Source organism: Stegostoma tigrinum, chromosome 27 (assembly GCF_030684315.1).
Source record: "Stegostoma tigrinum isolate sSteTig4 chromosome 27, sSteTig4.hap1, whole genome shotgun sequence".
Classification (NCBI taxonomy): Eukaryota; Metazoa; Chordata; class Chondrichthyes; order Orectolobiformes; family Stegostomatidae; genus Stegostoma; species Stegostoma tigrinum.
The window spans coordinates 21,646,510-21,790,688 of NC_081380.1; the positions used below are offsets into that span (position 1 = coordinate 21,646,510).

Here is a 144,179-nt window from a genome sequence, read left to right on the forward strand (position 1 = left end):
CAGTTGCATAAAAATTCACTGCTGCTGTAACCTTGACAGCTACAAGAATATAGTGTACACTTATTCTTTCAGGTCACAGATTCCTTGGTATAGTTCTGAGACAGAGTCCTGGGACATCCCAGTCTGGGCTGACATGGCATGTTACTCAAATTGAAGGAATAGCATTGAGAACAATAAACTCCGGTCCTCCTGTGCATCCTGTGAGGACTCCAGCTGCGACCTCTTCATTTGGAAGCTATTGGACAGTCATTGAAGTTTTCTGCCGGCTGTGGGACTTGTCAGTGCATCCATTCCTCTTCCATTTCTCTGCACATTCAGTGAATTGCAGTGGGACATGGAACACGCTGAGAAGGGGTGATCATAGAATGCCTCTGTATGTTACTTTGACATGGCACTTTTTCCTGAAGAAAGCAGCTCCCATCATGCCACAAAAAGACAGTAGGAGATTATAAATCAGAGATAATGGGGACTGCAGATGCTGGAGAATCCAAGATAACAAAGTGTGAAGCTGGACGAACACAGCAGGCCAAGCAGCATCTCAGGAGCACAAAAGCTTTGGGCCTAGACCCTTCATCAGAGCTCTGATGAAGAGTCTAGGCCCGAAACGTCAGCTTTTGTGCTCCTGAGATGCTGCTTGGCCTGCTGTGTTCATCCAGCTTCACACTTTGTTATCTTAGTAGGAGATTATAAATGCTGCTTGAGTACTGAACCTTCTCCTCCCTGCCCACACCACCCATGCAAGGCATCACTGCACAGAAAAGAGTCTTGCATTATGCTGACAGTTCAGGCTGAGAAGGTAGTAGCCTATGAGGTCTTCATTAACTTTGCTGTTTGTGGCTCAAACGTGCCATTTTTAATATCATCTCTCATTACTTCTACTTCAGGGAGATATCTGTCTTCAATCTGCAATGACCAATGACATGGTGAAGATTGTTTGTGACTAGCATTTACACCCTATACAGTGAGGTGCTGCATGCTTCTCAAATGCACAATGCTATAACGACAGATAGTTTTAACCCATACTCTGCAAACGCACGAGTGATGCAATTAGCCTTTGAAGAGCCAGTCAATCACACGTTGGGGATTACAACTACAACTCTCGCCCCTATCCACCATAGCCTGGTGCAGCAATTTAGTTCCATCCATCAATGTAAGGCATACTGTTCTCCCGAACCCTACCCCATCAAGGGCATGTTGGTGTTGACTATCAATAAACCACACTCTCACAGCATCCCATGTCCTCCCTTTCATTACCATCGTAGCTGCCTCCTCTTCTATTTGTTGAATTGACCTCCTATACCATCTTTGCCCGCTCCACTTCCCAGATTGCTGGCCCCAATCCCCAATGTTGAGTCCCCTCACTTGCTCGCCATAGCAGTGTCTCTGATGATTCCTTTAACTTCCGTTCCACTGAGCCCTAGAGCTGACCATGGTTCTCCCCCTGACTGACTTGGATGGACAGCCCTGACTGATGACCGGCCAGACCCCTGACCATTGACAGGTATCCATGCAGCTCCCCAGCTGACAACCCCTGACTCTCCTGACTGTTTGTACTGGACCTGCAGAACTGGCCTTGTCCCATTGTGTGAACTGTACCAAGAGAGATCCCTGACCCAGACCATCCCAAGAAACCTGCCCAAGGCTCTGGACTAACTTTAGACACTGCCCTTGGCAGACTGTACTGAGACCCCTTGACTGATAGCAGCCACCTTTGACTTTACTGAGGCCTATTCTCCTTCAACTTTGAGACACAGCCAACTGGTTGAAGAACATGCCATGTGTTTGTCGCATTGGCTGTAGGTGTGAGATAGACTAGCACTAGGCTGTACAGCAACATATCCACCCACTTGTGTGATAACTGCCAACAAGCATGACAACATGCCTGGCCTTGTGCCTGCACTAAGCTGCATGGCATATCAGAACTACTGTGAGCTTTTAGGGTTTGGATGAGAGAGCTGACATAACTCCACAGAGGCCGGTAACCCATTACCAAGTTACCCTTTATACTCATATAAAAAGTCCCTGACTATAGAACTGTCTCATGCAGCATCAGGCACCAAAGTGTCAGTACCCCTACACTCAACTTTTAGCCAGGGCTCCTGACTGGACCAGGTTAACTTCCCAATCAGGAAACTCATATTCTTCGGCTGATCTCCTTACAAACATTCCAGGGGCAAAGAGCAAAAACGCAAGACAAGACAGGGATGCTTGAGCATCACATGAGGTGCCGAGTGAGTGTGAGCTAAAGAGAGTGAGCAGCCCTGAGCCGTTGCTCATCCATGAGCTGGGCACTCGATCCTGTTTGCAATGTGTCCTTGCAGCTGCATTCCAGTGGGAGGCGCTGGCATACTCCAAAGTGCAACATTGAAGTGCAGTAGTGTACTGTATGTGGATCGGAGATGTGGCATGATGTTGCCAAAGTTAGTATTAGAAATAGAATTACGTTTATTGTCACATGTTCATGTACTGAGATACAGGAGTGCAGTGAAAAGTATTCAAAGTCACCATTTCCAGCACCATCTTAGGTACAAAGATACCTAGGTAAATAATTTGAGATATAAATTACAAAAATGAAAAAATAAAGTTAAAAGATTCATCCATATAAAGCCAGGGAAAAAGTCACCCACGTACAAAATCTTAAGTATAAATTAGAAAAATAAAGAAATAAAGGTAAAAGTACACCGCTACAGTTTTTCTAAAGCAGGGAGTCCACGATGGGTTTCAACGCGAGGCCAACAGCCTGTGCTGAGTTTTACCTCAAACCTGGGGGTCCATATTGGGTTTCACCTCAAGGTCAGGAGTATGTGTTGGGTTCCATCAAGGCCAAGGTTCTGCGCTGGGCTTCACTGGGGCTAGGAGTCTGCGCTGGGCTGGATTTCAATGTCCATTGATTTTAGGGTGCACGTGGTCACTGCCTGACAAGCGTGGCCTAAAGTATTGGTGCCGGGCATCCAAGATGGCAGACCAGAAGAGCATACAGCAAATTGGAGTTGCCAGATACCCACTCAGACTTCCATGCTGGAAATTCTCAGCATCTAGATTCTATCCACCAGGTGATAGAATTCAAGACTACACCTTAATGAAGTGAAATTAGGTAATACTATGAATGATAATGAGCAACAATCCATGCTAATAGGCTTCAGGCCAGTCACTCTTGATTAATCTGTTTTGTTGTCCAACACTTGGTTGGAAAATGGGACATTTGATCAAGGAAGTTATCACTGAAATCTCACTCAATCTTCCCAAGTTTCTTGCTATACACACATAGTTTAGGGGTGGGGCAGATTCCGCCCATGGTCTTCAAATTGTGGAATCTCATCATGGCCCACATGTATGTTCTCTGTGGCTGTTGATCTGGTCTCTGTGTATTTCTGGGCTAATGATCCTTCTTCGTGGACTGCTATTCTCGAGGTGATTGCTGCTGCCATTGTAATTTCTGCTGCTGATCCTTTTACAGTGTTGGGGAATGGTGACCCTCTGTGCCCAATGCTCATTCTATATTCTATGCTTTTGGAAATATGACATCTCCCTGCAACCCTTCTAGCTGTACATAGATGTCTGTAGTTGCAGCAAAAAAAAATCTGGTCATTCATGTTCACTGAAAACAATGGAGATGGCAGCTGCACAATACAAGTCACAAGTTTTTATATGGGCTGACTTTTGTGTAGAGTGTTGAATATCTGTACTTTAACTGCCTGCTCAGATTTGGCAATGATTTGGCTCTTTTATCAAAGTGAAATTTGGCTGTTACTACACCTTGATATTGTTTCTCATGCTGGTTACTACTTCTTGCTTCAGTATGTTTTTGCTCTTGGGAAAAGTAGTTTGGATATGGCATGAAATTTGTCATTGGACTGGACGATTTTCCATGCCTTCAGTAGGTGTGTCTCACAACTCGAAGAATTTCTTGTACAAGCCTATACTGTATTTGTTCTATTCTTTATGATCCCTTTGGAAAGTTTTGTTGATGCTTCAACCTTTTTGTTTGATTAGGGATAGTGTGAGATAATGTGTGGTGCTGAATTTCCCAAGACTTTACAAAGGAGCTGGATCCTTCAGTCATAAATTAAGGTCCATAGGGACTCATGAAAATGTCTGGAATGTTGTATTAACTGAAGTAAGCTTTCAGAAATTCTATAATCTCACAGGTAGAGATTAACATCAGCTGATCTAACTCCCATCAGTCATTATCAATGGTGATAAAATAATCAGTGAAGAATGAAGAGGTCTACTCAAAGCTTCATCCTTCATCTGTTTATTATGGTCTATACATCATAGAATCCCTACAGTGTGGAAACAGACCCTTTGGTCCAACAAGTCCACACCAAATCCCATAGCATCCCACCCAGTACCATTCTGCATAACCCACCTAATCTACACATTTCTGAACGTTATGGGCAATTTAACATGGCCAATCCACCTAGCCTGCACATCTTTGGACAGTGGAAGAAACTGGAGCACCCAAAGAAAACCTACACAGGCACAGGGAGAATGTGCAAACTCCACACAGACAGTCAAGTGAGGCTGGAATCGAATCTGGGTCCCTGGTGCTGTGAGGCAGCAGTGCTAACCACTGAGACACTGGGCTGACACCCTTTTTTAAAAAATGTTTTGGTCCCTCGAAGCCTTTCATACTTTGTCTATCCCGGTCAAACCTGCAGATGTTGAGATTTCCTACCATTGTCACTTCAATATATTTTACATTTATCTGAGATTTGTCTGTATCATAAAATCAATTGAGATGTCACGGTTCAAAGTTGATAAGGGTGAGCCAGTGGATGTGGTTTACTTGGACTGAAGTGATTGTAACAAGGTCTGCAAGGTGGACCTCATCGAATATGAGGTTGCTGATTGGACTAGATTCATAGCCCAAATCAGGGAGCCCTGGCTGACAGATATAAACAGGAGTGTCAGGGGTTCTGTTCACTCTGAGAGCTGGCTCTGAGGGAACTGAACCATTGTCAAGATTCTCCAGTTATAAACAAAGGTGACACAGTGACAGGATACTGGCCTCTCTTAAGTTATCTCCGGACTCTCAGAAGGCTTTTGACAGTGTCTCACATAAGAGAATAGTATGTTAAATTAAAGTGAATAGGATTGGGATAGTGTACTGGCATTAATAGAGAACTGGCTGGCAATCAAAAAACAAAGGAAACAAACAGGTTATTTTCTGTATGGCAGCCAGTAACTAGTGGGATACCACACGGATGAGTGCTTAGGCCCCAGCTAATCACAATATGTATCTTATTATTTAGATGGCAGAACAAAATGTAGTATTTGCAAGTTTGCAAAGGACACATAGCTGAGTGGGAGAAGTCGTACAGATGGTTCAGTGTGACTTGGCTAAGTTGAGTGAGTGGGCAAATGCATGGCAGATAAAATATTAGGTGGATAAATGTGAGGCCATCCACCTTGATAGCAAAAAAGGAAGGCAGATTATTATCTGAATGATGAAAGATTGTAAAAGAGGAGGTGAAATGAGACCTGGGTGTCTTTGTATACCAGTCACTGAAAGTACACATGCAGGTACAGCAGGCAGGGAAGAAGGCAAATGGTATAAAGGCCTATATAGCAAGGGGATTTGAGAACAGGAGCAGGGATGTCTTGCTGCAATTGTACAGGGCCTTGTCTTTTTGGTTTCCTTATCTGAGGGTGGATATTTTAGCTATGGAGGGAATGTAGCAAATGTTTACCAGACTGATTCCTGGGAAGTCAGGGCTAACATAGAAACAAACAAATTAGAAGCTGGAGTATGCAATATGACCTTTTGAGCCCGCTCTATCACTCAATACGATCATGGCTGATCATCCCACTCACTACTTTGTTCTCACTTTCTAACCCCAGTGAATACAGTCCTATTTTATCTGAGCTGTCTTCATACATCTGTCCTGCCATCCCAGGAATAGGCTGGTAAACCTTTGCTCCATATGCATAATGCATAATGGCAGAGAATGCAAACAATGAGAATAATTCTTACAAAATTCTTATGGGGAGTGACTATGTGGATTGGTTAAGGGGTTTTCTCTGTCAAGTGATGTACCTCAGGAAAAGGGAAAAGTTAGTGTTGGATGAACGCTTGCAGAGTTTCATGAAAGTGAGACGGAGAACCATTCCAGAGTTTAAAATGTAAAATTGAATCCAACATGGCACAAACCTTTCCAATTTTCTAAGCCAACTATCTGATTGTCATCACTAAAACCAACAGGAATCAATTTGACAACCCTGCTCTGAAAGTGATAAAATAATTCCATATATCAATCCGTTGCCTGTAGAGGGAGCAGGTGTGTTAGTAAAAACTTATAGAACATAGAACATAGAACAGTACAGCACAGAACAGGCCCTTCAGCCCACAATGTTGTGCCGACTTGTAAGTAAAGGCCATAGCTCATTAATACGTTCTAGTTTCAAGAGAAAATTGTACCCTCAACTATTTGAGGATTGGACTCAATTACTTAGGAGTTGGCCACTCAGTCCATCAGACCTCTGTGCCATTCAATTAGATTATGGTTGATTACCTACCTCAATGCTACTTTACTTCATAATCCCCTGATGTCACAATTCTCCAGAAATCTATCAATTTCTGTCCTGGACATGCTCAGTGATGAAGTTTCCATAAAACTCTGAGATAGAGAATTCCAAAGATTCACTTAAGAAAAACCTGAAAAGACTGCGGATACCGGAAATCAGAAACAGAAATTGCTGGAAAAGCTCAGCTGATCTGGCAGCACCTGCAGACAGAAATCAGAGTTAATTTTTTGGGTCAAGAGACCCATCCTCAGAACTTTCGCATCCATCCAATAAAATCCAGTCACTCTTTCTCATTACCATCGATTCCACAACTATGGTTGTGTTTTTCAACATCAAGAACAGTGGTAAGCAGGAGCCATTCACTTTGGTTCCAAAGGTGGGAATATAATGCCCCCTCCTTTGGAGAGTTGCTGGCAAGGAGCGTGTGTTTGATCAGGCAGCAGGGTGACAGGTGCCTCCACCTGAATCGACAAGTCCATGGCAAGGCAGCCCGTGGATAGCTAATTCAGGTCCAAATGATAAGCAAATGTAAGAAAAGAATGGCCACCCATGCACAATATTGAAGGTTGTACTTGACTTACTGCATTGGGACATCTTCCCTCCCAATGAAGATCGTATCCCTTGGTTTGACTGAGGAATATTGCCAATTAGTACACATTTCCTGGCTTGGCATCTATGCTGAACAGTAAGATCAGAAATACTGTGATCCTGGTAGATCTGATTTGGGGTACAGTGAATGCAAGGTGCAAAACAGCAAAGTAAGGCACGGATGCTGAGAGCAACCAGCAAGCTTGCAGGTGAGTGATTGTCAACAGTGCTAGTGAACAGCCTGGAGATGAAGGCTGGCCCAGGCCATGAGCTGGGTGCCTTGCCCTGCACAAAGTGCCCTTGCAGCAACCAGCAGTTTTAAAGTGCAGAAGTATCTTGCAAGTGGATTGGGCAGATGCCCTGAGAGGCTGGCAGGTGTCAGATGTCAAGGTTGCTGGGTGGGTTGAGTAGGACAGGTGCCCAACAGCATAACCTGAGATATTTGTGAGTGGTGCCCAGAATGATGGCCCAGAGGAGCAAGCAGCAAGCTGGGGTCCCAGGTATGTGTTCTGACCTTCAAATCGGATTTCTTGGTGTCCAATTTCCTTGCAGCGGGCTGTAGGAGAGGAAGCTGCAAATTAGTGAAGCAAATCTACTGCAAATGTGGCTGTTAACATATGATAATCTCCATTAACAGATATCTCATCATTACCTGAGAACCTTACCTTGATGTCTGAAATTTACTTAGAAAATGCAGCAAGTTGCCCTTGAAAGAAAAAGAAGTCACTGCAAGTCTCACAACATTCTCCCAGATTCCTCATCGTACTCCATATTGCTCAGGGTCCATAAGATACCCCCTATTACTTTTCCACCTAACTATAGCATTAGTGAAACCCTCACTCATGCCATCGGTACCTCGCAGTTTTGGTTTTTCCACTAAATAAGCAAACTACTACCAATACTAGGATTCTGAAATAAAACCCTAACATACTGAAAATTTCTGTCAGCTAACTTCTGTGGAGAAAGACAGTCAACATTTCAGTCAATGACCTTTTATCAGAACTCATGATGACAGTTTCTGGTGAAAGTTCATCAAACCAAAATGTGAATTTATTTCTGATTTTTTTCCTAATGCTCTTTTCTCTGGTTTTCCAAACTCCACTTTGCATGCACAAAATTCAATTTTCCATATTTCCACTTTTTAAACTCTACCTAAAATTTCCATAATCTATTGATCCTACCATTTCTGTCATCTTTTGATTTCTGCTTGCTCACTTCATCATCTCCAAAAGCACCATCTATACACTCCTGCATGGCTTTGTTCTTCTTTCTTTACAAATACTGTTATCTCAGAAAAGCATAAGCCATGATTGTGATTTAAAATTCCTTAAACCTAAGCAGAAAAATTTAGCAGGGCAAGGACAAAGAGTTAGAACAGGCTGGAGAATGACAATGATGGATTACCAGGAGCTCAAGGTAAACCTTGCAGGTCAAACAGAGATGGTTTGCCAAGCAGTCACATAAATGCATTTGGTCTTCCCAGCGAGGGGAACGTGGGTGACGAGTACAGTGTAGGAAACAGAAAGAAATGCAAGGAAATCACTGTTTTGTCTTTCCTTTCATCATTCCTAAGATGTGAGGTCACTGGCAAGGCCTTATTTATCTTGACCTGCACGGCTCGCTTGGCCATTTCAGATGTAAGAGTCAAGCATGTTGTTGTGGCTCTTGAGTCACATGTTGTCCAGACCGAGTAAGGACAGCAGATTTCCGAGGGACTTTAGTGAACCAGAAGATTCTTTATGACAATCAATAAGAGTTTCATGATCACTATTTATTAATTGAATTCAAAGGGTATTTGGGGTTCTGAATGGTGGAAAAGGAAAAGGTAATAGGGGAAGTATTATGAGATCGTAAGAACTGCAGATGCTGGAGTTAGAGATAATATGGTGTGGAGCTGGAGGAACACAATAAGTCAGGCAGTATCAGGGGAGCAGGAAAGATAACATTTTGGGTTGGGACCCTTCTTTAGAAAAAGAAAAGAAGGGCAGGTATTAAACCACCCGTGCTTGACTGGGAAGGTCCCATGGGTTGGGGAGAAGGTACTGGGAGGAAACATGCAGTGATCAAGCTGTCATGGAGAGAGCAGCTCTCCTAGAAAGCTGAAAAGGAAGTTAAAAGAAAGAAAAGTTTGCTGGTGGCATGGAAGGGGTGTGTGCTGGAGGGCATAACTGTTTTATTACTACATGGGCAATGTAGAGTGCCATGGTGAGTGTTTTAACCTTTGATACTTTGATTTAGTCATCGACCAACCAGGCTCCATCCCCTCATCCCACCTCACATTAAACGCAAAAATTGTGTGAACTCGTACGAAGCACTTTTTATTCAGGTAGGTCTGGTGAGTTGGGAAATTTCCCAGCTTGAGTAGCCCAACTCTACGTTAAAATCCAGGGCCCAGACAGAGTTACTGAAAAGAAGAAACAAAGCACCACTTTAAAAAAAAGTCACTCTTTCTTTTCTGAGTTTTATTTTTCCCTATTGATTGCAAGATCTGTAGCCAAAAAGCTGAGTGGAGAACCTGTTCTCAAACTGACTGCATTGTCTTACCAGCCTCCTCCATGTAACACATGACGGTCACCCAAGATGAGTCAGCTCCTGATTTTGCTTTTTCTATCTCTGTGGTAAAATACCTCAACGTGATGTTTCCAGCTGAAAACAATAACAAAAGAAAGCATGAAGCAACAGTAGATCTCAAGCAGAAGAGGAATTAGGGCACAATAACTGTTTCTGACCCTCCATAGCCTAACTCCTGCACATCAGTTTCCTATTATTGTAACTCATTTGGATACATTCCAGAAATATTTGCTATGGTGCAATTATAATCTTTCATAAATAATCATCTATCAGTATGACATTCAGATCTGCCTTGACTGTTTATGTAGGTTATTTCTTTGGGAATGAATCAACAAAGTTTTAATTGTCTTTGCGGAATGTCTCTTGCATATCTATTACTCAATGAAAATAATTCTTTGTCGTCTCAAATAACAAGAGTTGAGATTTGTTAATTTTGTATTGTATCTCCCAATTCTTCTCCCACTGCATAACCTAAATAAGCTGCTGCAGTCGATGTTATTCATTTCTTACAGTGTTTATAACGGCTGTCTCATGACCTGTCTAACAATAGTCTCTTATAAAAATCAGTGAAAGTCCTTGAACTTCACTGTCTAAACCACTACTTTAGCTATTCCTGGCATTCTTCCCTGGACCTTCTCAATGTGAATGTAACTTTTGAACATGAGGAGCCCACATTTATGTACCATACTCCTGTGTCGAGAATTCCCCTATTCCTCCGAGAGTCAAGTAGGAGAAGGCTGACAGCTTGACGGCCATGATTTCATTTGAATGGTACTTACCATAACCAAAAGACTGGTTAAGGCTTGCAATTGCCAGAAAAAGACTGGCAGCAGGAGTTACCCTGCTCATGATTACATTGGGACCAAGAGAATGAGGAATAAGCATAGGATATCTTAGTTACCTCCAAACCCCAAATATTCTCCTTCTCTGGACCTCTGTCTCTTTACATCGTTTTTGTCCTTTTAAAAAGCTCTTAATGTCTGCTCCTATTACCAAGCTTTTGGTCCCCTGCTGGATTTATCTCCTTCTCCGCCTGTTTGCAGGACTTGGAAAGGGAGACAGAGGTTTGGGGGTGGGACAGTGAGTGGTGGAAAGGGAAGAATGATGACAGTGATTGATGTCAGTTCTAATCCAAGGTCATTGACTTGAAGTTGTAACTGTTTCTTCTCCCTCATATCTTCTTTTGCAGCTTGCTGTCAAATTTTCCTTTTCAATCTTTGGTGAAGTGTTTTGGGATGTTGTAATGCTTTAAAAGGAGTTGGCTAGGTACAAGTTGTTGTGGTAAACTGAAAGTTTTTTTTAGTGTCCTTATGAAAGTTGATTACTTATTTGTTTAAACCTTGGCAATATGCTGTACTATGTTTCTTGACAAACCATTGCGACTAAATTACAGCACTAAGTGGCTTATGGGATCTACAATGCTGGTCAATGCCAATGGTTGACTCAATTTTGCTAATCTTCTCAGAAGTTTACATACAACATGGCCTGGATTTTCACAATGTCACAAAAACTCCGGCATCTTCCAAAATGGCAGGTGTGACACAAATCAGGAAGTTCCACCCCTGTTTCCAATAAATCCATGTTTATCCTGGTGGATAATGTGGAACGAGGGCAGGACATGATTCCCACAATGTCACAATCCCAAACTCAGGAAGGCCACATTGAGCTCAAACATGTTGTAGGAAAGATATTAAATTGGAGAGAGCTCAGAAGAGACTTACTATGATGTTTCCAGGAATGGAGGGTTTGAGTTATAAGGAGAGGCTGGAGAGACTGGGACTTTTATCACTGGAGCATAGGAGGTTAAGCGGTTACTCTACAGAGGTTTATAGAATAATGACAAGTACAAATAAGGTAAATGGCAGGTGTCTTTTCCTCAAGATGGGAGATTTCAAGACTAGGGGACATCTTTTTAAGATGCAAGAAGAAAGTTTTAAAAAAGACATGGGGCAAGTTTTTCTTTTGAAACAGCGTGGTTTCTGTGAGAATGAACTTTCAGGCAAAGTGGTGGATGCAGATACAGTTGGAACATTTAAAAGACATTTAGATACGTTCATGAATGAGAAATGTTTGGAGGGTTATGGGCCAAGCACAGACAGGCAGGACTAGTTTAGTTTGGAATGATAGTCGGCATGGACTGATTTGAACAAAGGGTCTGTTGGAGTGCTATATGACACTATGGACTGTTCTCATTTGTGCAAGGGACTTATCCTGCAATGTGGAGATTATAAACCTTTTCAGAGGTTGTAATTACCCTTGAACAGTAATTAAGGGCTAGAGAAGCATTAAGCATTCGAGTTTTTCAAATGGCTAGCCATTTAAAAATTGAAGAAAATAAATGGGTGCACATCACTCAGACTTGTGAAAACTCACCTACTAAGTTTGCAAATGGACAGCGGTTGACATTTTTTTAAGATTGCCTGTCCCTGAACTTCAGAGTTGTAAGAGACGTTTATTCTGGCTGTTCTAATTGGCGTTCATTGACATAACACAAAGTGTTTATAATTATTGTACTACTACTAATGGTTGCTACTAGCTATCATTTTCACACTTGGAGGGTGGAGGAGATTTATCAGTTAACAGTTTAATTAACAGCTTAAAGAGGTTAACAAAGGATTAGCTGCCTTTGATGTGGGGTTATGAATACAAATGTGTGCTTTTATAAGAAATAAGTAATTGAGAGATTTGAATGTACTGAGTGGGTTTTCATGAATAAAAATGTTGTTTTTCAGAAAGCAAAGGGCCCTTAGGAATGAATGGGCATGAATTAGCATCACCTATAACAGGACATTTTCTCTGAATGTGGATATGGGTTGACACACTTTGACATAGATGGCAAATGGTCAGGGGGTGAAGAATTTTGATGGATGATGACTACAAGGCCTAATGTTTAAGAAAAAACTGTGACAAACACTCCACGAATCAAAACAGGCCTTTGAAGGAGTTTGCCTCAGTACTCAGCAGCTTTTGTTGTACACCTTGAATCTACATCCAGGGACAGTGGGCCCGATTTCATTCCACACCCACAACCTGGAACAAGGATCCCATAATTCCCTTCTCCCTCAAGTGTTTGTCAAACTACCTTAAATACAACAATATTATTCACTGCACCCATCCACCATGCTAGCAAGTTCCTTATTCTTACCACTGTTGGAATTAAGATGTTTCGTCTGAATTTCTATTGAATTTCTTGGTTTACATCTCATATCGATGGCCTTCAGCTATATTTTTCTCTCACAGAATATACAGGTTCCCTGCATCCATTCTATCAATACCCATCATAATGTTAAAACCTCTATTAGGTCACTCCTCCAACATTTGTTTTTTGAGAGAAGGGTAATAGGTTCCCAAACATTTCCTGCCAGCCCCAATAATCATAGGTATCTTTTCTCCTGCAAGTTTTCTCCCTCCATTCTTACCTAAACGCACTGACTCCTTTTTAGGTTTCAGTACAATATCTTTCAGCATTCACTTGTGTGCCCATTATTCACAATCAAATGGTACGAGACAATTTGACTCTGGGATAATGGCAGTAGAACCCAATGATGTTGTCACCCAATGTACTTGCAGGTGTATGCGCGCACACACCCACAGACGCTAATGCAGAATCTTCCCCATTTGGAGTTCAGGTTGATATTACGGACTCAGCAAAGACTGGAGCTTGTTGATTCAGATAGTCATGGGGGTCACTGAATATACTCACTGATCCATTGATATTAAGCTAATTCACATAAATGTTTTATTTTAGTGAAATCACATTATGCAGTGAGAAAGCTTCTTCTAATGATGCCAACATAGTGGCACAGATTCAAGATTAAGACATTCTCCAAACTGTATATCCCTTTTCAACTGCCGACTAGAATATTTACATGCTTTCAACAAGGTGAAGAAATATCAGGCTTGGACTGGATGTTTTGTGAGTGTTTTGTAAAAGGCCAAAGGCCAAACAATGAAGGACTTACTCCTGTCTGGGCTGCAATTACACTTTTGAAATCAGTATTATCATTACTCTGCTCCGAAAGAGAAAGCAGACACCCCAGCTAGTTTACAGAAGAGAAGGAAAACATGAAACAGTGCACAAACAATATCCAAAAGGCCAAAAACAACTGGAAGAATAATCCAACGATCTGCAAATGTTCAATTTATAATGAAAAAAGGTCAAAAGGAAAATGGGCATTGACTTCAAACTGAATAACTGAAGGTCAGTGAAGTATTGAAACTTGCTTTCAAGCTTTGGATGAATACATGCAGTTGCTGGGATTTTGTGATACAAATGAAACAATGTAAGTAGCAGTTGAAATTTTTTTTGTGAAATATATCAGCTTTTGTGTTATAACTCATACTTTTTAGGTTTGTTGAGACATTGATTCAGCAAATTGAGCAATTTGATCAGATTTCTCATTTTTCTGTAGATTATGTTCTACCAGTACTGATTCATTCATATTTCCCCAATGAGGCCTTTATGGTGATTTGGCAGAAAAGTGACTATTTGAGTCTTTCATGATTTCTGAGTTTGTGACATTTAAAAGTTTGGGGGAATATTAACCCCATGTATCAGGCAAGAGAGTCTGTGGAAGGTTCAATTGGCAACAGGGTGAAATGAAACACAAACATATAAGGCTATAAGAAATTGGAACAGGAGTAGGCTGATTGGCCCCTCGAGCTTGGTCCACCACTCAAGCTGATCATGGCTGATCCAACATTCCTCAAATCCACTTTTCTGTAACTTCTCTGTAACACTTGATCTCCTTGAGATCAAGAATCTATCTATCTCAACCTTAAATATACACAAGGACTTTACTCCCATAGCTGTCTGTGGCAAGAAGTCCCAAAGACTCTCAACCCTCAGAAGAAATTCCACCTCATCTCAATCTTAGATTAGTGCCTCTTTAATCTGAGGCTATGTCCTCTGGTCCTAGACCCTCCCACAAGGGGCAACATCCTCACAGCATGGATCCTGTAAAGCCTGTTACGAATCCTATATATTTCAATGAGATCACTTCTCAATGTTCCTCGCAGGTCAAATTCTCATTTTCTGCAAACAGTTGTACAAGTTCAAACTTCTCCTTCAATAACCCTTCTCTTGCGATGGTGAATAATCCCAGTCGGTTTTAAACAACTCTCAGATTTTGAGGAGAGGTGTTTCTCTCTGAAATGGAAATTTATCTGTGGCTTTGCTTTGAAAAGTGTTCCTTTTAATATCATGCTGCTCAGAATGTGGTCTTGTCTGCAATGGGGATATGCAACACAGACTGAGTGACTGCTTTATGGAACACCTACATTTTATCCACAAAAATGATCTCCAGTTGTCTGCCATTTCAACATGTCATTGTGTTCCCATGCCAAAATTTCTGCCTCAGCCTGCTCTAGTGCTCCAGTGAGGCACAGTGCCACCTTGAAGAACAGCATCTCATCTTCCACTTAGGGACCTTGCAGCCTTCAGGACTCAATATCAAATTCAATAATTTTAGAACATGAACACTTCCTTGCATGTCTTTTACCCAGCTCCAGATCCCAGGTCCTAGCATGATATGGGATAACAAGGTGTGGAGCTGGAGGAACACAGCAGGCCAGGTAGCATCTGAACAGCAGGAAAGCTGACGTTTCAGCCCTTCAGCCAGGGCTCCCTGGTCCACCTTGCTGACCTCGTTACAATCACTAGAGTCCATGTAAACCAACTCCTCTGCATAGCCCTTATTAACTTGTGCAACGTGGCAATCCAGCTTTGAGTAGACCTCTTCATTCTTCACTGATTATTTTATCACCATTGATAATGACTGATGGGAGTTAGATCAGCTGATGTTAATCTCTACCTGTGAGATTATAGAATTTCTGAAAGCTTACTTCAGTTAATACAACATTCCAGACATTTTCATGAGTCCCTATGGACCTTAATTTATGACTGAAGGATCTAGCTCCTTTGTAAAGACTTGGAAAATTCAGCACCACACATTATCTCACACTATCCCTAGTCAAACAAAAAGGTTGAAGCATCAACAAAGCTTTCCAAAGGGATCATAAAGAATAGAACAAATACAGTACAGGCTTGTACAAGAAATTCTTCGAGTTGTGAGACACACCTACTGAAGGCATGGAAAATCGTCCAGTCCAATGTCAAATTTCATGCCATATCCAAACTACTTTTCCCAAGAGCAAAAACATACTGAAGCAAGAAGTAGTAACCAGCATGAGAAACAATATCAAGGTGTAGTAACAGCCAAATTTCACTTTGATAAAAGAGCCAAATCATTGCCAAATCTGAGCAGGCAGTTAAAGTACAGATATTCAACACTCTACACAAAAGTCAGCCCATATAAAAACTTGTGACTTGTATTGTGCAGCTGCCATCTCCATTGTTTTCAGTGAACATGAATGACTTTTTTTTTGCTGCAACTACAAACGTCTACGTACAAGTAGAACGGCTGCAGGCAACTGATCAGGGAGATGTCATATTTCCAAAAGCATAGAGTACAGAATGAGCATTGGGCACAGAGGGTCACCATTCCCCAACACTGTAATGGCAACAGCACTCGCCATAAGAATTGCAGTCCACGAGGAAGGATCATTGCCCCAGAAATAAGCAGAAGCCTAGTGCAGAATCCCAGCCTCAAAGAAGGCCAGCACAGACTCTCATCCTATCATTAAGAGTTAAATGAAAGTCACATGCCTCTGCCCCCCCATCTTAACCTAGTCAAAAATCATGATACACATTCCCTTGGCTCTCCGTAGCTGAGTAAATATGATAGGGTCTCAGAATTAGAGGAGGCTTGACCTCATAATATTCATTAAATAAATCCATCTATTCTTGCAAGCTTTTAGTATCTCATGCCTCAGGGAAAGTTTGGGTCTGAATATGCAAAGAGCTACAGGTCCACAAGCTGTCAGAATAATTACTCAGTTTTTCATCTGCCCCAATGTCATTTGCCAGGAACAACTAACACATTCTTTTCACAAACTGGGCTCAGTCTTCAACAACAGGATCAAATAAGTCAAGCTTCCCAAACAGCAGCATGATCCCAGAAATGCTTACCACAGTTTAGATAACAAAGTGTAGGGCTGGATGAACACAGCAGGCCAAGTATCATCAAAGGAGCAGGAAGGCTGACGTTTCGGGCCTAGACCTTCTTCAGAAATGGAAAATTTTCCATTTGTGAAGAAGGGTCTAGGCCCGAAACGTCAGCCTTCCTGCTCCTCTGATGTTGCTTGGCCTGCTGTGGTCATCCAGCTCTACACCTTGTTATCTCAGATTCTCCAGCATCTGCAGTTCCTACTGTCTCTACTACAACTCAGAGATGAGTGTGAGCAGATTTCCACAGGAACATGTTTTTCTCTCATTATCACTGAAATAACTCTAGAGTGGCCAGTAACCTGTCATCAAGTCACCCTTTATTTACAAGCAGAGAGTCCTTGACAATGATCCAGCTCCCTCCGAGTAGGCAGAACCTCCAACACTCCTGCTTATATCTGTCAGCCAGGGCTTCCTAATTGGACCAAATTAACAGCCCCAATCAGGGAACACATATTCTGTGAGGGCCACCTGACTGACCTCATTACAATCACTACACAGTTTATTGTTGTAAACACCCAAGGTAGAGATCAGAACATTCAATGTTAATTCCTGCTAATTAAACTCAAATGATGTGAGAACACTAATATACAATTACCCTTATTTACTTTTTCCAAATATTTACATATTTTCAAATAAGAAATTTTACCTTAAAATTACATGCTATGATTTAAAACAAGTTCTTTTAAATTGTACAACTGTAAAAATCTAGGAAACCACTTTGAGTTTTGATAAGCAACTGACAGAACTGTTGTGGCAATGCAAATTTTTCACTGAGCAGTGAATTACATTTAATAATGACCAAAAGAACTACCAATGATGTAAATCAGATGCAAAAATAGAGATTGCTGGAAAAGCTCAGCAGGTCTGGTAGCATCTGTGAAGAGAAATCAGAGTTAACTCTTCCAAATGTAACTGGACTCAAAAAGTTAACCTTTTTTAACATTTAATAATGAATTGTGGTTCAGAATTGCAGTCCCAGGATCAGGCTCATCAGCCACAGAAGGACACACAGATTGCATGACCAGTAACATGGAATTTTCTACGTGGACAATCATAACTGTTGGTGATTGATCACCAACAATGACAATGCGATGAAATTGACAGTCAAAGGGTCATGGACATATTTTAATTCGTACATGTACAGAAACATATGAAACTACATTGGGTTTTGATTAATAACAAAGAGAACTGATGTGACAGTGCAAATTTTTCATTCAGGAGTAAATTACATTTATTAATACTTTGAGATAGGAGATGCAGCTTTAGGATCAGGCTCAGGCAAAAACCCACACAGCCCATGGCCATGACAAGGAATTTCCTAGGTGGACAATCATACTCGTGAGTGATTGCTGACAACAACAATAACATTGTATATCATTGTCAACAGATATAGGAAATTGGAGAAATCCTGCAGTTCCAGCAGTATCTGTGGACAGAAAGCAGAGTTAACATTTTGACCCTAATGGCATGAAATGCTTACATTAACTTATTTTATAACTTATTTCAATATACCTTATTTTGTCGAAAGTCACAGTGTCGTGGACATGTACAACTGCAGAGATATATGATACTACATTGGGGTTTCTACAAACTGGTGAATTGATATGACCGTGAAATATTCTTTCACAGCGAGAAATGAATTACATTTAGTAATAAAACTGACATTGCACCAAAAAGAAAACAAAAACTGGTTGAATGATTGCAATTTTAGAACAAAAGGGCATTACAAGTTGTTAGGCATGTGCCTATCTTAGAGTACTGTGCTGGGCACACTGGTCAATGAATGGGCTGGAAGCCAGAGGTCTGACAGGTCCTTCTAGAGGCCCCGCCCCCATTGTCCCGCCCGGTGACATCACAGAGGGCGGTGCAGTGCGCGGTGACGTCGATAATGTCCCGAGCTGGCCAATCAGAGCGCGCTACGTCTCGGCCTCAGCGGCAGGCAGAGGGGAAGATGTCGGCGCCCATCCTGAAAGTGGCGACCCCGAAATGGGAGAAACTGGCCCGGGGCAGTGTGTGCCTGCTCGGGATGCTGCTGTCCGTCTACGCGTATCATGTAGAGAGTGCCCGGGCCACTCAGCCTGGTTACGTGGCCATGTGCGACCTGAGCGAGCGGATGAGCTGCACCAAGGTGTTCGGCTCGAGGTGAGTTGGCGCTGACTTTGTGGAGGCGATGGTAAAGAGAGGACCGCGGGCGCTGCCCCTGCCGAGGGGACACGGAGGGCCTTTCTCTGTCTGTCTCTTCCTGTAGACTGACAGCCGGCGCTTGTGTCTGTTGTTGAGTCTGTCTGTGAATGTCTCAGCGCCTTCGCTTCCTTCCATTCATCCTCAATTGAATTGTAGGCAGTTTGTCGTAGAGCTTCAGGAAAAGGTTGTTGTCAGCCCCCAAGCCAGAGGTTTGGGACCGCAGTGGGGAGTGGGATTGGGAGTTGGACATTGAAATGGGGAGGAGAGGTGGGGGTAGTGGGCACACAATGTGCTTCTTGCTGGAGAAGATGGTGGAATTAATTGAACAGTTGTCACTGAAATTTCAGGGAAGTATGATAGGCATGTGAGATGTTTGCACTGCACCTGTTTGAGTGGTCACATAATCGCTGTTTCATTCTTTCTAATCTATGGTTGTGGTTGGAATGAACATCTTGAGATTTGTCACACTGGAGTTAAAACATTATGGTCAGTTGTTTGTTACAAGTGGTATAAGCAATTTAAGATATTGTATGAGGGGGATTCAGATTTTTTTTTTCTTGCCTGGTGTTAAAACCTTTAATCGTTTTCATTGTTTTTTGCTATCAGTCTCCAAAAGAGATTCAGTGAGAATACTCTTGGTAGCTGATGTGACAGCCTGATCATCAGAATATTCTAGGTTTTCCTCTCTGCAGCCTTGCTTTATTTGCAACACACTCTCTCTTTGGGCCTGTTGAAATTTTCAGGGCTGCTATTATGTATAATATGCAAGTCACTTAATAGATCCAACTGTGTGTATTTTCATTATTTCAGATATACTTGTGCTTAATTTTACTGAGGATAGTGGTATGAGTCAATTTTGTAATCTGCAAATGTATTCAGAGCTTAGAATGAAAGGTGATCTCCTTGAACCATGAGACACAGTTTGAAAGTAACAGATCTCTCATTTAAGATAGATGAGATTCCTCCTCAATGTCGTTTTGTGTTTAGCATTCCCTTCTCCCCACCTCAGGGGCATTAAATATCTTAGAGGCTGAATTAGTCAGACTTTTGACAAGGGAGCTAAATGTTTTGTGGGCAGAGCAGCCAGAACATGAATTAAAGGATGCAATCAGGTCTTGTTTGGCAGAGCCATTTGATGGATCAAATGGCCACTTGCCCTGTTCCTTTTGCTCTTACGTATGAAATTGCTTTGGAGATGTACAGCAGTGGTGTAGGAAATATTCATCTGAATTGACTGAGACCTTTGGAGCCAGGCATTTTACATGTCACTTCAGCTCTAGCTCACTTGACTTTTGCTGAAAGCCACAGATGAAATTCCAGACAACTAATTTACTAAACTAGCATTTATTGATTATAACTCAAAAGATTGTTTGTCAAGATCCTGTTTGATTAATTCAAGCAGGTAAGAAGTTTGGAGTTTACGGAGTTTAATTTTAAAAATGTATTCTTATAATTTACAGCTAAGAGAAGGCAAGAAATGAAGTCCTGGTTCAAACATTGGCATTACAAAGATTTTCTTGGCTGGATCATATGGCGCACAGTCTACATACTAATGTGACATGGGTAAGATGGCATGGAAGTCGTGAAATTTACAAAAAGGCAAATGTTGCAGTTGCAGCAATGAAGAAGAAAGGAACCTCTGTAATCAGTAATGATCCCATATAATAAAGTACACTGCTTGTTGGGATAGGGAATAAAGACAGACCCTCGGTCTTCATTTGTAGTTTTCTGCCTCGCCCTTAATCTTGAAGCATAATTTGTCCGTACTGGTTTTCTTTTAGGAGAGACTTTCATCATAAAGAACCCAATTTCGAAAAATATGTTGGCTTATGAGATTTCAAACTTACTCCCACCACTCAACGTCACTATTGCTTCCCTCTATGCGGATGCCTCTTCAAACAAATAGTTACAAAGAGGTCTGTTTTTTTTCAATTTCAGTTTTTAAGCTATGAGCTCTGATGTCAGAAAATAAGATGAGACTGGATGGAGGAGTTGGAGTCCTATGGGTAGCAAAGCTTTTAAATAAAAATGGAAATTTAATCAGTCCTTGGGTTAATAATATTAATTGGTGATTCATCACCATCAGTTAAATTATTATTCCCATTCGGCTTCCCCATTGATTAGAATTTGACTATGAAGCATATTTACAAAAATGAGTGTTCAAGATATTGTTAATTCCAATGTATTCTTGAATAAAACTCTAGTTCATTTCTTGCTTCCTCATTGCTACAATTACAAAAATCTCATGACTTTGCCATCTTGTCCATTTTGTCATGTTAAAATGTGTCACAAAACCACACTCCTCCAGTCAGTAGACTGTGGTCACATGATCTTCACTTTGATTTTTTTTTTGCATGTTATTCTGAATCCTGTTAGAAATTCAAAGTTTGTTGCAGTTATCATATTGAAGTCGTGCCACGAATAGCATTGCTGTAACTAGTGCTAATTTCATACCTATGCTATACTGGGAATGTTACTTTGATAGTAGAATTAATAGGTTTTACCACTATCATCATGTCTGTCATCATTCTGTAATTATTTCGTTTGCGTGTAGTGATGCTATCTTAATTTGAGAACTCCACATGAACTTAAATTTTTTTTTATTCAGCCCTTGCCTTTTTCTTTGGAAGGAACATATTGCATGCTTTTAATAAGATGATGATATCATGATCTGAGAGCAAAATACAGGCAAATAGTGCACATCAAAATCTAGTATTTGCCTCATATAACTTTGCTGCACTTGTAAGAGTAATTCAGCTTTTTCAGTGTACATAGACTGTACATGATCTGAAATTAATAATTGCTTTGGATTTGCAAGATTGCTTATGTTACATCTTTAATTTTCCTCCTTGTGCACAATAAGGACTTGGTAAAGTAGGTATAAGAGCCATGGTGATGCAGTTGCAGAAGATAACACAACCTGTAATATATTTTGTTAGATATGGGTGGTAACTTGCATTATTTTGTTCATTGACAAGCTCAGGAACAACGTAGTTAATGTTAGTGCAGTTCAAGATTGCAGTGCAATGTAAGATTTTCTGGCAGTAAGCCGAAAATGTACTTTTTTAAATTTGAGCTTCAGTGCCTCAACTAGGGTGGCAGTTAGAGGGGGAAGGGCCATTACCTCAAACTTGCAATATAAATGTTTATATTATCTTCTGTCTGATGTCCACCCCATATTTTAAAAAAAAAATAATTCTAGTATACACCCCTCCATTCTAGTCATTCACCTGTTAACATAGAGAGTCATTAGTGGGTTGAAAGTGCTTAGTGGCAAAGTGTAAGGACAATAATCTCTCCGCTAGCATCGGCAAAATGAGGGAGCAGGTCGTTGACTTCAGGAAGTGGAGTGGAGGGCACACCCAGTCTGCATCAGTGATGCTGAGATGGAGATAGTTCAGAATGTCAAATTCCTGGGAATGACGATCACCAACAATCTGTCCTGGCCCATCTGCATTGACTGTATGGCTAAGAAAGCACAGCAACGCCTCTACTTCTTCAGGTTAAGGAAATTTGGTATGTCCATAAAGAGATTTGGCAATTTTTTAAAAACTTTTAAAAAATTTTTTTTATTTTTTTTATTTGTTTTATTTTTTAGATGCACCATGGAAAGCATTCTAACTGAATGCATCTCAGCATGGTATGGCAACTATTTTTCCTAAAATCAAAAGAAGTTGCAGCGAGGTGTGAACACCACCCAGTCCATCACACAGAACTTCCTACCATTGACTCCATCTATATTTCCCACTGCATCCAGAAAGCAACCAACATCATCAAAGACCCCTCCCACCCTGGTTGTACTCTCTTCCACAGTCTTCCATCGGGCAGAAGATGATATAAAAGTTTGTATACATGTACAAACATGTTTAACAACAGCTTCTTCCTTGCCGTTGTCAAACTTTTGAATGGACCTCTTTAATGTTAATATTGATCTCTTGCTCTGCACCTTCTCGGCAGCTGTAACTCTGTTCTGTTACCCTGATGGACTTGTAAAGCACTTAAGTGCTTTTCTCTGTACCTTGGTACACGTGACAGTGATACATCAAACTAAATCATTGTGCTGTCTCTCGCTCCAACTCTCACTTTATCACAAATTCCAATGATCTATAGGCTTTGACACAACATTTGGGACCACTTTGTTACTTTATTGCCTTATACCCATTTTTATATCTGAATCTTTCCACTATGTCCTTAACCCTTAGCTTTCATGTTTTGATTTTAGAGATACAATCGTCTCCAAAAGGTAATTTTGTATCTTTGTCTTCATGACCTGCAATTTCAAACTTCATCCATCCGTAACTGTTGTGGAATTGCTTTATTGGTTTTTGTGGAAGCTTGTAATTCAATAAAAATATTCAGGAGAAACCTCTCTGTCCAAAAGTGTTTAGAATTTGGAACTTTGTACCTGATGACATAGCTGCAATGAACAGTTGTTGCTTTCAAGCAAAGCTGGGCCCTTGCATAAGTGAGTAGGGAATAGAAGGCTATGCAGTTAGGTTTAGATGAACGGTGGTGAAAGTAGGATAGTGTGGAGAATAAATACCAGTATGAATGACTTGAGCTGCATGTTGTAAATTCTGTCTTTGGATTAGCCTGAAGCCATTCTGGGAACAGAGGAATTTTTTGGATACACCCATTAAAACCCGTAGAGCTTGTCTGGTGAATACGTAATCTCATTGCTGAGAAGTGACTATGTGATTAAATATTTTCTTTTATTTGTTCAGAGTACCAAGTAGAAAGAATTTAATTTTCTTTTCCCAAAATGGTGAAAAGGATGAGAACACTTGAAAAGAATCATGGCTGTTCCAAATCTGATTTAAAAACAGCAAATAACAACATTCAAAGTGATTGTAATCTTTCTTTAAACTATGGAAGCGCTCTTCTTGTTTCTCCTTCAGTGTTCCAATGCCAGGACCTTTGGAAGGCAATGTATACATATAAACCATATTAGATGTCATTGAATGCCAGAAATGCTCAGCAGGTCTGACAGTATCTGTGTAAAATGAAACAGTGCTCGTCTCAGGTTGGTGGTTGAGCAGGAGTGTTAACCCTTTCTGTACTGTCAGATGTTGATAAATCTAGTATTTTGCTATGATCTGATGGTGCATTTAACCTGAAGGCTACAGACTTTTCTGGATTAACTTGTCTCCAGTGAGTGTAAATTAGGATTGCTACTGTTGGCCATTATAACATGTTTGAGGTGACAATATGACTGTGTTTCAATGGTGTCTTGAAGGTTTACAGCATTGAACTGATCGTTGGCTGGAAATGGGCACATAGGCAACAACACAGTCTGATTAAAGTGAAATACTGCAGATACTGAAAATCTGAAAGAAAAAGAAAAAATGCTGGAGAAATTCAGTAGGCTTGGCAGCATTTGTGGAGAGAGAAACAGAGTTAATGTTTTGTGACTGATATTCTTAGTTGAATTGTGAAGCGATTCAATGTTTTTGAATAAGTCTTGTTATAATCAATTTTTTATGTTTAAGGAAACCTGGTTGATGGATCTTCTTACTCTAATTCTAATATAGAGAAAGCAGTCAATAACTAGATAAGCCTTGGAGTCACTGGATCAGAGAGAGTGTGCTTGTCCCCTCAGTTGTAACAGGGGCCTGTACACCACTCCCAGAAGTCCTTGTCAATGCTTTTGCTACTTCTCATACCTAGTTTTTTTTAAAACGCCCTGTACTCCCTTAGTTACACGACTAGCTAAAACACTCCCACTAGCAGAGCTCAGGTGTGGATATTGCTAATGGTACAGCCCTCAATTTTCCCAGTTCTAGTTTCAAGTGCCCCATGAAGTGGAGCTCACTTCCCCCCCCCCCCCCCCCACTTTTTGAACCATTCACCCCTTTCTCTAATCCTATTTGCTCTAGGCCAATTTACACCTGTTTCAAAAAGCTCTGGGTTATTACTTTCTGAGGTTCTGATAAATTTGTTGTCGAGTGTCTTGTACTGACGATATAGAACATCACTGGATCTTCCCCTTCCCACTGTAAGTTTCTCTCATATCCTGAGCAGATATTCTGAAATCTGGCACCAGGAAGGCAAGACAGTCTCTGGGCTTTGTTAAACCATGTCAGCCCTCCTTGCTGTACCATCCCTGACTGCCACTATGTTGATTTCCACTCAGTTGAATGTCATCTTGTACTCTGGTGCCAGCAGTTTCTTAAAACAAAACCTCGGGCTTGTTCAGTAATTGCAAAGGCTGATGCTTCAGTACTTTTGTCCTTTAGGCCCCCTTACCTGTCTCACCAGAAGCTGCATTCCCCTGTCCTTGACCACTGATCAAATTAGAAAACCCTATCCTGATAGGTGTAACCACCAGTTCTAAAATATTCAGGTAACGTTCTGACTTGCTGATCTGTTACAGTATCTTTAACTTGGCATCAGTTCAGTGACTGAATCAGAGTTCCTTGAAATGTGAACACTTCTGCGGCTGTGTTTGCCCTGGATCTCTGTCTCATTCAGAAGTTTGCATGTGTGCAACTGTGACAAATCACATATATATATAAATCTCCCTTCCTTTATTATTTTAAACTTTAGCAATAGAATAGACCAAAATGACTTAACCAGCTGTTGACTGACTAAGTTAGAAAAAGCAAAGGACCACCTCCTTCCCTAGAAATCAGAAATCTTTCTCCTGAATTACTCACTCAAATCTCAGAACTCTGCTCAAAGTTGCACTCAGTGCTAAGTCGCATTGAGATGCCTTTACTTGTATCCTCTCAGTTTGCTCAGCTCTGGGTAGAGAGAAAAGTTTAAGCTGATTTTCTTAACAGCTGCTGTCAAGTGGAGAGCTTGTCTATTCCTGCTTAAGTCCCTGGATGTGTTTCTAAAGTTTAAACAGTTAAATGAAAAACAAGATTAAGGTTTTTACAGAGATTACGGTTTCCCTTTATTCTCTCAACTCTCGGTACTCCCCTGAAAGTCGCATTCAGTGCTTGTAGTTTATCCAACCTTATTCACTACACTTCATACATTCATGGTAAACACACATTTATCATAGTTCTTCTGTATACCTAGCTAATATGAAAATTCTTCAGTTCTTATATTGTACAACACTCACTTTATGCACTTTTTATTCTTTTCTACTTCTGGGATGGTACCTCTCTTTCAACCAAATTAGTTGAAACCCTTTGTATCCCCACAAATGAGCTTTCCTGTGAGGATGTTGGTGGTAGTTTTGTAGCAGTGTGAACTGTCCCTTTTCTGAAGCACGAGTGTCTTTGAGATCCCATGCGATGCAGTATAGAGAGTAGAAATAACAGCATCAGCTTGACATATGCCACTTATGTAAATATTTTTCTCTTCCAGGGTAGTTATTATTTGTATTTCACTTCTGTTTTGTGAAAAAACAATTCATTTTTTCAACAGCACGTAAGTCGTAGTAAAGCATTTAAAGCATTTTCTGGCACTTTAGAGGAGCATAATCACATGCCATATGGGAAGTTTAGGATAGATGACTGAATGCTTGTTCACATTGTTGCAGTTTGTGTCATAAAGAAAGGGGATATAGAGTTTTCACAGGCTTAAGGAGGGAGCTTAGGATCATGATCACCAAAGGCAGTGCTCCCCAGTGATGGAGCAATTGAAACCCAGGATGCCAAAGATGCCAGAAGTGGAAGAGTGCAGATATTTTGGAAGGTTGAAAATGGGAGGCTGCTGTGAGGCTGTAAGTAACTTGAAAATGAGGACAAGAATTTTAAAGTTGTGGTGTTGCTTAACTAGGAGTCCAAAACCAAGCAGGGTGATGAATGAACAGAACTAAGTGCAGGTTAGGATGCAGGCACTTCTTGAGTTTTGGATGAATTAGTTTACTGACATTCGAATAGGGTATCCAGACATGTTTGGAATAGGACAGACACAGATTAGGGTTTCAATAGCAGATGAGGTAGGGAAGGGCAGAGTTGATCAGTGTTACTTCTGGAATTGATGAAACTAGATTGTATTGGTGATGGTACAGATATGTGGTTGCACTTTGGGGCCAAATGTTATACCAAGATTGCAAACTATTACAGTTGTCTCTCCAGGGAGAGGGAGGGAGTCCATTACTGGAGAATGAAGTTTTTAATGGAATTTGAAGACACTGGCTTTTATTTTTGAGGAAATGACCAAAGTACAGTACTGGATGTTGGACAAAAAAAGACTTTAAACCATGCATACATTGTCATATGTTTCTTCTAATACAATAATCATCATAGTTACACGAGCTGGATTAGATTAAGTTAATGCCATTTCAAGTTTGGATACATTTTAGTTAGTACCCAGTCATTATTACATCATTTCAGAGAGACGTTTTTGTGTGCCTTAGAGCACTTTTTTTGTAAAAATAAAAAGATGGTCTTTGTCTCAGCTTCAGGCAGATTGAAGCTGAAAATGTAGATTTCAAAGCAATTCAATACCATTTAAATAATTGGTACTTAACATAACATCTTGGAAATTAGTGGGTCAATTCTAATTACTGTCTCCTGACAGTCTTAAAATGCAGGCATGTTGGTCCAAATGCAGCTGGATCGTTGTTTGACAAATTTTAACTGTTACTTGAGGAAGACTAGTCCGCAGCTTACATTGATCAATTTTTTTTCTTGCTTTTGTTTGTGATTTATGAGACGACCAACTGGAACTACTGAAAATGCTCTCTTTCTTCCCATCTTGGTTTCGTGTAGTCACTAGTTGAGAGAATGGAAAGGCAGCTTGCTCTTTGGCCTGTCTCAGTATTCTATATGACAGTAAACTGCTGTGTCTCTCTCTGTAGAAGTGTATCTAGCTCCGTTATCACCAAAAATGCAATGACAATTCAACAACTTCTTCAGGGCATTGTATAAAAATTGCAGACTTTGGAAATTTTTAGTTTTGTATTAGACTGAAGGGTCAGTTTCTGTGTCACATAACTTTGACTCTGTCTTTGTTTAAATATGCAAATGTGGATGAAGTTTATGAAACAAACTTTGAACGTTACAAGCTGTAGAAGCAAATGTCTGTGGATTTGCAATGCAGAACTGAGCAATTATTTCAAGCAGGATTGGTATCTTTTACCTATTAGTAAAGCATCGAATCAGGAAGAAATTACTCAGCTCCTTGAACTGTTCCACAAGTCAAATGATCATTGCTGATTTACAGCCTAACTCAATTTTTCTTTGTGCAACTTAACATCCTTGGCTCGCAAATTCTTACTGATTTTGGATTTGAAGTCATTGATTGAGCTTGCACCTACTTTCTGTGAAACAATGTTCTGTGTGTCTTTTTTTATGAAGTGTTTCTTAGTTACACTCCTGAATGGTAAAATACATGGTTGGGGCCCCAAGATGGATTACTGTAGGACATAACTCAGCACTTCACTTCAATTGAAGTGTAGTCACTATCCTTACTGTCTTACTACCTTTTTGATCTTCTAGCCATGTCAGTCATTTACCTCCAGTTTCATTGACTTTTAATTTTAGCAAACAATCCCCTACATAAACCCTTGCCAAATATTCTGAAAAATTCAGATAAAGCAACATTTTTAATTGAGACAAAAAGGTGTAGAGCTGGATGAACACAGCAGGCTGAGCAGGAAAGCTGACGTTTCAAGTCTAGACCCTTCTCAACCTGAAACATCAGCTTTCCAGCTCCTCTGTTGCTTGGCCTGCTGTGTTCAGCCGGCTCTACACCTTTTTTGTCTCAGATTCTCCAGCATCAGCAGTTCTACTATCTCTGCAACACCTTTTTTTAAATTGAACTGTTTTGAAGAAGGGTCACTGGACCCAAAACATTTAACCTGATTCTCTCTCTCCACGGATAACACGATGTAAAGTTGGATGAACACAGCAGGCTGAGCAGGAGAGCTTGATGTTTCGAGTCAGGACCCTTCCCCCTCTTCCTCCCCCCCCCCCCCCCCCCGTAGTTCTTTCGCTTTACTTTGTAAATCTACATTGGTGTCCTCTAATCAGCTCAAATTTCTTAAATGCTCAACCAGGCTATCCTGAATGTACTTCCGATTTTGACTGTCAGGTCTACAAGTTCCTGGGGTTTTTTTCCCTGTCAGCTTTCTTAAGGAGTACACTTGCAATTTACCAGTCTTGAGGGGCGGTTTCCAAATCAGGAAAGTATTAAGAGATTACAATGATAGTTTCAACCCAAATCCAAAGGAAATTGCTATCAGAGCTTGGTGATTTGTCAAGGCTTTGATGTCGTTATTCTCTTCTAGTTGATTTTAATACTGTTTTCTCGCTAAATTTAGTGAATTCTAGTGCATGCTTTGCTGGAATATCAGGTGTGTTATCCTTTCTCTCAATTGCAAAGACTGATGCAATACTTATTTACCGTTAGCAATTTTTTTGAGAGCCCAAGTGACCCATGATTATCCTTTACTTTTGCTAGAATTGACAAACATTTTTATGTTCATTTTATTCAAATTTCTCATGTATTCCTTTTTACAGCTCTTATATGATTTTGTCTGTCATCTTTGCTGTGCATCATTGCTTCCACTCCATTGCATCAACTATTCTAAGCAATTTTGCATGTTCCTTCCTTTTGTGTTACCTCTTTGATTTATGGGTGTTTTTGTTTGGGAAACAGAGCTCCTTGTTTTTATCAAAAATAGTACTTGTGTAGGAATGAGTGAAGTGGCTATATCAATAGTCTAGTAGTCCTGACAGTGTGCCTAATAATCCACTTCAGACGATTCGACAAGTTCTGGGACAAGAGGAGGTGTTCAGTATGAAAGAGCTGCATCTGAACATGACGCAGACTGCTGAATTAATGGCCAAACAATTATGTCGTTATTAGCAAAAGGGGCACTGGTTTAATAGTTGCATGTATTGAAGTGAAGAAGTGTGTGTCAAACTGGAAGAACAGGAAGCAAATATTTTATAGGGAAGCATGATTTCCACTGTGTCTCCTTGGCAAATAAATATCCTTATGTGGAAAGGAGACAGTGGAACTGTAGCAAAAATATTGACAAAGTAGTCAACACACTTGATATCAAAATAACTGGTGTCGCCAAGGAAGGGTTACAATTAGTCAATATATAATTAGCTCAAAGATTAAAGTAGGTTTGTTATATTAGTAAAGATAGATTATAGACTTGCAAATTTTGGAAAGGAAATATTTGAAAATATAAACTCAAAGGAATGAGTAGAAAAGAAGAATTGTTCAAAATTTGGTCACCTACGTAAATGATTTAGACAGAGGCATTACCAGATTTTAAAAAATGGAGTCACTAAAATATGTCCATGACTATTGACTAACAATACTTGAGGAAATTTACTAGGTCAGAAGTCAGATGAACCAGCTTATAGTCCAATAGGTTCATTTAAAATTACAAGCTTTCGAAGCACTGCCCCTTCAGGTGAAGTGAAGAGAGCATAATTGAGCACGAGTTTCAAAAGACACCCGTACACATTTAGTCATCCATTTGCTTCAATATAATTACTCAATCAAAATAAACACCTCCACCCAGTAAATTGACGGTAGTCATGATGTGGAGTTGCCAGTGTTGGACTGGGGTGGGCACGGTCAAAAGTCACATGACACCAAGTTATAGTCCAACAAGCTTATTTGAAATGACACACCTTCAGAGTGCTGGCCCTTCATCAGATGAAGGGAAGAGCGCGCCCAGACACAGACTTTGTAATCATTTATATGAACGTTTGATCTTCCTGATTTATAAATTCTATCTAGTTGCTCTCTTCACTTCATCTGATGAAGGACCAGCACTCTGAAGGTGTGTCATTTCAAGTAAACCTGTTGGACAATAACTTGGTGTCATGTGACTTTTGACCTAGTCCAACACTGGCAACTCCACATCATGACTACAGTCAATTTTCTAGGTGGAGGTGTTTATTTTAATTGAGTAACTATGTTGAGCAAGTGGATGAGTATCTTTTGAAACTCATGTTCAACCACTGCTGAGCTACTCATACTTTTAACTCGACAGATGTCGTTCACCCACTAACACTATTCTGGCTGACCTGTGGTGTCTCGCACTGCCTCAGTTTTAAAATTTTACTTTCTAGCTTTCAACTCCTTCTATGGCCTCATCTTTATCTCTGTATTGATAAGTTTAATTGCTCCAGTATTGGAAGCTGTGAATTTAGCTGCCTAAGCTTTGGACTCCTTTTACTAAAACCCTACTGCCTGTCAATTATTTTCTCCCTTATTTAAGGCATTCCTTAAGAATTACCACTTTAAACAAGCTTTTATTCAACTGCGCTAATATTTTCTTGTATCCAGATTTCTTTTTTAATATTTATAGTGAAGTACCTGGGAATGCTTTACATAAGGCACAGTATAAATGCTGATTGTTCATGGTGGTTGTTGTTATTAGGACTGTTGACCATAAAATCAAGAGATTGCGTGTTTAACTGGAAAGCCAGTACAAAAACTAGACACCAGGTTCGACTGGGGAAGGTTTTAGGAAGATAATTGGCAAGCAGTGAGATGTTTCTAAAATGGGGTTATAAAGATATTGTACAGTGTCTATTCCGGTTTATGAAAGGGAATCTAACTTTCCATTTAGAAGTTGAAAACCATTTGTTACTTATGCTTGAACTATACAATAATTTTAGGTGAATGCCATGTACATAGGGGGAGAAAGGGTCTAAAGTTGCCATCTTAAGTTGTGCCACTCTTGTTAGCATTGCAGAAATGACATTTTGCTTTTTGGTTCACCGTTGAAATCTGAATGGCTCAAAGTTACTGTATTTGTGCAGTAGATCCAGACAAGCCTACACAGCAAGTCTTGTTTTTTCCATTATATGTAATTTTAAATTATGATAATCATCAACCTTCCCTGCAATTTAAAATTTAACAGCAGGCAGTCCTAGGTTTGTGAACTGGTTTTGTTCTTGAGCCCATTCACTAATTGATTTGTACTTAATCAGAACCCAATGCAGGGCAATGTGAATTGACTCTTTGTAAGAACAGTAAATGTATGTCAAAATTATACCCATGCATTGGATCACATTTGCAAGTATGAGACTTACTGCCATAACTTCTAATTATTGGGAGTTTTCAATAATGTAGAACTACTTTTTATCTTTTCTCCCTCTCAATCCAGAAAGTTGGCAGAGATAGACCAATGCATCTCATGTCAGTGGGAGGGAAAATAATGGAGAAAATTCTGAAGAGAATTAATTCAAAATTGGCTTAGAGTCAGGAATAGTGTGTGGTGGTATAAAGCAGTTTGTTTGAATGGAGGCCAGTGTCGAGCCAGTACCACAGGAAACAGTACTGGGTACATTGTTGTTCAAGATCTATATAAATGATTTAGATGAGTCTGGAAGGTATGATAAGTAAGTTTGCATATGACACGAAGTTGCCAGTGAGTAAGAAGGTCAGGTTATAGGAGAATACAAACGTATTAGCCAGCTGGTCAGATCAGTGGCAGATGGAATTTAACCCTGATAAGTGAAAGGTGATGCACTGTGGAAAGAAGTAATAAGACAAGGTAGTACTCTATGAATGGTAGGATAATAGAAGATTCAGAGGAACAGAAGCATCTTGAGATGCTTGTCCACAAATCCCTGAAGGTGGCAAGGCATGTTAATAAAGAGGTTAAGGCATACGGGGCACGTGTCTCTTTTGGTGGAAACATAGGTTATAAGAGCAGGAAGGTCATGTCAGAGCTGTCCAGGACTTTGGGTAGGCCACAGCTGGAGTACTGTATTCAGTTCTGGTCACTACACTGTAGGAAGGATGTGATTGCATTGGAGAGGGTGTAGGGGAGATTCACGAGGATGTTGGCTGGGATGGAGTGAGGCTGGATTGTCTTGGTTTGTTTTCTTTTGGAGCAGAGAAGGTTGAGGGGAGACCTGATTCAGGTGTTATTTTGAAGCTCGAGATTGTCCTCTCTTTGCAGTGCTTCTGAGGTTTGCAGTGTCTGCCAACATAAAATGTTTGCCCTGCACTCCACGATCTAAAACGTTAATATAAATCTGGAAAGGCTAGGGTTCCAAGCCAACCCCTGGGACCTCCACTGAACTATCCTCCAGCCTGAAAAATATCCCATTGATCACTATTGTATTTTCTGTTATTAAGACAGTTTTGTATCCACATTGGCACTGTCTCTTATATTCTGAGCTATAACTTTTCTCCAACTCTGTATATCTAATGCCCTTTGGAAGTCCATGTGCACCACATCGACAGTATTACTCTTAACAACACCCTTTGTAACCTTTTCAAAGAAGACTAGCAAGTTAATTAAACATTTTTTCCCATTGGAAATCCATGCTAAGCCCCTTTAATTCACAATTGTTCATCTGATTATTTCTTGTTTCGAGAAATTTCACCAATACCAAACTTAAAACAAGTAGTGTGTAATTGCAATCCGAGATAATGGGAACTGCAGATGCTGGAGATTCCAAGATAATAAAATGTGAGGCTGGATGAACACAGCAGGCCAAGCAGCATCTCAGCTTTTGTGCTCCTGAGATGCTGCTTGGCCTGCTGTGTTCATCCAGCCTCACATTTTATTATCTAGTGTGTAATTGCAACTTCTTTTTGTGCAAGACTGTGGTGAATGCAGTTTTCCAGTCCTCTGGCACCATCCCTAAGTCCAAGGATGACTGAAAGTTTATGGACTGTGCTTCTGCAATTTCCATTCTCTCTCTCACTCCAACATCCATGAATGTATCCCATTGGTTCCTTGTCAACTCTAAATACCAGTACCATCTCAGCAATTTTTAACCCCACTGAAGATGGAGTTTTCCTCTTCCCCCATGTCTTGAGTAATTGAGCTTGCTTGGCAATGACCAATGCAAAATATTAGTTTTCGACCACAGCCATGCCATCTTCCTCAATGAGAAATAGTAAACCTTTTATTATTCTTACTCAGCTGTGCTCCTCCTTTTACCTTCCCTTTTACTATTTCTGTGCCTGTTGAAGACTTTGGGATTCCCCTTTATTTTAAATATAGTCTGTCTTCATAATCCAGGATTTCAACCAACAGGAAAGGAAGGATGATATAATGCCGAATTACCATGATTTATGACTTGGAATGGGTGTTCTTGTGCATTTGCTGCCCTTCCGTGCAGAGTTCGAGAGTTTGGAATGTGCCATCAAAGGAACCTTGAGTTACCGCAACAAATTCTGTAATGGTGCACATTGCTACCACTTTGCATTGATAAAGGGTGTGACGGGGTGTCAGGCATCTTGCGTTTTTGACACTGAACCTATCCAGACAAGTGGAAGGTATTTTGTCACACTCATGATTTGTACATTGTGGATGGTGAGCATGTACAGGGTAGTCTAGTGGTCAGTTACCTGTCACAGAGTTCTAAGTCTGCAATGTCCTGACCCAACATAAACATTACTAAGGTAGACTGATACATACATGGGTGACCAAGGTTTTGTAATCTGTATCTGCTTAAACTTACATAGTAAATCTGGCTCTACTTTTGTCTGGCATAAATGTAAACAATAGTCCTTCGTGTACTACCTCCCTGAAGCCACATCAGCTGGTTTTTACTAGATATTTCTTTGTTTGAATCTGAGTATAAATTTTCTGCATGTTAAATACTGTTTTGTTAAGAACTTCGCCATTAATTGTTGTCGGCTGATCATGCCACTAGTGAATATAAATTTGTGCAAATTACTTTTACATTCATAAATGCTGATATTCAACTAATATGGGAGGAAGAATTAACGGGTCAGAAATGTATTTTGATTTGTTAGTAATGTTCATGCTGGAGGTGTAACTTTTCCTATTTTTTTTAATAAAAACTCTTAAATTCTGGATGTGAGTTTGCTCGCTGAGCTGGAAGGTTAGTTTTCAGACATTTCGTCACCATTCTAGGTAACATCATCAGTGAGCCTCCAACGAAGCGCTGGTGTTATGTCCCGCTTTCTATTTATCTGGTTAGGTTTCCTTGGGTTGGTGATGTCATTTCCTGTTCTTTTTCTCAGGGGATGGTAGGTTGATTTGGAGCCAATCTACCATCCCCTGAGAAAAAGAACAGGAAATGACATCACCAACCCAAGGAAACCTAACCAGATAAATAGAAAGCGGGACATAACACCAGCGCTTCGCCGGAGGCTCACTGATGATGTTACCTAGAATGGTGACGAAACGTCTGAAAACTAACCTTCCAGCTCAGCGAGCAAACTCACATCCAGAACCTCAACCTGAGCTACAAATCTTCTCAACTCGCTAGCACCCTTAAATTATCAATCTTATTTTACCCTCCATCCAATTTTCCTAAAAGGATGAAAAGTCTTGATAACAGATTATTACAGCACCAATGATTATTGCAATAGCTTTATACTGAGTTAAATTATGTATTTTGCACATGGCAAAGTGCACTCGGTTACCTGTTGGCTTGCCATCCCCTCACCTTTGCTCCCAAAGGCATTGACTGTATTGACCCATACTTACCCTCACTGCTATTGTTACTGCAATCAATACTCTGCCAATGGAGTCCATCAGGCTGCAGCTTCCCTGGAATCAGCACTGTTAAATAAGGAAATCCAAGAGTTGCTGTCTGATTTTCTTTTTCCATTCTTCACAAATTGTTCCACCTCTTGAGTGGAGTCTACAGTAGTAAGACTAAGTAAGGATACCACTGGATACTCAATTAAATATGGCAGGAAAAAGTGGAGGCTGGTGCATTCAAATTTAAACAAATTTTTAAGTGTTAACTTTTATTTCTGCCAAACCACTTCTCTTGTACCAAAAATTTACGTTTAGAATAATGGTATCTGTTTGCAAGTAAATTTATTGTTAGAGACATTTAAAATTAAATTTATGACTAATTTCTCTTACTTTTTTATTCTTTCAATTCCTTCTTTCTTTCTCTGTATAAGATATTGAATGATTAACCTAATTGATACTTCCTGGTTTAAACTCTGCTTATTTCAGTGAGGATTCTGAAAACAAGCAAATGCTAACCTTGACCTCCTTTGCTGCAGGTTTGATGTAATGCTCAATGATCTGTCAAAACTGTAAGTTCCTGTTAAGGGGAGGCAATGGCCTAGTGGTATTATCTCTGGACTGTTAACCCAGATAATGTTTTGGGGACCCAGGTTTGAACCCACCACAGTAGATGGTGAAATTTGAATTCGGTAAATATCTGGAATGAAGTGTCTAATGACAACGACAAATCCAATGTTAACTGGTTCAATGCTATCCTTTTTAGGGAAGGAAACTGCCATCCTTGTGACTCCAGACCAACAGGAATGTGGTTGATTTTTATCTTCCATTTGGACAATTAGAGATGGGTAATGAATGTTGACATAGCCAACGACACCCTCATCCCATGCATGAATAAAGAAAGGAAAAATGCTTACAAACACTGAGAGCAATGGACGTCAGTTCTTGACTACAAAATGCAGGCTTCCATTCATAGTACTCAACCTAATCAAATCTGGATGGTTTATTAGAGTGTAAAATGATCAGGGAAGAATCCTAACTGAAAGCAATTAAACATTGATGTGAGTTACTGAAAGTAAGAGTCTGCATGACAAATGCACAAGGAATTTTTAAAAAAACTTTCTATAACACCTAAAATAAGACTATAATCCCATAAATTTGGTTTTGAAATAATGAAAGATGATGGTGAAAGACAAATCTAGGATTGACAGAAACCTCAAGGTCTGTGTGAACTGAGATTTGATTTCTAGTAATCGGGTGACTAATAATACCATCATGACTTTCATCAGTTAATGTTGATTCTAAAATAACTATTCCCACAGCTCTGTCAATTTAAATCAACATATAAATCAGACAAATAGGTGGGGTCAAACAAGATTAAAGTAGGGATGAAATATGGACTTGGGTAGATTGTTTTACTGTTACTGTCAATACTAATTTGAAGTTGGCATGACTGTGAGTTTATTGTTCTGAATACTCAGTTGTTTTCTTTCTGAAGTCTTAAAATTGAGCATATTTCATCGTGAGATGATGAAAAATATGAAGTGTTTCTGCAGCAGCCTAAATACCTGTAAACTGTTGATAAATTGTTCCATCACTACCTCAAAACATCAAAAGAACGTAATAGGAGCAGGAGTAGGCCATCTGGCCTGTTGAGCCATTCAATAAAATCACAGCTGATTTTTTTTCACCGATTCAGCTCTACTGACCCGCCCACTCACCATAACCCTTAATTCCTTTTACTGTTCAAACAGCTAAATATCTTTACCTTAAAAACATTTCAACAACATACCCTCAACTGCTTCACTGGGCAGGGAATTCCATAGTTTCACAGCCCTTTTTTTTGGTGAAGAAGTTCCTCTTCAACTCGGTCCTAAATCTGCTTCCCCTTTTGAGGCTATGTCCCTTAGTTCTAGTTTCACCAACCAGTGGAAATAACCTGTCTGCTTCTATCTGATCTATTTCTTTCATAATTTTGTTTCTGTAAGATCTACCCCGTCCCTTCTCCATTCTTCTAAATTCCAATGAGTGTTGTCCCAGTCTACTTAATATCTCCTCATAAGCCAACCCCTTCAACTTTAGCATCAACCGTGCGAGCCTCATCTGCACTGCTGCAGTGCCATGTGAATAATCCAGTTCATTACCCTAAAAAACTAAGTCCTGCATTGAGAACTTAGTACATAAAAGATTTTGCTGCATTTGAAGGTGGGTTGTTAGCAATGTTGAACGATGAGACATTTCATTTTAAACAGTTTCCTTTTAAGCTTTCAAAAAGAAAGCCCTGAAGAGGGATGGTGATCATAGTAAACTCTAGAGACAGGCCCATGTGGTCTGAAAAATTTTATTGAAGCTTAAATAACAGATCTACGTATCTTGATACACAAGAAGAACAATTGGCTTTATTGTCAAAAGTAGAGACAATGACTGAAACAGTTGCTTTAGTAAAAAGGTGGGAGAAAAGATTGTTACCTACCAATTGGAGTGCTGTTGAAAACTGATTCATTGTCTGAAGAGACAGGACTTGGGGAGAAAGTGGCCCTCTGCTGCTGTCAGTTGATTTGGGCATACTTGAACTCAATGCAAAAGTGTTCTAAGGACTCCGGAAGACTCGCCCACAAGTGGTGGGCAGAAGAGGACCTGCTGAAAAGCTAGGAAGTCTTTGAAAATTAATCTGGGAATGTGCTGGAAATCAAATCTTTGTCAAATTTTCAGGTGTGTTACTTGGGAAGTATCTTTTGTATTTGATGCATTAGTTGCCTCTGTTGATATTAATTTATTTGCTCCAGCAAAAGACTTGTAATGTGAAATTCTGTCTTGCAGTTCTTCCCCTCAGTTGCAGAGGAAAAAAGTCTTTCTGTTTTTTTAAAAGCTAATGGTCTTTACACTATGTTACAAACCCTATAAAAGAGATTAGGCTAGGATTGGGTATTTCTGTAATTTAGTCTGCTATTACTAACCTGTGACAAATAGGTTTCATCCAAGTCAAGGAAATTGGACTTGCATAGTTTAATGGGCTTCAGTATCTCCTGAGTTGGATACAATAATGTGCACTTGCCAGTCAGGGAAAAAGAATGCAAATATCTCAGTTTTAGGCAAAATGCCCTGAGAATCTGACCTCAAAATAGAATTAGCGTACATACTAAATGCTAGGCAAAGACTTATTCTTGTTCAGGCATGTTAGATTATATAAATAGAACACAAATGTAAGTTGGGATTCAAGATGGCAGGCTAATAGACTCTAGTGACGGGATGTCCTTCCTCATCTGGATTTGTGTCTGATCCCTTAGTACACAGCTGAGAAGCCAGGACCAAGTTTTGAGTAATTCTTGGTTAAATGTATTATCCTAAAGTATTTACTTGAGTTATTGTGACAACCTTTGCAGCAAGAGTTACTTAGTCAATTATTGTTCTTGTTAATATTAAGGTGCTGCTAACTGTGACTGAGATTAATAAACATTTGTCAATTTACAACTTCCTGATTTATTCTTTCATATATGACTTAATACCTCCCTGTTCATTAGGCACTTATACATATCCTGATGGGAGGCTGCTCGTGCAAATGTTAGACTGCTGAATATTCAATGGCCTGGACAGAGTGGATGTTGGGAAGATGCTTCCATTGGTAGGAGAGACTAGGACCTGATGGCACAGCCTTAGAGTAAAAGGAAGACCTTTTTAGAATGGAGAGAGTGGTGAATCTATGGAATTCGCTGCCGCAAAAGGCTGTGGAGGCCAAGTCACTGAATACGTTTAAGACTGAGATAGATAACCCTTGATAATCAAGAACCTACGGGGAGAAAACAGGAGAATGGGGTTGAGGAACTGAACGGCCGTGATTGAATAGCGGAGCAGACTCGATGGGCCAAATGGCCTCATTTCTGCTTCTATGTCTTATGACTAGCATTGAGACAATTTGAATCAGATTTATGCATCATTTCATCATAGCCTTTGTGATTTTTTTTGTATCAATTTGATCTGTGTAGGAGCCAGCAAACCTCTGAATTGTAACATTCTGGGAACAGACAGTTCCAAGAGGCAGTTAGGTTTGACTGCTGAGTTACCAGATTAATTCTTGCGTGAGCAGGAGTGGGGCTGTTGTGAAATTTTCAATTATTCAAAATTTCCAGGCTTACTGCACAGACGATTTGAGAAGTTGGACAAAGACAATCAAGGAGAAAGTTATTACTTTCAAGCTGCTAGTCTGTCAAGTACAGAGAGCATGGTGATGAGACTCTGTTCTGAAAAGATCCTGTTGTAGCTGCTGGAAGAGCTAAAATCTGAGATGTCAAGGAGTATTGGAGTTCTTGTGTTAAGGTTCAAGAAAGGCACTGGAAGCTGTGGGGTTTCAGAATAATCAATAGTTATAGTTTGATGCAGCTGACTGCAAGGGTGAAGGTGAGGGAAGCTGTGAAATTAATGGCATCTATCTTGATTACATTTGCTTTTTAAGGGCGGCACAGTGACTCAGTGGTTAGCACTTTTGCCTTTTCAGCACCCGGGGACCCTGGTTCAATTCCAGCCTGGAGCAACTGTCTCTGTGGAGTTTGCACGTTCTCCCCGTGTCTGCGTGGGTTTCCTCCGGGTACTCCAGTTTCCTCCCACAGTCCAAAGCTGTGCAGGTTTGGTGGATTAGCCGTGGTAAATGAGGGGTTACTGGGATAGTGTGGGGCTCTGGGTTTGGATGGGATAGTGTTCAGCAGGTCAGTGTGGACTAAATGGGTTGAATGGCCTCTTTACGCACTGTGGGGATTCTATGATTATGTGTGCTCTAGGGGGAATTGTATTGATTATTCAAAACTTTAAATTTTGTGGCTTTATTCTCAAGTATCAGACCTTTTAATCTTCTTTTATTAAAAAGTAGACAACTTATCCCTAGCCAAATCGTAACACAAATTTGGTGGTCTGATGCAGGATCATAACATAATTGAGCTGCTGAAACTACATGGCCCCTTTGACAGTTTTGAGGTGGAATTTTGGATTATTCTGGTGTCTGTGACGAATGATTATATAAGGGCATTAATCTTTCTTTTAGCAGAATTTTAAGTTATTTTGTTTATTGACAATGGATTTGTCTGTTAGGAAACTTGACCTTTAGAGAATTTTTATCAATGTCCATTGGCACGTGAACGACCTTGCTTATCCATCCACAGTAGGATGTACGTATTCGAGCCAGTGCAAATGCCAATTGACCAAAAACTGGTTGCAAAAATTTACAATTTTCATCTTGAGAATACATACCATTTGGAGATGTACATAGGAACCAACTATTTCTCCATGTTAAAAACAGCCATATTTGCAGGGTCTGAGGGATGTCAGATGCTTTTAATGGGGAAACTTTAAAAGAAAAGCATTAGATGCTTCCACTCAACTTGAAAAGATGACAACTGAGAGTTAATGTAATGACAAAATTGTTAAAGATAGGCCTGTCTTTTAAAATCCAGAATATTAAATGGCAAAACTTAAGACTCTGGTTCAACTGACTAAAATATTACGACTGTTATTAGCAAATATCTTGTCACCAAGGATGAGCAGCACTTGGAATAACATCTCTTCATAGATTTATACAGCATGGAAGCAGACCCTTCAGTCTCATTTGTTCGCTCTAACAAGCTTCCCATTTAGCCAACATCCCTCTGAAGGCTTCCATTTGATGTACCCATTCCGTTTGCCTTATCGCTCAGGTCCTTTGTTAAATCTTTCCCATGCTCTCTAGCTTTGGGAAAAGACCCACCCTTGAGAAAAGATCTTGACTGTTCACCCTACCCATGCCCCTCTTGAATTTATAAGCCTGTATAATGTCACCCCTCAGCGTCCGATGCTCCAGTCCTGGCAACGTACCTGTAAATCTTTTCTGCACCCTCTCACATTTAACAACATCTTCTCTGTACTAGGCAACCAGAATTGTTTGCAGCATTCCAAAGTGACCTCATCAGTATCCTGTACATCTGCAACAAGATATCCTAACTCTTGTGTTCAGTGTTCAGACCAATGAAGGCAAGTGTGCCAAATGCCACCTTCACCGCCCTGTCTATCTGACACTCCACTTTCAAGGAACTATGCACTGCACCCCTAGGTCTCTATGTTCGGCAGCGCTCCCCAGGGCCGTATCATTAACTGTATAATGCCTGGCCTGGTTTGCCTTCCCAAAATGCAACACCTCAGATTTATCTAAATTAAATTCTGTCTACCCTTTCTCAGCCCATTGGTCCACATGATCAATCTCTCATAGTCTGTGAGAGCCTTCTTCACAGTTCACCTGTTTTTTGTTATCAATTGCTTAATCACTTAATCGCAATTCACTTAAATGGACCGAGCACCAATCCTTGTGGCACACTGCTGGTTACAGGCCTCCAGTCCGAAAAGCAAACCTCTACCACCGCATTCTCTCCCCGACCTTCAAACCAATTTTGTATCCAATTGGCTAGCTCCCCCTGAATCCCATGTGACATGACCTTACTAGCCAGTCTACCGTGCAGAACCTTGTTGGATGCCTTGCTGATGTCCATATAGACAATGCTTACCATTCTGCCTTCTAATCTTCTTTGTTACCTCTTCAAAAAATACTCACTAGAGGTAAAAATCATATAAGAAATAATTGGATGATTCAGTGGGCCGACTGTGTAGATTTTTTTCTTGATAGCTGAGTTTCAGTGAATATACTGGAGGCCAGATAGTCTGTAGCAACATAATTGCCATCTCTAATGTAGCACACGGCAGGGAAGAAAGGTTTAGGCTATTTTTACCTTCACCACCAGCAAGGCTGTCTGAGGGAGAATTACACAAATGTTTGACTTTAAATTAAACACCTAATTCCTTTTTATTAACATTTTCATGTCTCCACCAAGTTGCAGATTTTAAAAAGCTATATTCATAACTCCAGAGTATAAATGCAGATCAGGCTATTATTTTCATTCAGTTTCAGCTCATTTGATGAATTTCCAGGGCTGTAACAATTTGCTGATAAATTATTGCCACCTGCAAAAGTCATGGCGTTTTCAAATTTTTACCAGAGCTCTTGGTTTTTGAACTTGACTGTTGTTGGTGTGTGTGTATGTAAAAGAGACAGAATTTAGTGTAAATGTGCTGGAGTTAGGGTGGAGTAGAATGAGTTGTATGATGTGATTGTGCAGCTAAGGATAAGCTGTTTCAACCTGGTTAGTGCTAAGTTCAAAACTTGGTCTCACTTGCTGCTAAGTGTGATCTACTGATGTCTACTGAATATGTTTGAAAATGCCTGCTTAAACTTAGCTGTGAAAAATGAGTTGCTAAACCTCATTTTACTTTGTTAGCATACAGCATGGCTATCTGTGGTATTAGTGATATTTGTTATCATTGCTCCAAAGTGATTCCAACCTTGGAAAAAAATATTAATTGTTGGATTGTTTCAATATATTCAGATCACTTCAAGGGACTAGATTTGTACTAAAAGGTAACAATGAACATGTGCTTTTGTTGTTATATGTATCTTTCAATTTATGTAAAAAAGCTCAAAAGAAGGCAAGAGTCATTTGAAACAACGTTAGTCACATCCTGAACTTATCCAGTCCACCATTTATAATGAATAAATATGAAAATGTTCGGAATCTAAGTGAAAGTCTAAATTTAGAAAGAAATCAAAATATTCCATGCCATGAAGCCTGCTGAACAAGAGTTTCCACTTGCAGTAACTTAACCAAAACTTTCTTAATTCTTGAGCAATGGCTTGCATTATTTGTTGATTTTGTTTTGCAGAATGACACGAAAACACTACAGTGAGTGACTGACAAACTTGTTTGAAAATTATTTGAACTGTTTTGCAATGATTGTAAAGAGTGTAGGAAAGTCCGTTTTGATCTACCCTCACCTGAGACTCTGATATATGCATTTTCGATAGCATTAGGTACTTATGATATGTTGATATTGAATACTTTTGCAAACAATACTGACATTTAAGAGATTTGGATAAGTATATGAATATGAAAGGTTTGGACACATCTGGGCCAAGCGTAGGCAGATGTTACTACTTAATTATGGGAACATGGTCATCTTGGCCTAATTAGACTGAAGGTCTGATTCCATGTTGTGTGACTTTATGATTTGTCATTTGATGTCAGTTTCTGTAAATTTAAGTTTGTTGCAATTGGTAAAGTTTGGGGAGGAGGCTGAGGCCAAAAAGTGCCCACATCATGTAGGATATGTTTAAAACTAATGATGAATCTGACTAAAAGCAGGATATGGTTTTTAATGTAGGTTAAACAACTAGTAGCAGTAGAGTTAATAGAAATGTCCATGATTATACAAAGCTGGCTGTTATCCAGGCTATTACTGTAAACTCTACTGTTAATGATTATCCAGGTCCTAAAGCAGAAGTTAACACAATATTTTGTAGCATCAAATCACATTCTGGCCCTTGCCTCACAAACAGAGCTGTTACCATCTTGCTTCTCAATTGATTTTCTGCATTATAACTTCTAACTGTGTGGTCAGTTGAAGAGGCCTGAAGATGCAAGAGTTTTCAGAATTGGCAAGATGACGTTGTACTGGGTGTATCAAATTTATATTCTCCCTTTCCGTTATAAACTGAGTCCGAGTGTCATACAGCTCGGAAACAGACCTTTTGGTTCAACCAGTCTATGCCGTACGTAATCCCAAACTAAGTTGGTCCCACCTGCCTGTTCCTGGCCTATATACCTCCAAACCTTTCCTGTTCGTGTATCTATCCAGGTGTCTTTTAAATGTTGTAACTGTATCCGCCACTTCCTCAGGAAGTTCATTCCACATATGAGGCAGCCTCTTTTTTTTTTAAAGCAACTGCTTCTAGTATCTATTTTAATTTCCTGTCCTCTCGCCTTTAAAATATGCCCCCTCGTCTTGAAATCCCTCATTCTAGAGAAAAGGCAACTTATCTCTGTCTATGCCCCTCAATTTATAAATTTCTCTTAAATTGCCTCTCAACCTCCTATGCTCCAGTGAAAGAAGCCTCAGCCTATCCAGCCTTTCTTTATAACTGAAACCTTCCATATCCAGCGACATCCTGGTAAATCTCTTCTGAATCCTCTCCAGCTTGATAATATCCTTCCTATAACAGAGTGACCAGAGCAGAATACAATATTCCAGAAGAGGCCTCACCAATGTCCTACACAACCTCAACATGACTTCCCAACTCCAATGCTCAAAGGACTCTACCATGAAAGCAAGCGTGTCAAATGCCTTTTTAACCACTCTGTCTACATCATCTGGTTCCAGAACTTTCCAACCATTTGGACAAATGGTCACCTCTGCAAGCCAAGGCAGGAAATGTTGTCACTCAGTCTGACTATCTAGGGGGTGGCAGTTACAGCCAAGTTTTATCAGCATACACCCAATGCCTGCAAAATGCTTCCCAGTCGTGATCACTGCTTCGTAATCAGGAACAGAGTGCCTTGCTCTTAACCCCAATTCCCTCCTGGTCGACCATAAAATCCTAGAAATAGACTAATTTGCTGCACCTCAACTTGACAGGGAATCTGTAGAGAATATAGCAGTGTGAAGCAAATACACTGACAGGTGATTTTAATAGTTTTGGGAGAGTGATGGTCCAAGCAATACTAGAAGTGGTACGTGGAGTAGAATGAGTGTAATGAGGTAATGGAGAAGTAATCTGACTGGGATCTTGAAGTCAGTGTGTGCGCACAGGTAACAGAATATTTTAACAGGCAAGGACATTGACTTGGTTTTAGAATGATTGACAGAGGTCAACTGGGAGACCGTTATAATAGATGACTAGCAAGATCTCCAAAACAACATTGATGGCAATGGGCCAGAGGCAAGCAGCAGTGTGAAGACAAGGTGGGTTGTCTTGGTAACTGGGCGTGGTGAAAGAGAAGGTACCTTTTTTAGTTTTGCTGATTGAGTTGGTGAATGTGTACTCTTCCTTAATATATTTGATTCTTACACAATTAAATTTTATATATTTACATAATCTTTGGCCACAAGTATGGAAGCTGATCTCCTGCTTTGGGATGATGGTCATAGGCGTGAGCATCTGGAGGATGGAGAAAACAAAGGATTGAGTACTGCATGCGCCAGCAGTGACTGCATTTGCAAGAGTAGGAAATATTGTGCATAAAGTTGGAAGAAAACAGTCATACAAGTGGACTGTAGAGAATGTTAGAGATGATCAACAGTGCCAAAGGCAGTAAAGAAATCAAGCTGGATAAGGAGGTGGACTATAGCCAAATAGTCAATATTGTTCACTGCATTTAAACCTCCAAAGGGAGAGTAAACTGACCTTTTGAGCTCTTGGACATTGATCAGGTGGGCCAGTGGGTTGAGGAGTGACAGAGTTTGATTTAGATAATTGTGAAGAGTTATGTTTTGGTAAGGGAAACCAAGACAGGATATAGTTAATAGTAGGGCCCTGAGTAGTGATGCTGAACAAAGAGACCTCTGAATGTAGGTGCATAGTTTCTTGAAAGTGAATTTTCAGGTAGACAGGTTGATGAGGAAGACATTTGGCATGCTTGCCGTCATTGGTCAGAACACTGATTATAGCAATTGGGATGTCATGTTATGGTCTCACCTCACTTTCAGTATACTGCGTTCAATTCTGGCCTTCTTTCTGTAGGAAAGATCTTAGACTTGAGAGAACTCAAACGATTCACAGATGTTGCTGCAACTGGATGGTTTGTGTTAAAGGGAGTAGCTGGGGCTTTTTTCCCCTGGAATATTGGAGGTTGAGGTATGATCTTTATAGAGGCTTATAAAATGATGAGGGGTATGGAAAAGGTGAATGGCCAAGGTCTTTTTCCTGGGGTGGGGGAGTCCACCACTAGAAGGCATAAGTCTAAAATGAGAGGGGTAAATTTTGAAAGGGACCTGAGGGGTAGCTTTCATGCAGAGTGTTTATTAAATGAACTGTCAGAAGAAGTGATAGATGAGTACAAGTGCAGCATATAAAAGTCATCTGGATGGGTACATGAAGAGGAAGTGTTGGGAGGGATTTAGGCCAAATGCTGGCAAATGGGACTAGGTCAGATTGGGATGTCTGGTTGGCATGGCAGAGTTGGACTGAAGGGTCTGTTTCTGTGCTGTATGACTCTGACTTGTAGACTTGTCTGAGTTGCATCTGTTTTATTTGTTATAGCATTCGTTTTTTTTCATTATTCTGGTATCTTCACATCATTGATCTGTTTCTTTTTCCCTCTCGAATCTTCCTCAGCATCTTTAACTGTTTTTTATTATACAAGGTACTTTTTTGGGTTTGGTAATCATACTAATCTGTTTCATTGCACTTCAGAAGTATACTGTTTGACTTAATTTTTCAATTACTTTCTTAAATTCCATTACAGTTCAAAAATGTGCTAAGGCCTACCATCCTATTCCACCTGATTTTTTTCTTACCCATGCAAAGTTAATTGGTGTTGCATATCTGACTATTATGGACTGTAAGGTGGCTCTAGGTATAATTTGTGAAAAAATAATACTCTGGGGATAAAATGTCTCAAAATAACAGAATTAGAAAATGTAGTTTAATGTTGAGTGTGAAGCAGGGAGTAAGAATGGAAATTAGTTTAAATAGTACATGGATATTTCTTCTTGATGTTTCAATTCATAAGCCCAGTTTGAAGGGCCTTTCGAGAATATCCCCTTGGAAGAGGTCATATTCTGTTTGATCAGCTGACGGAGAATCCCTGAATGTGCAATAAGTTGGAGAGACTGCACTCTCTCTCTCTTTTTTTGAAACACGAAGGGTAAAGGAGAATGGAACATGGCTGGAGAGCAACTCTGTGCTAGTTAATGAAAATATTAAGTGACCCAGTCATGAGAAACACATTCTTCTTGTTCTGTTTCAAATGAGTGAGATCTGATTTGCAATTTTTTGCTCCGTGCTCTCGCCATTTGCTGTCTGTAAATTAAAACAATTTACAAGCATACAAATATATGCACATAGCTTAACAGTTTGTATTTGGCTTTGTTTATAATTAAATAACTTCTGTCTGGATGTATTGAAGTATATGCATGAAAGACAGTTTAATTCTGAGCTTCAATTGTATCCTTGAGTTATGCTATTGTGTAATTTTTTTTTAAAAAAAAATTCATTCATGGAATGTGTGTCTGTGACTCTGCAAGCATTTATTTCCCATCCCTAGCGGTGCTTGAGAAGCTGGTGGTGGAGAAGCTGTCTTCTTGAACTGTTTTTTAGTTAATTTGGTGTAGGTACACAATACTGTTAGGGAGTGAGTTCCAGGATTTTGATGCTGAAGGAATGTCAATATATTTCTGGATGGTCAGTGACTTGGAGAGGTGCTTACAAGTAATGGTATTTCCTATGATTATAAAGGCTATTCAAATCTATTCTATTCTTCGTAGCTGATGTCTTACCCTTATAAGGAATCTCACTCACTATCTACAAGATGCACTGTAGAAACTATGCTCTTCTGTGACTGGATGTTTGTGGTTGTGGTGCCAGTTGAGCAGAATGCTTTGATCTGGATGGTATCAAGCTTCTTGAATGTTGTTGAGCTGCACTGTCCCAGGCAAGCAGGCAGTGTTGCATCACATTCCTGACTTGTGCGCAGTCGAGGATGTTAGGTTTTGGGGAATCAAGGAGGTAAGTTACTCACTGCAGCATTCGTAGCCTTTGACTTGCTTTTGTAGTTGTAGCATTTATGTGCCTTGTTCACTTTTTCTGGTCAATAGTAATCCTTCAAGATGTTGGTAGTGGGGGATTCAACAGTGATATTGCCATTGATTGTCATGGGATGAAGGTCCGATTCTCTTATTGGAGATGGTCGTTGCCCAACACTAGTGTGGGACAAATATTACTTGTCATTTGCCAGCCTATCTGGGTATTGTCCAGGTCTTTCTATTTTTAGTCATAGACTGCTTCAGTATAGTAGTGAACATTCCCATGGCTGACTTATGACAGACAGAAAGTTCTCGAAGTAAATGAAGATGGTTCGGCTGCTTTATCAATGAGCAATGGATACCAATCTGTAAGATACTCAGCCCAATAAAGCAAATCCGATGCTAGGATCATTTAAATCAGAGCAAGCAAATTTAAATGACGAACAGAAGAATCAGTGGGCAGATGAGAATTATTTTACACAGCAAATTGTCATGCACTGCCTGAATGGGTCCTGGAAACTGAATCAATGTCATAATAACTTTGAAAGGAGAATTTGACATTTACTCAAAAATGAAACATTTGTAAGGTTATGGTGGGGGGGGGGGGAGAAAAACAGTGTGAGATTAAATGGTCAGCTTTTTCAAAGAGCTAGCACAGGTGTGATGGCTTGAATGGCCTCTTTAATGTGTAACCATTGTAAATCAGATTGAACTGCCTATTTACTTTCCATTTTGTCACCATTACAAGTAGATGATCTTCTGCAGAAATTTATGTTCCCATCTGAGGGAGAGACAGTGGAGTGTTCCTTTTAGTAACCTTGCATCAGTGTTTAAGCTCTAAGTAAAAAGAAGTGTTGGCAAACTCAGCAGATCTGACATCTGTGGAGAGAGAGATAGTGTTAATGTTTTAAGTCCAATATGATATCAGAGCTGGAGTTATATCAGACTCTGTTTGTTGTGTTTCACTCTCCAGAGATGCTGCCAGACCTGAGTTTTTCCAACACGTTTTATTTCAGATCTTCAGCATCTACAGTACATTGCTTTTACTTCAGCCTCATCAAGTTAGACCTATAGCACCTTTTATTCTGGCCCACTGAATCATCATATTCTTGTACCGGTGTCATATTTATTTATTTTCTGCTTCCCAGTCCAAGCATTCCTGTTGCTAATATTGATGGAACCAATTTTATTCTTGTCCTTTTAGAACTTTAAACTAACAAAATTCTTCTCGCCGATTCATGACGAGAGCATTTTGTCTGGGCAATAATTGTAATGTGCGTGAATTATATCCTGCACCATTAGGAGCAGATGTTAAATGAACCAATGTTTCCATCTCTAGAAACAAACAGCTGTCTCTGGGGTAGAGACTGCAATAAGCACTTTTAGCAGTTCTACCTGTCTTAGAAGCAGCAGAAATTTCATAACTGCAAAATTGTTTTTGTTCTGTCTTGATCTAAAGCAATATCATTTATAAATTTAATAAGCCTGATCTGCTGTACTTGGGCTAAGTTTAGCTGTTATCTTTTTCCATGTTGTTAGATGTGCAAGCAGATGGTGTTTTGTCTCTGGTTCCTAATTCCACAAACATTGCTGTCATGTCATTTAATTATAATTATCATTTATTGCAGATGGGGACGAGGATTTGGCCTTGTTGGGATCATTTTTGGAAAAGATAGTGCTTTGAATCAACCAAATAGTATATATGGACTTATTTTCTATATACTACAAATGTTGTTGGGTGAGTACCAGTTACATCTGGATTAATATATTTCATACCAGCACTTCTAATTCATAATAATTATACCAACATTCATTCAGAATTGTACTATATTTGCAACAGTAGTAACTTTTCCATATAACTAATTGGCACAGTTCATTCAAACAAAGGATATTCCATGTGCAGAATTTCTGATGGATTCTTAAGGACGCAGAAAGTTGATTTTTATGTTTTGATTAGAAGCATGCAGTGACTGAGGCATAACGGCACCTGATCGTGCAATCACAATAAGAATAAATGTGGTCAAAAGTCATAAGCTAAATTTCTGATTCATTGAATGAAGCAATTAATAAATTGGATTTTATTTTTGTTTTAAAATTTCTGCATTTATCGAAAAGATTTTTGCCAGAACAAGGTTTAATTTTTAAGTGGTCAGAAACTATCACAGGGTTTTTTAAAAAACTGGGATGCAAAAATATAAAGATAACAAAGTGTGAAGCTGGATGAACACAGCAGGCCAAGCAGCATCTCAGGAGCACAAAAGCTGACGTTTCAGGCCTAGACCCTTCATCAGAGAGGCTTTCTGATGAAGGGTCTAGGCCCGAAACGTCAGCTTTTGTGCTCCTGAGATGCTGCTTGGCCTGCTGTGTTCATCCAGCTTCACACTTTGTTATCTTGGATTCTCCAGCATCTGCAGTTCCCATTATCACTGCAAAATTGTAAAGCTGTGTTCTGTGGTATTAAAATATACGTTGCTCTGCATGAAAACGTAACTTGCTGAAGAATAGAGCTCTATAGGATTGATCTATTTCACTCCTTATTTTACCTGGAAATGTTACCATAGTGAATAACTCTTCATCCTTCCCAGTTTTATTAGCTACAGTCTTTCCTGTTGCTATTTTCTGGAGTTAGTGGTCTCTTGTTAATACTCCAAAGCTAGTTGCTTTATCTAAATTAATAAGAAAAGATAAATATTAGAATTATGGTGAAATAAAAACACTTTTCAAGCAAATTAGCTACTTGGCTATCTGACCTATGAATGACAGCATTTACTGATTACAGATCTTGCGACTTGTGTCGCTATTAGATCTGTTAAACAACATCAATAAAACTTAATCTGCCTTGTTGCTGCACCATTCTTCTGAACAATGATAGCATTTTCCACCATGAAGATGGGGCCGGAAACCACTATCTGTACTGTTTATTTCCTTATTTGCTAGTTTAGCTTATCTGAATGTTGAATCTCCAGTCACTATGAAAACATTCAAAGTTCATGCAGCTTGCCTGACCAGTGTCAGGTATACATTCAAGCTTCTTCTATTAGTATCTTGGAGAATCCTAAGTTTAGTGTTTGATTGTGTTTCTGTCGAATGGAATGGTCTCAATGAATTATTTCCTTTCACGGTCTGGTGATCTGGATGTGAATTTTCTTTGGTTCAGGCAGCCTTATTTAATTATAATATTGTTTTACAGTCCAAATTAAATGCTGGCATTGATTCGAACTTGTGTTTTTAAAATACAATAGCTCTAGCCAGAACGTGCAAGTACTTAAACAGGTGTGGGAAATCAACAAAGTCATTCTCTGTTCTAAACTTCTGATCCCATTTGGAAATATTCTATTGTAAGCCTTCAGATCTATTCTCAGCTCTGATCTTCATTGGCTGTGCAAAATGGTTAAATCTTTTTCAGCACCTATCTCTTCACTTGCAAAGGATGTAGTTGTATGCCATGCAGTAATAATGGACTGGTTGGCATATTTACTGAGAAACTTGAAATCCTGGATCAAGTTGTATTGACTTGACAGAACAAAGTTTAATTATCTTAATCAAAATGTGATGCCACAGAAATTAGTGACCCTTGACTGCAACGGTTCTGTTGACCAGCTTTTGTAAAGACTTGTGAATTTTTGTTTGTGTTACCTCCAAATGTGCCAATCCATGTGAGTCCGAGAGTGTACTTAATATCTAACTCACCACTTACTTTGTTCCAGAACAAATCATTTGATTTACAGTGCACATCATTCCTGATTTCAAGAATGCAATGCTTCTCTATAATGAAGGCAAGCTTCAATGTTGAAGTCTAAATATTGTATGTTACCTCCTGCCATATCTGGCATTATATGTAACTTCCAAGTTAGACCGTAAGACACAGCAGAAATTAGGCCATTTAGCCCGTAGAGTTTGCTCTGCCATTCAATCGTGGCTGATAAGTTTCTCAACCTCATTCTCCTGCTTTTTCGCTGTAATCTTTGATCTCCTTGACTATCAAGAACCTAGCTATCTCAGTCTTAAATATACTCAATGACTTGGCCTCCACAGCCTTCCACAGCAATGAATTCCATAGATTCACCGCTCTCTGGCTGAAGTGGTTTCTCCTCCTATCCATTTACTCTAAGACTGTACTCTCGAGTCCTAATCTGTCCTGCTAATGGAACTGTCTTCCTGATGTCCACTCTGTCCGGGCTTCTGTAAATTTCAATTAGATCCCGTCTCATCCTTCTAAACTCCATTGAGTATAGACCTAGAGTTCACAAACGTTCCTCATGTGTTCAGCCTTTTGTTCCTGGGATCATTCTTGTGAGCGTCCTGTGGGCAAACTCCAGGGGCTAGTAAATCCTTCTTGATAGGGCCCAAAATTGCCTTCACTATTCTAAATGTGGTCTGACCAGACCCTTTTAAAGCCTGAAGTACGTCCCTGCTTTTATCTTCTAGTCCCCTTGAAATAAATGCCAACATTGTATTTGCCTTCCTAACTACCAACTCAACCTAACCCAACTCAATCCTGGACATTTGCCTCCCAAGTCCCTTCCACTTCAGATTTCTGAATTTTCTCCCCATTTCGAAAATAGTCAATGCCTCTATTCTTCTTACCAATGTGCATGACCTTACACTTTCCTACATGGTGGTTCCAGCTGCCACTTCTTTGCCTACTCTCCTAACCTGCCTAAATACTTCCGCAGCCACTGCACCACCTCAATAATATCTATCCCTCCACCCCTGTCTGTATCATCTACAAACCTAGCTAGAATGCCCTCAGTTCCTTCATCTAGATCATTAATGTATAAAGTTAAAAAGTTGTGGTCCCAACACTGACCGTTATGGAACACCACTTGCCACTGGCTGCCAGCCTGAGAGAGACCCTTTTAACCCCACTGTTTTCTGCCAGACAGCCAATTTTTTATCCATGCAGCACCTTGCCTCTAACACAATGGGCCCTTGTCAAAGTCCTTCTGGAAGTCCAATTGGATAGCATCCATCTAATCTGTGAAGAATGGTCTAGACCCGAAACGTCAGCTTTCCTGCTCCTCTGATTCATCTTGGCCTGCTGTGTTTATCCAGCCGTACACTTCGTTGTCTCAGATATTCCAGCATCTGCAGTTCCTACTATCTCTGAAACAATATTAGATGTTAATTTTATTGATACAGAAATTACGCTGTATATGTGTGAGGAAATAACTCTTGCAGAACACCAGAAAGTTCAATTTTGTGTATGTTGTCACTAAAATTTCTGATTCTCTGTTCATAACTTCGAGATTTTTGCAAACTGTCTTGGTATAGTCTATTTGTGAAATTGGTTTGTAGGATAGATTAATTGTGTGCAGAATAAAAATATCTGCTTTATTTATTCTCAACTTTCCTTTATTGCTTGGAGAATATGCATTGTAGTGTACTTATGTCATTATTTTACCACAAACTTTTAGAAGACTGCATATCCCAATATAATGTGCTGAATTACTCCCCACTTCACCTGGATGGGTGCAGCTCCAACATCACTGAAGAAACTTGACACCATCCAGCTCGCCTGTTTGGCACTACATCCGCAGCATTCACACTGTCTGCCACCAATTCTTGGTAGCAGTAGTATGCACTGTCTACAAGTTGCATTGCAGAAATTCACCAAAGATCCTCAGACAGTACCTTCCAAACCCATGACCATTTCCATCTAGAAGGTCAAGGCCAGCAGATATACGGGAACACCCCCGTCTTCAAGTTCCCCTCCAAGCCATTCACCATCCTGACTTGGAAATGTATTGCCATTTCTTCACTGTCACTGGGTCAAAATCCCGGAAGTTCCTCCTTTAATTACATTGTGGGTCAACCCACAGCAGGTGTACTATGGTGGTTCAAGAAGGCAGCTTGTCGACACACCTGAAGACCAAATAGGGATAGGCAGTGCTAACCAGCCAGTGACGCCCACAACTATCAAATGACTAAATTCTAAAAAATCACTTCATCTGTTTGTGAACATTTCCTTTAAGTGCACCCAAACTTTGGATGCTGGAGCAAGCATTATTGGAACTCTTGCTCATTCCTCCAGTAGTTCCTCAGACTTTGTCTTTGGCCATCTAGATCAGTTTTGTTAGCTTTCATTCAAGCCTGCTTTGCTTGCATAGTTGTATGTCTGTCACACTAAAAGAAAAACCTAATTTTGGATTGGGGTTATATATCTCTGAATGCAATATTATCCAAGAGCGATTTGGGGGCAAAGTTTGAATCAGTTTTCTTGGTATAAGGATCACACTTAATTTATCAAAACAGATTAATTTTACACTTTGCCAACAATTTCTTGTTGAGCATTTGTAAATTATGTATTGAATTCTTTGAACAATGATAACAAGGCCTTGGTCAAGAGAATGTGTATAGATTGTGGTCATTATCAATGCGTTTGTTACTGTGCATTAACTTTTCAAATTTGTTTACTAATGCAAGCATTCATATGTTGAAGCCTTCTACAGAGAGGCTTTATTTGTTTTCACGAAATAACATTCCTCCCTTTCTTGCAGGTATGACAGTGAGTGCAATGGCTGCTTTAATACTCATGACGACATCCATAGTGTCTGTGGTGGGTGCACTGTATCTAAGTTACATCCTGTACTTTGTACTGAAGGATTTTTGCATAATTTGCATTACTACATATCTCCTGAACGTCACACTTTTCATCATCAACTATAAACGACTGGTTTACTTGAATGAGGCCTGGAAACAGCAACTCCAATCCAAACAGGAATAATCTCAATGATCTGCAAACTTAACACCTGGAGAGCCTGCTTCCATTATGTCTATTTGGCAGTAATTCTTTTTGAGAGAGATGTATATGATAAAAAGAAAATCAAAATCATTGAGAAACTTTTTTAAATTGAATACTTGTTGTGTGGGACCCTGGACTTACTTTGGTTTATCCACCCTCACATGAAGATAAATAGACAAGCCAACTGAAAGCAAGCTTTAACTGTATTACACATTCCTTCGAAGATCTTAATTGAGAAACTCGCATACACTAAGTGATATTTAAGTATCCACCCCATCTCTTCCTCCCCCCCCCCCCCAAAAAAGTAAACTGCGTGTTAAATTGTGAATGAAAGTGCCTTTGTTTGAGGAATTTTTTTTAAAAAATAATCATATACAAGTGTTTTTATATTGCACAGGAAATGGCTAATGGCATCCTTGAGTCTTGGTGGTCTAATTAATGGATCTGAAAAATTTGTCTATCTTGGCTAAATGACCTGCTGTGAATGTTCGATGTCCAAATTCTTCCAATCTAGTTGGAATTTGTCTTGTGATAGATGGTATTGTGGTCCTCTAGGACTAACTTTTTTTGAGTGCATGAATGATTTTAAAAGGCCAGCAACTATGCAGTCACAACATGCCACAAAGATATTTAAACTAGGACATTTTGGAGTGCGAGGAAGTTCTTGTCACAGCTTGCTAGGATTTTAAACGAGCTTCAGTGAATCTAATAGTTCAATACCAAGAGTCTTAACCATTATGGATTTGACTAATATTGAGCCAATATTTCATGTAAAAGGTATATCTCTCAAAAATTGACCCTTTTTAATAAAAGTGCAGTCAATTGGTCAGTGATTTTCAACAAGTTAAAACATGTTCATGTTGCACTTTAGGAGATTTTTTTATTTTGAATTCTAGTTTATGGTTTATTTCAGTACTTTAATACTGCCATTATTAATATAGCGGCATCATCACCAAGACAATATTTATGTGGTCAACCAGGCCTATAACGTTTTTTTTTTAAAACAAATCTTGTTTAGGAGACATCTATTCAATGTGATTGTGTTGCATACAACTTTATTTTTGTCAAAGTAGTATTTTGTTTATATTGAGAAATTAATTAGGTTGAAAATAGTTTTTCTGCAGTGTAACACCATTGTGCCATGTTAATTAATAGTTGATCATTTCTACATTTAAATAGTCTACTAATTAATTGGTTACGTTGGCCACGATGGAAACTTTACTCTGCGTTTTGAGTTCAGTTTCACATGTTCAAACTATTCGTACATATGGCCACTGCTTGAACAAAAAAAAATCCTTTCATTCTATTTAAATGGCTGCTGTTCATAAGTTGGAAAAATACAACTTCACTGAACATTGATTTTAGATATTTGTGAGGGCTTGTTTTATCCCACCACCTCATTTTATTCAGATCGACATTTAAGCAGAATAGGATTTTGCTTGGCTTTGAAATATCCTTGCCAGTGTGGTTCAGTGCCTCCAAGTATTGTTGAAAAGAGTTGTAGTTGTGCATATTCAGTATTCAATGGTATACTGACCACCTATCATGTTTTAATTGAGATCTTTTGTATCCTTACAGAAATTGAGCTCTTGTGTTAGTGCCCCGAAAATAGTTTGGCAGCAAATTTTAAGGTTTTATTTTCAAACTTGATGTAATTATTTACACCAAGAAGCATCCCAAGTCATTGAGCAAGCTGATACCCTAACAGCCTTCTAAATCTCCCAAGTAGCTTATGATTTCATGAGAAGGAGGTTACTTTCATTTTGTAGAACCCAACCTGTTGAACTGTATTGTCCAAATGATTACTAGATTCGTGTAATACTTGGAACTGGTGACAATTGGTTCATGGTAACGGTGTTCAAGTAACAAGTTCTTCTGACTGAAACTTCGAAAAACCTAATGCCTATGAACCAAACAAACATCAATAAAATATATCAATGTTTGTATACCTCAGAGACTGTGTTCATAACACAGGATCCAGCTGATGTGACTGATAAATCTATCATCACCCAGTAGTTAATTATACTTTTCTTTACTCTGCCTATTTGCCAGTGTGGAATTGTGTTTAAAAGATGGGGCAATGTTTTCCATCAGGTATCTACTATTGGTAGAAAATCCAGTTCCGTTGAACTTTATATTTGCAGATGGGCAGTTGTCTAACAAAGTCTTTCTTTTGTTGAACTTAAGTCTTGTTAATGTGTAGAATGCTGTACATGTGAACATAGTAATTGATGCACTCAGTATTTTCTGAACACTAAATTTGCTGTTTTTGTTTTGGTGTATCTTTCCCAAATTGGGTCTTTTTTTAGCCCTTGTGCTGTACATGTTTTGTTGGCAAATTTTAATGCAGTTACTACATTCATCCTATAATGCAAATAATTCAGGATGTTGGGTACAGTTAAAGCTTGTCTCAAGGGATATGATCTTGGACATGAGGGAATTGCATTTCTTGTATCTGTGCTCATTGAAGCTGCTGGTACAGCAAGTTACCTGAAGTCTGTCTCTGAGCTCTAGAAGACCACTGAATGCTATTATACCATTATTGTGACATTCCTGTGACCCAATAAGCTGTAAAAAAAATTCCAAAAGAGTTTACTGATACTGTAGTACCAATACTTTATATCTTGGCTGTGGATGACACCTCTGCTCATCTTTGATCCTGTTTTTGATGTTGAACTATACTAGGTAACTGCAGTTCTACAAATGTTTGATTCGAAACAAGTCTAATATTGACTTTTGGCCAATGTGTTGAGCTTGGCTCAAATGTTTTACTTTGTGCACCTCCTGGTGTAATGCCTTTACTAACAGCAGAGGGATGGACAAATTTAAAACCTTAAGTCCAGTTATATTTAGCTTTTTTCTTTCCCCACCATAATTTGTTTAATTGCACTGTCTAGCGTGAAGCCCATGTTTACTGCTCAAGATGTACTGTAACTATAAATTCATTCCTATTGATACTGGCCTATCAGTACTTATTCCTGGTATTGGCATTAATACAGGCATGAGCAGATCCTTAATTTTGAAGCTGTAAACAAAAACAGTTTCCGTTACAGTAAATCATTGTCTATTCAAAGTGAAAGGGTGACAAATGCTCTTTATTTTTGTAAAACTATTTAGCATGGCAGAAGTAGTATGTTCTTGATCTGTATAATATGTTCCATCAGAATTATTTATTAATGCTGCTTCAAGCTCATGAGCACATGTGTTAAAACTTTTAAGGTGGACTCTGGGCATTGATCCCCTTCACAGCCACAGATGGGAAAGGTTTTATAATAGGTTCAGGAATATGATTTTGCTAAATAGCAAAAATTGTAAATATGTATGAATGTGTATTCATTGCACAGAATTTTTTGGTATGAAATAAATGTAGAATCTACATGAGGTCTTCTGCGATTTGTGTGCTAATTTTGTTTCTAATAATTGCTCCTGCTACAGATGGTCCCAGCTTTGTGAACTTGCAAATGAGGTCCCATATTAATATTGATTTTAAAGATCCAACTTGCAAAACAACTCGTACGTAAAAATGCAATCCGTAACAAGCCCACTTGTAACCTGGGGCTACCTGTTGTCATAAATTATTGAAAGTAAACTTTTAAGTGCTGTTCAAATAGCGTCTAAGAACCAAGGAAACTACCACAGCTGCTTGATAAATCTTACAAGGTAAAGCAAACATTTCTTTCTTGTCCTTATTTGTTTACAGCAACTTTAGCGTGGGTTAACAATATAATAATTAGCTATAAATTGATTTTGCTGAGTACTGTTTATATCATTACATTGGCCATTACAATTGTGTTTAAAGCACTGTTAATTTCTTAATTGCTTATCTGTTACAAAGGGGTTGTCAAGTGAAAGAAATCTCTTATAGTCACTTTGTATTTTATCTAACTTTACCAGTTAAATTAACAGAACTGCTAACAAACCAAACAGTTCCCCTTAAACACTAACTATTCCCATATAAAATAAAATTCTTATAGTATGCTGTTCCAATAAATATGTCTCGCTTATATAAGCCAAAGTAAGTTTTAATTTATTTTTCCTATTAATCTCACAATTACAGCCAAGGTAAGTCTTTTGGGCTTATTCTTTTCCTTTCTGCTGTCCTCCAGTCAGGAACATCTTCCTCCATAGAATTCTTCTTTCAGGAATATTAGTTAAGAGTACCGCTGTACCTTTACTGAAAATGATGGTTTTGTGAGAGCCAGTGACTCATGCTTTATAGCTGACAGCTGTTTGCTTAGCAGGTGACAGTTGACTTTCACACTGATTTTTTTTTTTCAAATGGCCTGTTCTTTTATACCCTCGATGACCTATCAATTTTTTTACAATAGCATTGGTCCTAGGTAGTCAAAGCCATCAGAATTAAATTTAATTCTGGTTTCTAGGGCCTGGTTTAAATTAATTGGCTAAATTCAAAAATCTTTATCTTGGTAAAAATGCTACTTTGCTTGTCATCAATATAGTCTTTTGATATAATGTTTCAATTTCAAGAACTCTGTGCACTGCTGCCGCCTGCAGACCTATTTTGAAAAATCTTTTAAAGGGAACACGCAACTCCTTTCCCAGCCTTGGTTAGATGCACCAAACTGCTGGTGGGAGCGTGAAGGAACAATGAGGTAGTTCCAAATCAAGATGGTGTGAAGGGGTACTTACATGTGGTGATATTCCAGTGCATCTGTCAATATCAGAGGTCACTAGTTTGGAAGGCACTGTTGACGGAGCTTTTGTGAACTGCTGCAAGGTGATGGACATGGTCTCAGTCAGGGAAGATGACTTTGCCTGGATGGTGTTGAGCTTCTTTAATGTTACTGGGGCTGTACCCAGTGAGGCATGCAGGGCATGTTCTGTCCATACTGACCTCCACCTTGCAGTTGGTGGGCAGGCTTTGGAGAGTCAGGAGGGTAAGTTATTTGCTGCTGTAGCTACCATATGCATGGTTAGCTCAATTCAGTTTCTAGTCCATGGGTCACTAATGCCCTTTTGAAGAAAATTGTTGTTCCTCTCTGGTCTGGCCCAAAGTGTGACTCCAGATCCATTGAGATTTCAGATAGCCTCTGTAATTGCATTTCAGGCCATTACAATGTGATAAATCAGACACACGCCACAGCATCAACCTAGGCACTGAAAAGAAAACTCAGTCCTTCTATTTCTACAAAATCCATTTTACTAACAATTATGGAATTGTGCTAATTTGCAAGAGCTATCCTATTTACGAGACAAGCAACAACCTGATGTCGTCATCCTCTTGGAAGGGTAGGGTTTTGTCTGATAGTATGTCCTATTTCACTGTTGGCACAGGGGGTTTACCTGGTGTTCAACATTGTGACTGGAATCTCAGTAGTCTAATGGTGTCAGGAATCCTAATTATCACCCCTAGCAAACAATTTTGAACAAACACTTTGAACAAAAGTGTTTAATGAACGATCCAGATCAGTGCTTTTTTTTTCGGAACACAGCATTCTCCAAGTGAAATTTCTAATGTCCAAACTGGTTTTGGCTATTCCAAAAAAAAATTACGGTGACACAACCACACAATTTCCTAATGCCTTGAAAATGACTTGTTCAAGTTTTTGGATGACTTCAAGGCATTTTAAATCAGAGCAACAGAATATGTGTACTCTGTTCAAGTATCTTTTAATCAACTGAACTTGAAGGATTTTGCCTCAGCTTACCGTAGTTTACTTCAAATACCTTTGAAAAACCCTAAAGCTGCAAGAAAAATTCCAAAACCTTTTAAGTAATTGTTAAAACTGACTAACCTATAATAAAGCATGACTTCTGTTCAGAACTTTTCAAAATCGTCCCATGATCCTCCTGTATCTTGGCCAAAAAATATCTCAACATTCCAATTACTGTTAAGTAAAGGGGAAGACAGACTGCATTTGCTTTTGTCTGGCTGGGGAGGGGGGGGGGGGGGTGAAAAGCAGAATTCATTTGGTATATTTTGCTGTGAATTCTTAGTTTCTTAAAATAGGTAAAATAACAAATGCAGTCACTGGTTTGTAGTTTGCCTTTTATCATAGGACATCATACAATTCCAAGCCCAAAGCACCAGTTTAATATAAAACTGTAACATTTAATAACCATGATACAACTTATCAATTTCAGTTCACCTTGCTTACAGAGGGGCAAAATATGATTACATTTTAAAACATTGGGGCGGCACGGTGGCTCAGTGGTTAGCACTGCAGCCTCACAGCACCATGGACCGGGGTTCGATTCCAGCCTCGGGCAACTGTCTGTGTGGAGTTTGCACGTTCTCCCCGTGTCTGCGTGGGTTTCCTCTCGGTGCTCCCACAGTCCAAAGATGTGCAGGTTAGGTGGATCGGCCATGCTAAATTGCCTGTAGTGTTCAGGGGTGTGTGGGTTACAGGGGGATGGGTCTGGGTGGGATGCTCCAAGGGCGGTGTGGAGTTGTTGGGCTGAAGGGCCTGTTTCCACACTGTAGGTAATCTAATCTAATCTAAACAGTCAAAATTAACTGCAGATAGAACAGCCGATGCTGGCCTCCGAGATAACAGTGTGGAGCTGGACACTAGGGAGCATCAGAGGAACAGGAAAGCTGATGTTTCAGTTCAGGACCCTTCAGAAGTCTTCAGCTAAGACTACTTGCGTTTACGTAGTACTTTCCATCAACACCAAATACCCAAAGTACTTTGCAGCCAGTGAAATATTTTTGAAATGTAGAATCCATGAGCCAATTTGTGCATAGAAAATTCTCAAACAGCAAATGATTATTGCCATATAATAATGCTTGGTGATTTTGACCTGCCTTGATTTATCCGATCATTTAAAAGACCACACTTGAATAGTTCATTTTGTGCTCGGGTTCTGGAGTTGGACTTGAACCTTTATCTCTGCAAAAACAGTGTCACCCTTCAAAGTTTTAATGATCTTAAAGAGGGTGGTTCAGACAACATTGTTAGATTCTTAAGCAGGAAGTTACTTTAGATGCACAATAGTATTGAACATGCCTGTTTGATTAGGAAAGATCCAAACTAATTCAGCTTGAATAAGTGCCGCTTTGTGGCAAAATAGTAGTTTCTGTGACCGTCATAGCGGGTCTGTCAAAGTCCAAGGGGACTACTTACCAGATTAAAAAAATTAGAGTCGTAGGAATAACAATTAGCTTTTGTGAAAGCTCCCAGTAGTGACATCAGACACATTATGCATATAGGATTAGAATTTCAATTTGATATTTGTACATAGTTTAATTTTTTGAAAGCCCACTGAAGTGTACAATGTAATAGTTCTGATGAAGGGTCCCTACCCAAAATGTTGACTTTCCTGTTCCTGATGCTGCCTGACCTGTGTTCCTCCAACTCCAGTATCTGCAGTTCTTGCTATCTCCAATGTGACAGTGTTAAGTCATTATTTTAGCTGATGCAACAGCTATTCTGTCTTTATTTAATTCAGTATCAATAACATAATGTCTAATTTGGAAATGAACATTTCACACCTAAACTTGAATGGACAAACAAACACCAGTACTAAATCTGTCTTTCCCAATTGTGAAATGTATGATGTGAAAGCACCTTGACGAAATTTTTACAATGAAAATACTCAATCACAAAGTTCTGTAAACACAAAATATTCATACACCATATTAGAGCTGAGCCAATACTTTGGGGTAATCTTAAAATATTCAGTCGGGACTTTGTTAGCTGGAACAGCATGACAGACCCGCTATGACAGTCACAGAAACTACTATTTTGCCACAAAGCGGCACTTATTCAAGCTGAATTAGTTTGGATCTTTCCTAATCAAACAGGCATGTTCAATACTATTGTGCATCTAAAGTAACTTCCTGCTTAAGAATCTAACAATGTTGTCTGAACCACCCTCTTTAAGATCATTAAAACTTTGAAGGGTGACACTGTTTTTGCAGAGATAAAGGTTCAAGTCCAACTCCAGAACCCGAGCACAAAATGAACTATTCAAGTGTGGTCTTTTAAATGATCGGATAAATCAAGGCAGGTCAAAATCACCAAGCATTATTATATGGTAATAATCATTTGCTGTTTGAGAATTTTCTATGCACAAATTGGCTCATGGATTCTACGTTTCAAAGCGTTCTCCTACTACTACCACCTATCTAGAAGGACAAGGGAACACCACCTCCACCTGCAGGTTCATCTCAGTCACTTTTTCAAATCTGGCTTGGAAATAATCACCCTTTCATCACTTGCTGGACCAAAAGCCTTGATCTCCCTCGACAACATCCTCCTACACCAAATGGACTATAGCTGTTACAGAGGGAGACTGCAGCTCACCATTCTTCTCAAGGACAATTAAGAATGGATGAGAAATGCTGACCAGCCAGCAAAGCCCATACCCCTAGGGAGGAAAAAATATTTCATTTAAAGCTTCTGCATGCAGTTTCTTCTGTATTCTCTGGCCACCAATGTGATACCATAAAATAATTATTTAGTCCTGTTGGCCAGTTTCCAGTAGCGATCCCGAAGAACAAAAGCTGCTGATTTAGGCTGTCTCTGACGAGTGAAGATCCCCTTTTTGTTCCCAGCTACTCGTTCTGTACCTGCAAGTAAATCAAGGTCTTCATGTAAAGAGTGCATAATTGTAATCTGTCAAAGAAACAAAAAGTGCACTTGTATACCTACTGGTGCTTTTAATCCCAAACCAACATGTATAGTTAAACAACAATAATTCTAAAATCCATTGACTGTTCCGGTCTGGTATCAACCTGGATGGTTTTCTGAAATGAAACAAAGAACCATGGTTGTTTGAGTTCTGAAATAAAAACAAAGTCCTGAAGAAACTCAGCAGGTCTGGTAGCATGTGGGGAGAGAAAATCAGTGATCATTTAGAGTCCAGTGACCCTTCCTCAGAACTGGCAGATGCAGCCAAACCTTCTGATTTTTCCAGCACTTATTGCAATACATTCAATTTTCTAATGTATCAAGCCAATCAAGGGTCACTAAATGTGAAGCATGGTGACTTTATGAACACACGTTAATGATAGGCCTTTCACAATAGTTCTTGCTGCTGCTGTTTTGTCCATTGAGTAGGTCTACATTGTGGCAAGCTGGTGTTCATTTTTTTTTTAAAATGAGTCACTTATTTTTCCTTCCTAGTGGTGCTGTTTTTAAGTGAGCCAAACCTTTTTTAGAACCAAATATAATTCTTTGCCCAGTGCAGTATAGCAAAGCAAAACTCCAAAATAAATACAATGCTAGAGAAATTCAGCAGAATACCAGCATCTGTGGAGAGAGAGCACAGTTAAGGTTGAGTCTGATATGAGTCTTCAGAGCAAGAGTCATACAAGACTCAATGTTGACTTTCTTCTGTGTTTGTTTCGGATTTCCAGCATCTGTAGTATTGTACCTTTGTTGAAATAAAATTCCACACTTATAATTTACCATCTACTGCCTCCAAGGTAAATATTCAACTATGCAAACAATTCACTTCAGAGCCAAGAAAATCTTAACACCTCATTCCAATCAACCTTTGCCCTAAATGTATGAGACTCACAGGGTGAGCTCCAATCATCCCTGCTTTTGTGTGAATTTTCCCAATACTTCACATTTTTAGCTCGTACAAGTAAATCTGACATTTTAAGGCAAACTCCCACAAACAAGCCTGGGGTGAATTAGGCTCCAACACATAAGTATGTGTAACTAGAGTCTAAAGAGTGACTATAGAAGCAGTAAACTGTTTACTTTCCAGATTCTCTGATTCTCCCACCCCCTCCACTTCAAGGTTTAGGTAGTTCTCTTGTGGTTATCTTAATGAGTAAGTCTGATGTGATACCCCAGGCTAATACAGAATGCTATCACTAGATTATTAATCCAGATATACCAGGTAGTGCTCTGGGAGCCTGAGTTTGAATCCAGGGCGGATGGTGGAATTTGAATTCAACTAAAATCTGGAATTAAGAGTTTAATGTTGACCAGGTAACTGTTGATTGACAGAAAAATATCAGGTTCACTTGTACCCTTCAGGGAAGGAAACTGCTGTCCTGCATGTGATCAGAGATAATGGGAACTGCAGATGCTGGAGAATCCAAGCTAACACAGTGTGAAGCACACGAACATTTCCATGTCTGTGTGATTATAAACCCTACAAATCCCCATGGAAAAGCAAAATACTGCAAATAATGGAATTTATTTTTTAAAAAGCTAAGTTCTTTCCCCATAGATGGTTCCTGACCTATTGTCCAGCATTTTGTGTTTAAGTACGTTACTTACTCTGAGCAGTCATGAAGTCTGCAAAATTCCAGATTAGTTCTCCAATCAGATAGTCTTTTCTTCTTTCATCAAATACCACAAAATACTCCTGCATGACAGCCTTTTGGTACTCTTCTGAAAACATTACTGGGGGATCCTTAAAGCACAAATTTATGTAAATCACAATAATATTCAATCTGATCTATAACATGCGTTTCCTGTTAGTTATTTCTATCTCAATAGGCCCTGATGCAATGCTTATTCTCTTGCCTTCTGCCATAATCTGTAAAGACCTGATCTCAACTCCTTTCGAATGCTTCATTGAACCTGCCTGTACCACACACTCGGGCAGTGCATTCCAGGCATTAACTACTCATTGTATCAAAATATTTTTGTTAATTATTCCAAATCTCTGCCTTTTCATTTTTCATCATTTCACGAGTGGGAACATTTGCTCCCTATCCACTCTGTCCAGATGTTTCATGATTTTGAATATGTCTAATCATTATCTTCTCCAAGGAAAACCACGCTGACTTCTCCAATTCACCTTCATAACTGAAGTTCCACCTCCCTGGAACCACTCATATGAATCTTTCCTGCATTTTCTCTAAATGCCATCACATCCTTCCTCACAGTCCTGAATTGCCAACAGCTAGATGTAACACTCCAACTGAGGTCGCACTTTTTTAAAAAAATCTAAATTTAACATAACGTCCTTGCTCTTGAAATCTATGCTGCTGTTCCTGTAGTTCACCACCTGCTCCCATAAGCCTGTCTGCTGGTACTACTGCCCATCCAGTATTGCTTGTAGCCCCTGTAGATTTTAGCCACCCATGGTGCCATGGACTGGATTCACCTGGAGAGAGGCAGATATTATCAGTACTCAGTGGAGGTGAATAGGGGTTGTAGAGTTGGATATATTTGGAGGGCTCCTGCAATACTGTCTGGTGGTCACCCATTTCCTTTTCCCTTATCTGTTTTTAAGAAATGTGATGATCATGTCAAAAAAAGGTGTTTTTCTCAAAGCTCTCAACCTCACAGATGTATTACAGTGAGTTGCAACTGTTCCTCCAACCCCAGACTTTGACCTGCTGCTGTTGATCACATTACCTGCAAATGTGGTTATCCAGGACACAGGAGAAGTCCTAGTGTTCAAGCACAGCACAGAACATGAACACTCGAGACTGGAACAGCCCTGTCATTCCTCTATTGGTTAATTAATAACATTGTTACTGCTAAAACTTTACCAATATTCATAACCTTTACAAATACTTCTTAAGCCTAAGATCATAAGATATAGGAGCAGAATTAAGCTATTCCCTTCATAGCAGATATGTTTCTCAACCACATTCTCCTGCCTTCTTGTAACCTTTGATCCCTATCTATCTCTTCCTTAAATACACTATGATTAGGCCTCCATAGCCCTCTGTGGCAATGAGTTCCATAGATTCCCCACTCTCTGGCTGAAGAAATTTCCCCCCTTCATTTCAGTTCTAAAGGGTCTTTCCTCCACTCTGAGGCTATGCCCTTGGGTGCTTGTCTCTCAGAGTAGTGGAAACATCACTTCACATTCAGTCTATCCAGGCCTCTCAGTATTCTGTAAGTTTTAATTATATTCCCCCCTTATCCTTCTAAATTCCACTGAGTACAAATCTAAAGTCCTCAGCTGCTCCTTATATGACAAAGCCTTCCACCCAGGATCATTCTTGCAAACCACCTCCTGGATACCCTCCAAAGCCTGCACATCCATCCTGAGATAGAGCCCAAAACTGTTCTCAATATTGTAAGCGTTGTCTGATCAGATCCTTAAACAGTATTAGCAGTACATCTCTGCTCTTTTATTTGGGTCCACTCAAAATGAATGCTGACACTGCATTTACCTTCCTACCTGCCAACTGAACCTGCACGTTAACCTTAAGAGAATCTTGAACTAGGACTCCCGAGTCCCTTTATTCTTCAGATTTTCAAAGCTGATAATAAAATAGTTTACATCTCTATTCTTTCTAAAGTACATAACCTCACACTTTCCCATATTGTATTCCGTCTGTCATTTCTTTGCCAACTCTCCTAGATTGTCCTAGTCCTTTTGTAACCTCTCCACTCCCTCAACACTACCTGCCCTACTGTCTGTCTTTGTTTCATCTGCAAATATAGTAAATTACCCTCGGTTCCTTTGTCCAGATCATATTAATGTAAATAGAACACAGACCTCCGTGGAACTCCACAAAATCACCGGCTGCCATCCTGAAAAAGACCCCTTCATCCTCACTCTCTGCCGGTCTACTAATGGCAGTACTTTTCCCCTAACGTCACGGGCTCTTATTTAGCTGTCCACTGTGCTGCACCTTGTCAAAGGTATTCTGGAAATCCAAATAGATCATGTCCACTAGCTCTCCTTTGTCCATCTTTAAAAATGGATGAGATTCACCAGTATATTCCTTGGTTTAGACAAAATAAATACTCACCAGCCAATCAACCTGCTTCTTTACAGTGCTAGAATTCCATTTGATTCCCCTGAAGGTGAGCTCGGATTAGCTCCTGTTAGGAAATTTATTTTACGCTCCCACTTCTGGCTTCTCTCTTTCCCACAGCTCCAATATAACTTTCACTTTCTCCACATCGCTTTCCATTTCCATTGCTCTGACCAAACTCTCTCTCTCCTTGCATTGCTTTACCTCCACTCCTGATATCCAGCTGCTCTGACTGGGGGAATGGGAATGTTTCTATTAAACTAAGTTGGAACTATAGGTGTAAAATTTATATTTATTAAGTTTAAAAATGTGCAGGTGGAGGGCATTATTTGAGGTTACACTTGACTACAAAAGGAAGAGATAATGGACGCTCTTCTGGCACAGTTGTCATGTCCCAACTCTGTCTTTAAGTCTCACCTCAGGAGCTGTTGGCCCCAGGGACATATGAAAAGAGAGAGTTTGGCCAGAGCAATGGGAATGGAAAGCAATGTGGAGAAAGAGAGAGTTCAACTGGAGCTGTGGGAAAGAGAAACCAGGAGTGTGAAGATAAAGTAAATTTTTGGCCATGGATCTGTTATAACACAAGCAACTAGGTTTACATACTCATTAATCTATTAAAACCTTATAAACTGATTAAAGTTTTAACAATACCTTGTTTGTTTAGTACATCCTCAATGATGTGATCCTTTGATCTTTTACTTATAAATTCTAGGCCTGATGCCACCTCTCTCTCTGACACCTGAAGGAGGAGTGAGGCTCCAAAAGCTTGTTTTCAAATCAACCTGTTGGACTATAACCTGGGGTCATGTGATTTCTGGCCTTGTCCACCCCAGTCCAACACAAGCATCTCCACATCAAGACTTTAAAACTGATACAGCAAGCTTTTTACTAACTAGCACCTATGGGGCAAGAGTGTGCCAGTCGATCAATATTCCAGATAATCAACAGGAACACCTAGCTGCAGTACACCCTGATCAAGCGAAGCTTCAAGGCATCAACATCTCTCAAAAGTACCTTTTAAAAACATTAACATACCTCCTAAAATCATATAGTAAGAGAAACTTAATGCAAGAAGTATACACATCACTGTTACATTTACATCACAAAAAGTGGGACACAGCAGTAGATCACTGCCTTTTATATATATATTGCCAGTTAAAACACAGCTTGCTTACTCGCCTACTTTCTGAAACTGTGGTAGTTGAGTTGGGAAGTTTATGCTCTTAATGTTTCACTTCTGTGTGTGAAACCGAGTAAGGATTTGGTCCAGTATTATTCTTTACTAAGGAACTTCCTAGATTAGAATAATAAATCCTGCTTTACCACTAAAGTCCTTTGAGGTGCCATGAAATGGCACATTTGAAATTTCAACAAGATGGAAGCCATCACTGTCCTCTACCTATTTCAGCTACTTTTCTTTTATTAAGAACAGACTTTTAAACACCACAAAACTCTGTTTCCATTATCCTATCCATTCATCCCATCCTTGCTGACCTGCTTTGGCTCCCAAGTCCCCCAGTACTTCAGTTTTAAAATGCTCATCCTGGTGAATAAATGACACACTCAGCCATGTCTTCTACCTTCCTTTTACTATTGATGGATTGTAACAGTTATCTACTGTACACACTCTGAAGTTTCCATATGTCTCTCCATCTTTAAAGCCAAAATTCATCTCTTTGACGAAGCTGCTGGTCAGACTAAATATTCCATCTTTATCTTTTAATGAATTATTGTCAGATTAAACACCTACAAACCACATTAGAATCTACTCTCGAAGAAACAAGGAAAAGCAACTCCAATTGTTTGTTTTGTACCAAACATGCTACCAATCGTATATCTACACCAAGGTGCATTAACAGGATAGGAATTTCTTGTCTGTTCATTTCTATTTTCCTTTTGTTTGACTAGTTAGCCTAGCATTAGGTTTACATACAGTCATGCAATTGGTGATGGTTCCTATACTTACACTATGCAGTCCTGCAATAGTATCTGCTCCGTATTCACTCTGAATAATTGGTTTTTGGTATTTATTATACCAGTTTTCAAACTGATTGTTAAGTTGTAATTGAATGACCTCCAAATGGCCTGCATCATGGTACCACGAAAAATAGCTGTTCACGCAAATAACGTCTGTATATTGCATCTGTGAAAACATAACCAGCCTTTTACTTTTCCAGAAATGTGTCTTTCCAGTAATCAGCTTGAACTCTGAAAAGTTAGTGTAGATTTCAAAAATCAAATTCTTAGCAACGAATTTTCAAGACTTCACTTGATGATTTCTGAAGGAAATAAGAGTTGCAATTCAAACACAGTGCAACCGACAACCACTGCATAACTAATTCTGTGGGGTCAGCAATGAAGTAAATTCAGAAAACAAATACAAAAAGCACTATTAAAACTTTTAGAGGACTTGAAACATGGATAATATTCAGGGTGTCAGATTGAACCTGTTGTCACACAGGTTCCCCCTTTTCTCATGTCAGAAATGTAAATGTTTGCTTCAGAAACATGTTGCTGACACAACCCACGAAGTCACAGTGCTCACAGATCGTATCAGATTTTTAACCTCACAGGAAAGAACAAGCACAAAGATAATCATTTCTCCCTCAAACTGACATTAGCTCAACAACACAATCATTAATCATTTGTTGAGCAAACTTCACTTCCTGTAATTACTTTATACAGTCACTCCCAGCTTCTGATATTCTTGTGGTTAGCACTGCTGCCTCACAGCACCAGGGACCCGGGTTTGATACCACCCTTGAGTGTCTGTGTGGGTTTCTTCCGGGTGCTCTGGTTTCCTCCCACAGGAGGATGTGCAGGCTAGGTTTGTTAGCTGTAGGAAATGCAGGGTTACAGGCAAAGGATAGTATAGGGATGCTCTTTGTAGAGTTACTGTGGTCTCTATGGGCCAAATGGCCCGTTTCCACACTGTTGGGATTCAATGAATATTTGTTAATAAGAAACTCTTTCTGGAAAAAAAGGCACAATCTTAGGTGTATTGTCCGTATTATACATTTTCATTGGATGGTCAATTAATACATGTGATCTCAGAGGAACCTCCCCCCAGTATGGCTGAAGTACAGCAAAAGAATTAGCTAGCCACTTCAAAAGAAGTTATTTTTCATTTTTATCTTGTGCTTCAGATCTTCAGAAACCTAATGTATTGCAAGCAAGTTGAACCGCTTCAAAATTTGAATAGATTTCATTTCATTCTGTAATGACTTTAATTACTCACAGCTTTGTCATTCTCATAGCTGGTATCTGTAACAAAGGTAACAGGCCTGGTTGGATCCATTGCTTTAGTAGAGGATATTAGCGTCCTTTTTTAAATAAAAATTTAAAAAGCATTATAAACAAAAATACATGCCACATGTTTAAGCAATAAATCAATTCCACACTAAACTTTAAAATATACACCCAAAACATTCACAATTTTGAAATTTAAAGCATGAAAATCCTTACAATATACTGATCTTACTTGAAGTAATGATTTGCTTGTGGTAGTCCAGATGCTGGTTCGTTAGCAACAGACCACATCACTACAGATGGCCGGTTTTTATCTCTGTTCACTAGTTCTTCCATTACATTCAAATGATGAGCAAGGGATTTATTTCCAAAGCTCACACTTTTAAAAAAAACATAGATTTGATTAACATTTGTAGATACAGAAGGTAACCTGTGGAAAAGGATAGGTGTTATACTTTGAAACAGTTGTTATTGGGTTACTCATTAATAGTGATTACATTAGTCGAATTGTTCTTTCAACATTTGGGGCATTCAAGATCTAGTTAGACACAAAATCTATGATTTGATGCACATATGCATGAAATGTAGACCTATCATCTTGAGTCAATTCAGAGAAGTTTTACCTCACTAATGCCCAGAATGGGGAGGTTTGTATCACTTAGAGAGGCAGGAGAGGCTTGTATCACTTAGGCTGAGAACAGCAAGAGGTAATTTCATTTGAAGATCCTGATGGACTTGACAGGGTGGATGTAGAAGATTCTGGCAGGAGAACCTTGAACTAGGGGCTCTCAGATGAGCAATCTCTGGTTTTGAAACTAAGACAGGGATGACGAGATTTTTTTCCCCTGAAGCCTGACTGTCTTTGGAACTGTTATCCTCAAAATACAGTGGAGAAAGATTCTTGATAAGCAATGGATGAAAGATATCATGGATAGGCAGTTAGAGTCAGATCAGCTATGGTCAGATTGAATGGCAGGGTAGGCACAAAGCGTCAAGTGGCTGACTCCTGCTCGGGATTAGTGTGTTTTTATGTATAAAGCTTTCAATTTTGTTTCAAACTTTTGTGATAGCTCAGACAGCAGCTGATATTTTGAAGGCCATTCTTGGTACAGCATGTGTTTTTAAGTTCCATCCAAAACATTATCAGTAGACTCAACTGTACTAGTTAGGATTAGGGAGGTACACTAAATAGTCTTTTGTTTGATAGAAATTCCTACCTCCTGATGTACGATGCGGGTGTGGAAAATTCCCACCCTGTCATTTTTCCAGTCCCTTCAGGAAAATCCAAAGTGAAGCATTTACTTAATAGAAATTTGACTTTGTGATGTTCAGGGACATAATTTGTTGGATATGGTATAATGTTCATCTTCTTATACACAGTGCATCGCAAGACTTGGTGTAAACGGCACCAGAGAAGATTCATCATCTAGAATGCAGTTCTTGTCTGTTACACTTGCGACCATCAATTTGAGACACACTTGAATTACTGTAACTTTTATGTAACTTTGTCTATATTTAAAAGATAAAGCCAGAATTTGACCCTGCAATCTGAACAGCAATTACACCATAATCTCTCAGATTTCACTTAACAGCAACTTGACTATTAACCTGAAGTAAGCAGTGGAGTACTATATTTTACAATCACCATTGTCACAGGAGATCATTAGCTCCCTTCTAAATGGTCATCTTTATTCTATAAGATCTGACAATTATATTTTCTGTAAACAAAAAAAAGAGTGACAATTCCCTCAGATTTCCCAATGAAGGTGGGGTTGCAGGAATAAGGAAACGGAAGCAAACTTCAATTTAAACATAACCACATTATTAACCACAAATAAAATTTTTCACCTAATTCAAAAGAAGTTTTTTATGATATTGATAATAAATTGTTTGGTTTCCTTCATGTGAAATAGACCACAGTCCATTAGGGGGAACACTGGCAATAATTATGTGATAATCCACGAAGCCAAACTGATGTAAGCAAATAGTGATTCTCTACTTTTCATGTAATTATTTTATAATCAAGTATTTAGCTTTGGGCCAGGAGACCTGGAATCCAGTGCCATCTACTCCAGAGATTTGTAATTCAATATCCAAACAGGTACATTAAAAATATCTCAATATTTATCACAAACAAGTATGCTGTTTTGGAAACTGTAATGGCCTCACAGGGGATTGGAGCACTGACACTGGTACCAAGATTGGCTCTACAGTAATGAGGGGTATGTCAGGTTCAAAGTAATCAATGGTGACAGGGAACTCTTTTGTCAGGGGCAAAGACAAACGTTTCTGCAGCTGACAGCAGGCCATCAGAATGATGTGTTACCTCTCTGGTGCCAGGGTCAAGGATGTCTCGGAGATGGTACAGAATATTCAAAAATGGGAGAGCAAACAACAGGGGGTCATCGTACACATTGATACCAAAAACATTGGAAGAGAAAGGAATGGAGGTTCTGAAGGGAGAAAATAGGAAATTAGTAAGCAAGTTAAAATGTAGGTCCTTGAGGGTAATAATACCTGGATTAGTCCCTGCATCAAGTTCTAGTGACAGTAGGAATAGGAGGATAGAGGAGATGGTGCAAGGGGAAACATTCACATTTTTGGATCATTGGAATCTCTTCTGGGGTAGAAATGACCTGTATAAGGAGAGACAGGTTTCACCTGAATTACAAGGAGTCAAATATACTGATGGGGAGATTTACTAGTGCTACTCAGGAGACTTTAAACTATTGAGTGGGCGGAGAGGCGGTGGGGTGGTTTTGGTGGAATCCAAAGAAATGCTGAGAAGTCAGTCTGTGGTTGGTACAGTTGATAACAGGATCAAGTATAATAGTCAAGGCAGGCAATAGTAAGGCAGAGAACAAGATAAGACTGATAAATTAAACTATTTATTTCAATGTAAGAGACCTGAAAGGTAAAGCAGATGAACTCCTGGCCTGGTTGAGGACATGGGACTGGACATTACAGCAACTACACAGATGTGACTCAGGGATGGACAGGACTGGCAGCTTCAATGTTGCAGGGAAATAAGAAAGGGCTGATCACCTCATTGGGATTGTACTATACCCTCCCAACAGTCAACAGGAAATTGAGAAACAAATTTGTAGCCAGATCTGCAATATTTATAAGAACAATTGGGTTGTAATGGGAGGAGATTTTAACTTTCCAAACATAGACTGGGACTGCCAAAGTGTTAAGGGCTTGGATGGAGAGTAATTTGTTAAGTCTGTGCAAGAAAATTTTCTGATTCAGTGTTTGGATGTGCCTACTACAGAAGTAGCAAAACATGATCTTCTCTTGGGAAATAAGGCAGGGCAAGTGACTGAGGTATTAGGAGGGGAGCACTTTGGGGCCAGTGATCATAATTGTATTAGTTTTAAAGTGGTTATGGAAAAAGACAGATGATCTAAAAGTTAAAGTTCTAAATTGGAATAGGCTAATTTTGATGGTATTAGGCAAGAACGCTCAAAAATTGATTGGGAGAAGCTATTTGTGGGTAAAGTGAGTAGTTATTACTTCAAAAATGAGTCAAGAGTCCAGAGGCAGTATGTTCCTGTTAATGTGAAGGGCAAGACTGGAAGGTGTAGGGAATTCTGGTTGACTAGAGAAATTGAGACTCTAGTCAAGAGAAAGGAGGCATACAGCAGGTACAGACAGCTAGGATTGAGTGAACCCCTCAAGGAGTGTAAGGGCAGGAGTATACTCATGAAGGAAATCAGGAGGGGAGAATGGAGAGTGATAATGGGAACTGCAGATGCTGGAGAATCCAAGATAACAAAGTGTGAAGCTGGATGAACACAGCAGGCCAAGCAGCATCTCAGGAGCACAAAAGCTGACGTTTCAGGCCTAGACCCTCATCAGAGAGAATGGAGACATGAGATAGCTTTGACAAACAGGATTACGGAGAATCCAAAGAGTTTCTACAAATACATTAAGGGCAAGAGAGTAATTAGGGAGAGAATAGGACCCCTTAAAGATTAACAAGACTATCTACGTGTGTAACCGCAGGAGATGGGGCAGATACTAAATGATTATTTTGCATGAGTGTTTATTATGGACATGGATATGGAAGTTAGAGAATGTGAGGAAATAAATAGTGATATCTTGAAAAGTGTCCATATTATAGAGGAGGTGGTGTTGGATGTCTTCAAACACAAGGGTGAATAAGTTCGCAGGACCTGACCAGGTGTATTCCAGAACACTGTGGGAAGCTACGGAAGTGACTGCCAGGCCCTTTGCTGAGCTATTTGTACCATCAATAGCCACAGATGAGGTGGTTGAAGACTGATGGGTGGCTAATGTGATGCCATTATTTAAGGTGGTGTGGTAAGGAAAAGCCAAGGAACTATAGACCCGTGAGCCTGATATCTGTGGTGGGTAAGTTATTGGAGGGGATTCCGCGGGACGGGATTTGGATATATTTGGAAAGGTAAGGACTGATTAGTGATAGTCCACATGGCTTTGTACATGGGAAATCCTGTCTCATTAACTTGATTGAGGTTTTTTGAAGAAGTGACAGAGAACATTGATGAAGGTAGAGCGGTGAATGTTATCCATATGGACTTCAGAAAGGGTACCACATAGTAGACTGGTTAGCCAGGTTAGATCACATGGAATCCAGTGAGAGCTAGTCATTTGGATACAAAATTGGCTTGAAGGCAGGAAACAAAGCATGCTGGAGGACGGTTGTTTTTTGGACTGGAGGCCTGTGACAGCGGTGCGCTGCAAGGATCCGTGCTAGGTCCACTGCTTTTTGTTGTTTATATAAATGATTGATGATGTGAATATAGGAGGAATGGTTAGTACGTTTGCTGATTACACCAAAATTAGTGTAGTGAACAATGAGGAACATTATTTCAAAATATAACAGGACCTCAATTGGATGGGCCAAGGAGTGGCAGATGGAGTTTAGTTTAAATAAATGGGAAGTATAACATTTTGGTAAGGCAAATCAGGACAGGATTTATACAGTTAATGATAACATTCTGGGGAGTGTTGTGAAACAGCGATCTTGGGGTACATGTTCATAGTTCCTAGAAGGTGGAGTCATAGGTACAATAAAGGCAGGGTAATGAAAGCAGATTTGGAAAACTTGCCTTTATTGGTGGAGTGCATTGAGTATACAAGTTGGGATGTCATGTTGCAGTTGCATTAACATTGGGCAGGTCACTTTTGGAATAGTGCATTCAATTCTGGTCTCCTTGCTATAGCAAAAGAAGCTGTTTGACTTGAAAGGGTTCAAAAAAGATTTACAAGGCTGTTGCCAGGGCTGGAGTGCTTGAGCTATAGGGAAAGGCTGAATCAGCCTTTCCTGTTTTCGCTGGAACAATTTAGGCTGAAGGGTGACCTTATAGAGATTTATAAAATCATGAGGGGAATGGATAAGGTGAATAGCTAAGGTATTTATCACTGAGGGCAGAGGAATTCAAAACAAAAGGGTCTAGGTTTACAGAGTGGATGTTGGGAAGATGTTTCCATTGGTAGGAGAGACTAGGGCCTGAGGGCACGGCCTTAGAGTAAAGAGAAGATCTTTCAGAACACAGACAAGGAGAAACTCTGTGAGTCAGAGAGTGGTGAATGTATGGAATTCACAGCCACAGAAGGCTGCAGAGGCCAAGTCATTGAGTATTTTTAAGACAGAGATAGATCGGTTCTTGATTATCAAGGGTTACAGGGAGATTGCGGGAGAATGGGATTGAGAAACTTACCAGCCATGATTGAATGGCAGAGCAGACTCGATGGGCTGAATGGCCTCACTTCTGCTCCTACGTCTTATGATCCTATAGGTTTAAAGTGAAAGGGAAAGATTTAAAAGGGACCTGATGGGCAACTTTTTCTTGTAGCGGGTGGAGCATGTATGGAACAAGGAATGGTGGGGTCAGGTACAGTTACAACAGTTAAAAGGTATCTAGATGGGTACATAAATAGGAAGAAATTACAGGGATATGGGCCAAGTGCTGGCAAATGGGACTACAGCAGGTTAGGATACCTGGTCAGGGTGGAAGAATTTGACTGCAGGGTCTGTTTCAACGCTGTACAACTCTCTAACTCCATTTAGCTCTGGGTCCTTTTTGGTTAAAATTTAACAGAAATAATAACTGTTTACCATGAAGCAAGAGAAAGATCCAAAAAATGTGGAACAAAATAGAAACATTACATGCAACAATTGTATAAAGCTCTTTTCACATGAACAAAAACTGAGACTGAACCAGTGAGCATCTTGTGTGAATTCTCCCAAGTTGTGAAATTTAAGAAGTATCTCTTACGGATCTTTGATGCCCACGCCTGGGCACTCATCAATGACCACAATCCCATATTTGTCACACAAATCCATAATTTCTTCTGCATATGGATAATGGCTTGTACGGAAAGAATTTGCACCCAGCCATCGAAGAAGGTTAAAGTCCTTGATAATCAACGACCAGTCAAGGCCTTTCCCTCGTATCTGGTGGGTTAGGGGTAGGGGGAATTGATAAATATTTTACATAAAGACACATTTGCAAAACAATAACTTTTATTTGCTCCTCCAAACTCATGGCTAACCAAGAGATTTGGCAGAGGTACACAATTGCACAAATTGAAAAATTCTCCCTTTCAGTCAGCAATGCTACCTTAGCAATTTCTCTATTTTTTAAAAGACATCCTATCGCAACTGAAGCTTAGCAATTAAGATCACAGATCACAGAATGCCTACAGTGTAGAAGCAGGCCCTTCGGCCCAACATCCACACCAACCCTCAGAGCATCCCACCCAGACCCATTCCCCAATAACCCAGCTAATCTACACATCCATAATCACTGTGGGCAATTTAACATGGCCAATCCGCCTAGCTTGCACATCTTCAGACTGTGGGAGGAAACTGGAGCACCTAGAGGAAACCCACACAGACACAGGGAGAATGTGCAAACTCCACACAGACAGTCGCCTAAGGGCAGAATCAAACCAGCTGAAGTGCTAACCACTGAACCAACATGCTGCCTCTGATTGAAGATGACTGAAGAAATCATGAAGCCCAAGGAAGAAGGTGGTCAGTTGACTATCTAGGAGTAAAGCTGAATGCAGAAATTGGATAATGCATATAATGTTTCTATTAGGTATCAGTAAATTGCGCCAATTTCCAATAAAGATTGCACAGCATGGAATCAACCCATTCAGTGGAAAAGGTGTTAATATTCCACACAAATCTATGTAAACATCCTTTGGTGATTGAACTTACTGTTACTTTCAGCAGAAATTTTGCCTGCCTCAGCAGAATAAATTAACAATACAATTTATCGAATGTATTACAGTGGTTCAATGTTTATTGCCAACAGTGTCACCTTGAGCAAATTGAAGATAATACACTTATCATTTAATGGCACAGGAAACGATGCCCCATCCAAAGCAGAACAGGTGTAAACAGGAAACATTGGCCAACCACAGCGATTATATACTCACATCTGAATCTTCATGTTTATTCACTCCATGGAAATAGAATGGCTTCCCATTGATAAGGAACTGGGTCTTGGTAACTTGGACCTTACGAAGTCCAACTGGTAATGTGTAAACATCTTCATAACAGACGCTATCATTTTTGCTTTTTATGTAAACCTGAGTATAAATGGTTTTGGAAAATATATATTATTTGAGTAACAGAATTGAGAGATCTGCATGTAATCCCCAAATTTCAAGGACAGTGTAACCATCAAGTTTAATTGCAAATTTTAATTGATTGATTGATAGGATTTATACCCACATAGTGAAAAGCATGTTTCTAAATTTTAAAAAAGGTAGGGTGGAAGTGGAACAGAAAGGGAAACATTTGCACAACCTGTCCTTGCCTATTAATTTTCATGGTCATTGCCATGTTGATACAATATCAGGTCAGCAATCTGCTGCACTGTTACTTTGCAGTACTTTATAATAAAAGCAACTTTTCATTACTCCTTGATAAACTGAGATAGAAAACTCTTTTGCTTTTGGAATTACATGGGTCTGTATATTACAGAGCCAAGGGAAACTGGTGTAACGCATGTCTAAGTGTTTCATTGCGTCTAAAGTTATATTACTGTTAAAAATATCATTTCATGTTACAAGACCTTCAATTATTTTTCAATTCCCAAATTTCCAGTTTTGGACTCGCCTGAAAAAAAAATTTCTTTATCCAGCAACTTTCACAACCCAAGGACCTCCTAAAGCACAATACAGTCAAAGTGCTTTTGATGTGTAATTGCCTGTTGCAATTCCTACAACAGCAATTTGCACTCAGCAAACCTCCACAAGCTGCATTATGATAATGACCACATCATCTGTCTTTTGTGATACTATCAAGGGATAAACATTCGCTAAGACATTAGGAAATACCTCCCAAGTGCCATGGGATCTTTCACATGCATCCAGGTAGGCAGATCAGGACTTAATTTAACATCTCATCTGAAAAAAAGCACCTTTGACAGTGCAGCACTCCCTCAACACTGTAAAAATGAGCACAACAAGGCTGTGACACAAGTCCTGGCGTGGAACTTGAACACAAAAGCTTCTCATTCTGATGACAGCGTGCTACCAACTGAGTCATGGCTGACATTGTCTTATTTCCTGTCTCTAATCTGTTATTTTAACATTGGGATACAGAAAGTTTTGGGAGTCTTACCTCAAGATTATAAAGGTACGCAGGGCTCTCATGCATTAGGTATGGCCACCAGGGAATTGGGTCACTTATTATCAAATGTCCAACTGGAGCTCCACCTGTGACTGAAGAAACAGGCTGTCCTCTTTGGTTATACAACTTTACTGATAAGGAGTAGTGTGCGCTCCCCTGTACGGATATTTTATAATATACAATCCCTATAGAAAAGTAGAATCAGTTACTAGAGTTGGTTTGTGTTCTCCTTTTCAGCCAAATAGTATAGGTCAAATTTCAAGAAAATATCGCACCGCAACATCCTAAAACGTAGACTACAGGAAATGAAATATAAAATTATAATGAATTCATGTATGAATAGTGGCATTTGTGCCAAGATTGTACTGAACAATGTGTTTTCTTAGATTGACTATTTCAATCTTCTAGATCAAACCTTTGAAGTTATTAATAGCACCTATTAGGATTACACTTGCTGCTTTTTTCTGACAGGGTGACACATAACTTACCTTTATCATCTTCAAAATCTGTTACAATGGTCACGTCATCTATGTAGACACTGGGCATGGTGTATAGTAAAACTGGTCGATGAATCCCAGCATAGTTGAAGAAATCAAACTGTGTAATCTGTACAAAGTAACCTGGAGGATATCTGAAAATTTGCAAAGAAGTGACTTTAATTCAAATACTGTTTAGAGAGAAGCTTGTATTCCTAATTCATCTTTCTATCTCCTAAATATCAACATTGTATTTTATGATAATATTTCTGTTAAAATTCCCTGTAACTTGGTGCTGCTTTGTAAATCCAGAACACAAAGATTTACAAGGAAAACAAATCTGCACAATGTAATGTAATATCTCGCAATATTTTCAAACAGGGTCATTACAATGAATAAATTAAATCCAAAATAATCAAAATAAATCATTAAAAAGAGGGTTTAATATTCTGACTCTCTTTGCCCAGTGAATGTACAAACTCAGTTAAAGACATTGCTGGCAAATTAACATTGCCCTGAACTTGAGTATTTTCCAACCTTTCTCTCTTTTTTTAAATATCTTTGTACTTATTTATTATTCATCTTAAGCATAAAGCTTTGTACTTTGTAGAATGGTACAACATAAAGGGGGGCTTTTCAGCCCATTCTGCCTGTTCCAGCTCTCTAAAAGCTATCCAATTACACAACGTGGTCTTTACTCTATAAAGCAAGCCGATCTGTCCAGTCATTTTATACCAGATTGCATTAGCTCCAGATCAGACTCCTCCCACTGTCCTTCATCTTATGCTGTCAACACATTCCTCTCTTCTTTATTTCCACTGATCTTGATTCCCATGAAACACAAGCATGTTGTTTGCCTCAGCTACTCCACTTGACATTATTTTCACGTCCGAGTAAAAACATTTCCCCTGAATTTCCTACTACACTTATTCATGAAGACCTTATATTTAACATTGCTGGTGTTGTCTACCATAGGATCCCAATCCAACCTTCTCTGACAGGCAGGAATGTTACTACGAAAGCAAAATCCCATTACTGACATTCATGATGGTCTACCTCAAGTATCAATCTCATCAAAGAGTGCAGCAGTTCAAGAAGTCAGCTCACCACAGCCTTCTCCAGTGCTGTTAGGAATGGGCAATAAATGCCAGTCTAGTCAATAATGCTCACATCCCATAAAAGAATAGTTAGGAAAAGTAAACTTTTCCAACAGAGCAGGTAGTAATGACAAATTATGAAGCTGGATGAACACAGCAGGCCAAGCAGCATCTTAAGAGCACAAAAGCTGACGTTTCAGGCCTAGACCCTTCATCAGAGAGGGGGATGGGGAGAGGATTCTGAAATAAATAGGGACAGAGGGGGAGGCAGACCGAAGATGGATAGAGGAGAAGATAGGTGGACAGGAGAGCATAGGTGGGGAGGTAGGGAGGGAATAGGTCAGTCCGGGGAGGACGGACAGGTCAAGGAGGCGGTTCTTCATATAATACGTCCCAAGCCATTTCACAGGTGTTTTGCCAAACAAAATCTGTTTCCTAATCTCTCAATGTCAAAGAGGTGAATGATTAAGGGCTTGGTCAGACATAGATTTTTAAGAAGGATTTTACAGGGTAAGGGACAGACTTAGACCTTGGCAGTGGAAGGCATGGCTGCAGTGGTGCGAGTGCTTAAAATCAAGGATCCTCATAAGGACCATAATTGAAAGAATGCAGCTATGTCCGAGTTGTAGGACTTGAAGAGATTACAGAAATAGGGAGTGCTGTGGCCATAAATAGATTTGGAAACTGGGATGAAAAATTTAAAATCAGGACATTTCTTAACAGGGAACCAATGTAGTTTGGAGGAACAAGTTTGCTGCAAGTTAAGACGCAAGCAGCAGAGTTTTGGATGACCAGAGGTTTACAGAGAGTAGAGAACTGGCCAGGAAGTGCACTGGAATATTCTAATCTAGAAGTATAAAAGGCAAAAGTAACAAATGGATTCAGGCTACTGCAGTAATGTGTTGAGGTAAAATCAAAACCAATGAAAAACTAACATTTGGCCAGGTTAGGGTTAGGGAGAGGAGGACCAGGGGATAGGAAGAGCGGCACTGGCAGTCAATCAAAGGTAGCACAGGGTTTGAGAGTCACAGGACAATCTGTCAAAACTGGGGGAAAAGACTGAGAGGGGAACTTGATCCAGGTTTATTCTGATAAGCTAGCTTTCTGTCGTAGAATCTGACCAGCTGGCTGGAATCCCCCACTATCAAAACCCTGAGGTCACCACTGATCAGAAACTGACCAGAATACTCTAAGCTAAAAGGGCAGGTCAGATTTTGGAATTCTGCAGCAAGTTTTTCACCGTTCTACTCCACAAAGCCTGCCCACCATTCAGAAAATACATGTCATCAGTGTGATGGAATACTCCCCACTTGTCTGGGCGAATGAAGCTAAAGAAGCTTGACACCATCCAGAACATAACAGCCTGCTTGATTGTCACCATATCCATAAACGTTCACTTCCTCCACCGCCAATGCACTGGGCAGCCATCTATACCAGCTACAAGGTGCACTGCAGAAATTCATCAAGACACCAACACTGTTCAAACCTGTGAACTTCTAAGATCTAGAAGGACAAATGCAGCAAATACACAGGAACACTACAACCTGCAAGTTCTCCTCCAAGCTACTCATCAGCTGACCTGAAATTATATCACTGCTCCTTTGTTGTATTTGGATCACAATCCTGGAATTCCCTTCCTAACAGCACTGTGAGTATAACTAACCTCTTATGGAGTGCAGTGGTTCAAGAACTCAGCTCAATACCACCTTCTCAAGGGCTATAAATGCTGTCTAACCAGCAATGGCAACATTCAGTAAAAACCAATTTTGAAAAAAACAATGTAGAACAATTTTTAGTCTGAGTGTCACAGGTAAGTCAGGGTTCCTCAATATGCACTGATCATTTCCAAACAGTTCATTTCATTGTATCAAACTGCTGTGAAAAAGTCAAATGACCATCAGAGGTTCAAAAAGGTGGCTCACTACCATCTTCCCAAGCACAACTGGGGCAGGCAGTAAACATCAACCTTCCACTCATACCCACATGAGAAACAAATTAACAAAGTTGATTTTATTCAACCTCACCTTTTTGTATCAGTCATGTGCTGAATCCTTCCAGGAGGTAAAGTATAAGGGGTAAGTGTGTTGTTTACAGCAATGGTGATTCTGCATTTATTAGTTGGCCTGTTCTGAATAACTTTAGTGATGTCTGCTTCAAAAGGAAGGTGTCCACCTTCATGAAAGGCAACCTCAGCCCCATTTACCCACTGCAAAATGACAAAGCAGTCACATCAATTCATATACTAACATTTTCTGCGCTAAAAAAACACGCTAAGATTTCTCTTTCTTTTATCTCCCAAAATATTGGTTACACAAGATCACACTGGACGATTTTGTGCACAAAAGAACGAATGGATCAGCAAGACTTACACAGTAAAACATTGAGACGTGCAAACTGTTGCTCTAAATTCAAGGTGTATCTGCTGAAATTTGTTTACATAGCCTGGCTTCCCATGTAAATGCAAAGGTATGCCCAGTAATTGTGTTGCAGTATATCCCAAAATTGGTTGATAATTAAGCATAACTGCAATGTGTGGAATTTTGACTGTAAATTTTCTTTGAATTGTTTTACACATTGAGGCCTGTGCCACATTTAACCAAGGTGGTGTAAGTTACAGTGGTCTCACAATTGTGGAATGCCCTCTTCCTCATCCCACCCGTTCAGGGGGACTAACCGGATAGAATAGCCTTTCTAATGAATACTGTAAAGACCTACCACTCACTTCTTTACTATTTGCAAATTTGCTTATCCCTGCAAAATAGCAAGCTCACCACTTCACCCATCACAAATTGAAAGGTTCATTTATCCACAGTTTTCAGAGAAATATGAAAATTTGGAGATACTGACACAAAATGGAAGAGCGCCTAAGTGAATGTAAGATGTGCAATTTCTAAGTTATGAAAGGGTCTATATGAGAAAGTCTACTGTGCGAGTGTACACTAACCCTAAGCCCATCATCTGCTGTTTGCCTATTGGACTGATGGCATGTGATGTCCCTCCTTGCTATGATAATTGAATTCTGCAGGAGAGCCTTTAAATCAGGGGAAACGTGACAAATCTTATTTATCGAACTATTTTTTACGATTGTGTAGATTTGGTTTTGTTTTTAATTGTCATTCTACAGTCTGTTGTACATTTCAGTTTTTTTGGATGGTTGGCACTCATCTAATTCATTGCAATTGGAAAATACATTTGCCATTTACAAAAGTTTCTATGAACCTAATTTATGAAATGGCAGGACTTAATCTAATATCCTTGCTTATCCAATATTTGAACAGGAAAATCAACCAAAGGCAACAATTTCTGAGAATAAGACGTTATGTTAGAAGACGGTAACCAACCCCTATTACCAATTTGGTGGCATGAGTGTTTATGGTACACAAGTTTTTATGCTCTGATCTCAGCAAATTAAATTCAAGTTTCATAAAGAATTCAGGGGTAAGCTTTGGCACAGCCAGGGAAGACTTGGCCATTAATTCTGTACTGCTGCTGTACATAAACCAGCAAGAAAACAAAGACACTTTTCTGTTACAAAGACTCAGTCAGAAAAAAAAGGAAGTTGCACAATTTCACATATAGCAAAGCATGTTCCTTGATAAGAAATTTCAATTGAACAATATCCCACACATTCAGAATGAATCCTGTGCTATCCTCCATTAATAAAATCTGTCCAGTGAAATTTCCTGAAACAAAATGTTCTCATTTAAAAAGGGAACAGACAGAATACGTTAAAATAAGTTTCAGAAGAAATTGGTACATAGCTTTCCCAACATAGCCCTGATTGCTCAACTTTCAAAATGCACACTAGTTTAGCAGTCCTGCAAAAAATGTCAGTTTTTGAATGCACTTCCCAAAGTCCCATCTCCATTTGTTAAGTAACTCACCTCTGCTGCTTTTGGTATCAGATGTTTGTCACCAGGACTGATTTCTCAGCTACCAGAAACATTTTGAAGTGAATGGACATATCATAGTTAACCCCACATTCGCAACAAAATTGTGAAACATGCAACACCATTTAACAGAACAAGACTGTGTTTTCTGCCAACAAACCCCCACAGCACATGCAATATTAGCCACTGAAAGGCAATTTTTTTAAAAATTGAAAATTATACTTCTTGATCCGTTTTCATTTGGGTTCATAGCGACATGATGTAAAGTTATTAAATTACAATCAGAGGTTCATGAGTTCACCATGATAAGGCCAGCAAAGTACCAAGGGGAATGGAGAGTGGGCCAACGAAGGGAGGGCAAAAGGGGTGATGAGTGGCCTGGCAAAAACGGAACAGAGGGGCAAGGGGAGGGGGCTGGCAAAGCGTGCAGAGAATTAGGTGGCAAAGGAGAAGCAACAATAGGTGAATCACTTCCCTTTCCAGTGCATTGTGCTTGGAAAACAATGATATCATTTACACTAATGTCCTGTTTAAGTGCACTGGTAGGAGATATGTTGTTAAAACAATAAATATCTGAATAAAATTGTAAACACCCATACTAAACTAGTGGGGCACTGATTTGAAATAAATAACTGAGCAAAGTAGATGTGAAAAATAAAGCTTCTTTTGTAAAGGGGCATTAAAGGGACTTTTAGATAAGCACATGAACATGCAAGGAATAGAGGGATAATAGACTAAGGGCAGGCAGAAGGGATTAGTTTCATTTGACGTCACGTTCAGCACAACATTGTGGGCTGCAGGGCCAATCTCTGGGCTGTACAGTTCTATGATCTATTGAGTTCAGCTAAATTCAGACTGCTGACATCGGCCTCATCAAGTCAACCTATATTTTGACAGCAGGCCACTAGCTAGCAACCCTGTTGCATCCAGAACACTGGAGAAAGACAGAATTGGACAAATGTCAAGGCCAACATGAAGAATGGTCACTTGACTAAAATGCTGGAGGATCTTATACCAATTATGGAACATATTACGATACGTCAACACATGAAGGAAAGAAAAATGGGAGAATATTGGCAGGTGGAAATTAACAAAACAGTCATCCTCAATTGATCTAATTTGACAATACCATTTTAATGTGACCTTTACAATCCAACTGTAAAGGTTGGTCTACCTGCTGCAGTGCTCAAAACAAATACATGAAAAAAAGTTTCTGAATCAAAACATTTTGTTTGCCCTCAACTTATGACTGCAACATTATCTTTTTTCCTGGTATTGCAGTAATATCAGCCAGAAAAGGGCAGACAGGGGTTCAAGGTTTCCTGTTTTTGTCTTTTGCTTAAAGAGTTTTCCCATGATAAATTCAGAAGGGGGAAAAAGAAGCTAATTTAACCCTGCTTTGTTCATCTACCCAAAAGAAAAGCATTTTGCATTTAAATATTTTAGGATTTCCACCTGTATTGTCCAATCAAAAAGTGCTACAATTACATTTGACCTGCTGAATTTCTATACCTTTGCTTTATGGTCACAATTCTTAAACAATAAACCATCAAAATATTTATCAGAATTTACACAGAACATGAAGCAATATGTAATGAGACTTTCTTCTGACTAATGTAGCTTTTTAGTCATGTAATACAACCTTGCACTTCCGTGTTAAACTTGTGAACACTGGGCTTGGGAGCTGGGTAAGCCATTTGGTCTTTCAAGCCTGTTCTGCTATTTATTAAAATAATTGTTGATCAGGATGGTGTTCTACCACCACTCTCCCGTCAGGCCCCATCTCTAAATCATTGACTCCCTGTGAATGAGTTCAATGACCGTTTCCAACGCTCTCTGATGAAAAAAAATCCACAGACCAACCCACAGAGAAAACATTGCCCCATATCTTCAAAGCCTTTTATTAGCAATATAGATAACAAATTTGCATTCAATAATCATGCTGAATGTCAAGTGTTTGCAGACCTGCTCTTTTTAAACTTTACTGTTAATTATTTCAACAATAATCTTCATAGAATGCATGTGTCACCTATTTTTTTCCTTCCTACATTTCAACCTTTCCGGTTTAAATTTAATTTGCCATTGTTGTGTTCACATCCACCTTTGTCTGATCTCACTTGTTTTCGAGTTGATATCCTCAAATCCATGACACGTAGCACTCTTCACCATTTTCCTTATATTGTTAACATCATCTGCACATATTTTGATGAACACAGCTGATGTTGTTAGCGGGTGTCAGATCCCAGATGGAAACTGGTTTGATAGATCCTAAGTTTTATTTTTGCAGTTTATATACAGTGGTCAGTCACTGAACATATTCACCACAGACTGCTAATGTTCTTTTCACAAAAGGACAGAAGTTTATAACATAAAAGAAAGATATTCTGTATGTATACATCAGACAATTTAGATCTTGATGAGCCTGTTTTTCTAGCTTTATCCTTTACCATTAACCAATTCCAGTTAAACATCACTCCTATCTTAATTCTAATTTTTTTAAATTGATGAGGTTCCCTTCTGAAACTTTCGACACATTTTCAAATATGATTCTCTCCATTATTGATTCTCCCAGAGACATAACAATACAGATGAACTCACTGAGTCTACATAACTGAATCTTTGGAGAAACACAGGGTCACCTTCCAGTCTTTTCCTTGCAACGCTAAAAAATCCAAAAGCTTTTTTCCAGCTTGAAGACTTCACAAATTAACTGCCTTTCTGCTAATATGAAACTATTCTTGTGAACTTAAACCCAAAATTTAACAATTGCAGATAACTAATGTTTCACTTTGTAACCATTCAGCAACTTACATCCCAAGTACCTGATTCAGCCACTTAAATTACATGCTTTGCTAAAAATTATGCTTGAACTCGCTGATCAAAAATGACTGTTCAACCTCTTAAAAAGTAATCGCTTTCAAGAACTGACAACTAAAATCCATTTTCCTGGGGTAATGGTGATGTAGTGGTAATGTCGCTGGTCAAGTAATCCAGAATTCTAAGCAAAGGTTCCTGGCACATGGATCTAAATCTTGTGTGACAGATGATGAAATTTGAATTCAATGGAAATCAAGAACAAAACTAGCTGACCCAATGGTAACTAACTTTCATGAAATATCCACCTGGATTTAACAGATGGATATAAATTAACAGACGGAAATGTGCCATCCTTACCTGATTTGGCCTACATGTGTCATCAGATTCAGAGCAAGGTGTTGACTCTGAACTATCTTCTTGGAATTTGGAGACAGGCTATAAATCATCTCCATCACAAATGCATAAAAACCACACTTTACCTCCAAATCCAAGGCACTGAACTAGAAAATGTAATTTAATTTTCAACAGAAATTTAGCCCGCAAGCTTTAAAAAAAAAAGAACAGGAACACCCTGAGCAACATGGTTCAATCATTAGTTCTTAAAGTCTCAGAGGCCATATGGAAATATTGAAAATAGGAGGAGTAGGTCTTTGAGTCTCTTCATTCATCACAATAATGGCTGAATATCCAACTCAAAAGCCTGTTCCTACTTCTCCCCCATATCCTTCGATCTCTTTAGCTCCATGTGCTTTATCCAACATGTCCTTAAACATCTCAGCCTCAACTGCTTTCTGGGCAGAAAATTTTGCAGGATCACCACTCTCTGGGTGAAGACGTTTATCCTCACCTCAGTCCTACTTATCCCGTATCCTTAGACTGTGACCCCAGGTTCTGAGCTCCCCAGTCAATGGGAATGTCTTTGCTGCATCTACCCTGTCTAGATGTGTTATGTACATATGCTTATAATTTTGCAAGTTACAGTTATATCTCTAAGCATCTGTAACTACATGATTAAGTTTCGGCAAATCATGAAATAAAAAGCCCAATAATTTTATTGCATTGCTCAGTTGCATTTGATCATATTGCAAGCCCATTCTTACATGCACATTCTAAAGAACTTGACATAATCAAATATTTTGCATGAAGTACAACAATTGCCAGTGAAGTTTTCTTTTTCTAAATGTGAACATTATGCAATTTAATATGATTCAAAACACTTACAACAACAGTGTAGTAATTGGCACTACCAACATGGAGCACAACTCTTATTCCTGCATTAGGCAGCGTCCAGTGCTTGGGCATCCAAACTTCCTTTTCGTACCACACCCAGCCAATGAAATCTCTCAGTTTGTGGTCCTGTGTGATGTCATTGTAACTTGATGGAACAGGCATATCGATCACTGGCCCTGTCTAACAGCAAACAGAGAAAATACTTTGTGGCACATTATAATGCAAGTGCACAGTCAAGATGCAAGTAGCTGGTGGAATTCAAAAGATTATTTTCAGGAGGTATAGGGCCTTACGGTAACTTGTTCAAAACCTGATTAGAATCAAAAATATGGCTCGTAGTTCTTGGTGACATTGCTATTTCATTTTGAATGGATACTCTATATAAGTTGTCCTTCAGGGTGAGGGGCAGTACACGTTGATCTGGTAATGTACAAGTTGTTGTGGCCCCGGGTGTCCCTATCCCAGAAGCTCTTGGTTTAGTCCCTGTCTGGCATTTGATGCACAAGAAACGTGAATTCATTATGCAAACAAGCACACTGAATATCAAATTATAAATCCTTCCAACACATGCCGATGGCAGGCAATAAGACAGAAAGAGATTCCTGTTCCGCCATGCGACAGAAGCAAGTTGGTGCTGCTACCATGTCTATCCATAGCACTATGCATGTAAAAGTACATGCTGCCACAGCAACTTAGATTCCTTGATGGGACTGGTTGACTTGTTTGGCTGACTGACTGGCCAAGGATTAGATCAGTGCCAAAAGCGTGGAGCTCAATCCCCATTCTAGCTGGGGTGGAGTTGAGACCAGCCTCCTTGCCCCACCCACTGTGAGTTGGACCTGCCTTTTATCAGAGAACTCAAGGGCAACAAGAATATACATGTTACCTCAAAGGGAGAAGGGGGAAAGCTGATATGTTTCACAATGATATTATCATGGGCTAGCTCAGTATTGCATCCAGATAGTAAGGAAGCTTATGGGGATGGACAATAATACATAATAAAGCCATGTGTTTTATTCCTCCCAGAAGCATTTCATTTTCTTATGGAAATTAATTACCACTCTTTGGGACCTACTGATTGCTAGCTGTCTTGAGGGCTTCCTCAAGGTCCCACCTTACTTGGACACTATCTCCTTTGGAAATCATGTGAACGGTGTGCCTAGGTCTTGCTTCAACAGAGGGCCTGGCCTCAAGTCACACTCCAAAAGCACAAAATCTGGGAGGCATTCAAGGGTGTGGATCATGATGGGAGGTGCGGATTTTTGGATGGGACATGAAACTGAGACACAGCCTGCTGTCCCAGTGATCCCACGCAGTCTTTTGGAGCAGAGTTGCAGAGTTCTCAACCTTCTCCTGACGAAGATTTATCTTTCAACCAGCATCGCTAAAGAGATGATCTTGTTCCTGTTTGCAAAATCTTGTTTACAAACTGACTGCTTTGTTCCCTTTATCTCAATAACATATCTAAATTACTTCCCAGGTTGTAAAAGACTTTGAGGTGATCCAAGGTCACAGATGTTGATAATATGTTTGCACTTAAATGTTACTCTAAATTACCTTCACAGTACAAATGCTGCAGAAACTCAGCAGATCTAACAGCATCTGTGGTGAGCGAAACGGTCAATGTTTTGAGTCTAGTATGACTCTTCTTCAGAACTATAGATCTCCAGTTTTTTTGGGATATATATCATGGAAACCATGTTCTTTTAAGTGATAGCTAGAGGATTATCCTTCTCCTTATCCATTATCTTCTGTAATGGACAACCTGCACAGCAGTGCTGCCCTCGAAGTGGCTGTGGAGGGGATGAGACTGACACACACATCCTTCTGGGATGTGCCTATGCAAGGGAAATCTGGAGACAAATGCAGTGCTTTTTGTCAAGATTTGTCCTGAGCAGCTCTGTGACACTGGACTCTGTGCTGTACAGTCTGTTCTCTGGGACATAAACTGAGACAAACATCACCTGCGCCTGAAGGACCATCAACTCACTGAAAGATGCTTTTTGGTCTATTTGAAAGTTGCTGGTCTTCCAGCCGAAAGAGTTGACCCTGAACGTGTGTTGCAGACTGGCAAATTCCAAGGTCCAGGACTATGTGCTGAATGACACACTAAAGCTTTGGGCAGCTAAGGCACAGTGGGGAAAGACCACCGTGTAAGGTCCTTCTGCCAAAGTACAACAGAGGTCCATCTAAGAATCAGACCTTCCTTGATGCCTCAGCTGAATGCAAGAAGTTTAATTGTAAATATCGAGAAAGCTGAACCACAATGCTTGTTTTCTTCTCTGTAAGCAGAGAGAGTAGAGCTGAATGGCTTCATTAAGACATACATAAAGATTTCCTTTTATGTATAAGGTATATTTTTGAAATTTCAAAAAACAAGTGTCTAATCAAAGACAGAAGCATCAAGCATATTAGAGAGAATTGGAACTGCAGATGCTGGAGAATCCAAGATAACAAAGTGTAGAGGTCGATGAACACAGCAGGCCAAGCAGCATCTCAGGAGCACAAAAGCTGGCGTTTCGGGCCTAGACCCTTCATCAGATCGAAACGTCAGCTTTTGTGCTCCTAAGATGCTGCTTGGCCTGCTGTGTTCATCCAGCTCCACACTTCGTTATCTTAGCATCAAGCATATAGCGAGTCACTTTACCTCTCTCAGGGATTGCGAGTACCAGGTCTCCTCGAATCCTTGGTTCCTGTTTGCAGACTGATCCGCCCGGAAGCTCCACAATCCATTCAGTTCCTTCAGTTCCCGGGAAGGGGTCTCCCGAGGAGTCAGCGCAAAGCTGCAGGCCAGCAATGACAGCATTAGATGCCATTCTATCGCCATGCTGCTCGCGACTGGCCGTCAGCTGACTTCCGCGTACAGCTGTCACATGATCAGGAATGTAACAGTTCGGCAGCGTTCTACTTCAATATCCAGAAGGAATTCCAGTTCAACCTACAAGCCGCGACAATCCCCACTTATCTGGCGTGTTCAAGAAACAATGTCGCTGCAGAGTGTTCATGTGTTAGTGTTACCGCAAATCTCCAAGATATGAAGATGAATTACTTGGGACGCTGTTGTGAGGAGTTCAGGTTGTAATGTAGCAGTCAGTATCTTTAGAGGTCCGTTAGACAAGAGAATCTGTCAACCGATTCTGCGGTTGGGTCCGCAATTGAAACGACGGAAACTTACCCTTTTTATTTTTTTCTCGATTCTTTCATATGAGACGTAGCAGAGGATTCGATCTGACAGAATGACAGAACTGTTCCGGTATGGGTGGAAACCATTCTCACCGGCCCTCTGAGCGAATTAATTTAGTGTCAATCTCCTTTATCCCAGACGTCAGCACTTCGTTTCTATTTAAATAACTTCTCTTGCATATCACAGTTGAACCTGCTTCCGTCTCATTTCCAGGCAGTGTCTTCTCGATCACAAGCCCTGGTTAGAGGGGTCAGTGACTAGGGCGCATTGATTTAAACAAAGTGGCAAGAGGTGTAGACCGAATTTAGGAAGAATGGCTGTTGGGTATTTGGAACTCAATGCCCCAAAGGGTGGTAAAGATGCGAATGATTACAACATTTAGTATTATTTAGGTGAACAGTTAAAACACCGTATGATACAAGGTTCTGGGCCAAGTGTTGGGAAACGGAATTAGATGGACGAAGGGTGGGTGTGAACGAACTGAAGAAGCTCTTTTTGTGCTGTAATATTCGATGATTCAATGTGCAAAAACGTTTTTTCTTCATTTCTCACTTCATAACCGTGCCTATTTCCAACCTTGACAAGGATCCATCCAGGACTGCTCCGAAGAAGGTGTTTGTGAGCCGCCTTCTTCAGCCTTGGGGCCCATACTGTACACCGATAGAGCTGGTAGGGATTTCCACCCAGCCAGTCAAGGGACAGTGATCTGTTCCCAAGTCAGAATGGTGTATGTGTTTTTCTTAAATTCATTCATCCTGACTAGGCCAGCGTTTATAATCTCTATTTGCCTCGAGGCCAATTAAGAGTTAACCACATTGCTGTGGACTTGGAGTCACATGTAGGCAGGAACAGGTAAAGATGGCAGTTTCCTTTCCTAAAGGGCATTAGTGAACTAGATGGGTTTTCCAACAATCAGCGATGAATTCATAGTCATCATTAAACTCCTTTAATTCCAGAATTTATTGAATTCAAATTCCACCATCTGCTGTGGCATGATTCAAACCCAGGTCCCCATAACATTAGAAATAACAAGGTATAGAGCTGGAGGAACACAGCGGGCCAAGGAGCATCAGAGGTGCAGGAAGGCTGGTGTTTCATTTTCTGAAGGGTCGAAATGTCAGCTTTCCTACTCTGATGCTGCTTGGCCTGCTGTGTTCATCCAGCTCTACACCTTGTTATCTCAGATTCTCCAGCATCTGCAGTTCCTACTATCTCTCCCCATAACATTACCTGGGTCTCTGGATTAACAGCCCAGTGGTAATAACACTAGGCCATTGCATCCCTTTAACATTTGGAAGAAATTTACAGGTAGTGGTATTCCCATTTATCTACTGGAAAGTTTAACGTGGTGGTCGGGATGCTGATGAAGCCAGCTGATTTTTCTGGATGTTTCTGTGAAGCCATACTCATCCAAGAAAGTGGTCAATATTCCGCCGCACTCCTGACTTGCCTTGTAGATGGTAGACAGATTCTGGGAGGTCAGCAGCAATATTCCCTGTAAGTTGCACAGCTAATGCAGTCACTGGCAGGCTTTGTAAATGGATAACAAGGTGTGGCACTGGATGAACACAGCAAGCCAGGCAGCATCAGTGGAGCAGGAAAGCTGACGTTTTGGGTCTGGACCCTTCCTCAGAAATGGGGAAGGGGAAGGGAGCTCTGAAATAAATAGAGAGAGGGGTAGGCAATGATAGAAAGTGGATAGTGGAGCAGATAGGTGGAGAGAAAACATACAGGCCAAGGAGACAGAGATGAAGCTAGTAAAGGTAGGGTAGGGAGTTGGGATTGGGGTTGGTCAGTTAGGAGGGAGGGGCAGGGAGGGTGGGAGGGAAGATGGACAGGAAAAGGAGGCTGGGTGAAGCTAGTAGGTGAGTGTAGGTAGGAAGTGAATGTGCAGGTGAACATTTGTTTAATGTGGAAGGTTTTCTTGGAGCCTGGGATGGGGATGAGGGGGCAGGTGTAGCACCTCCTGCAGTTGCAGGAAAAGGTGCCCAGTGTTGGTGGGGATAGTGGGGAGTGTGGAGTGGACGAGGGAGTTGTGGAGTTGCCTCCTGTACATCACCTGCACATCTGCTAATGTGATCTGTTGTGTTCGCTATTCCCGATGTGGCCTCCTGTACATCGGGGAGACCAAGCAGAGATTGGAGACCGTTTTGTGGAGCACCTACACTCGGTTTATGACAAACAACAACAACACCTCCCAGTCGCGAACCACTTCAACTCCCCCTCCCACTCCCTGGACAATATGTCCATCCTGAGCCTCCTCCACTGTCACAACAACGCCATTCAAAAACTGGCGGAGCAGCACCTCATATTCCACTTTGGGAGCCTACAACCCAATGGTCTCAATGTGGACTTTAGGAGCTTCAAAACCAGGGCCCCATCCTAAGACCAGCCCCCTCTCAACCCCGCCTCCTTGACTTGTCCGTCTGCTCTTCACCTGTCTGCTCCACTATCCACCTTCTATCACTGCCTCCCCCTTTCTCTATTTATTTCGGATTCCCCTTCCCCTCCTCCTTTTCTGAAGAAGGATCCAGACCCAAAATGTCAGCTTTCCTGCTCCTCTGAATCTGTCTGGCCCGCTGTGTTCATCCGGCTCTAAACCTTGTTATCTCAGTCTCCAGCATTGGCAGTTCCTATTATCTCTGTAAATGGATAGTTAACTTTCAGTTTTGGAGGTGGCTGCCGTGCATGGAATTCAGAGATCTGCGTGATGGCAGGAAAAATTAGAGGGAACATAGATCAGGCTGTAAGTAACTTGACACAAGTCATCCAGCTTTTGACTTGCACTTACAGCCATTGTATTTATATGACTGGACAAGTTCAGCTTCTGGTCAATGGTAACCACCAAGATCTTCATAGTGGTGGATTCTACAAATGGTAATGCCATTGAAGTTTAAAGATAAATGGTTAGGTCCTGTCTTGTTGGAGAGGGTTATTGCCTGGCACTTATCTTGTCACTTATCAGCCCAATCCTTAATTTTTTCCAGGTCTTACTGGAGATGAGTACAGGGAGAGTTGTGTGTGGTGCTAAACTTTGTGCAATCATCAGCAAAAAAACCTCAAAACTAATCCTACGTTGGAGGAAAGGCGATTGATGAAAAAGATGAACTTGATTGGGTCTAGGACACCAGTTAATATGTTCAAACCAGACAACATCCTTGTAAACCTTTTCTTACCCTCTCCAAAGCCTCCACAATCTTCTGGTGGTGTGATGACAAGAACTGTATGCAACACTCCAAATGTGGCCTTACTAAAGTTATATACTGCTGCACCATGACTTGCCAAGTTTTGTACTCTGTGCCCTGACCATTTGTGACATGTTGCAAACCAAGGAATGACCCATTTATGCCTATTCTCAGTTTCCTATCCATGCCAATATATTACCCCTACACCAGAAGCTTTTATTTTCTGCAATAACCTTTGATGCAGCATTTTATCAAATGCCTTTGAAAAGCGAAGTTCAGTACTTAACTGGCTCCCCTTTATCCACAGTACATGTTTTTTCTTTAAAGAACTCCAATAAATTTGTTAATTTCACTTCCACAAAATCATAACTCTAAACAGCAATAAAAACTGTTTCTAGCTAGCTTTTATCATACACAAATTTCCCCCCTGTATTCATCTTGTAGTCAGTCTTTGCTTCCTTGTGATCTTCCAATCTCTGACTTACACAATTATGTTTTTGTTTAAACTCTATTTGTTAAATCCTAGATGCTGTGTCCTCCTTTTTTCATCATTGGAATGTACCTATGTTGTATTATCTAAAACATCCCTTCAAAGTCTGCCACTGCATTTCTACTGATCATCCCTTAACTTGCTAATTCAATTTAGACAGCTCTGTTTCTGCCCTTATTGAGATCTAAAACCCAGAGAAAGACCCTGCGGCCCATCATGTCCATACTAGTCAGTAAATATCCTTTCAAGGTTTAAAATACCAAACTCGGGCTAATTCTCCTCCCTTAAACTGAATGTAAAACACTGATGTTCAGCTGCAAAACAGCTTTTCTTTGGCCACCAGCTCTTCACCTTCCCTCCTCTAGGGAATAATTGATCCTGAATTTCCCTTTCTAAATCCATAAACCCCTTTGGAATGTGTAACAGGGATAATAGGCCTTTCAAATTCCAATGACACTAAGCAAGAGCATGGATTCACTGGAGACATTCACGAGGGACTGGGATGAGTTCCTGATGTCTCTCTGAAGGAGACTAATGATCCCAAAGTCATTAAAAACATTATCTTACTACTAGTGGTCATACTTAAGTTGGAACCAGGTGGAATATATAGTTTCTTATTCTGTGGGCGTCACTGTCTCAGGTCAGTGGGTTAGATAGGTTTGCTAGCAATGCAGACTGATAGCAAGAGCGTGGGGTTCAATTCCTCACACCACCTGAGATTGCTACAAAGGTTCCTTCTTGTTGACCTTAGCCTGACAGTTTTGTGGTATTAGGCTATAACAGGGTACCCTTCAGACAGTAAGGTAACTGTTTTCTGATTAAGTTTGTCTGAGGTGTTATTGTCCAATTTCATTTAAGGCCTCCCCGCATTCATTGCCCTGCTATTTCTGCTGAAGGACATTGTGAAGTGAGCACTCATTGGATATTTATCGTCATAAAAGTGACAGCGTGACGTTCGCTGCAGTTTTGTTGAGGGTCGTGGCAGTCAAACCACTCTGGATAATGAACACGGATTTCCGAGCAGGTTTTAGCGGCGTAATTAGTGGCCTATTCTTCTCTGCAGTCATTTTATCGCATTTTATTATTTTAGCAAATGGCGATTCGCAAATAGGTAAAGCTTGCTGGCTCTCTATCGTTCTCGCCGGAACTAATATTCACTTGTTTTTAAAAAGAAGAAATAGAAAGAGTTGACGGGGTTGGATAAACAAGCTGGTAGTCGTTGGCCTTGTTGCCTGTTGATATATTTTATATATATATACCAGGTTGAAAATGAACGATTTCAACTGTCAAACATAACCTTCGGTCTTTATGATTGAAGGGTAGATAGAAATAGCATCTTTCATACGGTGACTGCTTTCTAATTTTTCCCGGTGTTACATAGGTCAATGCAATCTAACAGGTCTGATGAAACGTCAGAAAGCAATGAAAAGGCTAAAATTCTGAAGTTAACAAAAATTACAGCATTCTCAAGGCCCTGAGAAAATATTATCTGTGACCAAAACTTGCCCCCAGCCAATATTCTTCCACTATTCTATACTCAATTTTACAAGTTATACGGAAATTTAATTTTGAAACAAACGTTGCCTGCATTTTAACCATAGCAAGTTGGTATATGCACAGTACCTTTCAACAAATATCAAAGATCAGCAGCATTTGATTATTTTGAAATACAGCTCCAAATTATTGTGAGGAGATTCAATTGAATGTCCTGGTAGAAAACAGGGAATGGGAATTAGAAGATTCCAAAGCTATCTTGCTGTCTAAATCAGAAATTCAAGCAGTCCTCCATCTTTCATCCCTTTCTCAGGCCAGTTGCTATCTAATTCTCACAAATTTGTGGATGCCATGACCTGGAAAGAATGTTGTCACCAATGATATCTGCCAAATTGTTAATTTCTTCAAGCAAAGTGTTGAAATGTTAGCAGTTTTTGAGTTAATTTCACCTGCCAGGCTTTGGTGACAATATAACTGAGCAATTTAAATGCTCCTATTCCAGCTTATTACTACTGCTAAATTGATGGAAATGTTCCACAAATTCCGTATTTATAAAAGGAACAAGAAGATTGGGTGTCTTCCACATTGGCTTGTCCCCAAGGCACCTGGCAACACATTAAGGTAACCAACATCATGTACTAGAAACACACAGCGGCCTGTGGCCCATATTGGTCAGAAAATACCTGTTCTTGGAAACTAAGTAGACTGAGGCCTGGTCAGAACTTAGATGGGGAAACTGCCTGGAAATATCAGGTGCAATGGCTTTCATGGCTATCTTGTGTTACAGTGGTTTTGTTACTGTCCTAAAATGAGAGACCTGGGCTGAAATCCCACCTGCTCCAGAGGTGCATAATAATCTCTCTGAAAAGATTAATTTCAAAAGAACACATTGTGGCCACATCTTAGCTTAACATTTTAATGATTAACTTTACTTTCAACACTGGTTAAAGCAATTGAAGGATTTCATAATGATGTGATTGAAATGGTACAGACTATTTGCTTTTATGCTTGTGCAAAAATAACTTCTTTCCAGCATGTAGGTGATGTAAGCAATTGTACATTGATTGCCCATTTGTGTAATTGAATAGGTTGATCCACTACTTCTGAAGGCATTAACAGGCAATGCCACAATTTAACTGACAGGCATTTTTAACAGTTTGAAAATTATGGCAAAAGTTGTAGTAGGGGCTTTCCTTCATTCTTTAGAACATTAGGATACACGTGGACTTGAATTGGTGCCATTTGTCGCTGAGTCTAATTTTTAATAGTGTCATGGAGTCATTTTTCTTCACTCATTCTTGTCATGTAAACTGAAGTCACATTAAGCCCAGAACAAGGAGAGCTGGCAGATTTCCTTCTCTGAAGGATATTAGTGAATTGCTTTGGTTTCTGAGTGTTTGGCACCTTTCACAATTTCTTATTGGTCGTGATTCTTAATTTGCCAGATTAATTGATTCTGTCTTCGCAGCTTGTACTCATGACCTTGGAGTTACTGATCCAACAGGAAAGAAAAACTTGCATTCATATTGCACTTTTTAACAACTATCAGTTGTCTCAAAGTCCTTTACATCCAATGAAGAACTTTTGAAAGTATAACCATTGTTGTAGTACAGGAATGTTGTTATCCAGTATTATATGTATTACTCCACGTGGATATGGATTAATCTAACACATCAATCAACTGTGTTTCATGTGGACTGTTACCATCTAAGATCCAATGTCCACTTATCCGTATTTGTGGATCATAATCAACAATGTTTAAATTTCTCATGGTTGTATCAAATGAAGATAATTTACATCAAGTTATAGAATAGTTTGTATTGATACTTTTGAGTCTGGGATGAAAAGGGGTGGCAGAAATTTCAACTTTAGCACAGATTTATGGGATTTTAATTCCTGCTTGCAGCCTGTTGCAGTTTTGGATCTAGTTGTGCAGCAGGATCGTGAGGCCTAACCTGAGAACAGTGGTAGGATTCTGAGTGCTGATGACAATGGTGGAAATAATGAGGACAATAGTATCACAATGCTATGGATTAGAAGTCAAAAAATGTATTGAAATGACCAAGTGGTTAGATGGGGGAAATTCAGTCCTGCAATAATAATTGTTAAATGTGAACTTAGCTATGTGAATACCAATATATATCCTCACAATAAGTGCAACTTCTCCTCCTGAAACAAAATGAAGCTTCTGCAGTTTTAGCCAAAACTCCTCTGCTAGATATCTGATGGACTATTAGGTGTATTTGTGGCATAAATTATGAAACAGGAATGACATTTACAGTGTAACTACACATGTTAGTGTGAAATATAGAGATGTTTTTGATTTATCACTTTTTGTCATCACTTTGTGCTAATTTTCTAGCTCGCTGTTGGCAAACTGCAGATCATAAAGAGTAGTATAACCATCTCCGCTAACTGCACAATATGTTTTACAAAAATAAGTAGCTATATATACAGCTGATTTTTAATTGCCATCACAGCGCCAAAATCTTAACATCCCAAAAAGTCTGTGCTGATCTTGTCAGCACGTTGTTGGCTATCATAAACACTGAACATCATCTTTAATAGTTTGGGGGATGCATTGGCACCGGACCACCAATGATGCCCCTACGAAGAAATCTTATGTATTCCTTTGGTAAAATAGTGAGAGATTAAGCTTAGTAAGTTAAAACATCTTTCTTTTCAGCATGTGGGCAAAGAGCTGTTTCAGTAAAAACAAGTCAGTCCCGAATAGTAGGAGGTCGGGATGCAGTGGAAGGTGCCTGGCCTTGGCAAGTCAGTCTTCAAGTGATAAGCAAACAAGCACATGTGTGTGGAGCCACAGTGATCAGTCAATGGTGGCTCTTGTCAGCAGCGCACTGCTTTCCGTCTACCAATGGACTCAAGTATGTTTGAGATAAGGTTATTTCTTATTTTCTTTAATATTCTGTTGGAAACTATGGGGCAGCCTAGAGTTGCTTACTTTTTCCTCCTTGATTAGATGTTCCCTTTACACCACAGTAGCACAAGTGTTAAGAGTGAAGTTCAGTTCACAACATGGCAATAAATTACCAGTGGAAGGTTATGCTTGAACATATTTCCACTTCCCAGCATACTTCTCCCACAAATTCCTTTTCAAATCCCTTAGGCTCACTTTCTGCCCTTCTGCCAAGTCCACCCTACCCTAAAAGAGATTAGTAGCGGCCTCTGTGACTTCAGTCATAACATTTTGATATGTTGATCTGCATGTAGTGTTCATTATCACTTTCCACCTCCATTGCTCTCCTTGTAGCCCAGATGCACAGGACTGCCCTTGGGTGGACAGGCTCTGAAATTCCCATTCCCCTGCCTCTTTCCACTGCCTTACAGGCACTGATACATCTACCAGTTGATATTAACCAAAATGAAAGTTCCACCCGCAAGCTGTGCAATGTAAGTGAAACCACACTTAGAAGCCATAAATATTTAAGATTTAATTTTATCTTCTGGACTTCTAACCTAGTCTGGCTATAAACATTCTTAAATTTGTTCCTTAAACGAAGGGCTGTCATAATTTAGTGGTAGTTTCCCCACTTCTTAGACTGGAAGCCTGAGTCCAGGTCCCAACTGCGCCAGAGGTGTGTCGTAATGTTTCTGAATGGGTTGATTAGAAATACCAGTTCCTTAAACTAACTGTTTTTGCTACATCAACTTCACTATTTCCTGTTTGCAAGTTACAATTCTGTGCCAGACTGCCTTATAGTCCCTCTTTCTCACCACCCTGCTATCTACTATTGATCACCTGCCAAGTCCTGCCACCTTGTGCAAAATCTTCCCAGGGAAGATGAAATCATTTTCCATTGTCCGTTGAATGATCCTTGATCATTAGTCAAACATCCTTTCTGCCTTGCAGTTTCAGTATTTAGAGCCACCAAACAAAAGCACCCAGTGAATCCCTGCACCCCTTGTTATCCTTAACAATGTCATGGAGATCAGTCTTCAAATCCTGTACATTCCAGATCATGTTGAAACTGGCAACATTAACTCTGGCCTTGGCGTTTGATGACTGAACTGATTTCTTGGTATGGATTTCTTGTAAATTTGCTAACAATGTGGATGTATTATTTTGAGAATCTAGTACTTCTCAGTATTCAAGAAACCTTTCAATGTGGACTTCACCAGTTTCAAAATCTCCCCTTCCCCTACTGCATCCCTAAACCAGCCCAGTTCGTCCCCTCCCCCCACTGCACCACACAACCAGCCCAGCTCTCCCCCCCCCCCCCCCCCCCCACCCCTGCATCCCAAAACCAGTCCAACCTGTCTCTGCCTCCCTAACCGGTTCTTCCTCTCACGCATCCCTTCCTCCCACCCCAAGCCGCACCCCCATCTACCTACTAACCTCATCCCACCTCCTTGACCTGTCCGTCTTCCCTGGACTGACCTATCCCCTCCCTACCTCCCCACCTATACTCTCTCTCCACCTATCTTCTTCACTCTCCATCTTCGGTCCGCCTCCCCCTCTCTCCCTATTTATTCCAGTTCCCTCTCCCCATCCCCCTCTCTGATGAAGGGTCTAGGCCCAAAACGTCAGCTTTTGTGCTCCTGAGATGCTGCTTGGCCTGCTGTGTTCATCCAGCCTCACATTTTATTATCTTGGAATTCTCCAGCATCTGCAGTTCCCATTATCTCTAACCTTTTTCTTTGTTTCTGTTCTCACTGTCACCATGAACGTATGAAGTAGGAGTAAGAATCAGCCATTCATCCCCTTGAGCCTCAATGGTAGCTAATCTGATGGCACCCTCTATCTTGTCTACCCCCTCTCCACTGTGTCATTTAAGCCCTCCACCCTTTAACTCCCACATCAATTGGGAATCTATTTAACTAGCCTTATAAATATTCAATGATACATCCTCCACTGCCCTCTAGTGAAGAGAGTTTCACGAATCAATGATACTCAAGAGAAATGATTTCAGCTCCACTTCATCTTAAATGGGAGAAGCCTCTTTCTATAAAGACTGCACTCCCCGCTTCCAGTCTCTCCCACAAGTGGAAACATCCTTCCATTGTCTACCCCATCAATTCCCTCAGGATCATATGTTTCAATAAGTTTGACTCTCACCCTTGTAAATTCCAATGAATGCAGGTCCAATCAGTCTAACCTTTCCTTTTCAGACAAAGCATTCATTCCAGCAATCAGTTGAGTCAGACATCTCTGCACTGTTTCTAATATTTCTTAAATAGGGAGAGCAAAACTGTATATAGTACTCCAGATGTCATCTCACCAATAGCTCAAAAGTTTTCCCAGACCACAAATAGTAGAGGTAGGGCAAACTGCTGACCATTCTCTGGAAAGAGAGACTGGCTTTGCATCATTACAACTTCAGTCTGAGGCCTTTTTCACTAAAACTGGCTGGTTGAGTACCAATTAGTTAACAGCATAGTCATTATCCAGTTACTGCTTTAAAGCACAAAAGCTTACCCTTCCAATTAGGCTAAGTAACATCTAATATCAAATATATACATACCTGCAGTACTAATTACATATATCATGAAGGACTAATTTTATTTAGATTTTATTATAAAAATATTGATCAGGAATGCTTCTCTGATAGTAATTGCAGACATTGTCAAGACCTGCTATTGTTTAGGCTTTATTGCTGTAATGTAAGTAGGAACCCATTCAGCTTTTTGGTTTCAACATGTCTGTTTTCTTTTATATCATGATAGTAATAAAAGTCATTGGAGAGCTGTGATGGGACTGAGAGACCTGTCAATCTACTCTGAATGGACAATTACTCGGAAAATTGATGCCTTAATATTGCATGAAAAATACAACAATATCCAAAATGACATAGCAGTGCTTAAAGTGGACCGAGTGATCGGATTTGGGGACTACATCAGAGCGGCATGTTTACCAAAACCAGACAAATTTCATATTGAGAAATGGAACCATTGTCATGTTACTGGATGGGGACTTATGGAACAAAATGGTAGTATTCTTCCCAGCAATGTTTATATCAAGAACTCATAAAGTTACTGTTAAAGGGTAGTATTGTCATACTAAATAGTTTTTTGGGATAGACTTAAATTTCCGGGTTATCTTACCGCTATAGATCAACCTAACTGGGCATTGGAGAAATTGATAACGGAGACAGTCACTTCTGCTGTGTAAACCTTTACTGTGGTTTTGAGATATCCCATTCTTTATTGAAACAGAAATGAATAATTTTTGTAACTACAAATCTAATTAGTAACACTTTACCGTTGCAGTTATGTTGCTGTTATGTTAAATATGGTGTTGCATCCGAATATTTCAATATTCAAAGGGCTTCTAGGTGTTATATTTGTCCAAAACAAGAGGAAATATTGTGTTCATCCAGTTCTACACTGTGTTATCTCAGGAAATATATATACTCTGAATATGAGCATGTTACTGCCATTCAGGCTAACTTGTATTTTTGATAAAAGAAAAGACACAATATGAGAGAATGTACAATATACAAGAGGGCCCAACATCACTACATTCTCTTAGTACCAATGAAACATTGCCAAAACTCATTAAACCTTGTTGTTTGAATTGAATTACTTGCTCTCTCCCATCGTTTTGATAAAACCCACGTGGTTCGCTAACGTCCTTTAGGGAAGGAAACTGCCAACTTTACTGGGTCTAGCCTACATGTGACTCCAGACTGACATTAATGTGGTTGACTATGAACTGCCCTCTGGGCAATTAGGGATGGGCAATAAATGCTGCTTAGCCAGCAACGCCCTCATCCTGTCAATGAATAAAAAAAAATACTTGGGGCTTGCGGTAATCGGATGCCCACAAGAATCAGTGCACATCAGAAACTCAGACTCATGTTCCTCATAATGTTTCCTCCATTTAATGTTGATGGATGGGCAGTTCAAGACCATCCTTTCTCTTTTTATTGTGCTCTGCTGGAGTGGGAAACTCCATTCATAGCCATACAGCACGGAAGCAGACTCTTCAGTCCAACCAGCCCATGATGACCATAATCTCAACTAAACTAGTCCCACCTGCCTGTGCTTGGCCCATGTCCCACCAAATATTTCTTGTTCATGTACTTATCCAAATGTGTTTTAAGTGGTGGATGTGGGTACAATTACAACATTTAAAAGACATTTGGATATGTACCTGAATTTTAGTGAATGAAGTTATAACTGTACCCGTAGCCATCACATTCTCTGAAAGTTCATGTCACACATGAACCACTGTCTGTGCCCTGATGTCGTTTTTTAAAATCATTCACTTCTTAGCTTAAAAATATATCCTTTAGTCCTGAAATTCCCCCCCCTAGGAGAATGATACCTGCCACTCCCCTTATCTATGCCCCTCATGATTTTATATAACTCTATATAAGGTCACCTCTCAAACTCCTACGCTGCAGTGGAAAAAAAACTCTCAACCTACCCAGCCTCTCCTTATAACTCACTTATATTTGCAAAGTGGAACTCGCTGAAAAAGATGCTCTGCCAGTCTACATTCATAGATTGCCAAAACAAACTTTTTGTGATTGATATTTTTTTCAGCTGTGAGGTTAATGGGATCATTATGTTAAAGAGCTATGTCTTTTGGTTTGTAAGATGGCAATAGTTTGAGACTGTGTCTAAATTTCAGGGAAACCGAAAGGAGTTAGTGATGTATGTTGGAGTCTTCCTGACAATTAGGCTGGGGTTTTTAATTGCTAAAAGCAAAGAGGGTTTGATTACATTATTGAGATGGAGGTGTTGGATTTTAACACCTGACAGGTGTTTAATAAATCCACAATGAGGAGCCCCAAAGTCTCCTCTAACCCAGTAAGATGTTTATGATATCATTTTGGAAAATATTGTGCTCGAACCTGTCCTTGTGTTTCTAAATAAAAGGCTATTATGATCAGAGATAGCTGATTAATGTTTCTCCTTGCATACAAAGCTAATAAAGTTCTTGTTCTCAGAGAAGGGGATAGAGAATGCTATTTTAAATTAGGTTATTTGTTTCCCTGTTTCCCTGTAAACCCAAAATATCATAGACCGAAGGGAATTGCATTTTTTTTCTTAAATGATTTTTAAGGGAGGATATAGCAAAAAAATAGATGTTGTCCAAGTGTGCACCTAAAACAGAGAAAATGCTGACTCTGGATTTTTATACAGAAAATGGGTGGGAGCTGACAGTCAAATTGAAAACCAAGTTCACGTGGATTTCAAAACAAGGTTAGAGGGCTCACCTAGCCGAAGCTAGAGGAGAATGTCCATGGAAACTGTCACTGTGGGAGATGGTATTGAGGGAGGAAAATGAACAGAAGTTAAACGCTTGGAAGCTGTAAAACACTTTGGATTGATTCCAGGAGAAGTGGAAGTTTCCATTAACAACAAGGCTGAGGTCTTTGCTTGCCTGTAAAGTAGAAAAGGGCCAATTCACTTTGGATGTTTAAAATGGAAGTTGCCTATGTAAAAAATGTAGTGTTTAATTGTGTTCTGTACCTAGTCACTCATATATAGTAACATGCCTTAGAAACACAAAAAGTTTATTTGTCATCCCTTAATAACTGGAGATTCAAATTTCTGTTTAAACCGTTATCGGCCTCCGTAGAGACCGTATTAAAATCTGACTTTTAATGCTGTCTGTCCTTTGGCAGAAAAAAGACCAGTTACACTGTAAATAAAAAAAGTGATTTTTTTTTACCAGTCATTGGGAGAGTTATTGACATTATTTTTAACTTTGCTACTCGGGCGTTTACATGTGAGGGCTTATAGGAATTGTCCAGAACACCAGCCAGCGACAGCTTCCTGCAATCCCAATGCCCACATCACTGCGCATTACATTGATTGAATCCAGAAGGCAACCGTACCATTGACTCTGCAGGTTAGAGAAAAGAAGGACCTTTGAAATGGACCAAGTGTTATCAAATTGCTGTATTGAAGTAATGAAGTTTTAAAAATGCAGACGAAAATGATTACAGTTGTTAAAACTTCATTACGTTCCTGTCAATATCCTGGAACAAAACAAATTAGTAACATTGTAAGCATGAGCAAAATCTGACTTTAGAGACTGTGTGGAATTATGTACAGTGACAAATCTGTTTTATGTGCAACAATCATTATGCTATTTTCAGCAAAAAAGAAAGGAACTTGATGTCCATCATCAGTTTTGTTTGATTATATTCCTTGAATTACCAAAATTGCAGTGGTGATGATAACAACCAAACACTTGTTCGACCTTTAAATAATTAGCATGTTTGATTCAGTAGAAAACTTACCAGAGGAGAAGGAGTTGCATCATGAAGATGGCCTCAAATGCCAAAGAGTATTATTATGACAATGAAATGTCATGATAATGAAGAAGGTAAAGTTAGACCACGAGGATATTTTCAGAATTCTGTATTCCAGTGAAATTACCCTATGAAGCAGTGGCTCTAATCTAATTACATGTAACTAAAACATTGGATCAGTAGTTTCTTATTCAGGCTGATGTGGAAAGCATGCTTCAGTGATGTTGACACTCCACAAAAATTGTTGACAAAGCCAATGTCTGGTTATGCTAAGTACCCATACTGTGTGCACGTTGAACTGCTACTGATTATTAAGTCGGCTTTGAGTAGCAAAATAGACCATGACAGTCGATGTTGATAATACGTCGATAAAGTCCAGTACACAACATAAGTTTGTTATCCTGGCATCACTTTTCTGTGGAAGAGGAGTTATGCTTTCTTTGAATGATCTTTGATATGAAGTATTATTTTGTATATCTCTCAAATACCTTTGACAGACACTGTCCAATGCCTGAAGCAATTTAGCAACCATTTCAACTGGCTTCATGCCACTCGTCATTATTTGGACATGTTTCCATTTTTGAGGATAATGGAGACAAGTTGATAATGCTTCCTGGGATTCAAGTGCCATGCCATAGTATTTAGCAGCTGGGCTGTATTGGAACTTCATGCACTGTCAGTGCTAGGCCAACTAAACCACTAGATGGAGCAACTGCTGCAGAGAAAGAAGGATATGCACAGGCTACTGTAGCTGCCTTTGCCTGTGAAAATGGAACTGAACTGAGCAGCTAGGGAACACTTCCGGAACCTCAGCTGTTCTGGCATCACAGTCAGTTACATCTGAAATTGCTTTCACTTTGAAGTGGAAATATGGCAAAGTCTGACAAGTGGCATCTTCACTTACTTATGGTGACAAGCTGACACAGATCAGAAACCAGAGATAACAAGGTGTAGAGCTGGATGAACACAGCAAGCCAAGCAGCATCAGAGGAGCGGGAAAGCTGACGTTTCAGGTCTGGACACTTCTTCTATCTCTCAAATCAGAAACCAGTTGGAGTTATCTGAATCTGAACACAACAAATATACTTGACCTAATAGCGATGAATGGTGATAAATGAGAAAACTGGAGATCAGTGAAACATTGATTGTCATTGACAGAGGTACAGTTGTTCATTGTACCTAGATGATTCATGGAAGTAAGAATACATTTCATTGAATGAAATTAATACTGCAGACTAAGTGACTAAACATAACCTGACTTTTACATCGAAGTCAGAACAAAGATTTAAAAGCATCACAGAAAATCCACATTGTGGGAAAAGGCAAATGAATTTGAACAATTGACAAAGAAAAATATAATAAGCAGATTCAACTGTCAATCTTTGCTTAGTTGGCATTAACATGAAAAGAGCTCAAGCTGCTCCCACAGAGAGAAATAGTTCCTCAACATTTCAACAGGCTTTTGCACTATATTGCCCAATTCTTTTTTGAAATAAACACTTTCTCAGGCAAGCTAATTTATCTAAAGACATTTGTTCATATAAGTTATCAGTATTGGTGTAGAAATTATATCACTGTAAGGATCTTTGTGTTTCTGAGTCCTGTGAATTTGTAAGTGAATTTTTTTTTTGAGTAATTTCCTCCTTACTTCTTTATGTGAAAGATCTTCATGTAGGCTATAACTGTCCCATTGTAAGACAGTAAAGAGGAATTAATCAGGTGATGGGATTGTGTAGTTAGTTATTTAATGAATGGTGAATTGTGGTCATACAGATAATTCAGTAGCAACCGTCCCTATCATTATGTTGAATTGGGAGGGGTGCTACATAATATATTTGATTTATCATTGACCGGAAGTCGAAGTGAGTCAGCCTTACAAACATCAGAGAATACAAGGGTATGGAAGAAGCTGGAGAGCTCCAACTCTGGACTCCTCAGACTTTTTTCACCATCTACATGTGTCAGGGTGGAATGCTCACTATTTCCTTGCATGGGTGCAGCTGCAACAACGCCCAAGAAACTTAATATCATTCAGAGCAGAGAAGTTCATCCGTTCAGTGCTCCTCCCACAGGCGAATCAACATCCATCAAATACTGCCCGGGATGAATGTCAACAATAATTAATAGAATCATATCTCTGCAGAACACTAAGGCCAAAGCCAGATGGTTGGGATAATGAGACTTACATGGAAAGGATTCTATGAATGTAGTGAGCAGAAAAACTTAACTCTGTGGCTACATATAATACATATCATCCTGAAATATGGAACTCTTGATGTTTTTCTTTTGTTTGATATTCTGTGGAAAGTGTTGAGGATTTTCTATCATCTATCATAAATAGATCATTCATTTTAAGCTGTACCAATGCTAATTTTGTTGGCACACGCAGTTTGTTTTTCCACAAAAAATTAACGCATCCTTATTTTTGATTAGGTGCGCCAACACGTATACTTCAGGAAGCTGGAGTTAAATTGATTTCTTTGGAAACTTGTCAACAGGTCAACTGGTACGGCAGCAGTGTAACCGATAAAATGATCTGTGCAGGTTTTGCAGGTGGAGGCATTGATGCCTGTCAGGTAAAACCCAGTTTCCTTGGCTGGTAATTTGAGAATGCCATTTCATTGTATGATCAGAGCTCAATTCACAACATATGAATTTTGTGGCCTATATTGTGGGATTAACCTGGCCCCATTTTATTCTTCTGATTGTAGGCAGCATGCAAACATTGTGTTGCCTTCTTTTTTGACATGATTGTGGCACGCAGCCACAAGTGTCAAGGTGCACATCTTTGCAGGTTGTACGGAGTCCTGAGCAACTCGCACAAGTTCAGCTGACCTGTCCTGTGTAAAGTCAGACAACAGTTCTTAAAGAGAGACAACAAGGTGTGGAGCTGGATGAACACACCAGGCCAAGCAGCATCAGATGAGCAGGAAAGCTGATGTTTCGGGCCTAGACCCTTCTTCTTAAAGAGAGATGCATTTGAGCCGTAGCAGTGATACTATAATGATATTTAGCCAGGGAATAGCACAAGAATGATACTATCCAGTAGTGTGTGGGTTTTAAGCTCTTCTAAAACAGCAACAGAGGGTTTTTTTTGATAGGAGACAGACAGGAGGAGAGCCTGCTGCATGGTTGGCCCTCAGAAAGACACTGATAAGACAATGGATAGGAGCAGATAGATGTCACAGCTAGTCCAAGCCAGGAGTGCTGCAAGAAGTTCAGTGACTTCACACGAGTTGTCATAGAGTCCTACAGCATAGAGACAGGCCCGTCGGCCCAAACTGGTTCATACCATTCAAAACGTCCATCCACGTTAACCCTATTTCCCTGCATTTGGCCCATATCCTTCTAAACATTTCCTATCCATGTGTTCATCCAAATGCCTTTTAAATGTTGTTAATGTACCTGCCTCAATCATTTCCACTGGCAGCTCATTCTATATGCACTGCATTCTACAGTTCACCCTCTGCATAAAAAAAGAGTTGCCTCTCAGGTTCCCATGTATTCTTTCCCCTCTTACCTTAAACTGATGCCTTCCAGTCCTTGATTCCCCAACTTTGGGGAAAAGACTGAATGCATTCACCCTATCCATGCCTCTTATGATCTTTAAAATCCACCCCTCCTCAGTCTCCTATGTTGTAAAGAAAAATGTCCTGGCTTGTCCTAGCTCACCCTGTAACTCAGTCCCTGAAGCCCTGGCAACATCCTTGTAAATTTCTCTGTGCTTTTTCCCGTTATTAACATTCTTCCTGAAGCAAGGTGACCAAAACTGAACACAGTATTCCAAGGGCAGCCTCACCAGCGTCCTGTACAACCACAACATAACTTCCCAACTCGTATACTCAGTGCCCTGACTGATGAAGGCCAAAAGTCTTAGTTTCAAATATCGTAGCCAATTTATTGCATCAGTAGCCCCAACAGTCTGCTCCATGCATCTCATCCTCATCTCTCACCTATCAGCAATCTCCATCGTTTAGGATTTCAACCCAAAATTCATAGCTGTTAAGGGCAAGCTGTGGAACTGGAGAATTGGCATTGCATTCACATTGGTGAGCATCCACTTCCTTTTCAATTCCTGGCAGCAAGGGTTATGCCCTCTTGATGGAGAAGTTGTTAGAACATAGAGGATCTTGGCAAACTGTAACCCTTATGCTATAGATGGCAGAACTCCTTTCAAACAGTCTAGACAGTAGAAGTGTTTCTTTAAGCACTCCGGATGTCTGCTCCATTGATACTTTGTGTGACACTATAAATCCTGTTACCTACATGCTATCTCCATTTAAAATAAAAACACATGGGTCTGCACTTTAGTACTGTAAGCTACAGGGCTGTATGCCACGTACAGGAAGATGGGATTAGAAAGGGCATCTGGGCATCTTTGGTTCGGCACGGACAAGCTGGGTCAAGTGGCCCCCCACCTTCTGTGCTGTGTCCTTTCTTTTGTTCTGAAGTAAGTTAATGCTTCAATACTTGAAGTTTTGTTGCAGTTGTGCCTTCCTCAACAATATGTATAAATCCAAGGTTTTGCAGTAGATCTGTAGCTCGGGTTGTGGGTGTTGAGGTTGGTTGGCTTGCTGAGCTGGTTTGTTGTTCCACATTTGTTTCATTACTGTGCTTGTGGCTGATGCCCAGTGGTCCTAGAAGTGGCACACAAGCCCACATCAACCCTATGACAAGTGCTGACCCGAACTAAAGATCCACTCCCTGCCATGGACAGGACCAATGTCATCTATAAGATCCCCTGCAGAGACTGCGAAAAAACTACATTGGAAAAACAGGAGGGAAACTAACAAGAGTACATGAATAACAACTGGCTACAAAAAGACACAACCGATACTCACTCATCTCAATCCACATGGACAAGGAGAACCACGACTTCGATTGACTTATGGTCTTATGGACTGGGACCACACCAAGATCCTGGGACAGGCTAGGCAGAGACAAGCATGAGAATTCCTGGAAGCAACGCACTCCACAAAGCAGGCTATTAATAAACACATTGAACTCAACCCCATATACATTCCCCTACGGAGGAAACCCAGAAGTGAGGCAATCCATTGCAATGGACCCCAGCATTTTAAAAACCAGGTAGGAAAACATACCAGTGCTTCATCAGAGGTTGCATTGAGCATGTTACCCAGCACGGTAACGAAATGTCTGCGGAACAACAAACCAGCTCTGTGAGCCAACCAACCTCGACGATATGTATAAAATAAAATAAAACAAACTGAAAATGTGTGTAAAATGCAAATATGTGTATAAAATGCCTTCTTTGTGCTTGCGAACAGGCAACGCTTAGTGATACTGGACTGCCTTTATTTTTCCTTTTAGGGTGATAGTGGTGGACCCCTGTCATGTCAGCTGAAAGGTACAGAACGGTTTTACGTGGTTGGAGTCGTAAGCTGGGGACAAGGCTGTGCACAGCGTTTTAAGCCTGGCGTTTACACAAGCACAAGCATATATGGTGACTGGATTGAACAGAAAACTGGAATATTGATTTCCCAAAGTGAAGATGCTGGTGTGGAATTTGACAATGGTGATTCAGGAGCAGAGAGTTTAGAAGAAAAACAGTCAGTGCCCACCCCTGTATCTTATGGTGTGGAGCAGCCTATCTCACTGGTACGCAGAAACTCACCAGGACGATCTATTCCCCTTTTAAATCTGATTATTGTTTTGTATCACTTTTGTTCCTGAACCAGGATCCATTTTTTTTAATAATTAAAATACTTTTCAGAAAGAGAAAGACAGTAAAATTGGTGTTTTGGAAAAGCTGTGAATGTTTAAGGTTGCCAAACAAGCAAGCTGCTATATCCTGAATGGTGTGGAGCTTTTTGACACTCACTGGAGCTGCCCTCATACCAAGTTTCTGATGAAGGGTCTAGGCCCGAAACGTCACCTTTTGTGCTCCTGAGATGCTGCTTGGCCTGCTGTGTTCATCCAGCTCCACACTTTGTTATCTTGGATTCTCCAGCATCTGCAGTTCCCAATATCTCTCATGTACCTACCAGATGATTGACAGGCTTTGCAAAATTAGAGGATGAGTTATTTCTGTCAGAAATCTTAAAATTTGACCTGCTCATGTCGTCACATTGTTTTTGAAACTGTTTTTCTAATTATATAATGACAGATAATATCATTGAAATTCAAGGAGATGTGATTAAAGACTGTCTTGTTGGAGATAGTTATTGTCTGACATTGTGTGGTGCAAATGTCTTTTGCTGATTAGCAATCCTGAAGAATATTGTTGCTACTTTGATGCAGATTAAGATGATTGCTTCACTACCGAAGTGGGGCCAAACACTGCAATCATGGTCAACATCCCTAATGCTGACCATTTGCTTGTCGAAAGGTCATTATAAAGTTTTTGGGGAGATTTTAGGCCAAGGACGCTGTCCTGAAGAATTCTTGAAGCAATGTTCCGCGAGTTCTTCACCTCCGAAATAACCACAACCATCTTCATGTATGCTGTGTATGACTGCATCAAATGGAGCGTTTACACCTAATTACTACTGTGAGGGCTCTTTGAAACCATATTCAGCTAAATGTGGCCTTGAAGTCAGGGGTCTGTGCCAGGCTCAACACCCATCTGTCTCTTTTTTTTTGAGGCTGTAGTAAAACTGGAGCTGAGTGATTGTGGCAGAACTCATACTGAGCATCAGTGAGCAGGTTATTTGTGAACAAATGCTGATTGACTGTACAGTCAGGGACACGTTTAATTTTCTGATAACTGAGAACAGACAGGTGGGGTGACATTGGCTGGATTGAATTGGACCTGATTTTTTTGGATTGGACGCAGCTGGGCAATTTTTTGCATTGTCAGGTATCTAAGTGTTGTGAGCAAACTGGAACAATCTTGGTGAGAGGAATGCCTGGCTTATTGTGGAATACAAACCCACGCACAACAGCTAGTGTGTCATTTTTGTCTGTATGCTTTGCTTTGTCTAGTGCACTTGCCCATTTTGAAGGTAAGTGATTGATCCCTGACTTGGATAAGGAGAATTCTTCCTCTGTGCCCCAAAGATCTTTCATTTTTAAATCCCCATGACTAACTATTTGGGGAGAATACATTTCTCACCAGTCCTCCTAAGACTGTTTTTGTTTCTACAAATCTCAGTCTTTTAAGATGTAAGTTTGGCTTCACCTAAAATATCATTTAGGGGTGGCACGGTGGCTCAGTGGTTAGCACTGCAGCCTCACAGTGCCAGGGACCCAGGTTCGATTCCTGCCTCAGGTAACTGTCTGTGTGGAGTTTGCACATTCTCACCGTGTCTGCTTGAGTTTCCTCCAGGTCCTCCGGTTTCCTCCCACAGTCCAAAGATGTGCAGGTTAGGTGGATCAGCAATGCTAAATTGCCCGTAGTATTCAGGGGTGTGTGGGTTATAGGGGGATGGGCCTGAGTGGGATGCTCCAAGGGGCAGCGTGGACTTGTTGGGCCGAAGGGCCTGTTTCCACACTGTCTGGAATCTAATCTAATCTAAAATATCATGTACTGTGGCCTTTGCAAATTTGCAGAGATTGCTGGCATTGTCCTTGCTTCTAAGGTTATTCAATAAAAAAGCACTTTGCCTTTCATTTCGCACTTGAAAAATGAGGAAGAGACTATGAATTTGTGTTAATCTAGAATACAGTCAGTTCTCTAGTAGCATCAGAGAAAGATTTCAAAACTTCTGTTGTAGCTTTTTAAGCAATTTGCTAATCCCTGATATCTGTTATGTTTGACCTTTTGTTTACAAAATACATAATTCTTTTTCTTCAGATTACACATGCCATCATTTATTTGTATATTGTTCATACAATCTTTTAAATGTAGCCATAAATTATGAAAACATTTCTGTATTTTTGTAGTCTAGCTGCTGTGGGGACGTCAGTAAGATACTTACCATAACATGCTCCCAAATGTAATAAAGCTTATGTACCACCGAGTTTTTAGCATCTGAGCTGATGGGGAGTGCAGAGACAGCCTTGCTGATGCTTCCTCAGAGAGGTCTGTGATTTTTTTTTTTCCCCTCAGAAATGGAGGAGAAAGTGCTGGCTAGAAGGGCTTCACAGCAGAGCCTGTGCAGGTGTCACTTGTGCCTGAAGAAGACAAGAGATGGAATGAGTAGCACTATAAGGCTAAAGGGAAAGCAGCATGACATGATGGATCATATTTAGTTTCTGGGCCATTGGTGTCTCAGCAACCCTGCTCTCCCGCAAGCTCGCTCAAGGATCTTTTTGTAAAGGATTAGGAGAAAAATGTTGTACAGTGCACCACCTGCCTTGGCCCTCTCTGCCCTATTGTGTGCCATTTTCGTCTGCTCTGAGACAAAGGGAGGGATTGAGAGAGATGGAAGTGGATGATGTAACTGGTGTTGGTGCAGTTAGGAAAAGCTGGTGAGTTGCCCCAAGTGAGGGAGTAGGAAGGGCAGAGGCATGCAGGGTTAGTATGTGGGGGATGGGAGGGGTATATGATGTGTTTGAGGGCTATTGAGGGGAGATCTTCATGCAACATGAGCCTTGGTGAAGGGGTATGTATAAGCCACATTTAAGCAAGCATGAAGCATCAGAGAGAAGATTTTGGCACGTATCTTGCAAAAGTCAGTAATATTCTTGGGCATTTCTGAGCGTTCTTTCAGCCTGTGGATACTGCATTGAACCATTGTGGTTGCTTCAGACCAGACTGGCACCTTTATCTCTCCTAACAGCCCTAAGGAAACAGGATGACCCTACTCCATACCATTCCATCCATCAGGGCCAGGACAATAATGTTCAAAGTTGCCTTGTTGGCCATACCTGGGGCAATTCTTCTCACTACCTTTAGTGTAAAGGGCACTTCTTGGCTTAGTGTTTGAACTGGTCCACAGCTGAGATTTAAATACTAATGCCGGGATACTCGGAATATTCCTTTAGCAGTGAGTACCTATATATTGCTGTTGAGCCTAAGAGAGAGTGAGTGCTGCGGTTGAGACACGGTGCATACTAATTGAGCTGAACAGAGGAAACGTGTGTGGAAAAACACACTAGCGCATACTGAGAGAAACCGGTAGGAATTTACATCTAACTGATGTTTGGAAAAACTTCAGCCTGTGGTTTGAAAATTGAAGATACTCCTTTGCAGGAATGAACAAGTGACATAGAAAGGACGGCTGGGCTGGGAACTTTCTTCTGCAAACAATGGTTGATAATACTACTTCAGTTAATTTTAAAAAATGAGATTGATAGATTGGAGTTAACCAAAAGTATTCCTAGATTTGGACACTGACAGGTACATGGAATCAGGTCACAAACCATTAGAAGTAGCCATATACAATCAAGGGCCTGCAGTCAGAATGTGAGATGCTAATGTGGGGTCTTTGAGAAATAGATCAGATCATTCCAGCAGCCTATCTTGAGACACTAGGTAGTGACTGTGTGCCCATGTTAATATCAGTTTGTGCACAGGACCTCTCAAACAGCATCATGATAATGAACAGATAATCTGATTTTAGTTGAGGCATAAATATTATTCAGGGCACCCAGTTTAATTATCCTGTTTGTCTTTGACGTAAGGCGTGCATTCTTTGTGTCCACCTGAGGAAGCCGGCTCAAAAGAAGGAACATCCAACAGTGCAGCGCTCCCTTTGGTCAATGCTGCAATGAACTGTTTGATTTCTGTGCTCAAGTTCTGACTACTCAAACTTGAAATTGGTCCAACAATTAACAGCAACTCCTATTTGTTCAGCATTTTTAACATAAAATGTCCTGTGGTTTTTTTTTGACAGGAGAATTTGGATCAAACTTTGATACCAATTCACATAAAGTAAGGTTAGGTCAGATGGCCAAAAACTAATCAAAAGAATTAGGTTTTGAGGAAAGTCATAAAGCCGAAGAGATCTGAGGAGGAGATTTGGGACCAGGCTCACTGGTGATAGAGAAATTAGGAGTGTGCACTATGCCTGAATTTGAAAAATGCCGAGGTTGTGGAGAGTCATATTTAGGGAGGAACCTACACGGATAGGGAGGGAGTGAGACCATGGACGGCTTCCAAAGGAAGGATGAGAATTTAAAATTTTAGCATGACCATAATGGGAGCCACCGTAGGTCAGTGAGGATCGGTTCAATATGTTCACATGACTTGGTTTGTGTTAGGGTACAGGAATTAAGTTTTGGATGCGCTAAATATGGAAAGGTGGAATATTGGAAGGTGATCAGGTCACAGCTACAGGTAATAAAGGCGTGGATGAGGGCTTCTGCAGCAGATGAGTTGAGCAAGATATTTGGTGGAAGTCGAACTCTGGATCAAATGCTGTCCTCCCCCAGGTTTTGAATAATCAAAGATCACCCAATCTGCTGTCAGAAGGTCTCCTGGATTGTAGGCAGAATAGATGTTTTCTTCCTGCTGTCCCTAACATCAGCTGATACTGGCTGCCTATGATCAGAAGTCTGATGAAAATTCTCTGGACTTGAAACGGTAGCTCTGCTCTCTTTCCACTGCTGCCAGACTGGCTGAGTTTCACCAGCAATTTCTATTTTTGTTTTAGATCTCCAGCATCTGCAGTTCCTTGTTTTATTTTATGTTTTTAAAAGATATTTGGACGGATATATGAATAGCAATGGTTTGGAGGCTGTGGGCCAGCAGAAGGTAGGTGGGACTAGTTTGGCATGGAATGGCTGCCCTGAAGGGTCTATTTCTGTGCTGTATGACTCTATAAATAGTTAAATAACATATTTTCCTCTGCTGCTTTACCCGTTGTATTCATCCATCTCTACACCTTATCTCTGTTCCTATTAGTTCTTATGATCTTCATTTTCCTATTACCACAGAAACATACACTGAAACATTGACTATGAAAATATCTCTCTTTTACACTTTGGTTACTGTTTTAGCAAGAGGTGGATACTTGCAAAATGTAGCTCAACCCTGATAGCAACAAGTGTTGAGATTTGTAATTTGACATTTGTCAGATATTTAGCAACGTTAGTTAGCTGAAATTGTTGACTACCTAAAGTCAACTAAAGCTTTGTATTGCTGTTTTTCTAAAATATTTATCTAAATCTTAAATATTAACAGACATTATCAAATTAAGTAATACCCTATCAAGATCAGAATTAAAGATTAATTTTAATCACTTCAAGAGCTGTGTGTTTAATACCCAACCTTTCTTCATCAAAATACTTCCAGAGTAATGGCCAGACATGTTCAACTCCTCCATTAAAGTTCACCGGAGTTAATAGGAACATCCAACTTAATAAATCAATTTCCCATTTTCAACTGAGAAACATCTTATTGTATCAACTGAATAATTGTTGTGAAGATGTATTATCATGAAAAATCAATTTGAATATTGTTGACTGGACTTGTATCTAGATCGTGAATTTCTTCGAAGGACCACTGGCTACCGCAATAAAACAAGCTATTTGACTGAAGTCACCATGCCTATGATGTGTTCAAAGTGAGGTCACATGACACAGTTTCTGGGTGTAATAAAATTATTGGATTTGAACATAGAGAGGGAACTTGCAGAAATTCAAGAAACCTCCTCAGACAGCACCTCCAAACCAATGACCACTTTCATATTGAAGGACAAGGGCAGCAGATACACGGGAATGCCACTAACAGCAACTTCCCGTCCAAGCCACTCACCATCCTGATATGGAAATATATCGCCTTCACTTCTTTGGGTCCGAATCCCAGAATTCCCTCCCTAATGGCATTGTGGGTCAAACCACAGCAACGGACTACAGCAGTTCAAAGAGCAGCTTGCCTACTCACCTTCTGAAAGGTAGCTAGAGATGGGCAATAAATGCTGGCTAGGCCACGATGCCCATATCCCACAAATGAATTTTTTTTAAAAAATCGCGCTATGCCTTTGTCTGTGGCTGACTGATGACATTTACCAAATGATCCCAGTTTAACATAAACTCAATGCTGGATGCTTGTGGATGTCAGCTGCTTTGTTCTGGATGGTGTCAAGCTCTTGAATGTTGTTGGAGCTGCATCTTTCCAGGTAAGTGGGGACTATCCCATCACACTCCTGAATTGTGTTCTGTAGAAGCTTCTTGAAGGGGCAAATCGTGCCTTAAATTTAAATTTCATCCAATTTAATGGTTTGCTGCATTCATGGGATAATGAGGCCATTTCAAAATGAAATAGCTTTCGATGAGGTTTTAAGGCACAGCCTTAATAAAACCAGGTAAGTATAGGCCAGTTAGCTTAACATTTGTCTCGGGGAAAGTACTGAAGTTTGCCACAAAGAACATGACAGCAGAACATTTAGGAATGCTTAATAAAATCAAGGAGAGGCAGCACAGCTTCATGAAGGGAAACTAGATTGGCTTAGCTTTTAAACTCCGAAGTGCTTTACAAAGAAATAGTTATTTTCTTTTAAAGTCCATAACAATCCTAAACATTTTAATTTAAAATTAGTTTGTAATTAGATTAACAGATACATAGTTATGTTGATGCTATAAATAATCAAATAGATTATTCTGTAATGTTCATCTATTTGTTACATATGCTCCTTATGGAATGTAGCTGGGGAAATAATGGAGAACTAGGAAATGGCAGAGGAGTTGAATAAATCATTTGCATCAGTCTTCACAATAGAGGACATTCTGTCTTTATAATGGGGTTAAAAGCTGATAAATCTCCTGGACCTAAGGCATTGCATACTCGGATTTTAAAAGATAAACCTACAGAGATAATGGATGCACTGGTAGTAATCATCTCAGGATCTTTAGATTTGGGGAAAGTCTCAGACAATGGGAAATCTGCCGATGTAACATCCTTGTTAAAGGAGGAGGAGAAAACCAGGTAAGTATAGGCCAGTTAGCTTAACATTTGTCTCGGGGAAAGTACTGAAGTTTGCCACAAAGAACATGACAGCAGAACATTTAGGAATGCTTAATAAAATCAAGGAGAGGCAGCACAGCTTCATGAAGGGAAAATCATGCCTTTTGAAAACTAGTAGAGAAGTGGAACAAGGAAAGGGATCACTTCGCTGCTCCTAATTCTTTTGCAATAGCATCATCTCAGAACCCAACTAGTGTGTAGATTGCTAACATGTGTAAAGTTATTTTGGTCAGAACATTTAATGTCAGAACAAATTAAAAGAGGCAGTTAAACTAAATAATGTCTTAATAATGTGACCAACCTTACAGTTAATAGGATGAAATTAATACAAATGTTTATAAATTATGGATCTGGATATTTGCTTCGGAGGTAGTGTGCAGTCAGGAAAATTCCCAGCTTTCTGTACCCATCTCAGGAGAAGTGTCCCCAATAGCAGGATCTTTGTTCTGCAGTTTAGGGGAAGGATCAAGGAGGGCAGGACGGTATTGGGTCTGCCTTCCTGGATTCAAATCAGGGATGGCCTCAGGGGACACTAAATGTTAAAGTAGGCCACTTCCCCAACACACCTTGGCCTGTATTTCTTCCAGAGATCGTAAGAACTGCTGATGCTGGAGTCAGAGACAACACAGTGTGGAGCTGGAGGAACACAGCAGGCCAGGCAGCATCAGAGGAACAGGAAAGTTGATGTTTTGGGTTGGGACCCTTCTTCAGAAAAAAAATTTCTTCCAGTTGCTTTGTTAAATGTTAGGCTCCTGGACATCACCGCTGAGCCTCTTGCCTTCTTGCAAACTCATTTCAAGCTATGTCCCTGCCTCCAGTCATCCCTATGGCCCTCCCTGTTTGCTATATCAAATTAGAGCCAACACATAACTATTATGTCATCACTTTAAGAGGGAACATGCTGATGAGCAAGTATGCAGGATGTAGAACATGCAACCAGCAGGCTTTGCACAGCTGAGTTTGCTTCAAGTTGAGTGAAGGGGAATAATCGTATTTTCCTGTAAAATTTGCTGAACCACCATAACAGCTCCATCTGCTCGGTATCCTGCAGCATGTCTTCAAACAAGCGGTGTTCAACATCCTTGGTTCAGATTGTGTGTTCTTCCACAAGCTTATCAATGACCTCCCGCCAACCACCCCCCCCCCCCCATCACATATTGGCTCCAGATGGCCAACCTAATGCCAATTCATGCTCCACAGCCACAACCACAACAGTTCTGTGCTAACCTAGTCCCACCCCTACTAAACTTCGCCCTCCCACTCTTCACGGACACTGAACGAGGTAGCATAAATCCAAGAGCTCCGCTAAGATGAAACAAAATACGCTATTATCTATTTCAGATATCACTATATTAAAAACCCTAAATCATGAAAACCCATTCAGTTTATTTGAATCCATTCATATATTTAATTAAAAAAAATTGCCACCCCTCATCAAGGACATTGAATCCTTTAATACTCTGAGTTGCCAATAAAACGGTCATTGTACAGGCCCCACTTTCTTACCCTCAACCCGTGTTAATGAGAAGTTGTGGAAAGCAGCCAAGCAGTAATAAGATGATGATTAACTCTACTGATATAACTTACGGATATAATAAATCTGTAGGCACAGCTTTTTTTTAAAAAAAAACACTCAATCACTAGCTTGCTATTTTCACAGTTTTTTAAAAGGACAGATTATTTAAATAACTTGACAGGGGTGACTGAAGAGCAAAGCAAGGGGTCATGGAGTCTCTTTATAATGTTGAAAGCACAGTCTGGTCGGGCCATTACCTTACAGCTGGTAAGGTAAAAGGTGTACCAAGCTATAAGTTACTGTATGCATTACCATCAATGAAAGAAATTTAAAGCGGATCACACAGTTTGCACCCATGGCTAAGTTCCAACAAGTGGCAAACAGGTTGTACCCTTTCAGTTGGCAGAGGAATACTGACCAGTTCCATTGCTGCATCAGTGAAAAATCAGGGCTTCTTGTGCATTTCTGCTTCAAATTAGACCTAGAGATTTACACTTTACATCAGGGTTGACTCCAAGAGAACAAAAGGGTCGTTTAAATCTCCATTACAAAAAAAACTAAAATCTTCAAGTCTGTTCTCTCATGTCACATATTACACTTACACTGAGAGACTTATTTTCTTGCTGATGGTTTTCAACAAGTTAGCTTAGTGTATGGGTGCAGGCAAAGTGTGAGGTAAATCTGTTTAGGAGGCAATAGACACTTAATCAGTTCTACCTATTATTGTTACCTTAAACATAAAGCTTGAAACTGGTCCTGGAGCGTGACAAGTGCTTAACATTTGTTTCATTTAAATCAAGATTAATACCAATAATTCCTTGTCACCCAGAGTCGTCTTATTTCGAAACGCTGAGAAGAAAATACATGGCAAATGGAAAATTACTTGGACTTACCTCAGGTTAAACAAATACCCTACCTGCCAATTCAGTTACATTCAAAACCCCTAGTTCTGCTGGAGCAGCAAGGGGTTTTCATGGTGAAACTTCATCCATCAATGAACACCTCCAAAACACAAACCTCCTTCCTGGTTGTGTAACTTTGCTTTGTGTAAATGTACCCATGTTATTAGCAAAACCTGAAGATTAACTCCTAAGTTATGAGGTCCTGAGGATTTAAAAGGGACTGAAAGCTGAATGGAAGGTATTGGTATGAAAATACTGGGTGAAACAGTGGCTCAGTGGTTAGCACTGCTGCCTCACCGCACCAGGGACCGGAGTTTGATTCAGCCTTGAGTGACCATTTATGTGGAGTTTCCACATTATCTCCATGTCTACAGGGTTTCCACTGGGTGCTCTGGTTTTCTCCCATCAGTCAAAGATTTGGAAGGTAGGTGAATTGGCCCTGCTAAGTTGCCCGTATTGTCCACGGATGTATAGGCTTGGTGAATTGCCATGGTAAATATGGGGATAGGAGTGCGGTTCTTCCAATGGTCAATGGAGACACCATGGGCTGAATAGCGTCTTTCCACACTAAGGATTCTATGAAAAGCATGCTCATGAACAGCTATTTTGAGACTTTGTCCAACTGAACAATCTGCTGTGCAACTGTTCCTAGTCCTTTAGTTGGACGTGATTTTAGGTTTCGGTCAATGTAATCCTGAAATGGGCAACAAGACTCAAGAAAGACAGAAGTGGACTAACTAGACTTGCCTGTGAAGTGGATCATTAGCCAAAAATCCCATGCTGCCACCTGATGCAATGGTGTCTACAGAATCCAGGCAGAGATCAGGCATTAGGCCTGGGCTAGTATGGCAATTGAGTCACACCGCTGCAGTAATAAACAAAAGGCCAACTTTATAGTCTCTACATTAAAAAAATTATCAAATTGACCTACTTTTATCTTTAAAATGTGTTCACTACAGCACTTAATTATGTTAAATCTTCAGAAGTCTTTTTTGTTTGCTACAGCAATTTTTCATTATTTTGTGTTACACATTAATACCCCTCACTACTGATATTCCAGCATTCTAACCATGGAAAAGAGGTAGTTCTACAGCATAGGTGGTGATCTTTAGTTTGGCAGTGAGGCAAACAGAATATGAAAAGAAAACAGCTGAAATAGTAAAAGAAAAGCTGGTTTAAAATCCTTTTGAAAAGAAAGTGCAGATGGATTCCTGCAGATGTCCTTAGTTCCATAAAATGTTACAAGCTGTGTGACGGCGCTCAGGAATGCTTCAGTTCACGATAGCCATTATATCCCTGACTTGGCCATTGTGCCTATTGTAAAAAAAAATCCTCACATATAAGGCGGTATTCAAGAAGTGAACCAGGATGTAACTCTCCATTCTTAAAATGCCTATTAACTACATCAGTTACAGATTTATCTTTCACTCCCGATGAGCTATAAAAGCTGGCTGAGCTGCAGATTAAGCTGGAAGTGCATGTCTGTAGCACACTGAAATCAGTCTCAGACTATTCCAACAAGATTTATTTTGATAAAGCTTTTATCTTAGAGATCAATTATGAATACAGTACCATAGTCTAGTCTTTATAAATGTAACCATTACACAATTTGAGTATAGATTTCAGCTTAATCTACTGTCAATCATCAATATTCAATGTGACACCAACATCACAGCAACTTGCCAGTCCAATTTTGTCTTAATCAAAAGCATCTGCTTTTTAGCCAAAGTTTTTCCTTCAATAGAAAACTTTGTCCGTAGTTAATTGTTAGAAATATTTGACGTACGTCCAATACAAATTTCTTGCATGTTTGAGTTATCTACTGCTGGCATTAACACGAGCAGACAACCTAAGTGCTCTGTCTTCTTTTTAGCCACGCTCTCAGTTGCTCAATCTGCGAAGTCACACTACTGCGTGCAGTGCCTCCAGCTGCTGTGTACTGTTCCACGCTGTTTTCGTAATTCCATACCTTTGACACATCAGTGTCAAACAGAGGGCTTTAAATAAAAAGAGCTCATTTTATCAGGGAAACACAATTAGATCTTTGTTTCAGTATACAACATTAAAATAATGCGAATCAAACACTTATGATAAAGGCTCAACACATGCTTGCTCTGAACCTTCATTGGAATTACTCTAGATGATCCCTTTCTGTTTAATTTTGCACCCACATCCCCACTTCAAATGGAAAAGTTACGCCTACAGTGGGCACACAAGAACAGTGGAGAGAATTGAAATGAATTGTAAAACTCTTTAATGGATGTACAAGAATTTTTCAACATTGGAGCAGCCAATTTTGGGCCTTAATCTAAAATTGTTTCCTTTCTTGTTGTGATTCGCACAAATAAATTCAAAATGAAATCTTCCGCGAATAAACTTTAAGATATGATAATTCGTTGAAACAATACCAACTCATATGTATAAAAGCGCCATTGAGAAACTTAGATATACAGTGGGAAAAGTAAGTAAATATCAGGAAAACAAACAAATGTGTTATCCCTTCTGATACTAAGGAAAAACATTCAGTTTGCTTTCAGGAATCCATTGTTTCCCCTGTTGCAATGTTCAGGTGCAACCGAAAAACATTAAAAATAGTTAAGTTCTATCCTATTCCTACTGATGGCGTTCCACCCCCTTCTCATCATTCTTCTACCTTCACAATGTGTTTTCACAGCACTGCTTCAGCCTGTGCCAGGCTTCCTACTGCTTGTCTTTTGCTCAAAAAAGCTGCACAAAAACTGTAACTGCCTACCCACATTTAGTTAACCCCTGTTTGCTCTTTACATTACCCTCTTACACATATTTATTTTCTCCATTTTTTATGGCAAGCAATAATATTGGGGTTGTCCTAGCATGAACTGATTGGGACTTATTACTTTTTGATGCATTGATGTCTACTCTTCGCAATAAAAGGTGAATTCAATCGATCAATAATGCATACCTAATGGTGAGGTTGTAGATTGCTGACTGAGCTGGTGTGTTTGATTGCAGATATTTCATCACGCTGCTAGGTAACATCGTCAGTGTGCCTCCGGTGAAGCGTTGGTGTTCCATCCTGCTTGTTATTTATATGCCTCGGTTTGCTGGGGTGGTTGGTATTACTTCTGGTTCTGTTTCTCAGTGGTTTGTATATCGGGTCCAGATCAATGTGTTTGTTGATGGAGTTCCAGTTGGAATGCCAGGCCTCCAGGAATTCCCTGGCATGTCTCTGTTTGGCTCGCATTGTTACGGATGTGTTGTCTCAGTATACACAGACAAAGATGGACACAAATTTGATTGGGACTACACATCCGTAACAAAGCGAACCAAACAGAGACACGCCAGGGAATTCTTGGAGGCCTGGTATTCCAACTGGAACTCCATCAACAAACACATTGAACTGGACCCGAACCACAAACCACACTTCACCAGAGGGGGCCTGATGATGTTACCCAGCAAGGTGACGAAATGTCTGCAACCGAACGCACAGGCTCAGTGAGCAAGTCTTTAACCTCATCCACAACCTGAGCTACAGATCTTCTCAAAAACTTTAAACTTACCTAATGGTCTTCAAATCATCCAAGGACAGATCTTTTACTTCAATACCTTTCTTTTCTGCCAAATGTACAGCTCTTCCAGAAGCACTGTGAGCATCTCTAAATGGCATCTAGAGTGAGACAAATCTGGTCAAGAATTCAGGTGTAACCACAAACATAACTAGACACCAACACACACCCACACCCCACACACACCCACACAACCACACACACACAGAGACAAAGAACAACAAACAAGGAAATTACAGTATAGGAGCAGGCCCTTCGGTCCTCCAAGCCTGCACCGATCCAGATCCTCTATCTAAACCTGTCACCTATTTTCCAAGGATCTGTATCCCTCTGCTCTCTGCCCATTCATGTATCTGTCTAGATACATCTTAAATGACGCTATTGTGCCAGTCTCTACCACCTCCGCTGGCAATGTGTCCCAGGCACCCACCACCCTCTGCATAAAGAATGTTCCACGCTTATCTCCCTTAAACTTTTCCCCTCTCACCTTGAAATCGTGACCCCTAGTAACTGAGTGCCCCACTCACACACACAGACACACCCACCCAGAGTTTAAATAATGGGGGAATTTCTAACTATAAAGGTACAATAATGTCACCATTATTTGTGGCCTTTTTGTAGTATTTAACAGGACCAGACAGCACACTTCCATTCAGAATGACTTTAGAATCCAGAATATGAGGGGGCTAACCAGCCTGAGCTGAAAATTCTGAATTTTTGAAACAAAGATTAGACCCCTGTAGTAACTAACTTAATGTAAGATAAACTGTAACAACAACCCATCCGAATCTGTATTTCCATGTAAAAACAGAGACAGTAGATTTTAATCTATTATCACTACTAAAGTTGTGATGAACAGATGAATCTGCGCATTCAGAAAAGCCAAAAGGTATATGGAACAAAGGTGCACACACCAATTTTGTTAATGGAATTTATATTACTGCAAAATTTTTTCATTAAGATTGGCATGGGGAGCCTCTTGAGAAAGAAATAACTTTGTGACTTGTGTATTTGTTAATTGGCCACAATTATTATGCTAATGAAGCAGACTGTTAAAATAGTATAAGAGATTATGGGAACTAATCACCATCATCCTTAGTAAAAGGCTGATCAAATAGAGAATTCTGTGGTTCAGAACTGAGTTGTACTGCAAACTAGCGAATCTTATCGTCCAGCTAGAAATTGAGATGCAACTACTCATTCTACTGTACTATATACTCAGTGGCTTTTGATACAAGAGCGGGATGGTAAAGATTAGAACTCCAGACTGTAATTCATTAGCTGATCAGAAACAAATTTCTTTGGAATTGATCAATGCAAAGAGCAGATGGTTTAACTTTCTCAACATTGTTATTGGCTGGGAGTTTTAAGGAAGAAGTTGTTTCCTAAACCTGAATGGTTTTCTTTTCCAAAGCGTACCATTTGCTACATGTAGAAGCTACTAAATTCACTGACTATTCCTTACTGGCATTAAACAAAGAAACACAGCTTCAGCTTTCACACATAGAATAAATACTCACTTTCTTTCGAACCAAGTAATAGGCCAAATCAGTAGCTAGCATGTCAGAGCTCAAAGCCTTCCTCATGGCATCTTCGTGAACCTTCAAGAAAAAGTAGCATCATACACAATTAATGCAGCAGTGTCATCTTCACCGTGGCAAGTAGGTCAAAAAACCCTCCCACATCATCTCATGCAAATTTTAAGTGATGACTAAAAAACAGCAGAAATAGAAAGCTGTCAAGTTCTTGATTAATATTCTCAGTGTAAGATGTCAATTCCTGATTTCTGGAAATATTTAATGAAAGTTTAAAATATTTGCCCCTGCATAGTGTAACACCACCACAACAATGTTGAAAGTAGAGAGAGTTTGGGCAAGTGTGTTGCGTGCGTGTGCGTGTGCCATGCGTGCGCGCGATGGTGGGGTGGGGGGGGGCGGGGGAGAGGTGTTGGTGGTGGTGTGCTAGTGAGACAGCCCAATCTGACCCAACCCCAGAGGAGACAGCCACACTGAACCCTGCCGCATCTTCACCATCCCCCCAGACCTCCCACTGACTGAGGACGAACGGTCAGTCCTTAGTAAGGGGCTCACCTTTGTCCCCCTACAACCACACATCAACGAATACCAGTCATGTTTGGACATAGAGCAGTTTTTCCGCCGTCTTCGCCTCCACGCTTACTTCTTCAACCGGGAGCCTAACCCTCCTTCCACTGACCCCTTCACCTGCTTCCAACACAAGTCCTCCTCCTGGACACCACCCCCAGGCCTCCTACCCTCCCTCGACCTCTTCATCTCCAACTGCCATCGAGACATTAACCGCCTCAACCTCTCCACCCCTCTCACCCACTCCAACCACTCCCCCGCAGAACGGGCAGCCCTCCGCTCCCACCCCAACCTCACCAACAAACCCGCAGACAAGGGTGGCGCAATGGTAGTATGGCGCACTGACCTCTACATCGCCAAGGCCAGACGCCAACTCTCCGACACCACCTCCTACCGCCCCCTCGATCATGACCCCACACCCGAGCACCAAATCATCATCTCCAACACCATTCACGACCTCATCACCTCAGGGGACCTCCCACCCACAGCCTCCAACCTCATTGTTCCCCAACCCCGCACGGCCCGTTTCTATCTCCTTCCCAAAATCCACAAACCTGCCTGCCCTGGTCGACCCATCGTCTCAGCCTGCTCCTGCCCCACCGAACTCATCTCCACCTATCTGGACTCCATTTTCTCCCCTTTGGTCCAGGAACTCCCCACCTACGTCCGTGACACCACCCACGCCCTCCACCTCCTCCAGGACTTCCAATTCCCTGGCCCCCAACACCTCATATTCACCATGGACGTCCAGTCCCTATACACCTGCATTCCGCATGCAGATGGCCTCAAGGCCCTCCGCTTCTTCCTGTCCCGGAGGCCCGACCAGTCCCCCTCCACCGACACTCTCATCCGCCTAGCTGAACTCGTCCTCACCCTCAACAAATTCTCTTTCGATTCCTCTCACTTCCTACAGACTAAGGGGGTGGCCATGGGCACCCGCATGGGCCCCAGCTATGCCTGCCTCTTTGTAGGTTACGTGGAACAGTCCCTCTTCCGCACCTACACAGGCCCCAAACCCCACCTCTTCCTCCGGTACATTGATGACTGTATCGGCACCGCCTCTTGCTCCCCAGAGGAACTCGAACAGTTCATCCACTTCACCAACACCTTCCACCCCAACCTTCAGTTCACCTGGGCCATCTCCAGCACATCCCTCACCTTCCTAGACCTCTCAGTCTCCATCTCAGGCAACCAGCTTGTAACTGATGTCCATTTCAAGCCCACCGACTCCCACAGCTACCTAGAATACACCTCCTCCCACCCACCCTCCTGCAAAACTTCCATCCCCTATTCCCAATTCCTCCACCTCCGCTCCCACGATAAGACATTCCACTCCCGCACATCCCAGATGTCCAAGTTCTTCAAGGACCGCAACTTTCCCCCCACAGTGATCGAGAATGCCCTTGACCGCGTCTCCCGTATTTCCCGCAACACATCCCTCACACCCCGCCCCCGCCACAACCGCCCTAAGAGGATCCCCCTCATTCTCACACACCACCCTACCAACCTCCGGATACAACGCATCATCCTCCGACACTTCCGCCATTTACAATCTGACCCCACCACCCAAGACATTTTTCCATCCCCCACCCCTGTCTGCTTTCCGGAGAGACCACTCTCTCAGTGACTCCCTTGTTCGCTCCACACTGCCCTCCAACCCCACCACACCCGGCACCTTCCCCTGCAACCGCAGGAAATGCTACACTTGCTCCCACACCTCCTCCCTCACCCCTATCCCAGGCCCCAAGATGACATTCCACATTAAGCAGAGGTTCACCTGCACATATGCCAATGTGGTATACTGCATCCACTGTATCCGGTGTGGCTTCCTCTACATTGGGGAAACCAAGCGGAGGCTTGGAGACCGCTTTGCAGAACACCTCCGATCGGTTCGCAACAAACAGCTGCACCTCCCAGTCGCAAACCATTTCCACTCCCCCTCCCATTCTCTAGATGACATGTCCATCATGGGCCTCCTGCACTGCCACAATGATGCCACCCGAAGGTTGCAGGAACAGCAACTCATATTCCGCCTGGGAACCCTGCAGCCATATGGTATCAATGTGGACTTCACCAGTTTCAAAATCTCCCCTTCCCCTACTGCATCCCTAAACCAGCCCAGTTCGTCCCCTCCCCCCACTGCACCACACAACCAGCCCAGCTCTTTCCCCCCCCCACCCACTGCATCCCAAAACCAGTCCAACCTGTCTCTGCCTCCCTAACCGGTTCTTCCTCTCACCCATCCCTTCCTCCCACCCCAAGCCGCACCCCCATCTACCTACTAACCTCATCCCACCTCCTTGACCTGTCCGTCTTCCCTGGACTGACCTATCCCCTCCCTACCTCCCCACCTATCTTCTTTACTCTCCATCTTCGGTCCGCCTCCCCCTCTCTCCCTATTTATTCCAGTTCCCTCTCCCCATCCCCCTCTCTGATGAAGAGTCTAGGCCCGAAACGTCAGCTTTTGTGCTCCTGAGATGCTGCTGGGCCTGCTGTGTTCATCTAGCCTCACATTTTATTATCCTGACCTGGGGAAGTTTGGGTCAGCCAAGGTTACTTAATAAGAGTCAATGGTGTTGGGGGTAGTTATCAGCATTAGTAGAGGATTGGCCAACTCAGAGGGTGGACAAAGGGGGGCATTTTTAGGATGGCAACCCGTAACTAGTGGAGGGCCACAAGGATTACTGCTGAGGCCACCATTATTTACATTATATGCTAATGACTTGAATGAGGGAAGTGAATGTACTATTGCCAGGTTTGTGGATAACACAAAGTGGGTGGGAAGGCAGGTGTTGAGGACGACAGAGAGAATAAAACAAGGAGACTATTACCGTTAGTGTGGAGAATACACCTGTTGCCACTTGCAATACTGCAGTGACAGTGTCAACAGCATCAAACATTGCCTCCTTGTCTTCCTGTAAAAGACAAACAGACTCTTATAATTTGTAAAGGGGACATTTCCTTCTTTACTTACATTCTTCCTTATGCTAATTTTCTTCACCTCCCAAACAGTTCAAATTATTGTTGATTTATAGGAAAATGGCTTTAGGCACAGCACAGGACAGTTTAGAGAGTTCAGTGGTATTTAGTTTTGTTCCTAATACCTAGGGGCTAGTGCCAAAATCGGGACAGCTATCTCATGGACTAGTCAACAAACTGACTGTCATACTCATTGGATTATACTGTACACCTCATGACACAGGAAACACAGTCACCATCCCCGGTGATGTTCTGTCCCATTGCTGTGATAGACACATCAGAGGTGGCAGCACTGTAGCATACATTCAGGAGGGAATTGCCCCAGGAGTCCACATAACTGACTCTGGACCCCCATAATATTTCACCTCAAGTTGAAAAGCAATTGGAGGAAGGCCCGAGGGTGACAAGGATACAAAATGTACCCTGGGTGTGGGGTTCCAATGCCTACAGCCAAGTGTGGCTCAACAGCAGCAAATCGAGATGGTCAAGTCCGAAAGGACATAGCTACAAGACTAGGTCTTACAGCAGACGGTGAGGGAACGAAGGAGTTAACAGTTTTGTAATAATGGATTTAGAATATGGAAGAACTCTACAAGACAGTATGAAACACTTGCCCAAAATATTTCTTTGATATTACATTTAAACACAAAATGCTAACTTTAAATATAACTGTAAAGTTCATATGGATATCGAGAAAGTAAACCAAACAAATTATACGAATGCCTGCAACTTTATTGAAGTAGCGTGAATATCCTGAATCAGGTCCTCTATACCTGCAAATCCTTATTGTATGTGCTTGGCAGACCTTTAAAACTCATTAAAAATCCAGAGCACTGTAAAATACAACACAAAAAGTACAATTTAATAGGAAAGCAGATATGGGGATTGATGGCATTCAAACATTGTCATACTGACTGAATTGGTGGGACACACATATACTGGGGCTGCTGGAAAATTATCAATTTTATTTTGCACACATCATATTATCCAAATCATTGAATATTTCACTGAAATTTCAACTTATGCAGTAGTTTTATAGAAAATGGAGCATTGACATGAGATAGAATCAACTAAAAACTTTGTTAACAATATTCACAGTTGCATCCACAGTTGGGTGGTACGGAAGCTCAGTAGTTAGCACTGCTGCCTCAGAGTGCCAGGAACCCGGGTTTGATTCCACTCTCAGGTGACAGTCTGTGTGGAGTTTGCACATTCTCCCCGTGTCTACATGGGCTTTCTCCCACAGTCCAAAGATGTGCAGCCTAGGTGGACTGGCCATGCTAAGTTGCCTGTCGTTTGCAGGGATGTGTAGATTAGATGGGTTGTGCAGGATCCTCGGAGGGTTGGTGTGGATTTGTTGGGCTGAAGGGCCTGTTTCCACACTGTAGGGATTCTATGAGCTATCTGTCAAACCATTCATTGAAATGTCTCTTCAATGAGGGACCTACAACTGGTTACAGTGACCCTCAGCTGAGACAGCCACTGACATGAGGAGGGGTTGTGAACACGTGGCGCTGTTCATGTAACAGCTGCTGAAAGTTTACACAAGAACCAGACTCCGATGTAATGCTTCAGTGGGTTAGGAGTCAGCCAATGCTCATTCCTAGAGCTCATGCCAACCATGGACACTTGGGGGCATGGTATTGAAGTCAAGTCTCCTACGAAACTGGAACTCAGCCAACAGGAATGAAAAATATCAGTTGCAAAAATTCTGTTTCCAGTTGGCTTACGTCAACAGTGAGGAATGATAAACTAGGAAGTCTAATTTTTGTACAACTGAGAAAACGTGAAGATGACTGAGGAAAGATGTTTTTGTGAATGCAGCAAATGGTTAGAATCTGAAATGCATTACCCAAGAGCATGGGGATGGCAAATTTAAATTATAGCTTCCGAAAGGGAAATGGGTAATTATCTGATGAGTTAAAAAAAATCTAAGGCCATGAGGTAAGTGTGGGGAAGTGGGACTAGCTGAATCGCTCTTGCAGAGATTTGGTATGGACCGAAAGTTCAACACCCATTTTCTGTGCTGCAACCAATTATTCTATGCCTTGTTTCTGAATTCAGGTTGTAATGAAAGTAATTAAGTCCACGTGGGCCCACACAAATGCTGAGAGACAACAGTGCTGAGTCATGAATATTTTGCAGTTTGCAGTGTGTTTATGTGGAAATAGCAAACATTCCCATGTCTGATTGTGACTAAACACACATGTGGTTTAGAATGCAGTGATTTCTCAATACCTTGATGATATTTGTTTTATTTTTAAAAAAGGGATGGAATTTATAAATTGAACAATTATATTTCATAAGTGAATTCCCCAAAGACACAAATACCTAAAGGGAAAGGTAAATAAACTGTGCAAGAAACTAAAGATCACATTAGATCAAAAGAAGTGACTTTTAAGAATACCGGAAATAGTGGTAAGCCTAAGGATGGGGACATTTTACGACCCAGCAAAGGAGGGCCAATTGACTGATAAGGCAAGGGAAAAAAGAAAGAATATGAATGAAAGCCCAAAAGGGAAATGTAAAGGCAGACTGTAAAAGCGTCAATTGATATGTAGAATGAAAAATGTTAGTGGGCCCAGTACAGATGGGGACTACAGAATTTATTGTGGAGAGCAGATAAATGGTGGACAAGCTAAACAGTTACTTTGTGGCTAACCTTGGGAGTGCAACATAGGTTTACAAGAATCAGTTGATGCCTGGACCTCAGGGGTTCCATTATGAGAAGAGATTATACAAATTAGGCCGGTTTTCTCCAGAACTTATAACGTCAGGGGGTTTTCTGATTGATTCCAGATATTAACAGGAAAAGACAGGGTAGATAAAGATAAATAATTTCCATTAGAACTCGGGGGCATTGTCTAAAAATTAAGATCAGACTGTTCAGGAAAGATGTTGGGAAGCACTTCTACACATAAAGGGTGAAAGAGGTTGGGAACTCGCTTCCATAAATGAGCATCAACTGCTAATTAGTTGCACACTTTAAATCGGAGATTGTTTAACAAAAAAAATCTAAGGTATTAAGGGATGTGGGCCAAAGGCAAGTGTATGGAATTAGGTACAAATCAGCCATGATCTCAATGAAGGATGGAACAAGCTCAAGGGGCTGAATGGCCCACTCCTGTTTTTATGTTCCTACAGACAAATGGGAACCAGTGGTTGAGGTATATTTGGATTTCCAGAAGCTTTTGAGAAGGTCCCACACAAGAGGCTAGTAAATAACGCCACATGAGATTGTATCAGGTGGTGAAATATAATGATATGGATTAAGAGTTGATTAATGATAAAAAGCAGACTGTAGGAATAACTTGCTCATTGTCAGGATTGCATGCTGTTACTCATGGGGTATCACAAGGGTCAATGCTAAATCCACAACGGTTCACAATCCATCTCAATTATTTGCACATAGGACGAACTGCAATATTTCCAAATTTGCTAATGACACCAAATTGCGTGAAAAGGTAAGAAGAGGACGCAAGGAGACTTGAAGAGGACTTGGACAGGATAAGTGAATAGGTTAGAACATGGCAGATGGAACATAATATAAACAAGTCTGAAGTTTTTCACTTTGGTACAACTATACAGAAAGGCAGAATATATTTCTTACATGGTGAGAGATTGGGAAGATCTGTGTTCAAAAGGATCTGAAGGCCCTGGTCTATGAGTCACTATAGGTAAGCATGCTAGTGCAGCAAGCAATTAGAAAGGCAAATGCTCTCAATACACAAGTAAAGATGTCTTGCTACAGTTGTACAGAGCCTTGGTGGGACTTCACCTGGATTACTGTGTCTAGTTTTGACTTTTTTAATCTCAGGAAGGATGTACTTAATGCAGAGGGAGGGTACAGAGATTCACCAAATTAACCCCTGGAATGACAGGAATGTCTTAGAAGGAGACAGTGAGAAAACTGGAAATGCATTCTCTAGAGTTTTGAAGAATGCGAGTTGATCTCATTGAAACTTACAAAATTCTTAAGGTGCATGACAAGGTGAAAGTAGATAGGATGCTTCCCTGGGCTAGTGACTCAAGAAACAGGAGATGATTTAATCTGAGAATATGGGGAAAGGCCATTTAAGACTGGGATAGGAGGGGATTTCTCATGCAGAGTGGTGAATCTTCTACCCCAGAGCTGCAGAAGCACAGTCATTGAACTGGTTCAAGACTAAATGCAATAGATTTCTGAGACTGATGACATGAAGGGATTTGAAGGTAGTGCAGGAGAATGACATGGAGGAGATGGTCAGCCATGATCTAGAATGGTGGGACAGGGTTGATGGGCTGACTGGTGCACAGCAATTCCTATCTTTAGTTTGTGTTAGAACTTGTTGAGTGACATTTGAAATGTGCAGCTCAGTTATAAATACACACGGAGTAAGGGTGAAGAAACAGCTGAATGAATTAGGGGCCGCGATTACTTAGTCACAAACATTCCCAACATACTTACTCGCCCAAAAACACGTCCTGCCTTTCCTCGAATCAGTTCCAAACTGTCTGCATTCTTCTTCTGGGGCATTAGGCTACTCCCAGTGCTGAAAGTGCATGAATATTTTACAGTAAATATTTTTTTAAAATACCTCACCCAGCCACACAGATACATGTAGATGACCCCTTCTAAATAGATGGAGTGGAGCGAAGCAAGCTGCAAACATGCAGTGACAGAAGCCTGTCAGAGAATTTCATCATTATCCATATTGAGTGAGTGCAACTTCCTCAAGAGGTATGTTCACACTTAGCAACTACTTGAGGAATCAGTTCTCAATGTCGCTGCTATAGCTTAGAAACTTGCCTCAAATCTAAAGCAGATAGATACAGCCACTCAGTATGCGAGCACTGAGTGCCCACACTCCCAGCATAACACACGAGGGTAACTCCTTTGCGTTCCCTGTACCCCCATTTCCTTACTGATCCTCTTTACAGAATTCTGACAGCGCGGATAGAGGCAATTCAGCCCATCGAGTCTGCACTGACTCTCCAAACAACCACTCAAACCCACACCTGCACTCTGTCCCATAACTCTGCATTTACTAAGGCTAAACCACCTAACCTGCACATCTTTGGACCATGGGAGGAAACCTGAGCTCCCACTAGAAACCTACAGAGACACGGGAGAAAGCACATACTGTCACCCAAGGCCAGAATTGAACCAGGGTCTCTGAGGTTGTAAGGCACTGTGCCGCTCTTATGAGCCATGTAATCCTCCGGAGCAGCCAGAACTGGATTTGTACTACCTGCCTCAGCTGAACAGTAGGTGAAATACATGCACCCCCTTAACGATCCTCCGGAGCAGCCAGAACTGGATTTGTACTACCTGCCTCAGCTGAACAGTAGGTGAAATACATGCACCCCCTTAACAATTCAAAGTTCCTCTAACTATCAGGCAATACTGAAGCACACAACAAGTATGGGCACAACAGCTGAGCAGGTGCAGCTGACATGATCTGCTTTGATGACACAATCGCCCTACACAGGAGTTTCAGAACACTAAGACCAGCATCAGTGGTATATTCAAATATCTATGGAATATAAATTTGATTCAAGTGCAAGTATTGAAACTGGGACTGAACTCCAGCTTCCTTATTAGCTAGGTAATAGTAATTTTGCAATGTTCCACTGGACTGACCAGATTGATTAACTGAGCTAATGCAAAGAAAATCAATCAGCTCTTCTTTTTCAGAATTTTTTTTTAATGTAAAGTCAAAATGTCACATTACAGGAGAAAACCTCAGAGGAAAACAAATATCTGTACTCAAAACAAAGGCATAACAGGTGAAATATCATTTTTGCTAAAAAAAAGGCACCCATGACGAAATTCTATTAGAAATAAAATGACAGCAGATTTTATGCCTTGAACGATGAGGTGAAATAGCTTCAGGGCTCAGATTGAAGTGCTGTTTTTTAAAAGACAAGATATAGGAGCACATACAGGAGCTGATGTAGGCGATTCAACCCATCAAGTGTGCTCTGCTATTCAATGACATCATGGGTGATCTGATAATCCTCAGCTTCATTTTTCTGATTTATCTCCATAACTTTTGACTCATTTACATATTAAAATCTATCTTAGTCTTGAATATACATAATTACCCCCACCTACAGCCGTCTGTGGTCAAGAATTCCACAGATAACCTCAGAGAAGAAATTCATCCTCATCGGTGATGTGCACTCATTTATGGATACTTTCCTTTTGCACATTGCCGCAGCCTCTTTGTATAAACCATGATTATGATGCTTCAATCACCAACTGCAACCATGAATTTTAACACATTCAATGCTAAATAAAATTTATACCAAACCCAAACATGTTCTTCAAAATCAGCTTCAAAAGAAAGTATGACAAAATTACCTATAGGCATCAGACAAGCTTATGAATCCAAATTCCTTAGTACTGTAAATGATGAGATCCTCAGATACTTTGCTCAAGTGTATCAGACACAGGGTGCACCAGAACAGAATCTCACCTTCAATTAATCAGAGGAAAATATTAAGCACTTAACCTATGAAAGCAAACACGATGTTTCTTTGTACAAATAATATGCACACATGCACATTTTTGTTACAACATTATTTTTTTCAAATATGACGGGACAAGCCACTGAAAGTTTTTCAAAGGATAAAAAACAGGGAAATGACGAGAGGGTAAAGGTCCAGCTGAATGTTCCTGCAGAGGACTAGCACTCGCATGATGGACCAAATGGCCTCTCTGCTGTAGCATTTCAATAATTCTGTTGTTCTACTTAGCTTCGAAAACCCTACTGAATTTTCGGAGTTCCTGCTTGGCCATCTTGATTTAAAGGCCGCAGATGCTGGAAATATAAAATGAAATCTGAAAATGCTGGAGACACTCAGCAGGTCAGAAAGTATCTGGAAAGAGAACAGAAGTACAGCGTTCCCTTCTATTGAGTGTTTCCAATGTTTCAGTTCCCAACTTGCAGCCAAGTGTGCAATTAAGGAAGATATTACTACACAGGTCGTAACACAGACTTAAATGAAGGTCATTTAGTCATTGTAGCTCATTTATGGAAACATGACCATTCCAGGCCTACCAAATCCCTGTTTCTGAAATAATTCTTTCAGTGAGTTTCCACTACTATATTCAGAAATTCAATGCACTGTTTGAAAAGTACCAGTATTAAAAAACAAACACACATCTGGTATGTTGACTCCAGACTCTTAACTGACTTCTGAAATGGCTCAGCAAGATACTTGGAGGGCAACTAGAGATGAGAAGTAAATGCTGGCCTTGCCAACAATGTTCAGATGCCTAGGATCCTAAACTTGCCTTTTATTAGTATATCAAAATTATTATGTTTTATTCACAGTTGATTTGTTTTCCCTATCTAAAAATCCCAATCGACTATTCTCACAGGCCATTCTCTTTTCGTAAATTATTGGCATTTACACCAACAAGCCCCTGTGCAGAGAAATTTGCCAAAGAAAATTCCTAACACTTCGTATCTCTAGTAATATATCCACTTTATGCTTCTTCTGTAATTGAATCTTTGACATGCTCCATGAATCATAGTTTCTCATTCTGAATGCTTTCCTTTGATACTTTTTTGTTACAGCAAACCTTATAATCTGGTAAAAATTTGTTACACAAAATTATCTAAGTTATCTTTTTGTATAACTTGCCAGGTTTGGGCAGATTTGGAAAATGATGATAATCTCTTGTGTACTTTCCACCAATCCCTGTTCCTTTCATTGTTGGAGACCACATTATATTCCCCACCTCTAATAATTAGAAGTCATCCATCACAAAGAACATTCGATCTGTTAATACTCTCAAAGAACTTGCCCTCATTCACCCTGTCAAGCAAAATTCCTTTGATCCAGGCCCATTCATAGGCAGAAATGTTAAGTCGCAAAACAATAAAATGATAATTTACTCCATTTATGGAGTAGATTAAGTTTTTATTCATAGTTAACATTTCAAAGTGTGCAGATAGATGAATAGAATATATATATTATTAACAATCTGCATTCATATAGTGTGTTGAATGGAGCAAGTATGAGAGAATTCTCACTCCTGGCACCAAGTCACAAAAAGGAACTAGGGCAGACAAAACCGACCTCTTGACAGTTGGTTAAGGAGAGTCTTGAAGGAGGAATGAGAGGTCAAGAAGTTTTACGGAGGAAGGTTGAGATTCCGTGGCCTAGGCAATTGAAGGGCCACAAGTTAAAGGTGAAGGGTTGCAACTTAGGGCTCCGCAACATCCAGACATGGAGGATGCAAAATGTTGGAGTTGTGAGTCTATGGAAGATTAAGGATATCAGAAAGACTGAGGCCACACGCAGTATTTGAAAACAAGAATGAAAAATTTAAAAGTAAGTCACAAAAACAGCAACATCTAAGAGGATTCCCAAAGGTTAGTGGATCAGGTGATGCCATGTTACCAAATCTATTTAATCTTAATATAATCATTTACAAATTATTTACTTAGTGAAGGGAATTGTACTTACTAACAAAGTCCCGGCCACTGGTTGCGTCCATGCTGTTCAAACTGATGGCATCAAACTGCAATTCTGAAAGTCAAACAAACAGATCAACAATTGCTTTAATGCAGTTTAATTCTCAATGGAACAAAAAACCCCCAAACTTATTGAAGATCCATTTTAAGCATTGTATGTCTCAGACAAATAGATGAAGAAGATGACACAACACACTGGGTTCCTTCTCAATGTAATTTGTCAGTAAGATTCCAGTCATTCTTCCCCCCCCATTGCCTGATCAATTTGAGCAATCCATAGCTGAAAGCATATATTTAGACACCATTAGGTCAATTTAGGAACATCAATAATTTTATTTGCTTGTCATTTTTTTGCATTTCCGAAAGTTATGAAAGCTGGCTTATAGGGTTACTGAAATTACCAGTTATTAATTAGCACAGTCCTCACTAATTATAAATACTTGAGCATTTGAAAGCTTACCCTTCGAAAGGAATTCTCTATCAATCTGAAATGGGTTTCCAGCAATAGCACCACTAGGATTAAAACAGTAAATTTAAAATAAGAGATTATGCAACATTCTAATTGATGCAGTTATTGTAACAGTGTCCTGGTTTGTTAAGTGAGCAGATTAAATTACCACAGGAAGAATGAAACTGATCCTCTACAAAATGCATTCATGTAAAAGAGATGAGAGATGACTTTCTTAGCTGTAAAACTGCTTTCTCTTGGGTTTTCCATTCATATAACGCATAAAGCATTTGATTCATACCAAGTCAGTCATGTGTCTTCTATCTGTTCATATTTTCTCTCAGTTCAGTGCAATGAAGAGTTAATAGTGCTTTGTGTTTAAAAGAAAATAACATGATTTCAAAAAGATCAATACAAGGTACCATATTCCTAAAAATGCTGCATTTCAGATAAAAACACCCATCACAAAAAATAATGGGGAAGATATTTACTTTGTGCTTTCAACTGGGGAATTGAGTGCCTGAACTTCTTGCCAGTCAACGTTCGAGATATTTTTGGAAAAAAACAGAACAGGAAATCAATCCCAGAATAGCAGCATGATGGCTAACTCCCAATCTTAGTGTGGGTGGTTAAAAATGTGCAACTAAGTTCTCAGTTTTGTTGCAGTGATCATTAATACAACACTGATGGGCAGAGCTGAGAAGATTAAAGGAAAAATGCACTTGGCATTCAAATCTGCAGCAATCCTGATTGAATAAAAGCAATATCTATACACTACATAGCAAATGGAAATTCATTACTTGCTACCTAGTCTTGATCTTTGATTAGCTTCTAGCATCTTCAGCTGCTGTAAATTTAATGTCTAGATGTGAATAAATAATGCAATAGCTACTCCTACAATCTGTTCAGACCACAGAATCATTACATCACGGAAAGAGGCTGACTGGCCCGTCATGTTTGTGCCAGCTCTCAAAATGAGTATCTCAGTGCCACTGTCCTGCCTTCTCTTTGTAACCCTGCATATTGTTCTTTTTCAAATAATCATCTAATTCCCTTATGAATTTAATTCCACTGAATTTGCCCCCATTACACTCTCAGGCAATGCCTACCAAACCCCAATATGCTTCATTAAGCTTTTCCTCATATAACTGTTGTTTCTTTTACAAGTTATTTTAAAATACGTGCACTTTCATTCTTGATCCTCTATGTGGTGTGGGAACATTTTCTCTCCAGTTACTGAGTCAAGCCCCTCATGATCTTGAGTTCTTCAGTCAGATCACCTCATAGCTTTCTCTTCTCCAAGAGATAAAATCCCAACTCCTGTAATCAACCTTCATAACTGAAATTCTTCATCACTGGATCCATTTTTGTAATCCCTTTCTGCATTTTCACTAATGTTCTTCCTTCATTCCCGAAGTTGGGCACTCAGAACCGAACACAACATTCTAATCAAGGCCAATCTAATGGTTTATATAAATTCAATCTAAGTACTTACTTAAATGATTCTATTAATAGTGTGCTTTATTCACTTATTTCCTTCTCTCCTACCACTTTTATTGACTTATACACATAGATGCAGGTCATTTCAAAGATATACTAATTACTTCCTACTCATGTACCCACCCAGATGCCTTTTAAGTGTTGTATTTGTACCAGTCTCCACTACTGGCCTCTGCGTGAATGGAATGAGCTGCCAGAGGAAGTAGTGGAGGCTGGTACAATTACAACAGTAAAAGGCGTCTGGGATGGGTAAGTGAATAGGAGGACATGGGCTGAATGCTGGCAAATGAGACTAGACTAGTTTAGGATGTCTGGTTGGCATGGACGAGTTGAACTGAAGAGTGTGTTTCCATGCTGTGCAACTGTGTGACTGTCTGTACTCTTTACATAGTCTCTCCATGTTCCTAACAAAATGTATCCGCTCACATTTCACATTGAACTCAATATTCCACCTACCTGCCCACTTCACCAACTTATCCATGTCCTCAGAAATACTACACCAACTTCATCAAAATTTACACAACTTGTATGCAATCTACATATTTTGAAATGATGTCCTGTACACCAAGGTGTAAATTATTAATATTTGTCAGGAAGATTAATGGTACACATATTCAGAAGAAGGTTGTAGTGTTCAACACTGGCAAGGAAAGCCACAAATTACAAGATACAAATGGACTTGCAAAGTGACGGTGTATTCACTAAATTAATTTTAGCATTGATAAATTCAGGATATGAAAGCTAAGACGATATTTCACTTGAAAAATAATTTAGATGGGGTAGAGCAGCAAAGATCATGGATCAAATACAGAAATCACTCAAAGCAGCAATACAGATTAATCAGGCTAGACAAAGGCAAATCACGCATCAGGGTTTAGTTCTAGAACTAAAAATTGACAGTCTACAATAAAATGATACTGGAACTTAGTTAGATCACAATTGCACTTAAAACGAGACAGATGCATTAAAGAAATTGCAAAAAGTATTTACAAGGATGGTGTAAGTTATAGATATAAGGAAAGAATGAATTGGTTATGTCTCGTTTCTCCTGAAAAGACTAAGGGGAAACCTAATAGAGAGTTTTTCTTAAATCATGAAAGGATTTGATAGTTTAAAACACAGTGAAAATATTTCAATTTGTGGGTTAAGGCAAAACTCAAGTTCATAGACAGGGTCCAAGAAATCAAAGCAATGGTTCAGCGAAATAGTAAGTGTGCATTTACAGGGAATCCAGGTAAGGACAAACTAAAGGGAGAAGGCTTGAATGAAAAGCAAATGCAGGTTAGACTGAATGGATGCTTTCCTGCGCTGTACATTCTACACAATAACATATGTTATTTCTCTGTCTAAGGCAATGGAGATGCAGACAATATACATAAAAATAGCACCTTCCCAATGGCAGGACATTGATTCTTTTCCTAATTTCATCAAGTCTCTCAGCATCACGAGACAAGGCAACGGCATGACTAGAACACAAAACAAATACGTTCTTTTCACAAAACGTACCAATAAAATAACTTCTTACAGTTCTGTAGTTAACATCATAGTTCATTTACGTTAATAATTTTCTGAAAGCTGGTTGTTAACCATGAGGGGAACAATATGCTGGTGCCAAATTAAATTACATTAATGTAACAGTTTCAAGATGCCCCACATTGCTGTCAATTTTGATCACTATCATGTCAGGTAGCTGCCTACCAACCACAAAGGAGCTGATCATTTGTTTCTAGCAACAACACTGGAGATATTCCTATTGGTCGACATGTCGGAAGAACATCTCTTGGAATAATGTCACAAGATTTTCTTCCATGTATGTAGACAGGTAGAGTTTGGTTGCACGTTTTGGCAGGGGATTTTTAAAAAATATATACTCTTTTTTGGGAAATGGGTGTTGCTGACAAGGCCAGATTTTGTTACTCATCCCTAATTGCCCTTAAGTTGAGCAGTTTGTTAGGTCACTTCTGAGGGCAGTACACTTAAAAGTCAATCACATTGCTCTGGCTCTGGACCTGGGCACAGTTGCAGTTTAAACCAGGGAGGGATGACAGATTCCCTTGCCCAGTGTAAAAGTAAGATTGCAACCATCTATTGTGTAATGCTTAAACATTTTTATTCAGCCAACACAAAAAAAGAACCCCGGCCTTCAAACTGGAAATAAAAACCAACTCCAACCATCCCGAACTAACGTCCACCCACGTTGCTTACTTGACATCACTGTGAATTTCACCAGTTTTAAATAAAAAGACCTGTAGTCTAATTCTAGCCATTTCTTTGCAAACCTGTGACATTACAGAAATCATTTGAAAATAAGTGTTAATGGCGTGAATGCACCACACAGTATGCAATGGTGAGATGACATCTATTTTTATTTGTCTTAACAAAACCAACTGTGGACCTGATAAATATTTCTACTTATAATGTGACTTCCGAGTCTCAGCTGATTAATCTAACACCAACTAAAATAGTAATCACCTCAGAATCCAGTGACTCCAACGAATTGGCTGTGCTCTTTGCATATGAGTGTATCCAGGAAACAGGCTATCAATTTCCCTAATGGACAAAGGATACATCATTATTAATAGACAGAGCAGAAAATATTTTAAAAATGCAGTAACACTTGAGGGACAGATCACTAGAAAAAGTAGTCATAATTGATTTAAAAACAAAGGACTGAATTGAGCAGAGAGAATTCATGAACAGGGTACTTGACTCTAGAAGGTGCAAGTGGTGTATGACAATTTGGTGTGCACACATTTGCACGAGGCAAGAAAAGACTTAAAATTTATTGTTTAACACAAACACCAGTTTCAACTTTTTCACTTCTGGACTACTTCCCTGTCTGCAAGCCAACTCCCCACTTGGAAAGAACCCAGCGTTGTTTTTTGTTAAAATGAATTTGTTCAGAAATGTTACTACATACTTCTGGAGCAGGTGGGACATGAACCCTAGCATTTTCACGCAGAGGTATCACAAGAGAGCCTTAAGAACCCAGCTCCTCCTCCTTTTTTTAAATATCCAGTAATATTTATTACACACAGTGGAATGGCTCTTTGCATCACAAAAACATTCCAGCACCTAGTGGGTGACCACAACCATCAATATTATACTATCCTCAACAGACGGGGCAGCAGGATGGCTCAGTGATTAGCACTGCAGCTCACAGCACCAGGGACCTGGATTCAATTCCAATCTCAGGCGACTGCCTGTGTGGAGTTTGCACATTCTCCCCGTGCCTGGGTGGGTTTCCTCCGGGTGCTCCGGTTTCCTCCCACAGTCCAAAGATGTGCAGGCTTGGTGGATTTGCCATGCTAAATTGCCCGTAGTGTTCAGGGGTGTGTGGGTCATAGGGGGATGGGTCGGGGTGGGATGCTTCAAGGGGTGGTGTGGACTTGTTGGACCAAAGGGCCTGTTTCCACACTGTAGGGAATCTAATCTGGTCTTACTAAGTAGACCAACGTGTGGTACCTTATCAAAGGCCTCCTGAAAATCCAAACATATTGCATCCACAGCTTTTAATTTATACATCCTGCTTGTTACCCCCTCAAAGATTCTAATGAAATGTTCAAGAATGATTTCCCCTTCATAAGGCCATGGTGACTCAGTTTGATTTGAAAATGCATTTGTAAATATTCTGCTATTACCTCCT

General features: G+C 40.2%; 4 protein-coding genes and 1 long non-coding RNA gene across 5 annotated transcripts in view; 3 read left to right on the forward strand and 2 right to left on the reverse strand.

Annotated features, from left to right (window-relative positions):
• Positions 1 to 18,676: 18,676 nt before the first annotated feature.
• vkorc1l1 (vitamin K epoxide reductase complex, subunit 1-like 1) lies at positions 18,677 to 57,979 on the forward strand. Its single transcript, XM_048557270.2, has 3 exons — positions 18,677 to 18,898; positions 49,508 to 49,617; positions 54,380 to 57,979. Exons 1-3 carry the CDS (start codon positions 18,708 to 18,710, stop codon positions 54,604 to 54,606), a joined length of 528 nt encoding a protein of 175 aa, XP_048413227.1. The 5' UTR covers positions 18,677 to 18,707; the 3' UTR covers positions 54,607 to 57,979.
• On the forward strand, positions 20,400 to 23,197 carry LOC132211025 (uncharacterized). Its single transcript, XR_009447309.1, has 3 exons — positions 20,400 to 20,503; positions 20,722 to 20,856; positions 22,539 to 23,197. It is a non-coding gene; the product is annotated as an uncharacterized LOC132211025 (long non-coding RNA).
• Positions 57,980 to 62,641: 4,662 nt separating the features above from the next.
• gusb (glucuronidase, beta) lies at positions 62,642 to 91,939 on the reverse strand. Its single transcript, XM_048557426.2, has 12 exons — positions 91,324 to 91,939; positions 88,668 to 88,856; positions 82,764 to 82,945; positions 79,655 to 79,797; positions 79,158 to 79,351; positions 77,966 to 78,118; positions 76,795 to 76,973; positions 70,761 to 70,907; positions 70,518 to 70,602; positions 69,246 to 69,422; positions 64,830 to 64,965; positions 62,642 to 63,160 (listed from the first exon to the last, which is right to left on the reverse strand). Exons 1-12 carry the CDS (start codon positions 91,501 to 91,503, stop codon positions 63,045 to 63,047), a joined length of 1,881 nt encoding a protein of 626 aa, XP_048413383.1. The 5' UTR covers positions 91,504 to 91,939; the 3' UTR covers positions 62,642 to 63,044.
• A 4,565-nt stretch (positions 91,940 to 96,504) lies between these two features.
• On the forward strand, positions 96,505 to 112,289 carry LOC125464701 (acrosin-like). Its single transcript, XM_048557427.2, has 5 exons — positions 96,505 to 96,646; positions 99,716 to 99,914; positions 102,715 to 102,977; positions 108,693 to 108,835; positions 111,591 to 112,289. Exons 1-5 carry the CDS (start codon positions 96,538 to 96,540, stop codon positions 111,951 to 111,953), a joined length of 1,077 nt encoding a protein of 358 aa, XP_048413384.1. The 5' UTR covers positions 96,505 to 96,537; the 3' UTR covers positions 111,954 to 112,289.
• Positions 112,290 to 122,992: 10,703 nt separating this feature from the next.
• The window catches only part of asl (argininosuccinate lyase), a 37,624-nt gene continuing 16,437 nt past the window's right edge, over positions 122,993 to 144,179 (reverse strand). The window contains exons 6-16 of the mRNA XM_059655382.1: positions 143,006 to 143,083; positions 141,922 to 141,999; positions 139,046 to 139,098; positions 138,578 to 138,640; positions 136,461 to 136,575; positions 134,562 to 134,646; positions 130,888 to 130,947; positions 129,967 to 130,050; positions 126,554 to 126,634; positions 125,028 to 125,134; positions 122,993 to 123,485 (exon numbers count right to left, since the gene is read on the reverse strand). Of these exons, the coding sequence (XP_059511365.1) occupies positions 123,338 to 123,485; positions 125,028 to 125,134; positions 126,554 to 126,634; positions 129,967 to 130,050; positions 130,888 to 130,947; positions 134,562 to 134,646; positions 136,461 to 136,575; positions 138,578 to 138,640; positions 139,046 to 139,098; positions 141,922 to 141,999; positions 143,006 to 143,083 (952 nt within the window). The 3' untranslated portion in view covers positions 122,993 to 123,337. The remainder of the gene's footprint in view (positions 123,486 to 125,027; positions 125,135 to 126,553; positions 126,635 to 129,966; positions 130,051 to 130,887; positions 130,948 to 134,561; positions 134,647 to 136,460; positions 136,576 to 138,577; positions 138,641 to 139,045; positions 139,099 to 141,921; positions 142,000 to 143,005; positions 143,084 to 144,179) is intronic.

Coding starts and splice junctions, on each gene's coding strand:
- vkorc1l1 (XM_048557270.2), top strand. CDS start 18,708: ATGTCGGCGCCCATCCTGAAAGTGGCGACCCCGAAATGGGAGAAACTG. Junction 18,899..49,507: donor ACCAAGGTGTTCGGCTCGAG/GTGAGTTGGCGC, acceptor CATTTATTGCAG/ATGGGGACGAGGATTTGGCC. Junction 49,618..54,379: donor TATACTACAAATGTTGTTGG/GTGAGTACCAGT, acceptor CCTTTCTTGCAG/GTATGACAGTGAGTGCAATG.
- gusb (XM_048557426.2), bottom strand. CDS start 91,503: ATGGCGATAGAATGGCATCTAATGCTGTCATTGCTGGCCTGCAGCTTT. Junction 76,974..77,965: donor ATAAACATGAAGATTCAGAT/GTGAGTATATAA, acceptor CTAACCCACCAG/ATACGAGGGAAAGGCCTTGA. Junction 69,423..70,517: donor GCTATGAGAATGACAAAGCT/GTGAGTAATTAA, acceptor ATGTTTTCACAG/ATGCAATATACAGACGTTAT.
- LOC125464701 (XM_048557427.2), top strand. CDS start 96,538: ATGAACACGGATTTCCGAGCAGGTTTTAGCGGCGTAATTAGTGGCCTA. Junction 99,915..102,714: donor CCGTCTACCAATGGACTCAA/GTATGTTTGAGA, acceptor ATATCATGATAG/TAATAAAAGTCATTGGAGAG. Junction 102,978..108,692: donor GGGACTTATGGAACAAAATG/GTAGTATTCTTC, acceptor ATTTTTGATTAG/GTGCGCCAACACGTATACTT.